Here is a 140,261-nt window from a genome sequence, read left to right as displayed (position 1 = left end):
AGCCAGAGTAAACCAAGACCAGAAACAAAATTATTTCATCCACCTGAAATGTATAAAAGAGTATGAAATTACTACCGACGCATGTGTCATTTTACCTGCAACTACGTGTTTCTACTGTTAGCAGCAACCATGGGGCTGAACCAAAACTAAAGTCATTTTAAAGCCAAGCTTGCAAAGTTAAATGGTGTTGTAAGTAAATAATAGCAATCATTTATGTTTTAGTCAAGTCTGATTACTTAACAAGGTTTTGTGTAGCAGCTTTCAGTTTTTGTATGGATACTCTACCACTACCAACATATATTCATGTTCACTGTCTGCACTGCTGAAGAAATTAGATTTGAAAGCAACTACAGATTTTTCTTTATTTACATCAAAAAAGAGGGAAATTTGGATTTTTTGTAATATGAACCCATGTTTGCACAGTTAAAATGTTTTCATTTAGCTAGATCTATTCAATTTTATTCTATTCTACCATATTCTATGGTTTCTTATGTCAAAAATTGCCAGAAAAAATGTCAACACTACAACACATTCCCTTCCACTCGATAAGTATAAACCCATACAACAGCTATAACGCACACTATAACAAGAACAATTCATAAATCACAGTGAAATTCATTTTACTGTGAAATAGTAAAGTGATCTTGCATGAACAGAACAGTAAGAACAGAAACAACAACAATCCACACTCAAGGTTTTCTATTTTGACTGCATCCTCAGACTAAATGTAGATTTTAATGTGTGTATAGTTAATCTACTAAATGAAAAATAACTTCTGAATCATTATTTGAATTTGAAGTAAAAAGTGAGATAACAAGATCTGTCTTGGTTTATATTATTGGCTATATATATTGGCTATCAGATCTTGAAAACCACTAGCTGACATCGAGGTTCTGAAGTTTACGTTTGATACAGAAAGGTGCAAGAGACTGTGTTTCACAGAAATGAAAAAAAGACAAAAGGCATAGATAATGAATAAGTGAGGCTGGAGTTGAAAACTCCTGAAACAAGTTATAATTAGGCCACAGGGAGACAGTGTGGCTCCATAGGGAGATGAGAGGTAACTGTCTAAAAACTGACCTTCAACACACAAGAATCATGCAACATGATGTCAATAAACTGCACACAGCACATTCGTATTTACCAACCTGTCTAGAGTCTGGCTCCTTTTCTGAACAGTGTTTCATGTTAGTGATTCATTCCCTATATTTCCTGCAAAGTAACTTTAACACTTTTGCTTGCTTTTTAATTTCCTTCAAGCTCCAATAAAGCATGCATAATGCTTAACCAGCCACAGAGGACATTAATGTTCTTTAACGGCCTGATGATTTCTGTAGCTCTTAACTGAACAATTCACAGCGCAAAGACTTTCTACTGTGTCCCTGACAAATAATTACCTTTGGATGGGATGGTATAGTGCGGCCAAACTTGCAGTGATTAGCTCTAAGGATGACAATGTTTGTCTGTCAGTCAGTATCGGCAAATATCTGCAAAACTAGCAACACCCCCATAAGCCTCATGTGTATTTTGTGCTTAGTCCTGATGAGCAAATCTTAGCATGCTAACATGGGTAACTAACATGGTGAATATTAAACCCACTGAACATCAGCATGTTAGCATTGTCTTTGTGATGATTTGATGATGTTGGCATGCTGACATTAGGATTTACCTCAAAGTACTGCTGTGCCAAAGTGCAGCCTCACGTGCATGGCTGTAAACTCTGAAGTCTTACATACATACTTCACCTAATATGTCCTCCCTTTAAAGTGCCACGCTAAAGTGGTATCTTTGAGTAACTCAAAAAGGTTTATTGACATGCAGGGTCAGCTGCTGCTTGTTATGTAAGAAAATGAATTGATGCCAATAGAAAATACATGCACAAATTGGTACTAAAACATTGCTGAGGAAGTGACCAATGCCAGACTGATGATATAAGATCATTCTAAACTAAATTGTTGCTATGCCAGCGACCAACAAGTGTGAGACATCTAAGATTCATAAAGATCTCCCACATTTTACTGCATTATTCACCATCCGCCTACATAGAGATTAGTTCCGCTCTTTTATGTAGGTCATGCTATTGGATAATGAGATGACATTTAGTGCTCATAAGCAGGCCTCACCACATAAAAAATGCTCAGTATTAGGTTCTTTACATCCTGTACCATTGTCCAGACTGCTTGCCTTTACATTAGTGAAAAACTGGATTATTTTGATAATCACTCAGACATTAAGCCATATTGCCTCTAGCTACATCTGTGATACTGGTATTGATGATGTCATCGTGGCCCTCTGCTGAGGCACTGACTGTCATTAATTAGACTGTGGCACTGCTGTTCGCTCTGTGTTCCCATGGTAACAATGTGTGGTGTCTATTTTCCCCCAACCAAGGCAGCTATGTCCATTGAGCCGCTGGTTTCCATTTTCCTCAAGTCTAGGATATTTTTCATACACAAACCCATTTGTTAGTCTAATGAATATTAATAAAGTGGCAGACAACCTTTCTGGCTGTATGCTTTTCTCATTATAACAACCTAAACTCACTCTCACTACATTGTAACAGCAGTGATGCCTTATTAATACTGGGCTTAAAGATAGGCTAAAGAGATCATTTACTGTTGAGTTATTGAATTAATAACTCCCTGTGTTTTATATTAGATAGTATTTGATATAAAGACTCAAATTAATACCGTAAATTCACAGATTAGGATTTTACAGATGTAGATGAGGTAGGATAGCTAAAGCCTTATTTTAGATAGTTGCCAATCATAAATAGATGATAAAAACATAAGATTTCCTTACTTATGGAAAGATTGATATTGCTGAATGCTCCTGAGCTTTGTCTTCTCTCAGAGAGATAAGAACATCACATCAGCAGTAGATGTTCCACCTGCAGCAACTGAAGAAAATCACCTTATCACAGGAAATGGTGGCTCATTTCTACATAACCATTTTTCTATCCATTTACACTGTTGGCTAGCTCTAAGTTTACACAATGTTCAACTCAAGGACATTTGGTACCATGTAATTCAGTCTAGATGGAGCACCACTGGCTACAACTTCAGACCTTATCAAACAGAAGAGCAAGGAAATTGGAAAGAAATCACAGAATGGACTATTTGGGGCATTTCTAACCCCAAACAGCATTTTCCTCCATGGAGCAGCTAATAGAAAAAAGGCACTGGTCAGTAGAGAAACAAATCATTGTGCCCCTCCAGAGCTGTGTTTTCCCACAAGCGTTGTCTGTCTCAACCAAGCAGCAGCTTCACACTAATCCCCCCTTGGGCAACAGCTGAACCCTTGCACTGACTGAGCTCTACCCGCTGGACAATCCTGTCACAATAGAGTCTAACACATCCTCACCTGCTGTGCACTAAGGGAAAAACACATGCCCTTTCCCCATGTTCTCCATAACTGCATCTGTGTAAACAACCTGAGAGATGCTGAATCAGTTACTCAATCAAGAAATTACTATTTGAATAATTAATCATTCTGATAAATTTTCATGCAAAAATACCATTGATATAACTATACATTTTTACATTTCATCTTAGCAAACCTTGGCAATGACATTTTGGCATTTTGGAAAAAACCACTTGTGAAAATGACTGGAGACATTTTAAACACTGGATTGATACTAATTTAAAAAATAACTGATTAATTAACCATATAAATTTAGTGTGCAGTGAGCTCATTCCTGTTCAGTCTAACTGTACATTTTATGTAAGTTTTTTTTTTTTTCACTCATTCTGTGTTTACTTTTTATGCTTATTCAACAACATCCATCGATGATTGTGATGATACTTTTCTCAAAGTGCCTTGTAATTACACATTCACCGCACAGCACCGCCTCACAGTGGGTGGCCGCATCCTTTCAATGAGAAAGCAGAACTATAAAACAAACATCCTTTCACCAGGTAGAGCTACTCTCAAATTTTCTTATAATTATATTCTTTCAACAATTCCAAATGAATCACCAAATTATTTCAGGCCTTTTATTGTCTGCTGCTGCTCAGGAAAAGATGCAATTACCTAAGGCAGTGTGTGGGCAAATATGTGGGTCACAATTCTAGGGCACGGGTGGAAAGGGCAATGCAGCTTTTTCTTTGTAACACTGTCTCAAACTCAGATTCTAGATAAAATCTTTGTTTAAATTAATGTTGAAGGGTATTGATTATTTTACAATTCCCTCCAAAGAAACATTTTGAGCTGATAGCAAGGATAATATCATCATTATGAATTCATCAGTGAGTGTCTGTAAAACCACAAGCAGCCACTCTCTTATGCACAGGCTCTGAACTCAAATAGCCTTCCACAAGCAGTCCATGGAAAAAATGACCTTATGTCTCCATTCCTATCTATTGCTATTTCATTTTCCTTATTATGAAACTCTGCTGTCCATGTTTCCAAAGCTTCCTCTTGAAAGCACAAAAATCTCTCTTGTTAAATTCAGGTTATTATTAATAGAAGAAGGCAGCTTGTATTGAAAAGCTTTCATCTCTTTGAGGGAACAGGTAGACAAATACCAGATACTAAACTGCATTATGACCAAATATCATTCTGTCTAACTTTTCATCCAAAGAGACCAAAAGTACAGGACTGCAGGCATTTTCCATTTCCACATTAAAAGAGCATTTGACATATAAAGTTACATTATTGACAGCTCCCCATTAATATTTCATGTGTTTTTATGTAATTAAGTTTTTAGTTGAACTACAGGACACAAAATCAGACGTAGATGACATCTGTCTTTCACCTGAGGGCCTTTTCACAAAAACATATATATATCGTACACATAATCACAATAGATGGCTTGTGAAGAAAGTGGGTTAATAGCATCTACATTTTTAATGATAAAAGACTGGCTGATTAGTTGTCTGGAAGAAAAAAATAATCACACTGACTAGTTTTCACAATCACTGAGTGTTGGCACACTGATGCCTGATTAAAGAACAATGAAATACAGCTAATTTGGATGCTTAAAAAGACCACAATCTCTGTGAGTGGAATTATGTGCACACATTATTCAGGATAACAGCTCATACTAACGGCAAAGCAGATTTGTGTAGTGAGAGGAGAACTCATGCTTCACTGTGACAGTGATTCATGATTTGCTCACCCTGCTGAAGTGTCCTTGAGCAAACCTGTAAATCACTTCCAGCTCTGTCAAAGACCCTGTCCTCAGACCTCACTGTGGATGGAGGAACAGATTTTCTCTACAGATTTCCAAAAAGTATGACACATTTCTGTGGGCTCTCAAAAGATGCATATTATATTAACAAAATATTCAAAATACTGCATATAATACTGAATATAAATCACATAAATCCTCATGGAATTGGAAAACCTCTACTCTACAGTGTACATGCCAGAGAATGGAGGTTGTAGTATCATGTAGTATGTTTTGGCTAAATGTAAGTAATTCATGTTTCCTCTTGTTTTCTGGACCCAGCCTCAAAATAAAACCCGAGTGTCACCATGGTGTGTGAACTCCCCATTTCTCTGTCACTGTAATGACCAGGTTTTCCCTCTTGACATCACAGGTTGCAGATGACCTACTCAAGATCAAAAGGACTGAGGAATCTGTTTTGGGAGTGCTCTTTTCATTTCAGCATCAAACCTGACATGCCCGTTTATGGTCTTCTGCTTCATTGTGTATTTTACTCCACGAAAACAAACCGCGGTGTAATGCACATGCAGCCAACACCCTGAGCTAAAGATCTGAATCACATCTAGGTCACACACAGGGGCTGGGCCCACACATATTGTGAAACCTTTTTTTTTTCTCCATCTGAAACACAAAGTATGGCCACACCCGATTCTTGACAGTGACCTTTTGTCGTGAAGGAAAAGCTGGACCCCGAGTCCTGTGAATCAGCTATGTAAAATAGACAGGGTATCCAGAAAAAAGCATGGACTCATAGACAAGTGGGAAAAAAATGAATGTGCAGCAGACAGCGTAGCACTCAGATAGTAGCGGAATTAATTTCACATGATCCCTAATGAACCTCATTTATGTAGATGAGATATTCACGCCATCGAATAAAGAAAACTACCTCGAAAGTAGAAAATTTCAGGTCGCAGCCATAGATTTTGTTGAATGGAGATCCTGGTGTATTACAGTGGCATCTTTGTAGAGGTTTCACACAAAATGTTCAGATGTTTATCTCATGTAATGCCACTCATTTCATGCTATGAATAAAAAGGGAGGAAGCAAATTCACATAATGTGATATGTCTTAGAGCTGGAATAAGTGAACTTTAAAAAAAAAAAAGCGGCTAAATGTCTTAATCATGCCCCAGTAGATCTGAGCCTGAAGCGACTGAGGACAATAACTGTGTGCTTTGGAGCAAGAGATCAGCAGCAAGGACGATGACGTCTGTAGAGGCAGTTATATAACCAGAGTTGAACATTTTGTCTGTCATAGTTGCAAGGTTAAAGAGGGTGACATGAATACCAGGCATAGTCTCAAGAGTCATGTGCAACATAGTTCCACTGGCCAAATGAAGCCAACCTCACCAAGGCAGGCAACAGTACAGTGGAGTATGGAGCAAAGAGGAATGCCCATGTTTCTCTTCAGACAACTTTCCTCTCTCAAGGCATCAAAGGTTCCTACCTCCCTAATGGAGATTCACCATGAATATTCCAAGAAAAGTATGACAAGTCATGTCAAGCCTACAGTCCAGACAATTCTAAATATTCAGACTACAGTAAGGATGACACAGCATGGTGTGGTGAAGTTACTGGCTTGACTCAACAAAGTTGATCAACATTTCAGAACTGCAGAGTGTGGCCTAAATGCTGTGGTATTGAGCACATTGTACCATACAGATGGATATAAAACAGTACATTAAGCCTAAACAAAAATTTGATCTATAATTATTTTATAGGTTTTATTTTGTTTTTGTCAGAGCATATATAAATACAAACAGAAATTCAGATGTAAAACAGAAATATTAATATAACATTAGTACTAAATTGTAAATAATTTCAGGACTGTATAATTTCCACATTCATCCCACATGAAACCCACCACACTGCTCATCTAATTGTCCCAATGAGTCCATTAAACAAAGGAAGGTAGCAGAGGCAGTGCATAGTACAGCAATCACATAATAATAACAAATAACAATCAAATAGGAAAAATAAATCATTCAATAAATTCAATAAATCAATAAGTGAATAAATAAGTTCTTCTTAAGATGCATGCCTGGCTACTTATCATAATGTAATTCATGAACTACTGTGCTTTCCCTTTGTGTATTTAATTTTTCTTTAACTTCAAGAGGTACATAATGTCTATTACTATATTACAATTTTATCTACCAATCTATTTTATCTACTTTATTTAATCTACTGTCTAACTTTCTCACAGTCACTCAGGTAATGTTTTTAGTAGTCTATGAAGTGTGGAGTAAGGTCAGGCCTGGCCTTAATCATGTTGTCTTCACCAGAAACTAAAAGTCTTACACTGCTAATACATTTACATGTTTCCTTGTTTCATTGTCTTTTCCTGCCCATTTGAACAGTTTTGGACATATAGGCAAAATGTATGTTAGCTTTCAGTCTCTTTTTTCTGTGGGTGAGTAATAATAAGCATCAAGTAAATATTCTCCACAGAACAACATAACACCTATAACCCACTGAACGTACTGCTTGTTTGTGTTTGATAATATTGTTTATTACAGTTGTCACAAACAGTCTCACCTTCGCTCAAGCAGGTCAGTGTCTTCCAGGACTTGCTATACTTGGAAAAGTGCAAAGGGTTGGACAAAGGGCATAAAAACACTTGAAACATCAGGAACTATTGTGACAGGCTGTGAAGGAGCAGGGAACTCTAGCCTGGTTTTGATGAAAATCACAAACACTTTAAATGCCTGTTTAATATAGTCATAGTGCCTGTTTCTCATTTCTCTCAGCTTTTCCTGTTTTATGACCTACAATAAAAATGTTTTCACTGTTGCTCTGTCTAAATAAGCATGCCTCTGATGTTGAGGTCAGGTGTCTCTTCTATATGGGATGACTGATCTTTCTGGAACAAACCTGGAGAATTTCAAGTTTTACATTTTTTTTCAAGCCTGCAGTTTCCTGAAGAATACAGTTTCAATTTTAAATTGAGCTATATGAGAGAGAGAGAATATGCCACAAGATCAAGTCTGTTATTCCCAAGGCTAACTATAGTTTTAGCCAAGTGTGAAAAACAGCAGCAACCATAAATATGATATGGTACCATACAGGAAGCAAGTACAAAGCAAGTAACATGAAAGTTTTCATATACAAGACTAATTCTTCCACCATGACTCCAAAGGTTTGAAATATTTTTAGAGGAAACATGTCCATGTAAGTAAGTAAAATGTGAATATTGACACAATGTAAATGACAACAATGGGCTGCTCACACAGAAAGGGGTGAGACCACTTGTGTTTAACGTAGACAGGGTTTAGTAATTTGCACCGTGTGACGTTAGTCAACCTGTTGTCAGATTTCATTCCATTTCATGTGTGTTTGAGATGAATCAACACGGGCTGAACATTCAACATTCATTCTATGTGGAGTGCCGCTCTGCTTTCTTAAAGAGACAGAGGGAAGAAATGATCCCTTTGCAGTTGCGTGGACCTACACCATTTGTGCATGCCCAGTCACACTAAGCAGCTCTAGCAATATTCAGACTAGCACTCAGTTTAAGCTTGCAGGACATGGCCCACTAACCTACTTTCCCAACAACATGCTCTGTAACATCAGAGCCGAAGCTGTGTGTCATCAGTTAACTAACCTTCACCACAGCATAGTTTCAGCAAAGACGTACAAAAACCCAGACACAGCACTGCTTAAGCAAAAACAGAAAACCAGTGATGACAGTTGTGTTTCAGAAAAAGAAATCCCCAGAAGGCCTATTGCTCAATTTACTTTTAAAGGTGAAATATAATGCTGTAAACTGATACTCTTTGCATTCAAATCAGTAGTGGAGTAGAGTAAAAAAATCAGAAGTGTCAAGAGGATTGTGATACCAGTGAGTGAGGAAGATTTTCATAATAATGAAATCTCATAATTATGAGATAACAAGTATATTATATTTTATAAAAAATAATATGAGATTAATCTGATTTGTGACAAACACAAAATTATGAGACAGAGAGTTTCTTCATATTACATACAATGTTTTACTACATTAAGTGCCAGGACTGCTGAGTAGCACCAAGACAGTACCCACAATCTCTGTGCACATCCCATGCAAATCCATGTATTAGGTGAACCACACTATGATCTGTTAAACCCGACAACCTGATACCCACGAAGCATTCTTCTGAGTTTCTAGGTTAACATAAAACACCAACAGTGGCTGCATAGACAGTGTACCACTGATGCAGGTGCGTGCTCCCTCACCTTAACAAATTTAATAGTTATGATATGATGACATATGATACTGATAGCATGACTACTTAAAAGACTCTGGACCTCTGGACTGGACTGTGTGATGACTGATTGAATTTCTGATTATATCTCTGGTTGTTGTAGCTTTTCACCAAAACTACAATATCCATACAGTGAGTGACATAGTTATCAAGAGGGGGCCGTCACAGTGCAGAAAAGAGAGGAATCATGATTGACCTCTGACCTCTGTTTCCATGGGAGCAGGCCTTATACCAAAATGGATTACACTAACTGATCTAGCCCATGATATAAATGCAGGTTATAACATTTACTGTAGAGACAGGACTAAAAATTAGCTAAAGGGAGAAGAAGATAACATGAGTCATGAGGCTGGCCCAAATGTTTAGCAGCATGATATAAAAAGGAGCATATGGTGCAGTGAACACCCCAGTTCAGTCAGTCATGGAGCAGCCCTTCCTGTCCCACTCAGCTGTCAGCACACATCCTCATCACTATTCATGTCTGCTGGGCCAACCTCGGCACTGACGCAGCAAGCCAGCAAAATGGCTCAAGCCTCAGCACTGAGCATACGTAGATGGAGACACAGGATAATCATTTGGACACTGACACGACTTGCAAAACTCTTTTCAATTACAAGCAATATTTTGGGATCAGGTCCCTGAACAAAGTGACACGGTTGCCATCGACTTGGCATCGGTCACTCAGACATTAATATGCATATAAATCCTGATTTTAATGAAGCAAGAGCCTTGCCATGTCGGGTGTGAATTTGGTGTCTTGCCCAATCACATAATCCAGTATCTCTCACTAATTTTGAGAAGCCTATTTGCCCCCTCATACATAAGAGCACCTCCGGCACTACCCTGTCACTTTTAGGCCCCAGTCATATTTCACCCCCCTCAGATTATACAATATGTTTTCATTTTTCAGATGTAGTAGTGTGCCTGTACTGTATATACCCCAAACGAACAGCTGTTTTCCATGCAGCTATGTGAATACTGTACATACTAAGCTTCATTAATAGGGTCCAGATACAATAAGTTACCAAACAGCTTCACACAATATTAATACCAGAGAAAATGTCATCCTCTTAAAATACACTCAGTGGCACACGGTGGTTCGTTACAGTGGTGCTTGTTGTTAACAAAAATGTTATGTACCTGTAGTTAAGGCTTATTTAATTGTTATTTTGATGTTGGTTAGCCATAAAAGAAGAAGCACTCCTGGTTTAGCTGGTTAGTTAGTGACAAACTGGATGTCATACACCGAGGGGGGGAAAAAATAGGTCTATTTTTTTAACAGCTGCTTTAAATGCTGTGAAGCAAACTAAGCTGAGTAAAGACATTTGGTGAAAAGAAAAGAGTTATTTTAAGTCAACTATGTTTTCCTTTCTTTCGCGATAAAGAGCATCATTACTCATTTTTCAACCGTCGCTGTTAGCTAACGTTAAGCTAGATTTGTGACAACCGTTACAAGTAACAAATCGGACCCGGTGGACTGCGCCGTTAGCTCGGACAACACAAAGCTGGACACTAACCTTACTCTGTGGAGGGAGGGTCAGACGAATCCAGACCGACACATGTGGGAAAAGGGGCTTTCACCGGCAAAAAAAACAAAACAAAAACCGACGTCCTACAATCCAAAAAGTTGCCCAGAGATGAAACTGCGCTGCCGACTCAGCCTGCAAATGACTGTTACCGGTGCACGTCGGATAAACGGAGACCCTGATCCAGCCCAGCCCACAAACACACCTCACGTCTGCGTCTGACTGAGCGGCGGTCAGAGCGCGTCCCGTCCCCGACACAGACGGAGGCTGACTGGGGACTTCTCTGCAGCCGGAGCGCGTCCGGAGTCAGAGGCCCGCCCACTGGCCTGTACAGGCTATTAAATAAAGTTACGTGATCTTAAGTGCGTGTGTGTGTGTGTGTGTGATGAGTGGATGGCTGGGTTTAAGTAATACTTCAAAAAAAACCATCACATGAATAGCAAATTAAGCATATTTATCTGTAAAGAAAAACAAACAATACAACTTTATTCTAACTTCACCTGGCCATGAAGCGTTCAACAGGTTGTGAAAGCACTGATGGTGCCATATATGTGCAGTACACTGAGGTGCTGTGATTTGTGAGTCGTGCCATGCTACGAGTCATCTTTCAAAGGCCGTGATACAGGCGGTCACCGCACGCTGCTATATGCAGACTTCAGCTGATGAGCGCAGCTCTGAAATTGTAAAGGCAAATGAGATGAGACGCATCAGTGACCAAGGTTTCACATAATCCAACACCTCAACACACGCTGTAGCGCCACCCTTAGGTCAATCGGTGCAGGTTACTGTCCAAGGTGCAATGAAAACGCCGGCTTTCAGCAACGAGCTGCATTGTTACAACACTGCATCTGGGATATTGTGTGCCAGATACACACTGATCAGTATATTGTCTCTATTGAGCATGTGAGAGGACAGAAGCGACTCAAAAGTCCAGTCTTCCACAATCCCCGCCCTGAAAAAGCCCACATCTCTCAGGATGAACACATTACGTTGATCACTTGGAAAAGAAAACCACAAATAAGATGTCTCACATGGTTTCTTGAATTTCTCCATTGCTGTTACAAAGATCGCATTTTAGTCTTACAATTTAGTCTTACTTGGTCAGAGGTGGACATATTTTGTCTCTGACTGCAGTGATTTAGGTGGAAAGTTACATGTGCTCTAAGTGGTCTGTAGTGAGTCACAGCTTCAAATGAGCTACAGGGCTTCTGAATGCTCTTGCATGGTTTGGGCTTTTAAACTGTAGATATATGGGGTTGAATTGTGCATAAAAGTTTCATGCACAGAATTGTCAGCTCTTTGCCCTTGTTTAAGTTACAGCAGCTTAAACAAACTCTGTGTGGCCCAGCAGCAGAGTTCAGTAACTGATAGAGATAAATGTACATGAACTACGCAATTCTGCATGAAAACTATTATTTCTCATTGAGAGATACAAGTTTACTGCAATATATAACTGTCCCTTTGGAAATTGCTATTGATCTTAGATTACAGAGATACAGATTTATATAAAAACCACGCAAGATTTTTTATCGCAGTTCAATAAAGTTGTGGGACTTTTGAGGCAGACAGATTGGTCAAAAAAAATAATGGTCAAAACTAAGACTGTGTGCATAAATCTCCAAAAACACTCTCCTACATTTCCAATAATGCAACTAACCATGACAAGTAAACTGGCTTTGATAAGTAAAAATCAGTGTAGTACCCCTTTAAGATAAAAAAAAAATCCTATCTATCAATCTGTTATCATCAAAAAATCCATTATCAATAGTTATTTAACAGAAAACCCTTGAGGGACTTTTTCCCAATTAAAAAAAAGTATTTTTCAGCCCCAAATGGTTCCAGATAGATGCTTTTTTCTTTGGAGCCTTTTACAACAGCCTAAAGGGATGATCGGCACTACTTTCTCCAAATGTGTGTGAGGGCTTGTGAGTCAGCAATCTGTCGCACATAATTTTCCCTTTCCCTCGCTAACACCGATTCATGCACAGGATGCAAAATATGTGATGTTGTGTGAGCTGAAATAAGTCTTTTAAGTAAGTCATCAAGTAATAAGTCATTCTTTTTAGCAGCTGCCTGGATTGTTAACGCCACTGATCACTTCTACATTACTCAGACTCAGCTTTAGTATGCTATGTCATAAGCACTATTCACATAACTTCTAATTGCATGGCAGGCAAGCACAGGGACGCCATTTAAAATATTTTGCCACCATTTTCATGCTCCAAAAAGTCTGGAAAAAAATTCAGATTTGTGGGTCCTTGAAAAGGAAGAATTGCACAAAAAGGTCTTGCAGTCTGTTGAGTTTGAATACTACTACAGTGTTGTGTACATGTGTGGCTCCAATCAGCCGTGAGAACAGGTAAGGGAGGGCAGCTCTGAAAACGAAGCAGTTTCTACTGAGGCTACCAGCACGTCTGTGGCCTTCAGCCAATAAAACAACTGTGATGTGAGAGCCCAACATACCATTGAGTCAGGTAACTGCTCTCCACAACCTGCCTTTGAGTTTCTGAAGAGACACTATTCCTACACAAGGAAATAAGTATTGAAAAACTTCTTTGGAGTTGACTATGAAGAAGTTTATGAAATATGATTTTAAATTATTTGTGCTCAATATCTCTCAATTTATTTTCTTCAAACAGAACATGACAGCTCCAATTTCATGATATGTCAAGCTTTATCATAATCACACACACACACACACACACAGTCAGTTCATTCCGTGTCCAAGTGAACATATACTGCCTATGCTTTCAAGCAGAATTAATCAACTACTGTGTGTGCTATTGAAGAGAATTTCCTTTTTATGTCCATTGAAGAGAGCGGGTGAACCTTGAAATGCATGTGAAACCATGACTCGCTAAACCAATAACAATCTTCCTTACAGTTGTAATACCAGGCTGAGTTGGATGTTAAGTCATCCACAAACTTCCCATTTGGACCACAGTGGTATAAGTTTAAAATATGTTAAAATACAATGAAATTAGAAAAGGTCTGTCTTTGTTTTTTTTTTTTTTGTTTTTTTTTTGTCAGCATCAGATAAGTACAAAAAAAACATGAATCATAGCACATTTATTTGCAGTTTTCCAAGTGACATCACCTTAGTTGTTAGTCGAGACATGTTCTCAAGATTTCCATGACTGTTTCTGTTTAAGCAAGTTAATGTCTGTGAAAAAACAGTGAAAAAGGAGCTTATTCAATTGTTTATACTTGTTCTGTCAGGTTGTGATTTTCAAGGAATTGATGGGTTTTGCAGTATGCAGGCTTTAACTTCAGTGCAGTATCACACTGAGACATTCTGAAGTGGTACATAGACATATGTGATTTTTTACTATGAGTTATATATTATTACTGTAAGGAATGTTCAATTTACATATACCAGTATGGCTAATATGTGCGGACTGTATTTCAACAGTGCAAGCATGACAGTGTTCTTTCTACATCTTATAAATAGATTTCAATAAATACCCATCCAGTATAACTGAAGGGCAAAGACTATAAATATGTTCATTGTGAGTTTTCTGTAACGTTCTTATAAATAAAACCACTGAAAATTTTGCAAGGATGATCTGGTTCCTGCTGCTAAGCTTGGAAATGTATGATTTACCACTTTACAATATAACCTGCACCTTTTCTTTGTTACCAGGAAGGTCAAGGAGGCCTCTTCTAAAATTAAACCCAGATGCTATCCAGAGCGCGACAGCCTCCAAATACTGCTCTAGTATCAAACAGGAATGCGGTTTCTTAGTTAGTTTTTTTGTTGGTTTTTTTTTTTGTTAGACAATGAGTTGATAGACCAGTTTTTCATGATCTGTCAGTGTGTCCAACAATTTCATGGTGGTGATATGCATGGCATGTATGTTTATATGTATGTTTTTTTCATCCACAAGATAACACTGGCCACCTTCAAAACAAATAACATTTTGCTGATAAATATGGAAATTTATTTTAGCTTTTCAGCTCTTGAATTCCCAGTAAACAAAAACAGTGAAATGCAATTCTTTATCTGACCGTCAAATGCAGAAAATTACATCTAATTGTTAGCGGTATAGTTTAATATGTAAATATATATATAGTATTTAATAATTTTCGACAGAGAACAGCCCGCTCAGTATTACACTGCTTCACTGGGGGGCGCTAACACAAAGCACCAGGTGGTCTGGAAACAACTTGAGAAAGGAGGAGGCCATTCACTAGCCTGTTTTAGCAACACACACCTAGCTAGTGTTAGCTAGCCGGCGGCTAACGCGCAAGCTAAAACATCAGTTTGTCTTAATGTCGCCTGTCTTATCAAGTGATGGCAAGAGAACAGTGTTCACAGACCGAAGCTGGTGAGTGCGGAGACTACCCTTGAATCGTGACAAAACATTTTGCATTTCCACAGTTTGCAGTTGTGTGTCAGCTAGCGAGCTAAGTAACCGAGCGCATCCCGAAGCTAGCTAACGTTAGCTCGGCTCAATAGTAACAGTACTTAATACCGAGCTAATACGCGTCTCTTTCTTTTCAGAACTGTATTACCTCATTGCCAGATTTCTGCAGTCTGGGCCTTGTAAAAAAGCAGCACAGGTAACACTCTTCAATCAGCGAAAAATTAATTCACACCGGTTATATGCCGTCTGAATAATCAGCTGGTGCTAGCAGCTAACGCTAACTGTGTCTCTCTGTGTTGTTAGATTCTGATTGAGGAGCTGGAGGAGTATGAGGTAGGTTCAGCTGCACCTTTCTGTCTTTATTCTCATGTCTGGTTTCCGTACTGCTTCCTATCCGGCCGCTTTTTTTGGGTAATTTTTTTTTGTTATTTGGGTGGCGTTAGATAAAGGAGCGTGTTACTGAGCCGGGACAAAAGTGGTAGTTTGGTGCCTAATAGCTTGTCTTTTAACTTTAGTTGGTCCCTCAGCGATGGAGTTGGGACGGGCAGAAATACAAACGGACCTTTCAAGACTGGGTGAGTGCGAATTGTCATAATTAACTTTTTAATCAAATCAGGCGTATAACTCATATTTTAATCGACAGTTGCCTTTTTGGAACTGTCGATATTTTTAACTCAGTTAACCATGCAGAAAAGACGTGGTGGTAGTGTGTTTACGTTAATTGGAAGACATTTAAACATTTCTATTAGTACAGGCCTGTTGATAAATAACTATATGGAGGCTTCGCTATTGTGTGGGCTAGCAGGCGGAAAAGAGACGAGGAGAGGTAGTGATAGGCTGAACTACTTCCTGGGAGCTGTCAGTCTTCTGTTGGAGCCAATCAAATCACAGCTATAGATTCGAGCGAACAGTAAGAGACTCTTTTGATTGGCTGAGAGCATCTCTGCCTTTCCTCTTTCTTTCCCGGTCCTTCCCCCTCTCCCTGGATTGTTTTTCAACTCACTGCATCACAAAACCATGCTACAAAATATAATTATGGGCAAGTATAAACAAGAAGCTTAAAAAAAAATATTTAGTCACATAGTTTAAGGGAAAAAGAAGGGAAAAGACCTAGATGGACAAATTAGTTGAGTCAACATATGGGACAAGATTAGCTAATATATGTTTGTTTATGTTGTATCTGTTCATAAAAATGACTTTCAATAGCTATATCATTGTCAGGTTTTTAAATCTCTGGAATATATATTGGTATCTGTATCAGAAGTCCAGTATATACTGTCTGTTATTAAATGCTGTATTACTTTGTAATAGCTGTCTGTGACTCCTGTAGGTGATTTTGAACCAGCACATTCCTGCAGACTATCTGCTCCGTGTTTGTCAGCGGATAGGGCCGCTAATAGAGAAGGAGATCCCACCTAGCGTTCCTGGAGTCCAAACACTTCTGGGGCTAGGAAGACAGTCCTTGCTTCGTACCACCAAAAGTAAGCATTTTCCTCCCATCCATCAGTTCTTTTCTCTCTCTATGCGGTGCTTATACTGATACTCTTGTAATTTTTAAATGTTGTTCTGTCAGTCATTACTAACACACTTCCTGTGAAACTTAGGTTGTAGTCACAAAGTATGCAGTGGCTCAACTATTGCTGCACTCCACCGAGGGCGTCCACCAGAACCTCCAGTCAGCAATGGAGATGCTCCCAGTGTTGGTGTGTGAAACTTTTAAAAAAAAATTTATGCCCATTAAGAAAACCCAAAGTCCATACACCAATTACATTAAAGCAGTCTGTCTATGCCAATTATTCCTGTGTGTCTTTATATCAAGTGTCCATCATGGGGGCACGCCAGGCCACAGGCACAGCTCGTTTTGGCCAGGCCCTGCCGTCTTCCTCTTACCAACACATGAAGATACACAAACGCATCCTTGGCCACCTTTCCTCAGTCTACTGTGTAGCATTTGACCGCACTGGTCGGCGGATATTTACGGTGAGCAGTGATTATTGAAACCCATCTTTGTCTAATGTATCTGACTAGTTGTGTCTCAATATTTCAAGTCACATCTATGCCAACTATGAAGAAAATCAATTGAGGCATTTTTTTGTATGAGGGTTTAAGTAAGTAAATAAATGCTTCCATATCCTAGGATGAAGCTCTGTCAGATGGACCTCCCAGTGAAACTATCTCACTTATTTGTTGCCAATGTCTGATGCTTTTTAGGGTTCAGATGACTGCCTGGTGAAAATCTGGGCCACAGATGACGGCAGGCTCCTGGCTACACTCCGCGGCCACTCAGCAGAGATCTGTGACATGGCCGTCAATCACGAGAATACTCTCATTGCTTCGGCCAGCTGCGACAAAGTCATCAGAGTGTGGTGCCTACGTACCTGTGCACCCATCACTATTTTGCAGGCCCATGCTGCCTCCATCACGTCCATACAGGTGATAATAATGCACTTTAAAGGAATAGTTGAAACAAATCAGAGTGTAGCATTTATATCCAGGATTAGAATTATTTTCAGGCTTTCTTAAAACAAGTGAAGTTCAAATCCAAAGTTTTTGGAAGCAACATAATATCACTTTTAAGTCTAAAGGCATTTAACCTTATTTTATGTTAAATTCTTGTCAGTCCATGCCTGTGACTAACCAGCAGTGACTTTCTCTCCCTTTAGTTTTGTCCTGCTGTCAAAGGGACAACACGGTACCTGGCCTCCACAGGTGCAGACGGCATGGTGTGTTTCTGGAGGTGGCACTCACTCAGCATGAAATTCAAGTAAGTGTGTGTTCTTTTGTAGCTTTTTAGTTCGATATTTTATATATAACTACAGAGTTTACGTTTCTCCTCTTTCTTCAGTGATCAACCAGTCAAGTTTGTCGAGCGATCACGTCCAGGGGTACAGGTCTCCACTTCCTCCTTCAGTTGTGGTAAGTCTCTGGACTTTTTGTAAAGTGATATGGTACCAACAGTAGTTCTATCCATAAATATTAACTTACCACAGCAAATGAACAGAGACTCTCATTGTGTGAATGCCATTTGAGGAACAGAACAATTGCTGACCGATGAATTGGGAACATTGTAACTTTTAGAAAAAACTCTCTAGAAAACGGGAAGTGTTTAACAGTGTGATACAGTTCACTGGGCAGATATAATGAACATATACTGTACATATAAATGTTGACAGAACAGCAGGTTATAGATACATGAATGTTCTTGTAGACTGAAAGTGTTCTTGTTACTTCAGTTTCATTATGTTTTCACTGTTAATAGGTGGTATGTTCATGGCTACTGGAGGCACTGATCACATGATCAGGGTCTATTACCTTGGTGCTGAAACTCCCATGAAGGTCTCTGAGATGGATGCTCACACTGTAAGAAACAAAACTCCGTCACTCAGCATCACTCTGTTTTTTAAAATTCAATGAAAACAAGTTCTATGTAATTTGAATATATATCTCCTCCTTCTGTTTTTAGGATAAAGTTGTAGTCGTCCAGTTTAGCAATAACAGTGACAGGTGAGTGTGTGTGTGAGATGTGAATAGTCTGTTTTTGTTGTGTGGTTTTGGAGCCTCTGACAGTTAAATGTGTATCTATATATGTGTGTGTCCAGCTTAAGGTTTGTGAGTGGCAGTCGTGATGGCACAGCCAGAATCTGGCATTACCAGCAACAGGAGTGGAAGAGCATCACTTTAGACATGGCTGCCAGGCTTCCTGGGTAAGAGAGTAAAGAGTGTTACAGAGTTTCATGATCCCATTTCTGTCTCTCTAAATTACTCAGTGTATAATGTCTATTGGGATGTTTTGCTCCAGGAGTGCCGCTGCTAATGGGGATGATAAAACCAAGCTGGTGGTGACCATGGTGGCCTGGGACCGTGCAGATAGCACAGTCATCACAGCAGTGTCAAACTGCCTGCTCAAAGTGTGGAGCACAACCTCTGGACAGCTGCTGCATGTTTTATCTGTGAGTGGCTGATGTGGACATTTCTACAGTGCAGCTCCTTCAGGATGAAAAAAAAATGATAATAATAAAACGCCTGCTGATCGCACCTGATTGCACTTGATGTTTGTGCTCTTTCTATTCAAGGGTCATGATGATGAGGTGTTTGTGATGGAGGCTCATCCATTTGACTCCCGCATCATGCTGTCTGCGGGCCATGATGGCAACATTTACATCTGGGACCTGTCCAAAGGAGCCAAGATCCGCAACTTCTTTAACATGGTAATTGATCAACAACAAAAATCACCCAGCTGTAGTGTTCCTTTTCACTGTCACAGAGTTCATGTTAAAATGTTTGTTTCCAGATTGAAGGACAAGGCCATGGTGCTATTTTTGACTGCAAGTTCTCAGCTGATGGGCAGCATTTTGCCTGCACTGACTCACACGGCCATTTGCTCATCTTTGGCTTCGGCTGCAGCAGACCATATGAGAAGGTAACTGCACAAAGCTGTTTGTTGCCGCATACTTAAAATATGCTTCATAATTCATGGTGTGTTTGTGGTCAACTTACTTTGGTGTAACCTTTACCTCATTCCCCTCACAAATGTTCTCTTGATCCACTCTAGATTCCGGACCAGATGTTCTTTCACACGGACTACCGACCTCTTATTCGGGACTCTAATAATTTCGTCCTGGATGAGCAGACACAGCAGGCCCCTCACCTCATGCCTCCACCCTTCCTGGTGGATGTTGATGGGAATCCTCACCCTCCCCACTACCAGCGCCTGGTGCCGGGAAGAGAGAACTGCAAGGAGGATCAGCTAATACCTCAGCTAGGATACATGGCTAACAGTAAAACCCGCTCCCTTATTTATTATTATTATTATTATTATTATTATTATGTCTATTGTTTGGAATGCTTTGCACAGTTTTAATTTTGGAAATATGACAGACAGTTTGACCCAGCATCTGCCTTTGTGTGGTTTAGGTGATGGAGAGTTGGTTGAGCAGGTACTTGGCCAGCAAACGGCAGAAAACGGAGAAAGCCTATTGGACAATCTCATCAGACAATTACAGAACCAGCAGGATGAGCGCCAGGATACAGAGCAGCCGGCTGAAGAGGCAGAGGGTATGTGTCAGTGCGCCTTAATTTATGCCTGTAAAATTCTGAGATTTACTGTAAAACTATGAGCTTTAGCAATGGGTGGATACTATATTTTTTAAATGTTATTAACTTCTATTGTCAAAAATGACAAGTAACATATCGTCATAACCAGCAGATTTCTTCTCATCCTTAGCTGGTGCTGCAGCAGAAGAGGTGGCCTCCTCTCCGACTGTTGAACCACGCAGAAGTGGGCAGGTGGATGGGGTCTGGCAGATGCAGCATAACACCCTGCGTAGTCAAGTGGCTACTGAGAGGGACCTGCTCGCCTGGAGCCGCAGGGTGGTGGTCAATGAAGTGCCACAGGGGGTATTCAGGTGAAGCGGATGGAGGGAATTTTATTACGATACAGATTAGATTTTTAAAGAAATGACTCTTTTTGTGTGAGTGTGAGTGTGAGTGTGTATGTATGTATGTGTGTGTGTGTATATATATATATATATATATATATATATATATATATATATATATATATATATATATATATATATATATGTATATGTGTGTGTGTGTGTGTGTATATGTTTGTTTGTTTGTTTTTAGTAGTTGTGTACATTTGATGATGGAAATGAATATTTTTTTATTAGAGTTTTGGAGGAGTGCAGACAAGCCAAAGGCGACATGGAATGTTCTCTATACAATGCAGAGAGGAGAAAGAAACCGGCAACCTGCGCACCCAAAGTACGCTATTCTTCACTTTGACAGTTGCTTTCCTCAATCAAAAATACTCTCTATGCCTATTCATTCTTGCTCTCGTCATTTCCCACCCTCCTCCTACACTTTGTAGAGCGATCCACTAACTTCGCGCCTTCGCTCCCTACGGCCGACCAAGAAAAAGCAGCAGCGCCACGCCTATCAGACCCGCTCAGCTCAAGTCCGCCGTCCTAGGAGCAGGAGTCGAAATCCCAGCACCCGACGTAACTCTGACAGCCAAATAGACTCTGACAGTGATGGAGATGTATGTTCTGTCTTTATACTCTTTGTACACGTCCAAACATGAAACACAGAATTGTCTTGAACATGTGTAACATCTAGAACATTTTTAAAACCAGTCTGTCAGAAGTATGAATCCAAAGTTACTGTTACTTTAATTTTCACATACATTTAATATGATATTTTGAAGCCTGACACAAGCAGTATCTGTGAGCTGTAATCCATATTAACAGAGGTGTTTTCTGTCTTTGTGTTGACAGGCAGCAGAACAGGTGGAGCAAAGTGATGCCTCTGATGAAGCTCAGTGGCAAAGTGAAAGCAGCTCCAGGTAAATATCTTTAACCAAGCAGTGTTTTCAAGATGTAGTTACAGTCACCCACCTAATAACACCCCTCTTTCATTCATAGTGACTCTTCCAGTGAATATTCTGATTGGACAGCCGATGCTGGGATCAACCTCCAGCCTCCGAAGCGACCGACCAGGAGGCCCGTACAGCCCCCAGGTTACAGCAGCTCTGAGGAGGAAGAAGGTGATGACAAGGCAAAGGAGGCCAAGAAGAAGGAAAATGAGAAGAAGAAGAAGAAGCCCAAGGAGACCAAACAGGTGAGCTCACATGACCTGTACTCACTGTCTTTGTGGAAATCAATGCTTGTGCTCGAGGTTTTAAATGCTGTCTCACTGTAGCCTGAGCACACAGCACAGGAGGATTTCTGTACTAAAGCGTTGCGTTCTAACAAACTGTCCACACTCAGAAACCCACATCCTCTCTGGCTGGACTCGATGCGGAAGAGTGGCTGCCGCCATCATGGATCATGGAGACCATTCCACACCGTTCTCCTTTTGTTCCACAGATGGGAGATGAGGTATAGAGTGTTACTCTATATAACACCAAACAGAAAAATGCATTACATTATATACATTTTAATCACAATTCTCCTGTCCTTCTACAGCTCATCTACTTCAAACAGGGGCATCAGGCCTATGTCCGGGCTGTTCGCAGGGCCAAGGCCTATAGCATCAACCCTCAGAAACAGCCGTGGAACAGGCTCAACCTCAGGGTGAGGCACAGTCTTATTCAAAAGCCAGTGTTGAGTACAGGCAGTTCTGTTAGACAAACTGGCAATCTGACAGTCAGGCTCGCTTTCCACTGCAGTTTGCCATGTACGAAAAAAGTCCCTCCCTCCACAAAGTCTCTTCACCACAATGTCCTATAAGTCATGGCTGCTGAATAAAAACAATTTGTGGAGTGCAGGGATTGCAAGAATCTTGAATCCGAATTCAGCATTAGCGTTACAGATTGCCACTTTGTGTCAAATGAACTAGAAATACAAGTTCTGTTAAACATGTAAAGGGTCTACCTCTGTGCGCAGTCGTAGTCCTAACACGTCTTCATTTTTCTTTTCGAGAAGCTCATGTTCATTGAGCCTGAGACTTACAGTTTTTTGGATTTTCTTCTGCCCCTTCAGGACCAGGAATCTGTAAAAGTAGTTGGAATCAAGTATGAAGTGGGACCTCCCACCCTCTGCTGCCTAAAACTGGCTTTCTTGGACCCAGTCTCAGGGAAGATGACCAATGAGTCTTTCTCTTTAAAGTGAGCATTTATATTCAGTATATACAAGATTTTAAAAAATGCTAAAATCTTTTACTGCATGTATTTCACGACTTTTTCATTCCCACACCCCCAAGGTATCATGACATGCCTGATGTCATAGATTTTCTGGTACTACAGCAGTTTTACAACGAGGCTAAAGAGCACAACTGGCAACCAGGTCTGTCAATCCCCAGCTCTCTCCTAAGTGAAGTGTTTGCACTCGTCTTTATTGTTGTGGAGAGTCTGCTGTCATTCACTTATGTTTGATCCCTTCCCCCACTTTCCTGTCTACAGGCATGAGGTTCCGCAGCATCATTGACGACGCCTGGTGGTTCGGCACTGTGGAAGACCAGGAGCCTCTGCAGCCAGAGTATCCAGATAGCCTGTTTCAGTGCTATGCAGTAAAGTAAGTCTGTGTGTCTGCAGTGCTTGTGGCTGCTGGAGGAGTACTCCCCTCCAGCATAACGTATCAACAGTGCTTTCTGGTAATATCATTTTCTTCTTTGCTGACCTGATGTCACTTTTCATTTAAGTTAAATCAGATAAGCGATTGTAATCTCGCACACAGTGTGGTTGAATAACCGATGTTTTTTCTTTTTTTTCCCCTTTCATCAGGTGGGATAATGGTGAGCGGGAGAAGATGAGTCCCTGGGACATGGAGCCTATTCCAGAGGAAGGTCAGTAGTATTAATATGAGAACTCCACCTGGTAATAAATCTGTGTCACTTCTTTAATGTGATGCTTTGTTAGATTACAGACAAAATGTGCAAAAAGTCATAAGACTGTACAAAGTTTTAAACTTATTTGTGTACCATTCAATCTGCAGATGAATATACATGCAGTATAATATCCCCATTAATTACAAATTAGACGATATGTACAGTAAAACCTAGTTTTGATGCATTTCCTCTCATTAAATTTATTTCAAATAAAATTAAAGTCAGTTAAAAAACCCAGTCTTTCAAAAATGAAATGGTTGTGAATCTAGAACCAGGGCTGTATACCACAAAAAAAACAAAAAAACACTACACTTTTCACTTGAACAATCTCATTAGAAATCACCATGAGGCTAAGGAGAGAAGATGTTTTTCAAACAAAAAGACATTATGCTGAGTTGAAATTTCAAGTAAACAATACAAGCATACATTAAAAATGTTGCAAAATGGGGTGACCCGACGGCCACGTGGTAAGGCCGCATACCACATGGGCATAAATGCCCTGAGCAGTGAGTCCCCAGTTCGACTCCTGGCCGGTGCTGCATGCCAGTCCTGTCCTTTCCCCACATTTCCTGTCTGCCCTCACTGTCCCTATCAAATAAAGCTGAAAAATATTAAAAACATATTCTTAAAAAAATGTTGCTAAACATCATAGTAAACTGTGTCAGAGCAATCAATTATCTGTTAAAGCAAATACAAAAATAAGTTAGAAAAAATGTATTCCTTAAAATCTGCTCTACTCCAACAAAAATAGTATTAAATCATACATAAAAACAACCCACACTGCAGCAATTGCTCAGTTTCCTTCCCCTGAATGACCATATGCTTTCTGGACAAAGGACAAATTTTTAGTACTTGGAGACCTGTTTATAATGACAGTCACTTTCACCTTCATGAACATTTAACATTTGGAAGGTTTTGAAGCCACTTGCTCCTTTTCAAGTGGCTTTGTTTCCCTTTGTGACATAGCCAAGTAGGCCATTTTTATTTTAAATTGTATCAGGCTGTCAATCCCACAAAAGTTATAACTTCTTACAGGTGCTGACATATGTACATGGTCAGTGCAGATTTGTTCTCTCATTTCATTCCAGTGAGGATGGTCTAATGCTTGAAATTGAACGAATAGCTGGTTTTCTTATGAAAATATAACCCACTAGCTACATATAAAAGTATTTTTATATTATATATTTATATTTTTTCTGTATGTGTAGAGCAATAAACTAAATGCTGCTTCATTTTCTGACTCCATCAGCTGCACTGCCAGAGCAGGTTGGTGATGGGGTTGAGGTGGCAGAGGAGGAGCTAAAGGCTCTGCTCTACACGCCTCAGGAAGGAGAATGGGGGGCTCACACACGGGATGAAGACTGTGAGAGAGTCATCCATGGCATCGAGCAGCTTCTTACACTGGGTAGGTCACCAAAAGGTTGAGAACTGTTACGGTTGCTCATCTCTGCCATGTTTGATCTTATCTCCGTTTGCCTGCAGATGTAGCCAAGGCATTTGCATCACCTGTCAATCTGCGGGACTACCCTCTGTACTGCACTGTGGTGGCTTACCCCACTGACCTCAGCACCATCCGCAAACGACTGGAGAACCGCTTCTACAGGTGGAGCTGAACGCATAACCTCACTCAGACACATTTTTCTCTTCACCATGTATTGACGGTCTTGATGCTCAAGTGCTGACATTTGAGTTTCACGTGCTGATGTTTTTCTCTGCTGCAGGCGGATCTCTGCATTAATGTGGGAGGTGCGTTACATTGAACACAACGGCCGCACTTTCAACGAACCCCAGAGCCCCATTGTAGCAGCTGCCAAGGTGGTGACTGACGTTCTCCTGCACTACATCGGGTAAGACTCCACTGAGTTAATGTGGTGCTACTTGTGTTATAGCTGCCTCATTGATCCCCACACACTGGATGTAACCCTGTTAGAATAACGGTGACAAATACTCTACACGTCTGATTTCTTGACCCTCCGTCTCCTTTAGGGACCAGAGCTGCACGGACATCTTGGAGCTATATCACAAACTGAGATGTGAGAGCAGCAGTGGAGGAGAAGCTGAGGTGAGAGAGTATACAAATATATTTTTTTATATATTTTATAATTTTTTTTCATATATAATATTTTTACATTATGGTGCTTGCATTTTCTTTAAATTATTGTTTTGGCTGTAAATAATTACTAGGTCTTGTGTTTGTTCCTATGCAGGCTGAGTTGGACGTCGACTCTGACACTCCAGGGACATCTACAGGACATCGGGTAAGAAGAAGACAAGTCCAGTGTATCACAACAATCTACCTCAGAGTGTCACATACTTAAAATTATCACCAGTACCTCCAGTCTTAGTTAATATTGTTTCCTCTCTGCCAGGGAACCAACCCGAACTCTAACAAGCGTGGTGTGGTTTTTGATGTGAGAGCGTGGAGAGGTCAATGTCGAGAGCTGCTGCGTCGAATGACAGTCTCCTCAGATTCAGAACCGTTCAGGCAGCCTGTGGATCTCTTTGAGTATCCGGTAAAACAATCCATCACTTGTATTTATATGTCCACTGATGCCAGAAAATACTTCATATGGTTTGAAATAGAGTTAAAAGAAATAGTCAAATTAAAATGAATCATCTGTGTGCCTGAATTTTTGTTCAGGACTATCGGGACATCATTGACACTCCAATGGATCTGGGTACAGTGTCAGAGACGCTGGTTGCAGGGAATTACGAAAACCCGGTGGAGTTTGCCAAAGATGTCCGCCTCATTTTCAGCAACTCTAAAGCATACACACCTAACAAGAAATCACAGGTGAAGTAGCATCTGCTTGATGAAAAAAATACTCTAACATAGCTGCGTAATGTCTGGGAAAATAGTAGTCTAGTAGTTTTATCACAACTTTCTTGTTTTACGTCTAGATCTATAGCATGACCCTCAGCTTGTCAGCTTTCTTTGAGAAACACATCATCTCCATCATCTCCGACTACAAGTCTGCCCTTCAGAATGAACGACGGGCTCGTCAGAGGCTCAGTTACAGGAACAGATTGCACAACGGAGGCAGTTCCCCACCTGTTAGTCCATCCCCAAGGTACTGAGTCTCATTCACAAAGCTGTCACTCAACACTTAACCTTATCAAATTATCTTTTTCATTCCAGTCTACACAGGGTGGCTGCAATGCCTGAAAATTTCTCGAATGGGCTGCATTTAACTCAACTCTTTAGAAATATATAAAGAGAAGGTTTCTTGTATTTCTTTTCCCTTCTCTTTGTGCTTTCTGCTAAGAAATAAGTTGTAGTCCTGGTCTAACAGGGTATTTCAAAGCCTCAAATTATCATATGATGTAGATAATTGTTTTGAAATGTTGCGTCTCTTGTCTGTTTCCTTATGTTCAGCCCTAAAGGGAAGCACAAGTCAGGGAAGGTGTCAAAGCCCAAAAAATCCCAGACCTCAACAAAGAATCGCTCTCAGAGACCATATCAGGGTAAGACTGCACTATCGTGCCTCGCTGTGTTGTGTAGGTCCTTTTGTCATGCAGAATCCTGAAGTAAAAATCATCACTCTTCCAAAACTGTAATGGCCTTCATTTAGTCATTACCCAAGGAAAACAGTAATCTCATAACGTTCTAAAAGTCATACAAGTCTTTGGTATCAAAATGTGAGTAACAGACAGCATTTCCTCTGAAACGCAGCCTGACACAAGTCTGATTCAGCAAAGTTCTTCTAGCCTGAACACAACTTAAATTTTCAGTCATGCAAGCAGTGGTCGGGCAGTCTGTTCACCGCTTCGGTCCAAACTGAAATATCTGAGTGGCTATTTAATTGATTGCCATGAAATTTGGTGCAGACATTTATCATGTCCCCCTGAATGAATTATAATCTCTGTGTTGATTACTTGAATGTTATTACAGTTCTGATTGTTAATTAGCACCGTGTTTGTGCTTTAGCTCAACAAAGCAGCAGTGTAGCAAATGAAGAGGACATCCAGCCTTCTTCCCCAAGTTCAGGGACAAGCAGCGAGAGCAGAAACCATGGGCCGCATCGGGTGACCCGCAGCCAAGCGACTCCGGTGAAGAAGTCAGGTATAACAAGCAAGGCATTCTAACCGAGGTGTATGAGCATGTTTGATTTAAATGTGACGTTAACAGTGATGATGCAGAAATGAGTCACCGTCCTCTTGTGTTGCATCAGGGCACCAGCGTAATCTGCATCTGAGCAACGGCTCCAGACAGCGCCCCGGGCGAGAGGCGCTGCAGTCTGACAATGACGAGGAGGCATCCATATCCAACAGCTCCTCGTCAGAGTCATCCTCCACCTCATCGTCATCATCTTCCTCATCATCGTCAGACAGCGAGAACAGCTCTGACTCTGAGGGGGAGAAGTATGTGGAAGGGGGAGATCATGACTACAGCAAAGCCCCCTGCCTGTCAGTACGCCTGTCAGCTAAAGGTAAGGTGGCGGCCTCAGGGAAAAGGAGACACAAAGGAGGAGAGGACATGGCACAGAGACCTAAAAGAGCACGACTGCAGCTGCCGGTAGAAGAGGAGGAGGATGAGGAGGATGAGGAGGATGAGGAGGAGGAGGAGGAGGAGGAAGATGAGGAGGAGGAAGAGGAGGAGGAGCAGCAGAAACAGGTGGATGTAAAACAGGAAGAGGAGGAGGGAGAAGAGGAGGAGGAGGATGAGGAGGAGCCTGAGGAGGAGGAGGAGGAGCCTGAGGAGGAGGAGGAGGAGGAGGAACCCGAGGAGGAGGAGGATGATGATGATGACGAGGATGAGGACAACTCCAATAAAGTGCAGAGTAGGGCTGCAGTGGCGGCCGCAGCAGCAGCAGCAGCAGCAGCCAGCAGTCCGAGAGGCAACCAGTGCAAGTCTCGGCGGGTCAACACACGCAACCAGGGCCGCAGGACAGTTCTGTACAGGGACGACTCAGAGGATGATGGCCATGGGTCGAAGGATGACCCCCTCAACCTGGGCATGTCCCGCTCAGGACGGGTACGCCGAATGACTGAGAAAGCCCGGGTCAGCCACCTCATGGGCTGGAGTCACTGACACGTCTCACTTTTTCAAACCTCAATACAATACATGAGTAATACTTCAGGGATTTTTTTTCTTTTTGTACAAGTGTGTGTGTGTGTATATATAAAATATATATATATATATCTATATATAGATATATATATAAATGATTTCCTTTTATCTGAGACTGCTTATGACTCTCAAACTGATAGCTGGTGCTCATGACATGTTGCCAAGGAGTTTTCATCCCTGGTGGACAGAGCTACTGTTCAACACAGACCCTCTCCAACTGGACTAACTCACCTCAGCCTTACTGCTCGCTGGAGGAGCCTTTAAGACACGGCACTGCTCTTCTCCTCCTCCTGTGCATTTCACGTCCAGTACTAAAACACTATATCTACTCCTCTTCATCACCTCCCACAACTTTTTTTACTCTTGGTCACCAAAGAAGGACGCGGAGATGCCAAAAAATGGTGCTCATATTTTTATTTCTGTTTTTTTATTTTTTATTTTTTTTCAAGTAATTCAGCAAATCTCTCATGCTAGTGGTCACCAGTTCACTCTCGACTACAGTGAGAGACATATAGTATCACACAAGGTCACTGATGTCAACATTTTGGTACTTGGTCTTTCTTCACAACCACAAGCCTTAGTTTCCAGAGCTCACATCATTCAGATTCTGTTCCATCTGTGGCTGGAGGCAAGATCAGTGTAATTTGGGGACTAGCAATACATGGGAATCAGTGACTTTGGTCAGTAGAACATAGAACCATAGTAATATCCCACTTGATGGCCTTGGCCTGTGAATGTTAAATGTTTTCCCTGCTTCTTTTTACTGATCTTGACTGTTTTTTGGCTCTTCGATTCAATTATTTAGTTAGTAGGTGCTTTTTAAAAAAAGAGATTTTTCTTTTCTTTCTTGGGTAAAAAAGCCACTGCGTCCTGTTTGTATTTGTACTGTTATGCTCCCTGCTGGATATGACCCGCATCCATTCATGATTGCTTCCACAGCACCTTCTCCACCCAGCATGTGCAAAAGCAAAAAGGGTCCCTGGCCAACTCACTTCCACAGAAATATTTATTTTTCCATTGTATTATACTTGGGTTTCTTTAACTATTTCTTACATTAATAGCGATGAGGAAAAGGAAATATTTGCACATTTATCTACTCCATGTGGCAGCTGAGTAATAAAGTTATTAGAGAAAGAGAAATGAGACATGATTTCTGTGTAAAATGTTTTGAACTGTGCCAGCACACTCAGTTTAGTTTTTTTGGGGTTTTTTTTTCCAACAAATAAAACAGGTTATAACTTGGAAACTCTTCTAACCTGTGTATGGTGATGTTGAAGGCCTCATCTGAGTGGAATTTTCAGTCTTGTTTTCTTTCAGGCCTGAAGCACAGGTAGCAACCACGGATCAGCCCTTTGTGAGTGTGTTGTGCCATTTTTTTTTTCTTCCCTTGTTTCCAACCATCTGTAGACTGATGTATTTCTAACTTTGTGTGGATCAACTGCACACACAATGGCTTTTTCCATGGTATTATACAATCAGGTGTTTAGTTGGTGTCAGAGTCACTGTTTAGTTTTTCTGCCTAGTTTTATAATCATGATCACTGACTGATCAGTTCATGTTTCTGAAATCTCCTCGTGGAAATACATCAAGATGGATGCATCGTGTTTTGTTGCACCGATAATGTTTACTTTAAAGCTTTCGCAGTCGTTAGTTGGTAAATCAGAGAAGCTGAGTCACAAATTCTCATTTCAACAGTGGGTGCTCCAATCCAAACACGCCGCCTCACCACTCTGCCTCTGTGTGGTCACTGACGTGAGAGAGGTTAGCTTTTTGGGAAGCTGAAGAGTTTGGGTGGTGTTAGGTGCTCGGATAAAACACACAAATCAGCACCCAGGGTGCTCCAAGTGGCAGCATTAACTGTCATCTTGAAATGATACTGGTTGAGTGTGAGAAGACTATGATTCCCGTTTTGGGATCTTATTTTCATATAGTAGATGGCTCTTAGTCTTTGCCTCGAAGCGTCAGAGTAGTTGATGACAAATACAACAGTAACATTCTACTGTAGGTGGAATAAGCTTATGTGACTGTCTTTTATACACAATGTTTTGATTGTATGTGTTTTTTTAATAAAAGATTAAATTTCTCTTTGAAAGTATTTGTTGATGAATGTTTAAATTTTAAGATTTTCCATGTCTGACCATGATTCAGGCCAGCACAAGCTTCAAGAGCTTTTCACCAGCACTGGGCCTGAGTCATCTGTAGTATTTACAACTGGTCATAAACATCATGCCCCGAAGGCAAAGATTCAGGAGTTTCAGAATAATGGGACTGTTTATCGGTCGTGATAGACAGTCGTAAACCTGATTATACCATTTGCAAGTGCTGTAATGCACTGGAAGCAGGGAGTGAGTCAGATGAGGAACAAACAAGGTTGAGCTTTGAAGCACCGTGCTCAGCCACACCTAGGAACTGCAGAGACACTGGAGGATCATGGGAATTAAAATGAGTCAATGCATTAAGAGGAAGAGGTCACCTTAAAAGATGCTAAGGGGACAAAGATAAGTCTAAGGACAAATAATGTGCTGATAATATCGAGTGAGTAAAAAGGCAGAGTTTTTACAGTGGTGGGAATAGCAGTGTGCAGATGATCATTTTCTGGGTTAGGCAGGAAATATGGAAAGATTTGGTTAGCTGAATAATTGTGCTTCTAAAGTGTCAGTGTCAGTAGGGATGAGGGCCAGCAGGTTTTACAATGAAGTTTTTCAGTTTCAACTTAACCTAATGCTTTAAACAACAACTGACTTTTAACTCTTACTTGTTTGTTTTGTTTAGAAGTAAATGCTAATTAATTAAAAGCATAATTCAAATCTTAATATTCAATTTTAACCGCACTCTATTGGCTGAAAACAGCAGGTCCTCAAATCCAAATACTAAATTGGCTTGAATAAAAGTGTGCTTAGGATGTGTTTGCAGATATTAGCATGAAATTTGAAGAAGAAAAAAGACTCGTTCTTGTAAATGACTAAAGATATAATCACTCAAGAAAATTTAAACAGTGCATTCTTCATCATCTTAGGTCATGGATGTGTATAAAGAGATACATTCTTTAACTTTATTTCTGACCACTGCAAAGGTGCATGTAAAAAGGTATTTGTACATTAGATGCCAATAATGTTGCCATGGCACCAAGAAACCAACATTGGATCGGGAGATGCAATGTAGTAAAACTAAGGTACACTGGAGATGTGATAATCCTCCATAATTGAATTAAAAATGTGTGGAAAGAAAATTATACAAATGGTTGGCCTTGAAATAACACTAACTAAGACCAGCAAGAGAAGACTCCAGACAAAAAGCAGTTGTGTTATATTTATTATCACAATAACACAACAGTCTGAGCAACTACATATCATAACAGGAATATTTGACATTCTCTTCTGGTGAAACAGTTCCTTAACGATACACAACATACCCAAAGTCTCAAGATAGATACATCACTTTAAAGCTACATAGGGCACTACTTCACACAGTATTCTAGAAGTCTTCAATATTTAACTGGAGATTCACAAGCATGTCTGAAACACCTTATCTACCCAACAACAGCTATGTGCATTTACATTGTGCTTCAGTCTCAGGTTCAGCGTGAACAGCCCACATATCCAAACCTGTGCTTAAATTGTCTTTTTTAATACTGAGTATATGTACTATAGCTATGCATACACAATAAACAAACATACAGGGACAGAGTGCAATAACCGCTGGCTGCATTGTAGACTGCTCGAATAACCTAAGTGTGCAGTGACGTTTTTGCACACGATGGCAGGCAAAATCCCGACAGGACTGACATTCACTATATCCACTACAACAAACAACTGTCACCGTGTAACATATTAACATGTGAACATACTTTATTCAAAATGAATGACTCGACAGTCAAGGCTCTTGCCATAATGCCATCAGAAGGCAAATCTGTGTGATGTTCCTCTGATGAGGATGATGATTTTCTATCATTCTACACTGATATTTTTCAGCTTTTCTTTACATTATGTAATCATTTTGTTCATGTTCAAAGAAAAGATTAAAGGCCCTGAAAACAGATTTTCTCAGTCAGCTTTTTATCTTGAATGATGGGTTCCTACATTAACAGATATTTTTGTCACATGAAAGAGTTATTTTTGGTTTTCTCACTGGTTTGAAGTGGGCAGTGTGCTGTTGGAAAGAGGTGATGCCACATATTTATGTGAACCAATCAGGATTTAGAAAAATCTGTATCAAAGAGTTGGTGCGATTTTTGCTGTCGTTGCCAGTTAGTAAACAATAAATAATGATTTTCCAGACTTCAACACTTATTGTTGCTTATTTTGTCATGAATATTTCATGTTCAGAGAAATACTTTCAGTAGGTTCTGAGGGACCTTGCTTTTTTTTTTTTTTACAAAGTGAAACACGAGGTTCAGCCCTCTTCACCAGTCCAAACGTGTTTGGAAAGTCCCTGATCGAACTGAACCTGGGATCTCTTGTTTCTACCTTTGAAATGAGGTGTTTACATTCACAAATACAGAACTGATGACATCACGAAACTATCACGACAAATTTTGCCCATGTTTGTCTGGTGCCCTAATTCTATACAGTGAATACACAGGTATAGCTATGTGCTGAATTTTACTCTACAGAGAATGATAATTCACAAAACACCCATGTGGAGGTTTAACCCCTCAGAAACATAAGTAATTTACCATTATTCAAACTTTAACCAAACTAAGAATTTTCTTGCTAACAGGTTTTTCAGAAATTATGTTTTATATAAGCTTATCTGGTAACTATAGAGAATTATCACATTGCAACATTCTCCTCAACAGGGGAGTGAAACCAGTGCAGAGACCTGCCGAAGCTGAAACAGCAGTAACCAAAGTCCCTCTACTTCAATGAAATTCTCTCTCTGAGCTCTCGGAAAAAAGTGGGCTCCTAGCATTACTTTCCTTTTCAAAAGTCCTTATCTTGAAAGGGTGACAAGCTTTGCCTCAAGACCCCTTTCAGTCCTGACCTTTCATGATCTTTCGTGTCATAAGCAGGAGGGATTTCAAAGCATTAAACAACAGTTCACCTGTGGTTGCCTGTTGTTGTTAAAACTTCCATTTGTGCCTCTGCTTGCAGAGCACCATGCTGAATGCCTACATGCCTCCCTGTGGGCATGTCACTGTAGCTACACCAGGCCAGTCTGCATGTGGACATGTAGAGGGTAGGGGTGGTAGACAAGTGGGGGCTGGGCCTGGGTGATGAAGTAGCTGCTGTAAATCGGCTCCGTCATGTACGGAGCTGGCTGATAGAAGCAGGTAACATTGGCCGTGTTAGGGATGGCGTTCTGCTCACCCAGCACCCTCAGAGCCAACACTGTAATCATATTGAGAGTCTGTCTCCTCTCATGTCCCATCAAACACACCGTGCTCTCATCTATCACGCGGCGCAGGGTCATCAGGTAGTCGTACTTGCTTGTCTCCTCATTGCCAATGAAATGGCACTGCAGGTAGGCCTCGATCTTCCGCTGCTGCTCGCTTACATCGGGAAAGTCGATGAAGAAGCGGGAGCACATGTATCGCTCCAAGGACTTGATCTCTGTCTCGCTGGCTGGCCTGAAGTTCCTCACCAGCAGGTCGCTGTATTTTAGCAGCCCCCCTCCTCGGATCTCCTCTGGGTTGTGGGTGGCAATCAGGCGATGGCGAAGGTGGTGCATCGCCTGCTCAAAGTCACCGTACATGCACTCTGCTTCAACAGTGATGGCTGGCTCCCCTGCTGCCCCGGCCCATGAGCTTGGCCCATAGCTGTTTGGGACAGTGTCTGTCAGGTCAGGTTTTTGCTCATCAGCCTGAGGCTGTGTGGCTACGTTTGCTGCACATGTGTGGCTCTGAGTCTCTGAATCAGGGGGCTTCTTCTTTGACTGTTTTGGCCTTACAGTTTGTTCTCCACTTTCATTTGTGCCAGTCCCATCCTGAGGCGTACTGGCTGAACTGTTTGTGGAAACTGTAAGAGAATCTGTACCCTCAGCGCTCTCCAACTTGGAGCCTGGTACATTTGAGCAATGAACTTGAGCACTATCCAGTAAAGGAGGCTTTGGCTGAAGTGGTTTGGGTATTTCTATTGGTGGAAACAGCTGTGTTGTAAGATCTGACAAATCAGTCAGTAAAGACCATTTTTCAGGCTTATTGATCATCTTCCTTGACATTTTTCTTTGTAATTTTGGTGAGGGGCAATAGTCTGGCACAATGTCCTGTGATGTGCTGCAGGTTTTCTTAGCTGGAGGAGGAAAGGAGAATTCCTGATGTGAATCTTGTAGGTCTGAGGTATTTTCAGTCTTGCAGATTACAGAGTCCACTTTGAACTGAGCAATTTCCTCACAATGAACTATTTCCTGTGGAGCGCTCTTTTCCATAAGCGTTATAGACACTGGCTGGGAAGCCTGTGACTCTTGTAGCTCTTCATTACTCTGTAGCTTTAAACATGCATGCGTCATTAGTGGATCCCTGACCTCTGTAAATAAAGTTTTAGGCGATGAAACTAAAGGATAACCACTGTTAAACTGTTCTTTCTCTTCTCTGGTTTCTTCACATAGCTCAAACACAATGTCCTCCTCAGAGTGAACATCCTCGATGCCATCCACTTCCCCTTCCTCCTGCTGTAAGTTGCTGCTCTCAGGTGCTAACACCTGCTGTGCCTCATGCTCTCCGTCAACATGCTCAATCTTTGAATGTGGAAGCTCTTTCTCAAGCACAGAAACTGCTTCATCCTGACACTGACTTTCTCTGCTGGTCACCATTGCTGAGTCTTTGTCAATATCCTCTGCAACGCCTTTAGGGACGCTAGATTGTGCTTGTTCTTTGTTTTCATCCTCATTGTCTCTTTTAGCCAAATTCCCAGCATTCAACGACAACTTTCCCCCCTGTTTCCTGTCGGTCTCCCAGTAGGACTCTAGCATACGATCTAATATTATCTGGAAGGAATCCACACTGAACTCAAACTGTCTTCGAAGGGAACTAACAAACCTGAGCCCCACGGTGTTAGCTCTGTTGTTAGACAGTGAGATGAGGCTCCATCTGTCATGCTCATTGAAAACTTTCACCATCTTTTGCACATATGCTTCCTTCATTGTCAGGCAAGTAATCTTCCGTCTGTTAACTCCACAAGGGAGGAGGTCTCGTAGGCTGCCCAGCACCACCTCCTTAATCACCTGAAAGTCCTCCTGTCTGGGCAGCTCCACTCCGAAAATGATGTCTAAGTCGCTGTAGCCCAGGCCATTATCCCTCACCAGGACATGGCTGGCAGTCGCGCCATTAAGTCGTATATCTTTCACCTGGATGTCTCTTTCAACCAGCCGATCCTTCACCACACGAATGATGTCTTTTGCTCTCACCTGCAGCGTGGGAAAATTTCCTCGTCCATGAATGGGGATTACCTCTGTCAAGACCTTGTCCAGAGCTTGGACTTGCTCGAGGGTCAAGTTGTTGAACCTCTTCTCTGTTTGAAGCTCCATCATCCTTACCTGTGAAATAGAGGTCTGACATATGTATCACATTATGGCTAATGTCTGCTGTTAGAGTAACATAAACCACTAGCCTTGCCTTCCTCTGTTTAAGATGCCCTTTACAAATGGCAATGTGTACAGAAAACACATTTTTTTTCTTTACGCATTGTCTGTATCATCCCAGCACCTTGTTTACATCCTTATCCTTGAGTATATCTTTCACTCATTTATTTACTTGAAGGTCTAGCCTTTTGAAGACTTGGCATTTGCCCTTTTGTTTTTCTCTGCTGCTGAATATCTCAAATGCACAAGGGCATTCAAACAAATCCGAATATCTGTGCTAAAGGCTTTAATCAGATACGTTTTCACTCTTGTTTCTCTCTGACTGCACTATGCCCTAAACTATGTGACACTGTTTATCAGCTGGAAATTCAGCATTAAGCATTAAGGGCAGCAACATACTCAAAGTGAGCTCAGAGGACTGAGAATGTCTCAGTGATTAACTCGTCTGGCGTGCTGCCACTAGGTGGTGAGAGCATCATAACGTATGGTGAAGTCAAATGAATGCCATTTCAGTGCTCAGACATAAGGTGCAGGAATTGCACAGGAGGTCTATGCTGAACTTGCACATTAAAATTCAACAAGTAACAAGTTAATCTGCAACGTGCAAATAAAAATGTGCTCCTAATTTTGTTTCTTACACTGAAGCTTAAACTGAATATTCTACAAATAAATGGCAATATGGCTGTCATAATAACAGAATTTTTCTTCAACTGATATAACGCAGAAAACAAATTTGTAAGCTGTGGCTGGATGAGCTGTGAATGAGATAAACGTGCCTATTTTGCAGCTCCTCCCAGATGGCTTTGTGAGGTTTGGAAGTGACTTTCTTTGGTGAGAGCGAGACAATACATTCCAGTAGCACTGTAAACGTCATTACTGTTTCTCACGCCATTTTATTAGTTGGTCAAACTAGATAAACATTCAGCAGTCGCCATGTTGAAATTCTTCCAAGATCATCCACCCATCTGCTAGTTATAGGTGACTCACCTGTGTGTCATTCACTGGCTGTCAGCTAAAAGAGACAACCTGGTTGATAGATCTGTAAGAGGCAAGCTGGACACATCTGTTCATACTGCACCTGTACATGTAAACAGGCTTCCTCTGGAATAGGAGCACTGAAGCCTGTCATGCCAAACTAAGCATATAATGCTCTGGTCATACACTTGACTCCATAATGTTATTAATAAACAGCATGGAGTTGACTGACAATGTGTTTATTCCTACATATATATAACACGACAACATTGTATTTGTAAGAGGGAAAAGAGTGCGTCATCATTAACGTACACTGACTCACTACTGAGGAAAATGTCCGATTTTTAACGTGTGCTAGTAGGCGTTAAAGGATCCTCATACTCTCAGATACGAGAGAAGGGATGAGGGATCAAGTTAAGGGTCCTCAGGGTGTTTTGAAAGATGAATGCTCTCATCATCCCTGAACTTCCTTTTAATTATCTTTTTTTTCACCTTTATGCTTTAGTCAACACTAGCCCATCATGCTTAAAATATATATACATTTTTAAAAAGGAGAGGGAGAAATTTTGCTCCCACTGGATTTTTCTGCTGAGAAAAAATGTTTTCAAAAAAATCTCACAACCAAAAATACTACAGAGATGAGCTTTAGCTTGTACATTAAAGTGTAGGCTACACAAGTTTTATTACTTTTTTTTGCAGCTGGTTGCACTGCTATTTCTTTACCTGCCACTCCATCGTAAAAGTATTTTTTTATTAGAGATATTTTTCTAGAGATATGTGAATCAGTGAAGCTTTGTAAACCTTGAAAGCAAATATGAAGATGCACCAACTGTTAGGTCATCAGATCTATGGTGCTTTAGATATAACCTTAGATTATTATTATCATAATTATCAATTATTGCCTTCACTTATTTAGTGTGTAAAGTCAAAGGTGATTCTTTACTCTTGTTTTGTTATAGCATTTTTTAAATATACAGTAGTTTGATAATGATATGAGATAATGTAACTGCATTTAAATGAATTAAATAAAATAGAGTGAGAGTGACAAATGCTTGTGTGTAAATACTTTAAACAGTATGTGATATGTGCCAGTGGCTCTGCTGATTTTATTTGTATTGTTTTCCAACTGACCCGGCCATGTGAGGAACTGTAAACAGCACTGGATCATCAGTCACAGCCCACTGCAGCCCACTGCTCCCTCAGCCTGTGTTAGTGTTTGGCGGTCATTAGTGTAAAAGCAGTCAGTGAATGGCAGTCACTCTGGGCACAGGGAAGCATGGCCCACAGCAGCCCCTAGTGAATCTCACGGGTTACATCAGCTCGGTCCTGCAGCAGGACTGCTCCTCTGCCTCTTGGCTTCTTTATAGATAAGACTATATGAGTCATACAACCACTGAATGAAGCATCTCTCGTTGGCTCTCATGGACTCTCTCCCTGTGCGCAAAAAACGACACAAAATGCACCACTTCAGGTGGCGTTTAGGGTCGTGACATTCACCAAATGTTCAATCAGTAAGGCTGGTCAATGGGATATAGCACATTGCAGTCTGTATTATTAAGCCTATAGATTGTCGTGATCTGGAGACATACATGTTGATGGGCATTTTTTTAAAAAAACAAAAAAACAAAAACCTCCCATGACCAACAACATTTTGCACAGGCAATAGTTCTTCAGTGTTTCACTACAGCCATTGTATGCTGTCCTCTGAACTCAAAATGCTGCCCATGTAGTAACTAACTAAATCACCAATCACTTCAGAATTGAGCCCAGAATCTGTATTTTATGGTTCATTTGCAGCTCACAAGTTGACAGCTAGCCAAAGTAAATGAACTGGCTAATATTGTGGCTGAGACTGTCTAATATACTGGAGGGGGAAAAACAGTCAGGTTATCTGCGTTTTGCCAGAATGACACACAATAACACAACAGTAGCGCAAATACAATAATAAAAAAAAAAAACTCACCTGGGTTGTGGATAAATAAAAAAAGAAAAGTGAAGCCAGAGCAGCAACACAAGAAAAGAAATAAACAGTGAGGTACCCAACAGGTTTATCCGACCCCGTTAGAGAGGTTGATGCTGAAGTTAACGTGGACAGTTCCCTCTCAGCGCAGAAGCTCTGTTTCCATGGCAATCAGGCGTCACGAAATTTACGGTAGATCACGACGCCGGGTATCCGTTAAACTACCGAGCGACGGACACTCAAGTTTTCAACACGCAAATGTATGTTTGTCATCCAAACAGTTTGATAAAGTTTGGCTTTTATTGGTGGAGCACACCGACATGTCATGCTGAACTACCGGCGTGCCACCGCACTGCCGAGGTTGCTGTTGCGGGGTGAACATCACATCAGACGGAGTGAGTCATCCTCTCTCCCCGTGATCCACACCGTAAATCTAATCATCAATCAGCCGCTTTCACCGCCCACCGCTCCGCCGCTAAAACACCTCATCCACTTTTATCCGACTGCTCTCACACATGAATAAATAACAACCCGGACGCACGGATAAAAAAAAACCGTTGACCGTGTCGTGTTTAAATGTTGACGGTTAGTTGTTTTTTTTTTTTTCTCCTTCTTTTCATTCACATTTTCTGAGAGGGAGGGGCCGCTCCGGCTCCCTCTGACGTAGAATGGAATACCGCCACCACGTGATAATGACGTTGTTCATATTTTGGTAAGAAACCAGGAAGTGCGAGGGGAGAAGACCGAAACCCGAAAGGCTGAAGTTTCGCTGTTAAGTTTTGTTGTATTTAACCACTTTTTGTGGACTGTCCGCAAGGATTCGACCGAGTAACTGTTGGGTTCGTGAAGCAGCCGCCTCAAGATGCCGAGCATGGAAAGTATCCTTATAAAACAGTGCTGAGAAACGGAGGTGAGACTTGTGGTGTAACGTAAATACGAGGGCTCAGAGAGCGACCACAGCACGGTAGTTTATGGCGAAGCTGGTGAGATTTATGTGTGTCAGACCCCTGAAACAACGCTAAACCGCTCACATATCAACCAAAGGCACAAGAGCTGCCTTTTAAAATAACCTGGACATTTCCTAATCAATTCCGGGCGTCGTAAAATGGGAGCTAGCCGGGCTGAGGGCCTTTAAAGCTTCACTGCTAATGGCTGGAAATACCCAGCAGTTGACACAGGTTGATGCAGTTTAACCATGTAGTCAGGATCTAAGTTAATACTCTAAATCACGAAGGAAAAAAGTGATGTGTGTTTAATCTGGTAATCTCCTCACGGTTGCGCTTAATTTAACACAGGACCATAAAGGTTTCACAGGTTCGACACAAACATAGGTAAATTAAAGGGAAGCTACAATAACACCAGTTACGTAACATGTATTTGTCACTGCAGGTATTTCAAATTATTAGGTAAAGCTTGACTGATTTTTTATTTTGTATTTTTTTAACACCAGTCTGTCAATCTGACACCAGTCTGTCATGGAAACACAGTAAATTACCTCAAATCTAGTTTGGCAATTCAATATCTCGTTACTTGTCCGCTGACATATACACATGCCTTTATACCAGTATGGCAGATTTTTCTGTCTATCGCTGCTTTAATTCTGTTAAGGTAATAAAGTAGGAACTTGCACCCAAGGTTGGATTACTGAATCAAAGCAGGCAACTATCCTGGACCCCCAGAGTCTTAGGGGGCCCAGAGAGCTCCAGGTTTAATGTGTAGGTATTTTCTGGTAATTCAAATTAATTGCAAAATTGTAGAGCAAAATACTATAGTCACAACACATATACAACAGCTCTCACAGGATTTCAGTTGAGACAACTAAGAGAACCCATGCCACCTCCCTGTGCCACACTCACACAAAACAGTTATATTATATTATATTATATTATATTATATTTAAAGTTATCCACAGTAATTGTCTGTGGTCGTCCAAGGTTGCTAGTTGTTTGTTTGGACTTTGTTCTCCTTTAACCACACATTTCAGAAAATCTGTTCAATTTAAAGTTTGCTGCCAAAGAACTCCAAAGAAACTCCAAGAAATGTGACAAAGAGGAAAAAATAGAGAAGGCTAAAGTCAAGAAAGTAAGTTGCACTTCTGAAGACAGTCATCATGATAACACATTATGGGAGGCTCCTGATTTTACTGAACCGCTTTGTTTTTGTCTCTAGGCCATCCAGAAGGGAAATATGGAAGTGGCAAGGATCCATGCAGAGAACGCCATCAGACAGAAGAACCAATCTGTGAACTTCCTGAGGATGAGTGCTCGGGTAGATGCAGTGGCAGCAAGGGTCCAAACTGCAGTTACAATGAACCAGGTACATTGAAAACAGCATCCCTGCATGCTGCTGTGGGCCTAGAAAATCAGTTGCAGGCATTTCAGACCTGAGAAAGCTTGTTTTTTGTCATTTCTGTTTTAGTGATGGTGCTTCTTTTCACAGGTCACAAAATCTATGGCTGGAGTGGTGAAAGGCATGGATTCCACTCTGAAGAGTATGAATCTGGAAAAGGTTGAGTGTCATTTACACATGAAAACAATATTGTCTTTTGTCTATGAGTCATCAAACAATTCATCAACATCTTTTTTTTTCAGATTTCAGCTCTCATGGACAAATTTGAACACCAGTTTGAGACTCTGGATGTTCAGACCGCCCAAATGGAGGACACCATGAGCAGCACAACAACACTCACGACACCACAGGTATTGTTTCTCAGCTCCACCGTCATCTTTCTTCTTGTCTGACAGTGATTTAAACACAAACACATTCGCTGTATATGTAATGTGTCTAATGTGTTTTTCAGAATCAAGTGGAGTCGTTGCTGCATGAAATGGCAGATGAAGCAGGGTAACCTTTTCATTTTTTGTCCCGGTATTCTTTGTGAACTAATGTTTGTTAACTTATATTCTTCAACACCCTAACATGCATAACTAGCACTTACTCTACACTTTCAGTGCACCTCTTTACCTGATCTCCTTGCACTTATCAAATAGATATAATACTTAATACTTACACCAAGGTCTAGCACTGCACTTTAGCTTTAGCGTTGTCCCTCACTTGTAAGTTGCTTTGGATATGCATATACATTGGAAATGCATTCATGGAGTACAGGCATAGATCAAAATGTATATTGTGGTTATTTCAAAGACTTTGATAGACATTTTATACAGCATTATTCAGTCTAGTGTAAGTAACGGCAGTGTGTCTGTAATCTAAAAGTAAAATTTAAATGTTGGTGTGTTCATCATGTTTAGATTGGACCTGAACATGGAGCTCCCTCAGGGACAGACAGGATCCGTGGGTACCAGCGTGGCCTCTGCGGAACAGGTACAATTATTTTCACAACATCCTTGTGTTACAGTCAGGTCACATCTGGCACAGATAACCTTAAGTATACATAAAAAAATCTCACTACTGTTACTGTTAAATGATGAAATGTGTTCTCATAATAACCCATCTTCATCTTCCTCACTTATGCCTATCTTTTCTCTCTCTTGTCCAAAGGATGAACTGTCTCAAAGGCTCGCCAAACTCAGAGATCAAATGTAAAGGAAGACTGCGGTGGACTAGCGCCATAATTCAGAGCGCTGAAACACCTGTACACTACCTGAATATTACTCCCAACACCTTTGATTTACATCATCGTCTTCTCTCCTCTTTACATCTCGTGTCTCTCTGGAGGAGTTACTGTATCATTGTTCTTTTTTTGTTTGTTTGTTTGTTTTTTTTGATTATGGCCCTTCTTGGTTCTGTGTTGATGATAACCTCACAGCCATCAGAATTATTATTTGGACAACTTAACCTAACAGAACTGCTCGGTATGAGAAACGTATGCATTTCTTAGGCATACATAATTACCAATAAATAAGATTTAATTTAGTTTATTGTTAATTATGCATACCTTGGAGCTCCACAAATTTAAATAATTTGGATTGCTGCAATTATTACCCTGTATATTATTTATAAACCAATTTCATATACTTATGGTGTTTAAGCTTAAGGCTCTGGATAATAGAATTCAGTTTTTGCATGATTGCAGAAAACATGTATGCATTTTCTCTTCTTGTTATCAGAGTGTGAAATACCTTCCCCCCCATACTGGTGAATAGACTTTTTGAGTTGATTTGTTGTATTTTACTTCTGACATATTTTAAGAAGATACTGGATGATTAGCCAATTTGTTTGTCTGGTCATCTAAAGTGTTTTCACTGATTGTTTGGGAAGGGGTTACAGTTTGGAGATCACATACAGAAAGTTAACAATAAAATTTTATAATACTTTTATCACTTTGCCTTTTCAATGAATTTATAATTTTCAGTAATTCCATATAAATTTGTGTTCTGTCTGTGATGGAATGTAAATTTTGAAAAACACTAAAAAACACTTAACTCACATAATGTACATCCTAGGCTTTATTACATGTCAGAATTTGAAGTGTCTTTCTGTTGTAGTATGGGCACTTGAAACTGTTGGGGTGAACAGAAGATGAAAGGTGTCATTAATCAACCAACATTTCTTGGTAAAAAAAAAAACAACAAAAAACTTAGACCTCAAGAGCTGAGATTAAAAGTGCAGCCAGTACTGATCATTCATATCCTGTCTGAAATTTGGTGTTAAGTTATTAATAGTGCAGTATGTAATATATTCTCTCCTTGCCTTATTTCTGACCACATCATTGCCAGGTCTCTCATTCGCTCCTCAACCCAAAGGAGACAAATGGTCCAAATTAACTGCTCTCCCTCTCTCTGTGTTGCTGCTGTGTCCATCTTGGTAATCATAGTTCACTTAAAGGGGAAGTCCTTACTTCAAAATAATCTTTGAATTTGCTGCTCTACTGCTTGCAGATATAAGAGATAATCCATCACTGTGGGCTTTAAAAAGTGCATTTTTCTATGCAAGAAAAACACATCTCCCTTCTCTTCAGCTGAACCATATTTACTGAGAGAGCTGTCATTGGCATGACCTGCGGGGTAATGAGAAGGCTGTTATCATATCTGGTTATTCAAGTGTTTCATGGTTTCAAGAGCCTGTGCATTAATATGCAGATTTCCTTTAATTAAGGCCAGCCCTAGCAAACTGTGTAAATAAAGTCAGTGAAACTTTGAGAAGGGTGTCTTAGTGTACAGTGAAGCTTTTCTGCTGCTTATCTGATTCTGAAGTGATTATATGGCCCACAAATAACACTTTTTACTTTATGAATTTATAATTAAATTTACCCTCTAGTGATCACAGTAAGAAACAACATGATTCTTCAGTGGGGAAAAAAAAACAGAGGTATTCTGACACAGCAGTCTTACCAAATATACTAACTTTGTAGAAGTTTTATCCACCGCATTTAAATGCATGTTGTGGGGTGGACAGAATATTTATTTATTTTGAAAGTTTTTTCAGAAGAAAGAAAGAAAGAAAAAGAAAGAAAGATTGATTATTTTTCTTACCTAAGGCCAGCAGTTTGGCTTTAATTATTCAGCAAAAGGTGAAAAAGAAAGATTCAAAGCTACAGGAACTCGCAGCCATCCTCAAGAAGGAGCACCATAGTTTCCCCCTTGAAAGCATTGCATGAGCTCTAAACTGTGCTTTTACTGCAGCCAGGCCGGTCATTTCCTTGTCTCCTGTACCCCTTGGGCAAAAGATTAGGCCCATCAGTAAGTGGAGGGATACTGATGAGCTGCTCCTCTATCGCTACCGAAACCCCTCATTCTCGTGTGCAGATTAATGCCACCCTTCTTGTGAGCAGTGAATCCATTCCCCTGTTGGTCCTGGTGGATTCAGGTGCAGATTCCAATCTCGTGTCACAGGGTGATATGCCCCTGGAACCCTAAAATCCCCCCAAGGATGTAAACACCCTGGACGGAAAACTGCTGGCCCACATCACACATCGCACTGCCCCACTGAGTCTCATCCTGTCAGGTAACCACTGTGAATCTATTCAATTTCTTGTCATCACCTCTCTTCATGCACCTGTTGTTTGTATGACAGCCTCGGTTAAAGCTTCACATTCCTCACAGACTGGTCCACTGCAACAGTCGTTAGTTGGAGAGTATTCGGTCTCCAGTCAGCCTTAGCTCCCACTGCAGTTTAGGCTGAGCCCTCACACCTTTCCCTAGTTCCCCTCAAGTATCATGATTTAGGTCTTTAGCAAGGAACAAACACAGTCTCTGTCCCCCCATAGACCATACGACTGTGCTATTGGCCCAAACCCAGTGAACGCAAGCAGCTTTGGCGGTTCCTAGGGGTGGGGAACTTCTATTGTAGGTTTATCCAAAACTACAGCCGAGTGGCAGCCTCCCTAACCTAACTCACTTCCACAGCTCATCCTTTTGTTTGGTCATCTGGGGCAGACACACATTGTGGCCACTTTAAGCAGCTTTTCAACTCAACCTTATTGTTAATTCATCCATCCAAAGGAACTGATCCTGTCAACTTTCGGGGACGATAGGAGGGCAAAATAAACCCGAAACCTTGTCAGTACAGAGAGTGAGAGTTTGTATTAGCACAACCACTGAAACTGTCAGCCACTGCCAGTCGCGAACTAACAAATATCACAATATATCTTATAGTCTTGAACTGACTGAGGCTCAAACATGTAGAGTCTCTCCAATGTTTCCTTTAACAAACCATCTTGATTTGTGCTGCTCCCTTGTCAGAACAGAAAGTGAGAGTTTGCATTAACACAGCCACTGACACTGTGTCAGCCTCTGCCAGTTACAAGCTAACAGGCAACATAACAAATGAACTATGTTTACCGTTCTCATAGGTCTTCTGGTCACAGATTTTTGGTGCACAATAAGCTCCTAAAAAACTCCTGTGGCTGAGTCTCTCTGACGTTTCCTCCACCCATCATACGGATACATACTGCTGTTTCACCTGTCAACCTGGCAGAAGCAGTGGTGGTGGGCGGGGCATAAGGCCTGATCTAGATTTTCAATGAGGAAGTAAACGTATATGTGCTTGATGGAATTTCACTTTTTATAAATGAATGAATCAATCAAACTTGTATATTATAGCAAGTTCGCAAGTTAGCGAAGTTCAAAGTGCTTCACAGATGACTGGTAAACTAAAAAGAGAAGGACAATCACATAAGGGTTTAAGTGGGAAAACTATATTAAACAAAATATTTATCATAGCAGAATATTTTTACATAGTTTACAACATGTCTGGAGAGGAACTTCAACCCAAAACAATTATGTGAAGCTTACAAGGGATAAGTGTTTGTGTCAAGTGAACATAGTTTTCATGTCAGTTTAGCAGTCCTGAACATTTGAGTCCACTTTAAAAAAAAATTGGGGATGTATTAGCATTTAGGGTATAAATCAAACTGCAGTTGTGAGAGGGCAGAATTAATGTGCAAATATTCTTATTCTTAAAAACCTTGAATATTTTGGAAAGAATTCAAATTTATCAAAAAATTGAAAACATCCCATAATGTCCAATTGAGCTGAACATTTTAAAGTTTGAATGGAGTTTTTATGTAGATGTGTCTAGATGGAGATACAAATCAAAAAACGGTGGAGTAAAAAAACGGTAATTATCTTTATTTTCTTTTTCGACCTGTCCTGTTTTTCATTCTGCCAACAACTAAATTTGAATCAACAGAAAGGCATTCAGCTACACAATGTATTTGGATCGCTTACATTTTTTTTTGTTTTTTTGTTTTGTTTTTTTTTTTGTTGGCCAAGAATAACTTGCTGGAATAACTAGAACAACAGCACAAAGAAGAGAAAGCGTCTGAAGGTACAAACGAACCTGATTATTATTTTTTTTTTTTTTTACAAACTACTATACTATACTACACATCACTTCTTCATACCCATACCCTGTCGGTTTACTAGCCACATTGCAGTATCCTTGCATTTTTTTTCTTATATTTCCATTATGCAGTTATGATTTCAAATCCGCTATGTACTAAAACTAAAACACTACAAAGAGGAAGAGAAGAAAGAAAGCACTTTGGTTTTTTATTCCCAGTGTAAAACCTGTTAGGCATTTTTAACTCTCTACTTCCAAAATCAGCAAAACTGAAAACCTTTAACCAATTTAAATTTTTCTTATCGCCTGAATCTAAACAGAAATATTTAATCCGTCTGTGCTTTTAGGGGTGAAAACAACCTCAGGTCTCTCAGACAAAACCCAGGGCTTAGAGCCCAGCGGCTTCTCATGTGACTTTGGCGTAAACAGGAAGCAGCTGATCTTGACTTCACTGCCAGCTGCCACCAAGTAATGTGTGCAACTGTATTCTTGAAACCAATTTAAAAACATAGTCTAAATCTGATTGAATATAAGTAGCGGGGTAAGTAGATGATACACCGCTTAATTTTAACTTAGCTAGCTAGCCGTTTAGCCTTGCTGAGCCACCTGAAATGTATCTGGACTGCCTGCCGTGCTAGCTAAGTTAGCATTAGCCGAGGTGTTTATCCGGAACAGAGAAAAGAGTTTTATTAACATTAGTAAGATGTTTATATATTCTCCTGTGTCTGCTAAGCTAACGATAAAGCTAAACATTTGGACTTGTCCATCATTTGCGGGTTTAAACGTGTCTTCTGTAGGTTTTCTGCCTCACCAAAGCTAAGTGGCAGCTAGGTGAAAAATATTTGTGTTAGCTCCGCAGCTGAAGGAGAGGAAGAAAAGAGCTGCTGCAGACGCCGACTGAAGTCATCTGACCTTCAGCTCACAGAAATACTCTACACCGTGTCTGCTGAGGGGGATGTCAAGCACAGCAATGAAGAAAAAGGTGACGCAGGAGTAAATCACTGGCTCTTTGTAACATCACAATCAGTGGTTGAAGTGTAATTACTCATGTGCTGTATTTCAACACAGTCTGTAGGTGCTTGAACTTCTCATGCATTTAGCCAGTTTTTCAAATGTTAAGCATTTAGCTTTTTTCCAGTGCCCTCAAATGATTCAGGAGGCTGTATATGTGCATGTTGAAATGCAGTGTTTGGTATTCTGTTGGTTTAGATCTGTCCCCAATAAACAAAAATCATGAGCCATAGGGATTGCTCAGCAATTGCTGCCTGTACATTGTAGAGAAGTTCTCACATCTATCATCATCATCATCATCTATTTCGTTCTCTAAATTAATTTTGTGAACAGCCCGGGGAGACGTTTTCCATACTATAATTACACTTATTAGACATGATTTTGGTGTTCTTAAGATTCAGTATCTGTTTTTGGCAAATCACTTAAGTTCACTTAAAGTTCATTTAGTTGAAAGAAATATTATATTTATTATTTATCCCCAGATTTATATTGATGAGAGTCTGGAGATTTATTTTAAGCAACATTTTACACACTTATGAAAGGAGATAGATTTTACAGAGAGTAAACTAAAACCAAAATAAAAACAGGTATCTGTTTTTGTTTTTTTTTTAATATTTAAATTTATCAGTCAGGTAAGATCCTGTCTGGAAAACACAGAATGGGTTAATAAAATATGACACCATTGGTTTTAGGTTAAATAGTATAGAGCAGTTGAAATTAGCTACCTCTCAACTACAATATGAAAATGCTCCGATCTAATGAAGTACTTTTTCTTCATGGAGTTGGTGTTTTTATTGAAGTCTGAATATTTCTTTGAATGTTGTTCACACGAATAGAGAGTATAGACAACTTAAGTGATGGTCTAATCTGTTGCATTTTTGCTTTCAGGTGCTACTGATGGGAAAAAGTGGGTCTGGAAAGACCAGTATGAGATCAATCATCTTTGCCAATTACATAGCTCGAGACACACGCCGCCTTGGAGCTACAAGTAAGGGCACTTTAAAGAAAGTTGCCACATGAAAATAAATTTGGATTTCTTAAATCTCATCTAAAAAGATTCTTGTCATTCTTTGGTTTAATGTAGTTGACGTGGAGCACTCCCATGTACGGTTTCTTGGCAATCTGGTTCTAAACCTGTGGGACTGTGGAGGGTAAAGTATATCTCTCTTTTATTTGTTGTCAGATTTGACAATTCACGGTGTCTTACCTTATCTGGAAACCTCTTTTAAATGGTATTTTGTGCTTCTCTACACATCAGACAAGACACATTCATGGAGAACTACTTCACCAGCCAGAGGGACAACATTTTCAGAAATGTCGAGGTGCTTATTTATGTATTCGATGTTGAGAGTCGTGAGCTGGAGAAAGACATGCATTACTACCAGTCGTGTCTGGAAGCCATCCTGCAGAACTCCCCCGATGCCAAAGTGTTCTGCCTCGTCCACAAAATGGACCTGGTGCAAGAAGACCAGAGAGATTTGGTGAGCTTTACCTGACATTTTATACATCATACATGCACATTGTTGCTCTCTCTGTCATGTTCACACTGTCATCTAAAGAAACCTTGCTGCCACTGTCCTCTTTTTGCGAATCTGGTGCTCTTAGTTGTATAAGTATATTAAAGTAATCTTAGCTAAAAGGGATGTTTGTTCCTATGAAAATAAGCATGAATAAATAAAACTGACTTTTCAGCTGAATGAAAATAATATTATGTTATGTATTATGTTTTTTGTGCTAAGTAATTCTTACATAGAAATAACTCATCAATTTAAAATGGTCACCCAGTGTGCAAAAAGTGTCAGTGTCATACCATCTATCCCATAAATATCCCATAATATTATTCCTACAGCTGTCAAAGCTACTGACAACTGCATTAGGTAATGATGATGATGTTATTTTAAATATGATTTGAATTATTTTAGAATATTTCAGCAATCATTAAGTGCCATCATTAAGTGACACAAATGGGAAGGTTGAGAATGAATGTTACCCAGCACAAAAAAAGTAAAAGGAATTTAGAGAGATGAATAAATTTTAAGAGACAGTAATTCTATAGTCGACATTAAAAAAAGTTAATATTAATGAAATTACAAGTAATGTTTATTATAATTAACTATCATCATTTGAAAATAAAATCATTACTCTACACTTACAAAGACAAGTTTATGTGTAGTTAATTGATGTATCCATGTGTTTTTGATATCGGACTGCTGGAGAATACAGAAAGATAACTGCTTCACGTCCTTGGTTTCCTGTGAGCCACTGACTTGACTGTGTTAACTGTCTACAGATCTTTAAGGAGCGTGAAGAAGATCTGAAGAGACTGTCCAGACCTTTGGCTTGCACATGCTTCAGGACATCGATCTGGGATGAAACCCTGTATAAGGTAGTGAATCTTCCTGGGTGTATATTGAATTGTTAGGTGATGTAGTTGATAGTCTAAGATACATTTGTACTTGTCTTTGCAGGCCTGGTCTAGCATAGTGTACCAGCTCATCCCAAACGTCCAGCAGCTGGAGACAAACCTGAGAAATTTTGCACAGATCATTGAGGCAGATGAGGTTCTTCTGTTTGAGAGAGCCACCTTCCTGGTAAGAGCAAATGCTTCCTCTGGCACTGCAGAAAATCTGGATCTAGAAATGAAAGTCATTCATTGTTATTTTTTGTTGCATGTTGTTTTGTAAATGCAGGTGATCTCCCACTATCAGTGCAAAGAACAGCGCGATGCTCACCGGTTTGAGAAGATCAGTAACATTATTAAACAGTTCAAACTTAGCTGTAGGTAAGTTCTCTCTGCAAAAACATCACCTGCACTGCCCACATCACATCCAGCATTTTATGATGTTTCTGATTTAAAAAAAAAAAAAAAAAAAAATCTTTTTATTCCAGTAAACTTGCAGCCTCTTTCCAAAGCATGGAAGTGAGGAACTCCAACTTTGCGGCCTTCATTGACGTCTTCACCTCCAACACATATGTCATGGTCATCATGTCGGACCCCTCCATTCGTGAGTAATGAAGATAGTTAAAGATAGAGATCGAGCGTATAGTTAAAAAACCAAATCAACATAATAATATGTTAATAATAATAAACCATGTCTTTCTTTTCTAGCATCTGCAGCCACTCTCATCAATATCCGTAATGCTAGGAAACACTTTGAGAAGTTGGAGCGAGTGGATGGACCCAAGCACAGCCTGCACATGCGGATGCGCTAGCCGGCGCATTTGTCCCAGTGGATACTCTCAGCCAATCAGTGCACAGACCACAGACGGCATGTTGCGGTCTTCCACCTCCCCGATTCATAGGAGCAGCCCTGCACCGTTTCCTCCATATCTTTACATTCAATCACAGTTATTACGGGAGAAATCATATTTTCTTTTGGTCTAATTTCTACAGTATCTTGAACAGTGATGCACTCTATTGAAATATTTGTCCTAACTTGACGCATTAAAGAAAAATGAATAGTTATGTTTACTATTGAGGGGACTACCTTTGCTGTCACACTTTGTCATACACAGTAGATAGATTCACTTCATGCAATGAGTGAATCCCTGTGATCGGGGGATGGTATCTCCAAATTGATTTTCAGATGCAGTTTGTAAACTGTTACTCTTTGAAAGTACAAACAATATAGTTATATTGAGAAGAATATCATATGTAGTGTGTTTTTATTGCTTTTATATTTTGACAGTGCTCACCACTTGATCCACACTTACAAAAACATGTTTATGGTAGTTGTTATAAACAGATGTACATATTGGTACATATTTACTTCCTGTAAAAACTATTCCTTGAAAAGGTTCATGTTATTCCCTCTGTTCACTGCAGTGCCCATGCACATAAGGCCCTTTTGACAGTCTGCACCAGTTGTCCTACACACGACACATGGTGGCAAAAGTTTGATGTGGTAGGGGGTTGGTTGGAGCTGAATTGGAGGGGACAGGATACTGTGGTGCACCTGTTGTGCGAGCTGAATGGAGTTGACAACAGTGTATGTGCAGACACAGCAACGTGTTCATTCCAGTGAATTTAAAATGACAAACAGCTGCGTGTAGTGAAAACTGATTTTTATCTTCCTATGTTGGTATATATGAATTGGCACTTAAATTCCTCCCAAACCTGGCTTCAAAATGTAAGTATTTGTCTACAACATTAAATATTCATGACTACATAAGCAACAATGAAGCTTATAAACATCTTAAGATGTTTATTTAGAGTTTGACACCCAACAGCTCCACTAATCTGCTTCATCAGGACTTTGTGGTATTGGTTCGAGCTCAACACCTTCATCAGATTGTGATTCAAATGTTGCTAAACTCTGATTGGTGCACAGAAATAGATGACATCAGTCCTAGCCACATCTTACTGGACTGCTGGCAAACACCATTCCTAACATAAAGCATCTGGCTCCAAAATTATATACATTCCTGTTGAATCCAATCTTTGAAAATGCTGACAGTATGTATTAGTGGATTATCCATTAACCACTCAATCTGAGGTTCCTGCTGCTTAAATCACCAAGGAGGGCCTGCGTTTCTTCATTCTTTTGAGCTATAACTGTAAATCACAAATACACTGCTGTGATAGGTCAAAAGTCGTCGTTTCAATAGCATTTAATGATGTGTTTCAATTTACTTGATCCTTACATTAAAATCTAGACATCAAAGCATTACAATATATGTAACAAAAGTTACATGTGACCTGGAAATCCAAAAACATTTGACTTTCCAATCAAACGTAGCCCATATAAAGACATCTTTTCATCTCATATTAAGGTTATATTTGGCCCAGGGCTGTGATCTTCATGTGCTGATATCAAAATAGATTTCATATTTCAGTCTCATCAAGAGCTGCTTGAATAGCCTACAGAAAGTAACTGGATATTTTAGCACTTTATCCCACCACTCCTTCAGGGGCTGCAGGGGATATGCGCTCATTACCTCCTGCCTCTTTATTGTAGCCAGCTCTGCAGCAGAGGCATTGTTCCAACTGTGCTTATCATCACTGCTCATGTGGTTGACTTGTATCCTGGAATGTAGAGGCTGAATAACTGGAAAATCCCCAGTCCCTCAATTCACAGAGTAAGTGTGTAATGGAGATGGGAGTAAACTAAATGTAAACAAAGATAAAGCAGCTTACTCATTTTAATAAGTCTCAAAATACATTTTATAGCTAATAAAAATCTCACACGATTGAAGCCCGTTTTTCAGCACAGCAGAAAAATGGAAACAACTGCAAACTGCGAGTGAGTCACTTCACGAGAACTGAAAATCAGTTTCAATGCAAGAATTCCCCTGAAATCTCCCACAAAAGCCAAAATAGGGGAAAAAAATGTCAAAATATTGTTATAATAATCATCTTAGTATGTCTGATTCATGTCTAACCTGGAAAATGAGGACACTGGAAAATAATTGTTTGTGTATGTGAACCCAGCAATTCTCTCTTTGGACTTTTTTCCCAGGAGGGGCAGCAAGAGACGAGAGCGAGAGCATAATATACGTCAAGAGAACTGAATCCCTCCGCTGATGCAACCAAATACAAGATGTTTACAAGTGACCCAAAACTATAACAACCAGCAATTCTCAGTGCTTTTTAGTCTGAAAACTTCATTTTTTTCTGTGTTCTCCATACTTAAAAGTAACTTTAAAGCCACCATTTAAACACATTCAAGTCACTGGTTTTGGCACAGTCAAGAACCCAAAGACTGCATGGGCACAGCAGTGTTGCCAGCTTTCTTTTTATTGACATGCGTTCATCTCTTTAACTGATTCTCTCAATGGAAGTTAAAAAGGGTGTCATGAGGTTCATCTATACTCAAATCAAAGTATTTCAGGAAATCTAAAATCTCCTCGGTGAGACAGTTAATGTTTTGATGTCGGGCTCTTTCTGTCCTCTATTTGCACATCATTTCGATGTGGAGACCCGTTTGTATGGTCAATAGACACAGGGTCTGTGACATTCGCCCTCTCTGCGTATGCATCCATGTCATGGTTTGCGTCTGCGCCACAGTCCATTTGATTCAGCTGTCGCTCCAGTAGAGTGATACGCTGCTTCAGCCGTTGCTGAGTGTGTGTGTATTCGCTGAGTAGACGGGCAAAACGAGTCTGAAGTGTGTCCAGAGAGGACTCCAGCCTCTCCACCTTCTCCTCGGTGTCTTCTTTCTGCAGCCCGCCGCTTTCTACGTTCTCGTCCAAAAGACCCTGCTTCATCAGGATCTCCCGGCCCCTCTCCTCTAGAACAGTCTTAGCATCTGGATACTCGGTCACTGCCTCCATCAAGTCGTCCTTAGAGAGGCAGAAGAGATCGGAGTAACCCAAGCTGCGAATGTTGGCTGTGCGACGATTTCCCATTTTACTGCCTCTTATGTTCAGAATGCTGATTTCCCCGAAGCAGCTGCCGGCGGTGAGGAGAGCGTACTGTGTGACCCCGTCATCAGCAACCACAGCCAGCTTCCCCTCTTTAATGATATACATCTCCTTACCTATGTCCCCTTTTCTGCAGATGTAGTCACCTGGACTGAAGACCTGTGGTCGTAGTTTGAGCACAAGCTCCACCAGCAGTCCTGCCTCACAGTCTTGAAAAATACGCACTTTCTTCAGGGTCTCCAGGTGTACATTAATAGCAATCTCAGCCCGCAGTTTGTTCGGCAAGTTCTTTAACACCTCTTGCTCATCTATTGCTTTCTTGTTGGTCCAGAGGTAGTCAAACCATTTAATGACCCGTGTCTCCAGTTCTCTGCTGACTTTGCGGAAGTGCATGTAGTGTTTGATGGCATCAATCCGGGCTTGAAACTCAGCACGCGTAGCATTCATGTTGGCAATCATAGAGCCAACGTTCCCCACAATGGTGGCAAAGATCAGTACCCCAACAAGAAAGTCAAAGACCACAAACAGGTACTCTTCATCTCGCACGGGTGCAGGCATCTCTCCAATGGTGGTAAGAGTAAGAGTCGACCAGTACAGACAGTAGACGTAACTCCGAGTCAGGGAAGAGTACTCAGGTTTGGAGATGTTTGGGAACACCCAAGTGTCCGAGCCAAATCCCAAAGACTTGGATATTGCGTAATAGATGCAGGCGTTCCAGTGAATGATGACCAGGATGTAAAGCACCAAGTTGCAGATGCGGAAGATGTTGGGGTAGTTGGTGCGTGTCTCTGTGCGGTCAAAGAATTCAAACATGCGTGGGAAGCGCAGCAGGCGGTTAAACCTGAGCTGTGGTGTGTGGATGCCAGTGGAGATGTAGGCCAGGTCAGTGGGCAGGATGGACATCACGTCCAGCTTGAACTGCAATGTACGGACGTAGCTGTCTCTTAGCTTGGCGTGGTCCTTTACCAGCAAACCCTGCTCCAGGAACCCTGAGAAAAGATAAATTGAGCACAAATTCAGTTGAGCAGTGATGCCTCATCTCAGCTCGCCGCTGCATTTTATCTCTGACAATTAGTTCATGTCATGAGATGAAGCTAAACTGTGGATTAAAAAATTAAAGCTGCTAATCAACCTTTTGGACACTGGATCAGATAACATTACTTAATATAAAAGGTGTGTCTTGTAGCGACAAACTTTCAGGGATCTGACCATGTAAGGAGCATTTTAACATCTTTTGGCTCAGTGTTTTGGTTTTCTGTTCCACAGCTTTATGTTTACGCTCAGATTAGAGTCACTACTCTCGTTAACCCTGTTTCCAGCAGCAGTGGCCATCTGATTTCAGTGCTAAAACCTCTAAGTTAGTGGAAAAAGAGGTAAAAGAGAGTGAACATCAGACTTACAATTGCCCTGTGGCCAGAAACATGACTCAAAATAAATGATGATGTTGCTCTGTGCCTGCTGGATGTGAAATAGGCAGCTATTTGCTAAGACTTTCAAGATGATAATATGTCAGTGTTGTGTTTACAGTTCGTTCTCCTCTCCCCCCAAAAAAGAATAACTTAATGCAGCTTTCAAACATTTTTCTGTGCTTGTAGTTTCTGCTCGTTCACATGTTCTGTAATAACAGACCCAAATGACAAAGACTCACAGACTCACCTCTCCTGCCTTAATTAATATTACAAATCTAAGATAATCCAGTGTTGCCTTTGATTTAGTGCTTCTGGATATTCTGTGACCTGGATGCAAATATAAATCATGCTAATTATATAATACTAAGGAGAATCACTCTGCATTGTGTTGTAACAGCATTTCACTAACAAACTGTAAGATATACGATCAGAGTAATTGGAAAGATATTATCTTTAATCACAAAAGATGTTTACACATGGGGTCTTTAAGGCTTAACACATCTGCATTGTGTCTTGATGCCAGAAGCCATATTTTATAGGTTACCTGTGCGAAGTCGGACACAAGTGTCCATAATGTAGACAGTGTCGGAGAGGTAGTCCAGCACCAGCCAACAGATGTAATTGCCCAACTGTAACTTGTCAAAGCATGCCCTATGGATAAAATAAAATAAAATGATTTACTGCTGCAGCCTAATAAGTGGACACTACATCTGTTCACTACATCCATCACCAGTCTCTAGAGGCTGTAGGGTCCAAACAGATAATGACTGTGGTGTTATTACCTTGCGACAACAAGGAACAAGTTGTACAGCACTGCCATGGCGATAACAAATAACCAACGGTAGTAGGCGTTATCGGATGGGGACACCACAAACAATTCCCACTTTTTCCTGAAAGCAGGGAGAGATTGCAAATAATACACTCAGGCACAACTGTGGCTTAATGTTTCTGTACAGTAGTACTACTGCAAAGATATACAGAAGAATAGAAGCAGCTGCAAGATATAAAGCAATGCAAAAGAATGCCTCTGCAATAAATACTCTCATTCAAACAGTTTTGTCTGTGGTCATTTTTAAGGCTTTGTAATGTCTTGTACTGTATTAAACTGGAAAACACCTTGTACTATGTTGCAATCACATACACAGCAGCATAAACTACAGCCTTTAAAATATCACAGAGTTGAACCAGCACCTCTGAATGTTGAAGTGCCCTATTTTCTAAAAACCTTTATTTAAATATGACCTGTCTATGACCTTAATGGGACATTTGGCGGCTTCATTTTTGTCCTGAAGCCCCAAGTGCTCATCTAATTTGCTCAAGTGTAACTCTGTTGTGACCTCTTGGATAAATAAACCCTAAACCTAAACATGCTCTAACCTTGTGTGCTGATTACGTGCCATGTAACTCTTAATAATATGGTATAAACAATGTTCTAAAAAACAAGTTTCACAAAGCTAGTATTCATTACAGTGTTTTGGTTTTTCAAATTTTTTTGGTCATCCAGTGTGATGGTTCATAGTCGTGGTTCAAGGTGGCAGGCAGGCATACTTAAAGCTCTTTTTTGTATTGTTGCCGTTGGCATCTGGTTGTGTGTTGCTGATGCGGCTGATGGTCGTTCTCAGCTCCGGGCCGCGGAAGCGCTCCAGGAAGGAGTCTGGCCTCTCCTCCTCCTCCAGCAGACTCCTGTGTGCCCATTCCCTCAGCCTCACCACCAGGCTCACCAGTCTGACACACATTAGGAACACAACACACCCTCATTAAAAATTAAACATGTGTGAACTGAAGCTTCACAGAATCTTCAAGGAACTGCATAATAATTCAGAACCATATTAGAAACATCAGATGAGTTGTTACTAATGTGCAACAACATCGGCGAGAGGACTGGCAGTCTCACTGGGTTGGGTACAAACACACAGACAGTGGGACAAGTGAAAGGGTGCTGAAAAAAATACTGACATCATCACTATCAGAAACAAATAGACGTATGATATATCTGCATCCTATTTTTTACTGAGAGCAATCAGGTTTACTGAAAATACTGAAAAACTGATACCATCTAGCTTGACTGCACTCTCACTGAATCACTAGTTATGTTTAAAATGGGACAAGTAAGCTTTAACATATTATATATTACTTGGGAAAACATCCCTCAGGAAAAGATCTTTTATCTTGGTATCCAGGAATCTCTCAGCGTGTAAAATTTAACATTTAAAAATGTCCAAAAAAAAAAAAAAAAAAAAAAGAGAACACTTTAGCTATAAACGATGTAGATTTATACAAATGATTTAATCATCCAATGAGTCTTAACTATTGCCGTATCAACAAATAAAAAATACTTTTTTTCAAACAGGAAGAGAATTTCGCCCTATAAACTTTCGCACACACTCTTTTTGATCTCCTTGGTTTTTGTCAAATTATTGTACTTTTTTGACAAGATTCTGGGAAACAATCAAGTTAAAGTACATCAACAAGTTTCACATAATGACAAAACAAGATAGAAAATGTTTTCTCTGGTTTCATGCTCCTGCTACAATATTTTGGTCACCAAGGTTTTTGTGAGGTTGTATTGACGGTGTACATTATGTTTACTTTTATCCACCTAAAAAAGAATGGCACAAAACATTTTCTGTACGAATTTCAAACTGAAGAAGACAGTTGTTGGCTATTTTCAAAAAGTATGACAACCTTTTCTCAAAACAATTATGCATCAGCGGCATTTTGGGTGTAGGAGAAGCAACACAATAACCCTTCGCCTTCTCTGATCGAACCTTTGTGAAAGAGGCTGACGTGCAGTTTTACCTTGAGATAGCTCCGCTCCTTTGAAAAGAATTTCTGGAACTGCGTCCATGAGGGTCGAGAGCAGCGACTCTTTGTAGCTCTGAGGATGTGTCATCACAGACAGATGGCACTCTGAGAAGAAAAGAGTGAAAACACACCAGAAAATGTCAGCTTTGATTTTATTTGAAACAAACCTCGGAGACAAGCGCATCATAGCACATGATTGGATCATTCTCATCACCTGCTGAGAATACTCTCAGCTCTCTCGATCTCCTCCTCCAAGGTGGTCTTCACTGACAGATTGTGGGGTGACCGATCTCGCTCTGCCGCCTGACCCGTCATCTTCAGATCTGGCAGTGTGGATAAACACCCGTGAGAAAGACACTTTTACAGAAGTCTGTTCTATGTGACTGGGAGAGTTGAACATGTTTGCAGTTTACTTTTCACACGGTGACACTTTGGCAGCAGAGGAAAGTGTTGATGGTTCACAGGGAGCCTCAGTGTTTATGGTGCATATGACAGATTATAGTCAGGGGACATGGGGAGAACTGGGACTGTCTGCCACAGTCCCTTAACTGGCCCGTCACAAAGCAGATGGTTGCTGTGGTGACTGAAGCAACTACAAAAGAAACTCATGCAGTTCCATGCAGATACTGCATTGTTTTAACTACGGGTGGTAGAAATCCCAAAATCCATTTCCATCCGCAAAGATTTAGCAACCCCCACCCCACAAAACCATGAGGGCAGGGACACACAGCGCAGACAGGTGACGAGGTGTTTAGACGACTGTTACCATTGTGTGACTAATTGGTGGATCATTAACGAAAACACACACACACGGTCGGTCTGAAGCCCTGCGGCTCAGCTGCTTTCCCTCAGGAGCTGCATCACTTAGGAAACCAGGGTGTATGTCATAACTGGCCGACAGCTGCTGGGTGAAATAAACGGAGGCTGTGAAAACTGGTAATTCACCCTTGATTTGATTCAGTTGTACTATTTATTACTGTAAGCGTGGCCTGAGAAAGCTGTTGGACTTTTATTTTGGTAACACTTTATTTTATGGGTCTGTATTTCCCAATGATTTCACAGGAAGTTTCCCAGAAAGAACATCATAAATCTTTTACTAATTATGGGATTAATTCCAATGTATTGCTTTTGTAATCTAGATATCTGTCTGCAGGCAGGCAAACAATTTAACATATGTGAAGGATAAGTTGTCAGTAGTAAATGAAAAGTGAATACATTTATTTGGATTTAAATGCGTTTTTCTTTCTAGGAAATTCCTATTTTCCCTATAATTAATACCAAATTCCAGTTATTTCTAGGACACTGTCTGGGAAATTATATACCCTATAGATTCCAGTGACATGAAAGACATTTCCTTTCCAATTGCACATAAATATTAACTTGACAAGTAATAGATTAGACAGAGCTTCTGTTTGTTTTGGTTCCAACACATTTACAGCAGACTACTGTAAATATCAAATGAATCTTAGTTTTACTTAATGTTATGTTTAATATGTTTAATAATGTTAAATTATTAACAAGAATTATTTCCACAAAAAGAGCCTCAACACTTTTAATTAACTTTTTAACAAAAGAAGAAAATGTGAATTAGTAGCATCATAATGAAATATATATGCTAAAAAGAGAAAAGAAAATCATGGAAAAGTACAACAGATCTTGATTCTTACCTTTAGTTTCCTTCAGTTACTCTAATAAATTCCTCATGGTGACTTTACACAGACACACCCAGAGAAGCTCTTTCCTCTTTCCATCCTCAGTGCACACATTATGAGAGCAAAACCAAACTGCAACCAAGGCACGTTAAAAAAAAAAAAAATACATTCACAAGTCCTGTTCTTGCAACATTTTCTGTGAGCCTCCTCTTTGAAGCGTGCTTCCCTCTTCCACCAGGTGTGAAAAACTCAGATGGAGCGACTACATGCAGGAGGCTGGCAGGATGGGGGATGCAGGGCGGGGAAATCTTTGAGAGGTTAAAAGCCTAGATGTCGGCCGAGGAGTCTTATGGGACAACCTCTCGGTGGTGCCTCTCCTCTGCTTGTCTCAGGGAGAATAGTGATGAAACAATTGGGAATTTAACAGGTCATCCTACTGATGTGTGGTTATTGTCTCTTTATAAAACCTGTATCTCAATGAAATCAGCTTGTTTGATATTTTGGTAATTTCTTGGCCTTGTATGATATTTTATTTCAGGCTACTTGACATTTCCTTAAAAACAGTGCCACTATTTCTACTACTCATCTTCATTTGTCAGAAATAGAGACTGTAGTTACTAGTGACTTTTCAATTTAAATGTTCAAGGCCAAAAGAAGTGGATTTATTCAAAAAACAAAGATTAGAAAAAAGCAGAATTTGTTTTTTTCTCATTTCCTGCCCTTTTTGTGTAGCATTAGTTTAATTATAGTAACTGAGTCTATTGTCCTGGTGTTCATTAGAATTTTTATCATTGAATTTCTTTCTTTTTATGTCATAACATTTATTTCTTGATATTCTGTGTATTTTTCCTTTTTCTCTTTACTCAGTTTAAACAAATTAAAAAATATATTTTAGGGATGTGTTTGGATTTTTCAATCAGCGGAAATGGTCTCAGGTGTTTGTGAGTTAAAGCTTTATAAGTCCAAATTCTTTTTTCGAACCCCCCCCCCCACACCACACACACACACACACACACCCTCTCTGGTGCAAATGGAGCTTGAAAATCCAAATGATGACGGCCTCAGGAGACAGCCTCCTCACCATCCAGCTCTCTGACAGAGCCTGGCAGCCTCAGCTTTAATCAGATCCTTGGAAAACTGGAGGACGGTAGAGTTGCTACAGGGACTGGAGCCCACAGGGCTGACTGAGATTCAGACCAGTGAACAGTAAACTACAACCTGTCACTGCTATCCCCTGTTGGACTACAACACTATTGATGGACTGGAAAGAAAATCACATCTGTTAACGATGACAAAGAGCCAACAATACACAACTCACTTTATAATCCATATTTCAAGTCCATTTAAATATTCATAGAAATCGTACATTACATTATTGGGGTTAGTACTGACACATTTCCTCTTGGGTAGCATCAAAGCAGTGGGGTGGGGGGGTGCAACTATATGATAATAATATATATATCTTTATGATGTGCAATTTAAAACAGGTAGTGTGTTTTACAAGGAAAAAGAGGGAAGGACATAAAAGCATGATGGCAGTAACGATAACAGAAAGTGAGATAAGAGAAAGGAGAAGCAGAGCGCAGTAAAAGCTCGGAGCATTAAAGTGATGATAAAGAAGAAGTGAGTACCCGCTGTTCCTCCGTCTGCTTGTACCAAACCCTCATGTCACCAAACAATGTTACCACAAGGTCCATTTAGTAGCTGCTCTGGAGCTTTCCACCATATCACACAATCTGCTTCAGCAGATGGAGTTTGCCCAGTTGTCATGGAAATGCAGACATTTAAATTTTATTTTTAGCTGAAAAATTGAGATTAAAATCTTGGCGATGGAAACAGCAGTTGATTATGAGGTGTATTTTGTCCTTTTGAACATCTACAATTACATGACGAGCAGGAAAACTGTCTGCTCCTGAATTTGCTATCGTGCAGCAAATATAAAGGGCACTTTACCCAGTGAGATGAATGTGAAATTGTTTCCAAAGGCCATTTATTTATTTATTATTTTCAAAGGCCATTTATTTATTTATTTATTATTTTCAAAGGCCATTTATTAGTTGTTGCAAATAACTTAAGATATACCACTTTTCATGTCATTTTTTCATGTTTCTGAAAGTCTCATTCTAATTCTTTCTCATTCATGCACACCAGTGATTAATATGAAATTGACTTTTGTTTTGCAAATATTGTAAATAATTAGAAATGTACATATTAATGTAATGGATGAGCAAACAGGAATTTAGGTCAGTCTTTTTTCACACACACACACACACACACAATTATGATCAGATCTACCATCTGATTTAAAACAAACACCATTTCTGATTCGTCACGATAACAGCGGCCGATTAACAAACAAAGTCATTTACAGTCAGTTCCATCTCTGTAGATGTCCTATTTAGATAAAACACACAAGCACTTTTCAAAGTCATATTTATTGTTACATGTAAAGCACTTAAAGAGTAGACATGAAAATGAGACCAAATACAATTTGGCCACTGTCATACAATATCATGAAGCTACCTGGAATGAAGTTACTGTTTATATTTGGTAATGTTGAATACAAAAGAAAGAGGGAAAACCTGAAAGCGCAAGTACGAGTCATCTTAATGACAAGAAGAAGGCACAGCAGAAGCCAGGAGAGTCCAGTCAACCTGCTCCTCAACCAACGTAACAGACAAAAATAAGAAAAAGACCAGACACCAGACACCTCAAAAAACAGCATTTACCTCATGTAATAATCCCTAGAAAAAAACAAATGACGAGTACAAGCATACAGACAGCGCAGGTCATTAGTATAATCTGACCATATGGCTTCTGTATGCAGATATGTAGAAGTTTATGGCGCCAGTTATAAGACATGCTTGTACTTCATTAAGTGACAGGGAATGATTGGGTGTTTTTTGTCATGTGCTGCACCCTACCATCCCACTGCTCTGACTTCTTTTTTTTTTTTGCCCTGTCAAGCATTTTTTCATAATTATGGTATTCAGGAATGTGTGTTACTTAGTCAAGGATATAATTTACTTATCAGTCTGAGTAAAAATATGTAAACAACCTTGCAGCTGTAAATATGCATACTCGCTTAAAAAACAGCATTCTTATACATTAATTAAGAGTTCTGGATATTGAAAGTAACAAGTTGTCCTCCGTAACACGAGACCCATCTCTTCAGAAATTTTAGGATTTTTGACCCACTTTAAATAAGAGGACAGCACATTATTCTTCAGTAAACTCCTCTGTTAATCAATAGAAGCAGGGACACATGCAAATTTATGATTCTGACTGAATTTTTCTCACTCAAAAAAAAAAAAGAAAGAAATTTCTTCATTCCTTCAGTTGGGGGAGCTCTTTCAAAAGGCTAATAGCTTGTGGGTACAAGTTTTAAGTGTCACAATGATCCCAGTCAGTCTCTTAGACCCGCTTCATCCCCCGACCCATCAAGCAGGCAAAGACTGTCATCACCATTTTGGGTTTGACCTCCACGAGGTCTTCTGGGAGAGCGTAGACGCGGGCTCCGATCTTCCTCGCCATAGAGACGGCATATCTAGTAAGGACACAGAGGTTATCTCCAATAAAACTGTTTATACATAATAGTTACCAAAATAATGGCAAAAGGCTGCTTCTGTCTTACTTGGCGTTCTCCAGCTTGTCGTCTTCAGAGAGGCTGCCGGTTTTTATCAGCTCGTAGTTGATGCTGCCGGGCTGGATGGCGTCTATCAGTTCCAATACTGCCAAACTGCTGCTGATCTCTTTGTCCTGATCAACACAACACACACACAGATTAAGGGTCTGACCCACGCAGGCTTATCTGAGCGATGAGAAAACTTAGTGGCTTTAGGTTTGTTTGACACTGACTGAATATACAAATGAACTGCCAGATTTTTCTGATTGTGAAATCATCTTTCTTTCTTTGAACATGGAGATTTACTCTCATCTTTGGGAACAATATGTGTAAAAAATGATCTAACCTCAAAGATCCACTAACTAGCTCTTTCTGAGCTTTAAACCACACCTCAGTCTTCAACACATGAGTCTGGCTCAGAGAAATGATACGATGCCATCCCCACATACGACCACATGTTATTACATGACATTATGAACTTGTCATGTGGTGACATCTGAGCCAGCTCCATTTCACTGATAAAGACCATGAGGTGCAGTTGAAAGTTCAGAAAAGGTTTTAAAAAAAGAGCTCAGACCAGATGATTTTGTAACACATCTTTACTATATTTCAAATTCAGTGTTTAAATATCTCAATTTAATCTACACATGCAGGTCAAACAGTTTTACCTTAAAGCTTGAAATCTTGGTTGATTTTCCAGCCTCCGCCAACGTGTTGTTCACCCATTTTACAATGATGTCATCATTTACTTTCTCCCCATCTCCCAGTTCCTCCAGTACATTCAACGTATATCTGAAAGAGTGGAGAAGCAGCTTGTTTATTATGCACATGAAGTTAACTATCCAGGTTTAAAAGAAAAAAAAAATGGGGACTTTAATTCTGGAGCCCTTTCTTGTTTTAAAACACACATTTTTAATTTTAAGAACCACATGGTCACGTCGAGCAGCGTGGTCTACTGTATTGTTGTGATTTTTGGGTCACTCAAACCCTGGAAACTCTGACACGGAGAATACAAAATATGGGGAACTATTAAATATGTCAACACACATCCGTTGTCACTGAAGCCAACTGAGAAAATGGAATGTGGTCTCCATTTTTATACTAACACCACCACTGGCATGAAATGGAGGTTTGTAATTACAAACTCCCTGGAAGTTGTTTGCTGTAAATATACAGTTATCACAATGACTCTGACAATGAAGACTGATGGTGATTGTGGTGTTTAAAAATACCACACATAGACACACTGACTGAAAAACAAAGTGTGCACACAAATATCCTAAGATATTCTGATTTGTTTTTTTTGTTTTTTTTTTTCCAGGAACAACGAGTAATTCCTCGATAGAAACCTTTATTTGTCATGCTTTATAATTTTTGGTAAATAAATCTACTTCAATCTTACTTTTAAATATTTGAAGTTCCAAATAACATTTAAAAAAGGGGTGAAATACAAGGCACAATGCTTAAGGTGTGGCCAATGTTTCTGTTTTTTTGGGATGCAGTTTTTACATTTTGGAGATGTTTTTCTATTTTGGTGTTTTCTGACTCGTTACTGTCGAAGTTGTGCTTCACCTTCTCATCAGCTGCCACACCAGTGCCAGAGTCAGGGTAGCGTTGCCATCGTTCAGGTCCTGCCCGCCGATGCCAACGAGGGAGAACTTGGCTGTTTTGCCCAGTTCTACTGCATAGTTACAGTTCTCCAACTAGGGACACAAAATAGAAAAGTTGGCAAAAGACAAACAAAAAGGTGTTTTGTTTTTTTTTTGCGTCGTCATGATCAAAAGGAATCTAATTTACCTTTTTCATGTTGGTTCCCAGCTTGGGGTAAGGAGGCTTGTTGACCTTGTTGTTCCAGTCGACAGGCACTTTAATCTTCTCATAGAGTTGAAGGATAACCATGGCATCCTGTAGGTCTCTAGAAGACAGAAACATATTTGATTATTAACATTAAATACATATAAGATCCCAACAGCTGTGAAGACTCGTCAGATGTCGTGTGTGGTACGTACCCGTACAGATGATTGACATGTGGGTTCACTCCCAGAGAGTTCATCCAGTTTCGGAACGTCCTCTCTTCTCTTGTTTCACCTACACAGCAAAGGATCATGGGATTCAGGGGATTTCCAGGTGATATAACTGGCAGCTCAATTAAGTAATAGTCAGTGTGGTTCAAAATATGCAGAGCTGAACAAGCCTGGCATGTTTCTGATGTCACTCTACTCAACTGTCACTGACTCGTAAATATATGATGTGCAGACGACAGCAGCCAGTGTGTCCAGAGGGAGCCAGAGTTAGAGGAGGGTTGTTGTCACATTCTGACATTAAAATTAGTTTCTCTTCTGTAATAAGCGTGCAGGCCAGTTTGTTGACTAACAAAGGCTGTTTGTTCACAACTGGTTCTTCTCAGGCTGCAGCTCTGTTGTATTGGAGCTAAAGGCGCTGAAAACCTGCTTTGTCAGTCAGCCTCTTACTTGAGGCGATGGGAACGCACTATTTTTTTTTTTTTTTTTTTCGCCAAACAGTTGCGGTTATTTCACATGTGAGATTTCAGTCTTTGTGTTTTTGTCTTGTCTTTGAAATGAGCTGGTCTTGCTTGGAAAAAGGTGCTGTCTCATAAATCTCTGCAACAAACAGAATTTAGCAGCTTATAAAAGATGATGGGAGCTGTGGGGCTGTTTGCTTATAGTGATAGGCAGCTGTGAAACCAAGGTGATTAAGCCCCACCCACCTGATGAAGCACGTTACCTGAGTTTGTGTCTGTCAATAATTCCTATAATGAAGTTGTTTTTCATGAACATTTAACATTACAAAGCTCTATTACTAGACGTTAACTATCCAGTTCTTCTGCTCTCGTACCTTCCAACAGTCCCCAGTCAATGTCCTCATTCTCAGGTTTGGTCAGAGCTGGATACTTGTTGAACAGATTGGCCACAAAAGCAAGGTTGAGTTTGGGGTTTCCACTGACGACGTCGGCTGGGGTGACAAACTGTCGACAGCCGAGCCTGTCGGCCTGCTGCAGCATGGCTTCTGCCCTCTTCATGTCGTCTTTCTCCTGAACAACACAAAGAGCACAAGCTCCCATCAGAGACACCGTACAGCTGTAACCATGTGGTGAAGATACTCAACTGTGAGTAGGTCAGTGCTTACACTGAAGCCTGCCATGTTGATGTCTATGCGAGGCTGGTCTTCGTCTGTGCCTTTTGGAGAGATCTGATTCAGGAGGTGGAAATAGGCCCTTGAGTCCTGGAAAATAATGAAAAACAACCAAAAACAATCAGACCACTGTGAATAAACAAACAAAAAATTAATGTAACATAATAGTAACTTTTTGTCTTATGATCACAGCGACATAGATTAACTTAACAACATTTGATAGTTTGTCAGAGTTAGCCAGAGACACAACACATTCAAAACTATTTTTGGAGAGTGGAGGCGTTTATTTGAGTTGGTTTGTGCAAACACAAACATGTGCTGCCTGGAGCAGTGTGCTGATAGATGCTTGTGTTGATGTGTCAAATTTGTAAAAGAAATACACAAAAACCTCCGGACACTTCCTGCAAGAGCCTTAAAACCAAAGGCCTTTCAGTGGTTTCCCTCCCTCCATCTACTGTTTACTACACCAGCTGGATTCAGTGTTAGTGTGCAGGCCCACCTTGATGTCAGAGCTGAAGTTGTTGATCTTCTGCCAGCCAGCATTCTCCAGGTGAAAGTTTGCCCAGCGTAACAGCAGTTCCTCTGGAGACAGCTTCATCAGGTCCTCCAGTGTTTCCCCATCTCTTAACAATGCTGCCAGCGCTGTTAAGGGGTGAAAATGATCAGTTAAGCTACTTGACAAAAGACCAGGAAACACTAGTGATAGGAGCACAAACTCAAATATGTGTTCTGCAATAGACAATCCCAACTATGGCCCCTACCTTCATTTCTGCTGAGCTCGATGTCAGCAAACAGCCCGATCTTGATAATCTGCCACAGCAGGCCCAGCACCAGATGGGGCTTCCCCTCTTTCAGGTCTAAGGCACCAATGTTCACTACATGGCAGCCAATGGCAGAAGCTGAGTTCAGGGCCAGGTTCAGATTCTCCTGTAAGGTACAAAGCATCAGCTGTTGGAAGAGTCGCATATAAAGTGAAGGAAAAAAAATAAATCCACAATAAATTCATTTTGACAAACCTGTACTGTAAACGGCGTCAGCTTCTTCTTATTTATGGTTCTCTCATCTATAGTGTCTGGCACTGACAGGTTGATCATTTTGCTGTTCAAACGTAATAAAACTAACATGAGTTTTTATCAGTCATTTGATTTTTGCCTCTTATTGTTGTGGCTAAACAAAACATAAAGTGGATGTTATGCATTTTAACAATTAGACAAAACGGTAATACTGTAACACACAGGTATCACATTAGACTTCTTCCCTAATTAGCATGTGTCAGCCTACATGAAGTCTGCAATATCCCCGTTAGGTTAGTTTCAGCATGTGAACAGTGTTTCTCTTTGTCATTCAGGTTATCTGTTTGGGATATGTGCAGACAGATGATTTGGTCTCTGCAGCTCTGCAATCTGTTTTAGGCTAATCTCAATACTCACATGACAAAGTGCTGATTGCTCACAAGACTGATAACTGCTAACTGGCATTCATCCCATTATGAACTACACAGTTTTGTTTGGACTTGTGATATAACAAAAACAAACATAGATTTGGAACCGTATATAATCTAAAAAGAATATATTTTATTGAATGTAGTAGTATTGTGTTAGTATCAATATCTTCCCTGTAATACAAAGCAGAATATTGCCTTGGTTGACTGACATTCCACAACAGAGGCTCATATTTATCTGTTTTTCAGCCCGGATGTGACCACAACATTAAGTGCAATGAGATGGAGGTATTTGACATTTATATCAGAAGGGTAGCTAGGAGATTAAGGGGAGAGTTGTGCTGCTTGCTTGAAGTGAAAACAGGATCTCTTACCAGAGTACTATACCATCTCCGACAGATGTGAAGAGAGAGTCTGTGTTGGGATCCATGGGCAGGACATGTTGGCAGTCAGGGTCTTTTTCCAGAGCAGTGTTGATCCAGTTCACAAAGGCATATCTCTCCTCCTCTGAAAGTGTGTACGTTTACAAGCATCAGTTAAAAGCACCAACAACATAATGTTACAGTATCGCTCATTATTAATTTTAAATTAAATTAATTTAATTTAAATGGATTATATTATTATATAAGATTTAAGGGTTTCTTCAGTGGTAAATGAAGCACCTGTACCTGATTTGTAGACGGCACAAAGTCTACACTTTATGACCTACATTAGCAGCGACTGGAGAAATGAAGGAGTCCATGTCCATGATGTCAGGACTCTGTATGACTTACCAGAGAACGAGTGTTGTGTGCCTTCGCTCGACAGCTCAGACGTCCCTCCGATAGCCAGGATGCCCTCTTTTCTGTTGATGACCTTGCGGAAAGTTTTTGCTATTTCACTGCCCCTCAGCTCCTGGACGATCTAAAACAAGAAGAAAAACACTTATAGACCAATTACTACAATACCAAGAAAATCCTATGTAATTGCTTTAGGCTGAAAATTATGGAATATTTAAGATATATCTATGTGCATTTTGATTTGTGGATAAGTGATTGTGTTGTAGAGGTAAACCAATTAAAAAATATATGTTACAAAATGATTGATATTAAGTGTCAGAATTGCCTCCTGCTGTTCATAACTAATTTTTCAATTATAAGAAGGAAATTATTGTCTGACAGATACATTCAGTGGCCACTTGATCAGGCACACCTGTCCAATCTAATTCAATTCACAACAACTGAACAATCGTGTATCTACAAATCGATCCAGATCAACCGCATTGTGGTGTTATATACCATGATTCAGGTGAATCGATCTGTAACACACCTTTCACATATAATTTTTGCTGCCACAAATACTGAATATTAGTCACTTTTAAAATGAATAAAAGAAAAATCTTATAATTAAAAAATAAATAGATAACTCAATGGTGAAAACAATCTTTAGTTGCAGAAATACATCTGTGCAAAAGCCTTAATCATCTTCTCTCTGTTTACTGGTGTTTCCATCCTTTGTTGTCTTATCAAGCTCCTGTGAGCCATCATGACAGCCAAGGTTGCTCAGCAGATGCAGCTGTGCTGCTGGAATTTCCCCTCACTGCCATTACAACATCAGGCCAACCTGCCAGCTACAGGGCTGAGAAAATATGGTGAACGTGGCTAGTAATTGAGTTTCTGAACACTATAAATGGGCTGAAAAACAGCATTCATTACTGTGAAAGTCCAGGAAGATGTCGGTTTGATGGATGTGTAAAAGCAACTGTGCTTTCACTACACATCTAATCTAAGTATTACAGTGCTGGGTGCCAGTATTTCATTAGTGTTATCAACAGTAACAGTAAACCACCAGAGCAACAGCTATTATCATCCTCCACCACCCTAATACCATCCTCAGGCTCGTCCCTACGTCCCAATATTAAATAATTACCTTTAAACATTAAATCAGTCTCAAGTCTCAGTCTCCGAACCCTAACTAATGAGACCACAGGGAGCTCAGTGCTGTGAGTATCTACCTTATCAGTAACGCACAACATGTGAGCGGCTTCAGACAAACCTGCTTTGCCAAAAAGTTTTCTATCATAATTTGTGCAATATTTCCTGAAGCTGACGTTATCAATGCCTCATCAGTGACCACAGCTCCACAGGCGGTGGTGCGACCACAATGAGCTATTCAGCAGGGTACTGAGAGATTTGTCTAAAAAGCACCGCACACTTTAACACAAATATACACAAGGTCACAGGGTGCCAGTTTGCATTGTTTGTGCACTCTAGGTAAAAGTGGTAACCACAAAAAGACAATCATTGCATGAATGACATTATTGATATGATACTATTTTCCCCTGTATGAGCTGTGAGGAGGATATTTATATTTATTCCACATGCATTTAATCTGGGTTGTTTTCATACATAAGAACATATTTTGTATAGTGGTGTTTTATCAAACCCTAGTTTTGAAGTGTACAACTTCTGAACACAATGGCACAATGTTGTTTTTCAGTCCTGGATATTGTCCCTTTACCACCAGCACATGAACAGTGCTGGGCCAAGTGTTATCATCTCCACAAATTATATTCAAAAAGGTAAAGTTATTTTTTGACATATTTTGCTAGACCTTGTTTGACTTTTGTTGACCAGTTCCATAATTATTTTTATTTGTCAATATAATATATATATCCGTTATATATCCGTTTTTTTCTTTAAAAAAAAAAATCTTATTTAATTTTATTAAATTTTATATGTACTTTTAATTGCCCATTTTTATTTAATTGTTTCCTTGAAATGAATTAATGTTGATTTTTTTGTCTTAACAGGTGCAGTATGAATAAAGTTTATTACTATTATTATTATTTTTATTATCTTTGTTGTCGTTATTATACATAACTTTGGCTATACCTGTAAAAAACACAGATGCACTATGGGAAGATGTGGCCTCATGAAACCATAAAATACTTCAAATTATAAGATAATAAATGAGCCCATTACACTCCTGCAAAGTTAGTCAGACATGATGATCTTACAGTTTTAGGATCATCCAATCCAGTTTGTTTCACACTGTCATTATCATAGTCAGGGTTAAACTTACTAATGAACAGCCACACACCCTAAAACAACACATCTGAACTACGGTAAAGTGACAAAACACAGCTACACCCTCCTGATCTTGAGATTTTGAATCATGCTGTGCTCCTGTACCAGAGGTGGAGGCTGTGAATGACTGCTCTCTCTAAATTACTGCTCCCTCATCACTGCTGAAACAAAATACTGGAATTTGCACCACTTTGCTGACGTCACTTCCATATTCCTTGCGCACGTATGTGTGTGTGGTTTGTAGAGGCCTTCAATCTCCTGTCCTGCATTTAGCTGCTAAAAGTTGCTTTGCATAGTGGGCCCACTCAGGAGGGTGAGGTACTTTCAGGCAGAGTGGCAAACAAAGACCAACTCACAGTAAGAGAAGCTCTGAACAGACGGTGGAAACTTATCAAGCCTCACACTATGAGCTGCTCTTAGCTCCACTTGACGTACCGACAAAAACTCGTCAAAGCTGATCTTATTATCCTTGTTGCGATCGAGTTTCTGGATGATCTCTCGAACCATGTATCCAGGTAGGGGGTGGCCGGCCTCTTTCAGGAGCTCATGGAGTTCATAATCACAGATATGTCCATCGTTGTCCAGATCTGCAGAAACAAAGAAAAGAGCATTAGATACCAACAGTCAGTACAAAATACTAAATAATCTGCGCACTAAACGAGGTGTAATCAGCAAATGTTTTGCTGACATAATATTATGTCAGCAAATATTAATATGTAATATTAAACAATCTAATAAATAACATACTGTCACAGTAGAATGGCTTTTACTCACCAATTTTCCCAAAGATCTCCCTCATCTCCTCCAGCTCCTCTTTTGTTATCTTTCCAGACATTTTTCTGTGATTGACCTGAGGTGGTCAGTCAGAGAGAGGTGGGACTGCAGAGAGAAAAAGTGCAGAATCATCAGCAGGGATCCCATCCTCTTCGGCCTCCTGCAAACCTTTAAATCCTTGCAGTTTTTACAGACTGCCACAATCCTCTGCATCCTCAACCAGCAAAGGGATTTGCACCCCCCAAACTCATCCTCACTGCCACAGCCTCAACTTTCCTGCCTCCTTGCCCACAGAGAAGTGACCTTTCCTCTCCAGAGCAGCAGAACAAAAGTCACTCCCCATCTTCTGTCAGGGCTAAACACTCTTTAAGTACTACCTCTTGTTTATCGTCGCCTCACTGATCCCCTCTGATCCATACCCCTGCTGTTCATATCAACTGCTCGCTTTAGTTTCTCTCTTCAGCCCTTTTCCTTTCCCAAACACGTCTCTCTCCCATAATCAAAGTAATTTCCTGTTAGTTCTATTGTATACCAATGAGCCTGTGTTGTAAGAAAAAAAAACAGCCAGAGAGGCTGAGACTACTTCATTCTTCAGCTGATTTGAACCGTTTTTCACAGCTGCTTACTGTAACTACATTGTCTGAAAAATCCCCTAACACTGACTTCTTTTCTGTAATCACTCGCTTTTTATGTTTTTTTTCCTTTTTAACTGCACTACAAATCAAATGTTATCATTTTACTCCAGTGTTAAATCAATCCTTTAAGCTAACTGAGCTAAGAGAACAGTTTTATGTAACATCTGGATAATTTTTGTGAGCCTTTCGTGACCAGCAAGTATTTTCGTGAGGGCTCTGAAATCTAAAGACCTCGATGCCAGTTCATCATGAAGTTATTTGGCCTATATTCTAAAATTGTATCAGAGAAAAGTGTCCTCACTGAGACAAGAGATTCATTTAAATGTGTGAAGACTGAAGTCACAAAACGAGACCTGCGAGATTCAGTCTCTGAGTTATTTTGCTTGGAACCAAAAACACTGTGCTCCCGAACTCCTCTGAGGAAAACTAACCATCTGAAAATCACTGAAAATAAGGAATTCCTCTGAGTAGCTCCTTCCCGTTCTGTAGTAGCAGAGGAATGCATGAGGCCTGGGCAGATCGAGCTTCACTTCACAGAGAGGTGAGCAGGGTGTGCTGCCTCGCTCGACGAGGCTAAACTGGTATGATGGCATTCCTCTCCAACACAAGTGTTCAGAAAACAAAGATGAGGTTTATATTGTGGTAAAATAAGGATTATAGATTTTTCCTAAGCAGAAAAGTGTTCCCGTTTCCTGACTTAAAGTACAGATTGTTGATTTTCATAGTGTATTAGTCAGAAATCCTGGGCAAGGCCATTTTGGTTTCCACAATATAACATGAGTTTTATATTAGGGAACGGTTGCATGTCCAGTTTTTCAAATGGATCATGTCTCATCTGATTTTAAGTAATTAATCTATATCTGGAGTGAGTGACTTCAGCCATCAAGCCGTTCTCCGGCATCACAGACACACATTCAAGCAGATAAACAATGAACAAAAGTCCACTAACCACGCTTCCTCTTTCATGAATGAAGCTATTAATAGGATTCATCAAAGGTGATTCAACAGAAGTGACATGGACTCAGATGTGACTCAGAGCCTACAACGCTATTTTTACAGACAAAACAAAATGATGACATGATAACACTTTGTCCGGGACAATCAAGAATGAGTTTCCCGTCAGTCATTCAGTTAAAATCATGTTTATTTTGATGTCACCAAATGATAGAAAAGTAAGGCCAAATATAGACGAAGACTGGCTCTTGGTCGGCACGAACACAGATACTTTTAAGTGGCACTCCATGAATCACAGAGAACAGAGTGTTTTTATTCTACAAAGTAATACTAAATCAGGGCAGGCACAAACTCCTGACTAAACGATTAGGAAAATGACGATGTCAGTGTTGCTATATTTAACTTTTCTCCAAAAGGATGTGAAATGTGGCTGCTGAAGTCAGCCCAGCTACAATAAGGACCGACAAACATTACCTCATTTGCCAGCCCTCGTCACACCCTCGACAGACGCAGAGTGAAAACAGAAGAGGGGTTAAGTACATGGGGCAAGGGCACAGATGGCAGGGGACAAATGTGAGATGTATCACTGGTGGCACAGAAGAATAGAGGGTTTGTAATCACCGTCACAAACCACGGCAATAAATCTTGTGTAATGCTAGAAAATGAGTCCGGAGTGTCAGGGTCCAAAGACAGTTGCTGCCTTTGACAGCTGCTCTGTGTGCGTCTGTGAGACGAGAAAATTCCTGCACTCTTCTAAACGCAAAACCAACCTCCTACATGGAGCGGCTCGTGTTTGTTTAAAAGCATATGAATATTTCTCTTGGAGATTTAAACACATTATTCAAATGTCAGTTCTTGGCCACAGTGATTAGGTTCAGTAGATAAGAAGGATGCGGCCATACTTTTGAAAAATACGGGGGAAAAGATTTCCAAAAAATGGAAGATTTTGCACTTTGAGCTGAGAAGAAAAAAGGGTTCAAAATGACCCCCCAAAAAAGTTCCATAAGGATGCAGTAATATGAAATAAAAACAAATGCAACACCTCTACTTACAACTCTGTGTAAGTTTTCAGTCATTTAGATCATGTGATATCTAGCAGTAGCAAAACAAGAGCAACTGGACTTGCGTTGCAGTCTTCACGACATTTCACCACTCATTCAATAAGTTCTCTCGCTCTTGTTTTACAACTGAATATCACCCGTACACAAGCATTTCTTTCCAAGCACCAGCTTTGATTAGCAAGCCAAAAACAGCACACTGGCGCTGTTTACAATCGCCTTTGATGGATCTTTCAGTCAATTTAAAGTGGAGGGCAGTTCCCAGATGGCTGAGTTAAATGTGCGGAGCTGACACACCCCGCCCCGCCAGCGTTTCGTCCACACAGTTACATGGGAAATGTGAGGCGCACAAATAGATTGGGCACCCTTCCCAAGTGTGGTCAAGTTCATATGCGTACACACCCAACTTAGTCTGCAAGAACACGGACATTTTTACTCAGTCACAATCGGCCGCAGATGTGAAGCATACTGACTCATAAACACCGAACAGTCTGTAGCACCAGCCCTTTATTTCCTTTTCAGCCTGTGTGGATAAGATAAGCAAGGCCACACTGACAGGTACTGTAAGGAGGAGGTGACGACAACAGACGCTGTATGTGTAGTTTGCACACCTGACATCATGTGCAGCTGCATGCACAACAACCTGGGCTGGGTTTAGGAGTATTATAAAAGCGTACAAAGCTTGACTATATGATGAATCATCATGGAAATATTCAAATGAAACGGTCTCTTGACAGTATCCTCAATCATGAACAGCTAACCTGCGCTCTATAGTTCACCAAATCAAAAGATGGGGCCGCAATAAATGATGTAGTAGGTTTGAGAGGCCTTTGCTAGCAAAGGTGTGAATCCCAACCTAGCATCTCTTAAGAATGTCAATAGACAGGTTACTGATGTGCTGTTACTGCTACCGGTAAGCAGCCACACCTACAAGGGTTTGTCATTACTCAACAAAAGCACTGTAAATCATTATCATTTCAATGCTGCATAATCAGACAGTACAAGCCACAATAACTATTAAGTACCACCCTTTCCTATAGCAAGCATTGCGCCCCTGAGCAAGACACTGCATCCCTACTTGAGAAACTTCTATTACAAGTTAACAAAATGTAGGGGATTGTACAGCCTTCTGATTGGATTGAGCTTTATGCTTAATGAAGCTGAACAGTACAAAAACAAGTGCAGCTGACAAGTAACTTGATCACTTTCGCTGCGTTGGAATAACAAGTGAAGACACCTGTTTAAAACCCTAACAGCACAGAAAGTGGGGCAACCTGTTCATTCGCACAGGTGTGAGCGTGTGCAAGGGCGGAAACAAATTGTAAGCACACTCCCTCCGCCTTCTTGACTGTCTGGTTTGTCCTTACAGAGATAGCATCAGACACCTAACGCCTGTTTTTAAACACACCTACTGTAGGTGCTCTCATGTGGTTCTGCAGCATGAACAAGGGAAACTCGCATTTTACTTAAGCTGTTGTGACGCATAGTACACATACCACACATGCACATTCATGGGCAATTTGACCACACCAATCACGTTAATGACAGGCAGACTTGAAACGAATTACAGCCATTTTCTTTCCCACAAAGGAAGTGCAAACAAAACTTTTTCCAGTGCTGATACTTTGAATAAAACTTTGTCCCTTTAGTCCAGATACCAATAATGGATAATTTTTGTCTTTAAGAACTAAACAATCTGTCAAAGTATGCCACAACACAAGTTAAACAATATCTCAACCAAGGACAGACGGTAAGAAATGCTGAATAGGAAATACCGAGCATGGATGAGCAGTTGTATTCACAACATGCTTCTTGTTCCAAGTCACAATATTTATCCAGTTAAAATGTGGGTTTTTTCTGATACTATCAGACGGCCTTGGTGTACAGTGCTGTTCCAACAGCGATCCACAATTGGGATCCCAGATGTACGTGTACAGTGCATGCTGCAGCCCCAGATGGGTCTACAGGAAAAATCTGGGAAATCATTCAGAGAAGTAAACAACCTAGACATAGACCACTGTTAAGCATGAGAGAAAAAAAAACTGAGTAACTAAATGGCCTGCTTCATTTCAACATTAAAATAATCACTATCCAACCTTTCCCAACACACTAAAAAACAGACGTGATTTCTTTTGGAGGACCAGTTATAGCAACTGAGGTGCAGGGAGTGAAATTTGTAAATGTCTCAAACCACATCAAAGAAATATGACACACCAGAGAGGGAGGGGCAGGTCTATTTACCCGAGGGTAAAACATTTACTCCAATTGTTCTGGCATCATATGAAAGTGTCAACAAGAAAAAAAAAAAAAAAAAACGTGGTCTGTCATCACAGGGGCAAACAGTGAGGTTACACACGCCTGACATTGCAAAAGACCTGTGAGACGACGTTTCACCTTCTGTGCAAACTTTATGTGTGAATATGTTTCTGTATGGGTCATTCATGCGCCAGTCTGTGTACCGGGAATATTTTTTTAACTAGTGCAGGCTCCACCTATGCGGCTTCCTCCGGTAATTGGTGGTGTACAAAATGAACGAACCTGACTGTGTGTCTAAGTTACTAAGTTGCTGTCGTATCTGAAAATTCACTAATGTGAAATATTTCCACTAGCTCGGAAAAAAAAAACAAAAAAAAACAAAAAAACATGGACCTTATGTATAATTTTCAGTACACATACTGAAATTACTAGTTTCTAGTAGTTAGATTCAATGTAACCTTAACATCTTTGAATAGTAGTTTCTACTTTTCTTCTACTGGAAGTTATCGGTTCATAAAATAAAGGACTCAGACAGTACTTTGTTGGGTGTTTTGATCTATGCAGCACCGTGATGATGAGTAGGCTACAGCCAAGGTGCAGCTAAAGCTAGCCGGCTAGCGCCAGACATGCAAGTTTTATAGACAGGAAACTATCCCTGTTTACCCTGCAAAACCCACCCCTCTGAACGGAGGGCAGCGGCTATCACAGAGAGCAGCAGTTTAAGACCAAGGTGTTGTTTTAATAAACGATGCTGAGACTAACTCTGTCTGTAGGTGGTTGTTGGTCTAGAAGTTGCCAGGAAATTGGTACTCACCGTCGGTGCGCCTGAAATCCCAGACAGCGTCCAGTCTGCGGCCCTGCCTCCTCCACGTAGAGACAAAAGTAGACGGCGGTTGGAATGTTGCCCCGCCCCGCCCGGTGACGTCACCGCCAGGAGGTTCGGAGTATGGAGTATTATCCGTGCCACAAATTAAAAATTACATATGAAAGATGTACTTTTTTTTTCTTTTTTTTTTTTTTTTTTTACATAAAGTTATAAATAATGAGTCTTGGGAAGTTTTGCAAATATTAATCATGACTTTATAATGTATGGCATTGGTATTTTGTAAGGTACATATTATATGTATGTGTGTAACCCTATGATGCCAAATGCATCAAATTTGATACAAGCATTTCTGAGACCTATTGCATCACCTTATGGTAAAAACTGCACTCAAAACCCCCAGATTGTGTCCAATCTGATACTTGTCTTCCAACCCCTGGTGGATACCTTTATCACTACAGCAATTCAAACACAGCACATGGGACAATCCAGGTTGGCCACCTTCAGATAGTTCCCAACTCACTGGATCAAGGTCAAGAAAATAGCAATTTTTACGATTTTCCAGTGACATTTTCTTAGAAATTTTTAGTAATATTCTAACATGAACACTTAATCTGTTGAAGGAAGTTATAATTACATAATTTTTTGCATTTTAGTATGTAGTAAAATCGTGTATAAAATTTGGAAAAACCTATATGCAAATAATTTTTTGTAATTTTTTTTTTCAAATTTTGTGAAAGGGCCAAATAAAGGTTCCTGATTCAAGAAATCAGAATTTTCTGTCCATTATTTCTGGGGTCAGGCATTACAGGGGTAATATGTATTTTTTTTTGTATCTATATATTTTGTATATTATTATATTGTTATTATTAATATTTATAATTAATAAAGGTTATCTTATCTTATCTTATCTTATCTTATCTTATCTTATCTTATCTTAATTCTCAGTTGGTCTCATACAACAATCTTGCAATAAATCCCACCTTCATGAAGGCTGTAATGTTCAGTTTTTGTTAAAGGTGTGAATGTGAGAGTGAATGGTTGTCTGTTTAAACTGTATGATCAACTGGTGATCTGGATAGGGTGTAACCTGTTTCTCCCAATGTATACATAATATAAGCTACAGGTTCTTGCTCCCGTTATCAGTTCACATGATAATCAGTTTTTTGTTTTTTGTTTTTTTTGTCATAGTTAAATCGGTATTATACAAACTAATCAGTTGTGCAAGTTCTACATTCGGTCTGATTTTCTACATAGAGATTTTTGGAAGGATAGAATCATAATCCAGTGTCAGGATATCTGACTCGGTCAAAGTACAAGGTAAATTTGGTCATACCAAACTTTGTCTTAAGAAATAAATAGGTGTAGATTAGGGCAGCAGAGTATGTCTGTCCCTTCAGTTTAAAATAAATTACGTTACTGTTAAATGAACATTTAACCTTGTTTTTCTCCAAGTTATGTTGACTTATGTTGACTTAAGAAGACAATTTTGGGCACCAGTAACTTGAAAAGAAGACATTGTTTTATGATGAGGCTTAAAGTTACAGGTAAAGATGGGGGCCTTAAGAACAGCTAAAGAACAAATCAGTATATGAACAGACTATACTCACTCTGTAGCTGAAATGTATTATGTAGTGGCTCAAGGACAGTGCATTTATAAATTATTAATATCTTCCATCAATCAGTGATGTTTCTTTATGGTAATTCCTACAAGAGAGTCAGTGTTGTTGCTGTTAGGGCCTTGTTATGAAGTGTCAGACACATGCCATCAGAAATCACTGATGAGGTGAACCAGAGGGCATTTGAGTGTTGCTTTAGATGCTCACAAAGAAAAAAAAAACAGTTAAATTGAGGATATAGGGTTTGATGTCGAGAGAGACGTTTACCTGAGGGGTTTTGCATTGTGATTACTCATGATTGTAGATAATATCTTCCAGGATTTGCAGTAATGGTTCCAGGAAAGAAAGCAGACATCAGCACACACCAAACATGGTGGTACACAGTGGCGATGTCGACAGTGCTGATAATACCACCATGGCTAGCAGCTGAAAGAAATTAGTTTTTCTTATTCCTATGTTGTGCGTGCAAGTTCGTGTCACTCTTGCAGTCATCAAAATTCAAGGGTTTGCACACTTGTAATTTGAAATGTCACCCTTGTCTACATCTGCTTGTGCTGGGTTGAAGGGGAAAGAGAGGCTGGATTATTACTAAGTGTGGTACAATAACAGTTTTTGTACATCAGAGGCCAAAAAAATGTTGAAGACTGTTGCTGGAATATTAGGATGGAGAGTTACTGAGAACCAAGTGTACCAAATGTTGAAAAAGCATCTTATAAAGACAGACTGATTATAGATCAGCAGGGGAGTCTTGTAAGAGGAGACGGGAGGGTAGACAAAAAGAGCAGTTTCTGAAATATGTGGCTTGAAATTTGAGACGCACAGTGAGATGAGAGTTAAAGTGAGGGCTGAAAGATATGCACCAAATAACAGGCTGTTAAGATTTAACAAATAATGCACCGGGAGTTGTTGACATTTTTTTAATCTTTCCGCAAGGGAAATAACATCGGCTGAACCCGAGTATTATGGTAAATGTAAGAGGAATGAAAAGAGAGGAGAAACAACGCCTCTGCTGATCGAGCAAAAAGCCGACGGCTGCTCCGAGCCAGCAGGGGGCGCCGGTGGGAGACACCGGGGGACCGCTCACTGGCTGTTGTCAGTTTCGCCCCCTCGCAGCTCTGCCTGTGATGGGATGCGGAGCGCAGCCTGAGCGCCGCTTTCGTATCACCAGGTTGTTTTGGGGTCATGAGGCGATAAGGACCTGAACGACTTCGGTGCTTCACCTGCTTCGCGATATGTCTGCAGCGATGCTCAGGTAAAAAAAAACAACAAAAAAAAACTCGGGGCTGAAACACGGTTGTCCACCAGTGGGTGTAACGGCGAGCTAGCCTAGCATCTAGCTAGCCGTGTCAGCTAACAGCTAACTGAAGTGACACCATAAATAAAGATAATTCTGGTTTAGATAGCTATTAATTTAAGTTGGGTATTGTTAACGGGGCTGTACAGCATGTACAGTTATGTGAATCCGATAAACTTGTTTCTTGCGGGCTCAGGAGTAATGTAAAAATAATCTCTCATAGCTGTTGCTACGTTAAAGGTAACTTATGTAGGGTGAATTGAAACTAACCTAATCCTGCTGCCTCTCTGTCTGGTACAGCGAATGAGTTCAAAGTAATTCAGTCTAAAGTCCTGCATTCATTAAGGTGATAATGTCCCACTGTTTGGTGCTGAAATAAATTTGTATTACGTCATTTCAAGTTGTGTTTCCAATTATCTGTGCACAACATTAATGTTGCTCAGGATGCACCTAAAGCCACTAACACTTAAATATAAAAGAAATACGGGTCTCCACAATGACTTACAACCTAAGACACTACCATAAAATGAATCAACGTGTTTCTAAAACAAAAGCAAACACCGTATTCATGGAGTTAAGATTTATTGCAGGGCAGTATTAAACTGCATTAGTTATGACTGGGTGTACCTAATAAACTGGCGTCTGTGAGTAAAGCTGAAGTTGTTTCTTAAACTTCTTAATTAGCCATGTCATGCATGCTGGACGTGGTCAGATAGATAATCATAGCCTTTAGCAGAAAGAAAACAAGAGCCAAGAAAAAAGAAAACAGTACTAAAATAGAGAACTAAGAGTTTTGGTGGTGTCTTGCAAATTAGGACAACAATCTGCATTGCTGGGCTGCCAGGTTTTATGCATCACTTTTTCTAGAGCTGAAACAAAACACTTAGTGAAACATGTCATTTTCCTTCCATACTTCAAGTTAAATTGGTGTCTGCTATTGGAGATGTATGAATGAATGGGATTCGATTGCATGTTTCATGGGTTTGCAGACGATGAACAATAGATTCCACTAAATTCATTCACTAATTCACTGAAGTCATTTCTAACTGTTTGTAAGTTTATCATAACCACACTTTTTTTTCCCTTGCCTGTAGCACCACTACCAACAAGCTGAATGTATTGGTCAACAAGCTGCACGAGTACCTGGCTCATTCCACTGTAGAGGACAGCAGTGGCACCCCAACCTTAGAAGATGCTGATGGTACAGCTTCTGCTTAATGTATTGATAAGTGATGTAAAAATCATGTTCACATACTTAACAAACATTTTAACTAATCTTCTGCTCACAGGTCTGACAAACCGTTCTGTGGGAAACTCAACGGGTCATACTGCAGCAGAGGTAACTGCACATTCCTGCTGTTTTTGACATATCCCTTATCATGGTTTGCACATTGGTGCAAGAATGGTGCCAGTAAACTTTAACTGTATGTTAAAGTTTGATTGTCATTTGAATTCTTCTTTCTGAAGTTTCAGGGCAAGCCCTTGCCTATGCCACAGAGAAAGATAATAATAATGAAAGTTGTAGGGGGATTCAGGGAAGAAGAGCAAAGATTAATGTGGTTCTTTTCAGTATAAGTTACCATGTGTCATCTTATTTGCTGTAGGGCTGTCCATTTCAGCTGATCCGGTGTTTTTACAGACAGATATAGGCAGTAGCTTTGTTTACTATCTGCATCATCTAATTTGAATAATGTGCATTGTCATTGTGCACTTTCAGATGCTGCATGCACTGAGCACCACATTAATGAAATCTTGAGCTCTTGTATACATCACACAGATTGGTTGCATTATGGTATTGTACACAGCAGTGGAATTGACAAGCTGTTTTGCTTTGCAGGCAGGAGTGGATACCAGGTACTCAAGGAGGTGAGTTGGCATTTTTATCCATACCCTGCAAGCATAGATGAAGCACTGTAATATCACACAATCATCACTTTGTGTATCATGGCAATAGCTGCAGTGTGACTATTTTCACCTGGGTGTAATGGCATTACCTTATACAAGGATTATGTTCTAGGTTTATAATGTACAAATAAATCAAATAAACTTTCACCGTCCAAGTAAACTGCCAGACTGTGGGAAATCTTACATGATGTCTGTGACTTATATTTCTAATGTTTCTCTGATATTACAGAAAACCTGCTGTTGTCATAAAACACTCTGGACTGGATGAATCTGGGGACTCAAATGCAAGTGAAGACTTGGATTTACCAGTCAATGCAAATGGTCACCTTGATATCACTAGACTGCCTAAAGGTAGGTCCTTAAGTTTCCCACTGCTACCACATTAAATAGGATCATTTACTCTGCCTCATAACCTTTTCTGCACAAACTGAGGTGCTACTGAGGCGAGATAATTTCAGTTGTTGATTGGTGTCCATGGTGTTTTTGTGCAGCGTTGCATAAAAATTTGTGTGGCTGTGGAAATTTGGCAGGTTGCCTCTGGCTTGAACACTTCTCATCTACCTGTTGCCCAGTGTGCTGTTAATTATCTTTGCTTAGTTCTTAAGTACCTTTATGTGATTCTTTCGCACTGCAAGACTGAACAGTGGTAGACACGACTCTGTAATTATAAATGTGGTGCTTTGTATTTTAATATCTGTAGGATAATGAAATATTTTTGATTTTAACATTGGTATGTTTTGTTTACACAGGCACCGTATTGATCAGGCCTGAACCTGTAGATAATGGAAGAGACGACTTCAGGGGTCCTGAGTTCCGCAGCCGGAAATCTAGTGTACTGCGGAAAGAGTTCTCGAGAAGACGAGGAGGTCAGTCACTGCTGGTTTGTCGTGAAATTGCACATCACTTCATGTTTACTCAAGCAGCCATTTCTTCAACGTAAAAGAACCGAACAGCGGTCACACAAATCCATTTTATAAGAAACAAAACAAAAACAAGGCACTTGTTGGTGTACTCATGCATTGATTGCTTTGAATGAAAACACTCCAGTGGTCAAAGTGAGCTGAAAATACACTCCACTTTGTGTCTAAACGCAGCTTGGTCATTATCTTGTTGTGAGAGATAATGACGGTTGAAAGCTTCACCTCCATTCCTCACTGCTTGTGGCAAATGTTTGTTTTCTAACCAGTTGTCTTGCTCATGGGCATCTTACCAGAAGAATGAGGTGGATTTAAGGAGAGATTAAATCTCACACCTTTGAAGAAACCCATCCAGCTATAATTGTAACCATTTTGTTGGTAGTGACAACTTTATATAATAACTTCAGTAATAACTTGCTTTTTTAGGAGTTGAACACATGGGAATTGTCAGTTGCACTGCATGTGGACGACAAGTAAACCACTTCCAGAGAGATTCCCTGTACCGGCATCCAGTTCTGAAAGTACTTATTTGCAAGGTGAGTCTGTTTGTTGATTAGTCAGATCAACAAATCCTCCATTTTCAGAGTGTTATGCAGATTCATTTTACTATTATCTGTGACCTTTTAAGTTGTGTACAACATGTACAACATTAAAAGTCAGAAACCTTGTTAAACATCCATCTTATTATCAAGATGTGAAGTGAACTGGTGATCATGATTAAAGTGACAGTGTTGTAAAGGGGACCCTTTAGAGTGCCATGCCTGTAAAATCTGAAGAAGTATCCAATCATTTTCTGTGGGGAGGATCCATAATTTGCCCCAGAGCATCTGTTTGCCTTGGGAGGGTGTCATTGATTTTAAACAAGTACTACTATGAGAGGTGGGTTGAATTGCAGACTGACCAGCTTCTGTTCACAGAAACAGATCACAGAAACATACAAGTGTATCAAGCTAATCTCATCCAGTTTTCTGTATTCAAATGTACTGTGTCTCTGAAGCTTTAGTCTTATTCTCTCCAGTGATACAGCATAAATAAGAAGGTGCAAATAAAAACCAGTTTAGAAGAATTTTTTAAGTCGACATTTTAAAAAAATTATCATCTTTCAGCCCCCCAGTATTTGGATTAAGCAATTTTATTTGTCAGTTTTGAGTGTTTCATCGAATCTAAACATTAATATAATGCAGACAGATGTAAAAATGCAGAGAAATCAGACTGAAAACTAAAGTTAGCGTACACTTTATCCACTCAGGCACAATTTTTTAATATTCAAATGGATAATAGGTATACAAAGCAAAATCTGTCAGAAACATAACTGCTTGACTGCTGAAATTGATCAGATTACTGTTATTAAATGCTTGGTTTTAAGAGATGCACTTTTGCTTAATATGTTACTGCCATTTGAAATATTTGCTAACAAGCACTGACATTGCAATTAACAAGCTTGTTATACTTTTTATTGAATTTAGTTGTTTGTTCGTAGTGTTCATGAAAATCCCTTCCATTGTTTGTAACACACTTTTTGTCCGAGTTGTCTGTAACTTTTCAATTCTATGTTTTTGTTTTGTCAGTCTTGCTACAAGTATTACTTAAGTGACGACATCAGCAAGGATGGAGATGGAATGGATGAGCAGTGCAGGTAGGCTGTGTTGTGTATAATGCTTTAGCTGAGACACAAACCTTATCTGTTGTTTACTTTCCAGTAAGCTTTTAGCAACTGTCTTGGTCTCTTATTTCTGCAGATGGTGTGCTGAAGGAGGAAACTTGATCTGTTGTGACTTTTGTAGTAATGCCTTTTGCAAGAAGTGTATTCTAAGAAATCTGGGAAGGAAGGAGCTGTCTGGGATCTTGGAGAGTAAATGGTACTGCTATGTGTGTAGCCCGGAGCCCCTTTTTGACCTGGTGGTGGCCTGTGACAATGTCCTTGAGAACATGGAGCGCCTGTGGCATCAACAGCGCAGGAGGAACCGAGCAGAGCCGGAGAAGTCTGGACTTTATGGCATGTTGCCGCACTTACAAGAAAACATTCCTTTGGATAAATGGGATCACACTGGTATGGATGGCAATGTGGTGTTCAATTATAACGCTCTGCAGATTTCCAAGGACTTGACCAAAAAGGCCAAACATTTAGTGGACACAGCAAACACCTTAAACCGAACATTTGTCAATTTCATTCAAACTGTGACAACACACAAACAAACACTTGGTGTTCGCCAGCTGTATCTGAAGTCTTTTTTGTCAGTAGTTAAAGGCTTGCGAAAATCACTTACCACACTTGAGGACAGCCTTAAGGAAGAATTCAGTGACTTGGATGTATTCAGCTGTTGGGAAAAGTTCCTCAGTGACGACTTTGATGCACAAACTGTAGCAGACACAGAGCTGGATGTCTCTGATGAAAGATGCTTGAGTGACTTGCAGAAATTGGCAGCTGAACATTTGGAAGATGATGATTCTGACTCCAAGGGCTTCATAGATGGGAGGAGTATGCATGACTGCCGTGGGGAAGACATGGATTCAGATTCACATGAGGCCAGACAGAGGTCACAAAAGATTGGCCTGAAGCCCTCTGAAACAGGCGTCAACATGACTAAAAAACTAGTTGTAAAACTGACACCTGTACCTATGGAGCAGGAGCCGTCCTCTAATGCGCCAAAGATGGAGGAGAACATCCACAGGAAGGATAAAAAGTCAGAGGGAAAAGATGTATCAGAAGATAAAGAGACAGCTGACAGCAAGATGAGCAATGACAACTCTGGTGCATCCCTACACTTAGAAGAGGAACATGGCAACAGACGGTCTCCTCGCGTAAAGACGACACCTTTGCGCCGACCAAGTGATGTCAAGGCCAACACGTCTCTTACAGCAGCAGACAGTGACAGTGACTCTGACCCTGAGGAAACCCCTAGCACAGTGCCAGCTAAAAACACTGAAGAACAAAGTCTAAGCAGAGCAAGAGACGACTCTGACTCGGATGAAGTCCCTGCAGCTCTGCTTGAGCGAGCAGCTATGACGCAAAGCTCTGATGAACAGCAGAGTGATGAGGACGGTGGAAAAGCGTCAACTAAGGTGGCTAAGAAATGCCTCTTTTGGCTCACTAAGAACACCCCTATGTCACCGGAGAAGATGCGCCGCAAACGCAAGATGCTGGACCGCTCCCCCGAGTCTGACTCAAGTGACAGAGGAGTCAAAACTCGAAGGGAAAGTGGGACAGACTTCTCAAGTGATGATCAGGACTCACAGAAGAAAATACAACACTTGAATACGCTGAGGTCAAGAGGGAAACCTCACCTCATCAAAAGGGAGGAGGAAGGCGTGACTAGAAAGCAGGGTAGGATACAGGCTGGGAAGTCTAAGGCTAAATCTCGTCCTGGAGCAATGGAGTCGTCATCCTCATCGAGCGAAGATGAACATGACGACGACTCTGGAAGTGACGGAAGTGATCAGAAGATAAAGCCAATCACTGAAGATGTGGCCTTACTGGGGGCAGCAGCATTCCACCAATCATCAGGTGAGTTATTTATTATGTATGTAAATAAGATCTATGCTAACTGGTCAACGATCTATAACATTTCAGTGGTTCTGTAGTCAGTTGTGGACAGAAGATGACTAGACCTTTTTTCACAGCAGGCATTTTCCAGGTGGACATGAACCCTATTCCTAACAAAAGCTAATGTTGCTCTGTAACTGCTGGATGTCAGTTTGCTAACAAGTTAATCATATTAGCTTAAATGGTGATGATATGTCAGTGTTGTATTAATAACTTGTTGCTGCCCCCAGGTGAACAAAAAATCAGATATTGAATGTGTAGACATAGTTGGGACTAATAATTGTATTAATTATAACATCGTAATACAGTATTGGTTTTTAAGGAGCCATCATTAATGTTATTAGTTCAACCTGTAGATGAATCAAATAAATTTTTTACAAAAGAAAAACAAAGTGCTTTAATTAACAAACGTATTATAAAGATTCATGTTAGCAAGAGTTATTGAGACAGAGTAACCTGTGAAGTTCCAGATGGAAAGACTCACAGAATAAAAGAAAAACTGGTGACGCTCAGCAGGGAACCACTATCTTAGGTACAGGCTGTCTCGGGGGAATTTGTCAGTGCCATGTTGAACTTAATGAGCTGCACAGAGGCAATTCTGTGACTTAGCACCCTGTGTATTTCTTGTCATGGTATAATAACTGCAAGGTAGTTTCTCTTGGCGTGTTGTTTTTGATAAAGGATGCTATTTCTCTCTTTGAAAAACGCAACTGGCATAATTAAACAATTTCCTTTTCTCTTTTTTTTGTCCTCATAGGAGATGAGGAGCAGTCTGGGCCCTCGTGGGCAGCAGAAGATGATGATGATCCAGAAAATAGGTATGGTTCAAAAAGCCCGGATATAGACTTTGTAAAACAACCTAAATGTGGAAGAAAGGCTGCAACTTCGAACCCTAACCTCTGTCCAAAATCTAGCAGCACCCATGTCATTAAGACTCAGTTGCAGTCTATTCAAACACGACCAAAACGTAGCTGCAGTAGAGCCCCAGCGATCAAATACACATTCTAGTGGCACACTGTGAAGCTTGGGGCTCACATGCTGCAGTGAGACTGAATTTTGCTTAGAAGAGCCTTGTAAATAATAAGAAACATACTCTGCTTGTGTGCTTTTTTTAGTATGCAACTAGTATACATGTACATGCAGTCATAAAAGTTAAATTAAGTTTATTTAAAAATTACTATCATTATTACTTCTTTTATCATACTTGTATCCTCCCCCTGGTACATTAAGCAGATACAATAGGGGAAGCCCTGCAGTTGACAAACTTTGACCGTAAAGATGTCCGAGCATAAATCTGAACAATGAATGAAGCTTATTTTGCCTTACACCTCAACCTGTTGATGTATTACAGGTTTGTTTTCAGTGGCAGTATTCTTGCGTATTTAGAAAGTCTTAAACCTCAGTGTACTTTCCTGTGTTATAACAGAATGCACAAAGAACTGTTGTCCTCCACTGAGCAGCACTGATAATTTAAGTAAATGGAATATTGTTATTACAGGTGAAGTATCAAATTTGAAACATGTGGTATTATTTGCACACACATATATTTAAAAACTAAAATACAATTTTTTTTAGGTATTTTTTTTTTCCTCCAATCTCCATAAATTATTATAACTTGCAAGAAATGTTTTGTGTTCACTTATGCGAAGCTGGACTTTTATGTTTGACCTTGGAAACCATCTTTTTGATATTCTGCTCTAAAAGTAATCCTACATGGGTCACAGTTTTGGTATGACAATTTAACTTTGTCCTAATTACACATCTCTGTACATGCATTTTAGGTTGATGTTATTCAGCTTTTAAATTATTTTAGCCACAAAAGCTAAAGTTCGTTCCTATTGCACCCCCTGTTCATTCTGGCCACAAATATATTCAGCCATTCTTCTACCAAGACTTGAACATAACGTACTCATTTTCAAGAATGGGCCTGTATTTGATACCAGTGTTGATGCATTATTTCAGTGTTTGATTTCCTGATGTGTTTTGATTGTAATGATGGTTTTATGAACATCTGTAAATCTCAGGATTTGTGATAGGGCTACTCCCACAGTTCAACAAACAAAACACCATTAACAAATTTCAACAATTTTTTTAATTGGTGTTGAGCTTTATGCAAATCACGACAACAAGTTTACAGCCAATTGCAGTAGGTTCCATTTGTGGTGCATGTCTATTGACATTGCTCATTTGATTGTAAAATCGTGCCTTGCAATGGTATATTTAAGGCATCAACATCAAGGCTCTGGTCTTTGCTCTTGGCGATCATGATGAAAAATACATTTTGTTATGACATGACAGTCTATAGCCTGATATGTAGTCTATTTTCTTTAAAATCTAGTTGATGTGCAAGCTTTTAATGGGGATGATAATATTGACCTCCTCAGAAAAATGCATCAGTTCAGCTCCAAAAACTACAAATACCAGCCCTGCTGGGACACTTACACTCCCGCAATCATGCCTAATGTATTTCACAGCAGGCACCATGCCTGATTGATACACACTGAATGGCTAGAGTGATCATTTTTACATGTATATGAATGTACGTTCTTCACTGACGATGCCAAGAGACTCAATTAAAGGTTTTAAACACAACACCCAGCTGTTGTTTATCAAAATGATCTCAATGCAAAGATAATATTCATCCCATTGTAAGTATCTGGGCCATGATGAGTGGAGCTGTTGTCAGCTTGCCTGTCATTCAGTGATATTTATTGATATTGTCGTATTGCCGTTACTATCCCTTCCCACACATATACAGTATTGATTTCAGGTCTTGTCTGTATTGTGAAGTGCTGAAATATTTGAAATACACTTGATCAAAGTGCTGTTGGAGCTTGGGAACATGTACTTTTGCATATATGCAATGTGATGTAGTAGTAATTTCAGGATTTGTGTCCTCTAACCAAAAAAAGTTTTATATGCATGGATTTCAGAGATGGTGTCATGTTGTTTCTCTGACAGTGGTGCCTTCACAGAGATTCTCTTAAAGGCATATTTTTTCACTATTAGCCATGTGCAGACACGCGGTTTTATCCGCTGAGCTTTTGACACATCGGTCTGAAATTTTTTGACACCACCACAGTACGGTGGAGTGTAATAAAATTTTGGCATTGCTGCTCAAGGCCAGGCCCTAAAGAATCATGCAGGGTTTGGCTGGAGATTTTAGTGTTGAAATCGGAGGTCATGTGACTGACCCAGAATGACCTTCCCTCATACAAAATCTTACAGAGGATGCAGCTGGAAAACAGTGAAGAAAATCCCCTGTCATTTGCTGTCAGAAACTATTCTGTAAAAATGGTCTCATTAATTTAGTATAATTTGTGTTTTTGTATGTTTTACCCCACTTTCTATACACAGTATACATTACTGCTGACCATTTTCTAAAGCATACTGTAGCTTTTAAAACTTACTAGTGAACTTTTTATATTTAAATTTGCAGACTTAAACCCTGCAATCTGTTGCTTTTTTTTTTTTTTTTTGAAGTGCTGCAGATAAAATCAATTTGTGTTAAAAAGTCTTCCAGGTCAGTGCATTCAGATGTTTATAGGAACATTGTATATCTGAGAATTGAGAGTGGGCTGTGAAACAACGACCGTTATAATGCAAAAAGCGACCAAATCCTCACTATGCCTTTTAATGACATAAATGTTTGTTTCTTATGTTTTTTCCAGGTCGGATTTCCTGACAGCACGGCAGTGAATGCAGTGCTGTTAGGCAACAATCACTTAAATCTGGATTACTATAGCCCCCTATCACCAGAAACTCGTTTTATTTATTTATTTATTTTTTTTCTCCAGTAGTCTGTTTTTAATTGTAGTGATAGTACAGAAAAAATGGTCAGCAGAAATGTAAAGTTTTTTTTTTTTTGTAGTTAGTGGGCTAAAACGTGAAACGTACTGTTGTTGCTTTGACCTCCACGCAGCATGTTTTTACCAATGTCAATAATGCCAAATTCCCATGTGGCAGTGTGTTAATTTTCGTCAGTCTTTTTTGTGTTTTTCCTGCTTTTTCTCTTTCATCCTTTTGCCCTGTCAAAACATGTCAAATTGGATCCAAAGCTCTGGTCCGTTTCTGCTGCTGTCCTCTGGCTTTGCTTTACTGTAATACACTACGTCTTTCACCATAAACTCTCATTGGATGTTGGCAGTCATCCTATGTCCAGTGACCTGCATCGACAACCCGTTTTGAGATCAGGATCATACCTGTGTGCGCGATACATGTAGAGAAAGGGGTGATGTGAAATGGACAATTGACCAGAGAGTAGATGTACTCGAGCCACACCCAGGTCCCGTCCAATCTGTTGGACTCAAGATTATTATGTGTAACTACAGGTCAGCCCTGTGCTGGGAAATGTGCATTGAAAACATGTAGGAGGAGTTTAAGAGGGTAGCTAGTTGTGATGGCCAAAACACATGGTTATTAAACCATAACATTTTTTTTGGTTATCTTATGCATCAGTACTCTACTGGAGTATAAAAGAGTCAAAACCAGTTGAAATAACATTTCACTATGAGTAAGTATTTATATGGCGAGTTTGTTAGTAATTTGCTGGGGTTTTTTTTTTTTTCCCTGTTTCTTTTGTTTTGTTTTTTGTGTGTGACCCTTTTCTCCTGCTTTAAGGCAGATTGGTTGGTAGTGCCAGAGGAATAGGTTGCCTTTCAGTCAGCTGTCAGTTTGTGTTGAAGCCTGTAACTCTTTCACTCATAGCTGCCATGACCAGACAAACTATAGATCAGTGTCATTTTCAGTGTCAAAAAGAAAATTTTGTAGGAAAAGAGAATATCCTTCCCCATTTCTTGAAGGACAATAAACTAAGAAAATGTCTGTTTTTTTTCTGTGAAGAATACTTGTTGTAATAAATTCTTACTCTTAAAAACGTCTCTGTCTCATTTTTATCTTATTTTATCTACTATTATTTTAAATATTTGTCTTCGAGCATCGCGGCAGATCACTTTAATTGGTCTGTGACTTAATGAGCAGAACTTTAAATTGGCATATCAAGACTTCAAGTATTGACACATAATGTTGATTGATTAGAGGAAGATATCTGATCTGATTTCTTTTTAAGGCCACCAGTTAACAAGTATTGTCAACTGCCATACTTAATGTGATTTTAACAATATCCAGCTGAAGATGATGTTACTGATCATGAAATGAACTTCAGGTACCTTCTCCTTCTTTTCTACTTTTGAAAGAATCGCTAAGAAAATGCTTTTGGCCCAAATCAAAGCCAACTACTCCTCGGGTGATGATATCTCTTCGGACGAGGAAACGCAGGAGGACGAATCTGAGTCGGATGATGACAAGGAGGTCAGACAAGGCAATAAGGATAGTGGGACAGATGAAAACGGTAAGTATTTTTTTCTAAAGTCGCACATTCTTAGCTTTCCTCTTGTGCATCTTTAATAAGCACAAGAATTTTTTTTTTCCAGTTTTATTCTAATTAACATCTGAATTTACTACCTAACTTGTGACCAGAAAGATTCCCACTTGCCAGGTGCCTTATCTGTCACTATGGGGTGCAAAAGGGGGGGAGATATGAAAAAATATATCTCTGCTACAGGGGAAGACTTGGCTTCAGAATCATCTGACACCATGTCTGATGGTCCCAACACCAGGCATCAGCTGCTCCGCCACAAACTCACCTTAGATGAGGGAACATCAGGCGACGTAGGGAAGCAGAAGAGCAAGAAAAAAGCCAGCAGAAGACGACTGAGCTGTAAGGGCATGGCTAAAATTAGAAAGTGCTCTGACTTAACATGTAATACCTATGTTTCTCTAATGTCTGATTTTGATTTCTGTCAAGCTGATAGTGAAAGTGGTGGTGACAGTATGGAGTCGAACCAGGACGACCTTGGATTGAGCGAGGAGCTGAGTCAGTCTGAGGATGAGGCCGATGAAGAAAAGCGCAAAAGGTACATTAAGTGGCAGCTGACGTCAACATCAAAAGCAAAAACTTAAAGAACAAAAAATCTGTGCCTTTGCCCTGATTTTGGATGACACACCTATAAAATTAATTCAACGTTCTTGACTTCTCTGCTTAAGTAAAAGTAACAATACCACAACATAAATATATTAAAATGCAAATTTTACTTCAGTAGTTGTATAGAATTATTGGCAGTAAAACTATGTGTCTAAACTTTTGTCCTTACATTTCTGTTCTTACTTCTATACACAGTATCTGGCTGGTGTTACACCCTTTAGCTAGACTATGTAACTCTTGCTATCTAACTGTGTAACAGTGGCCATTTCAACTACAATTCTGTAGTACATATAATTACAGTAAGATCTATTTTAAGTTTACTCCGATTCGCCTACAGTAACCACCATTTGCTACTGGTCATACCAGACCAAGTAAAGCAGCAGCAGCAAAACCTCTGAGTGCACTCAGTTCAGTTGTGGGTGAATTAAATGCTTAAGAATTCGCTGTTTCATTTGTAAGAGAGTGAATGTGCTACGTCTTCTTTCAAAAGTTACAAGGTCTTTCTTTTAAAGTAATATGACATAGAGTACTTCAGTATATTTTAGTCCTAATACAGAGGATACACTCAATCATGCACACCTGGATAATATACAGTAATGCAATTAAAAACAAATGTCTTTCATTAAAAACACAGCTGATAATTTTGTAATCTTGTAATCTTGTGTAATGTCAACTTTTGTAGAGACCAACAGAGACCACATTTTTATGTTGAATATTTAACTTCATGCTGCTGTTAGAAAAAAAACTATAATGCATGTAATGGAGTCAAAATTCCTATATTTAGGTCTGAAATACTGAATAATGTTACTGCAGGACCAGTACTTCAGTATTCACACTTGAGTATATACTGTGTACATGTACTAAATCCATTTACATTTCTCATCCTCTTCTCCTTTCAACTGCAGGAAAGTTAAGGAAGTACCCCGTAGTTATGAACAGAAGAAACAAGTGCCCTGCATTTTATTGTCTGACACCAGCATCGAAAAGGTAGCAGCTGATGTTTTAAGTGTAATAAGTTATTTTTTTACCTCCCGGGCGAGGAAAGAGGAGTGGGCTCCTGCACCTAATCATATTTCTTGTTGGATCTGTGTGTATTTGAGCAGAGTGATCAAGAGGATGGAGAGGAGGATAGAGTGGAGGATATCGACACTAAGGGCACTCCCAAAAGACGCAAAAAGATCCGCAAAATCATTGAAGATGAGAATCTCCGCGCTGAAACCCAGGAAGCTCTGAGAGAGGAGGAGGAGAGGTGCAAACGGTTGGCAGATAGGGATCAACAAATGGAGGACATGAGAGAGGTACTGGAAGCACAGCAGGTCAAACAGACCATGAAACTTCACTGTTTTGATGATCAGTGGATATTAACACTTTCAGACATCTGCAACAGGACTTCAGTCAAATGCCATGCTCATCAGAGGCTGTATTCCTGTAGGCCTTTTTAGAAAATATTATTAATTTTGGGTTTTCTCGAGAGGAGGAGCAAACACACAAAATGCTGGGTGTGATTGTCTGGCATTGTTTTCCAGGTAACTGTTATAGATGATGAGCTGTCTCAAGTGGTGTGTCCCATCACCATCAAGCTGGTCCTGGATAAGGATGAGGAGACCAAGGAGCCCCTTGTTCAGGTGCACAGGAACCTGGTAACGATACTGAAGCCTCACCAGGTGGACGGTTAGTTTGTGCTCTCTTTTCACTTACACTGAGGAGGACATTGCTTTACTATAATGCACCACGCAGGCATGTTAATGGCAATAACCGCATTAGTTCCTGGTTACGTTTGTAATACTTAAGGATTGTGCTTCTTCAAATACAGTTTGACATCTTTAAAATGACTCTGAACTGAACTGGTTACTGATCAATACAAAAAATGTGGACTAGTCGTTTTGATTTCAATGATAAAATTGTGACACACCCGTTAGTCTGTTATTGGGGTGAGACTCAACCATTAATGCAAATGAATAGCCAATGAACGCTATTGTTTAATGCTATTAATTAACAGTTGTCCTCTGGAGGATGCTTTATTGTAGCCAGTTCTGTACCGTGCTCTCTTCATTCTCCAACAGGTGTCCAGTTTATTTGGGACAGCTGTTGTGAGTCTGTGAAGAAGGCCAACTCTTCTCCAGGATCAGGCTGTATACTGGCACACTGCATGGGCCTGGGAAAGACTCTGCAGGTGAAGACATACACATGTTCACCTCCAATGTTCTTGTTTACTTGGTTTTATCCTAGACAAGGAACATAGCAAACATTTTAAAGTCACTTTAGATCAAAATGCACCCTTTCCACTTACTGGATATACATCAGGTGGGCCGTCAGGCCAGTGTCCCCTTAACCTGTTAACATTTTTATTATTGCCTTGGTCTTTAAATGTGTTTTATTGTCTGTGGTCAATTGTCTGCGCTTCATATTCTTAATTTTGTTATCTTATAGGTGGTAACGTTCCTCCACACGGTGCTGCTATCAAAAAGCCTGAAATTCAAAACAGCTCTGGTCGTGTGTCCGCTTAATACTATCCTCAACTGGGTCAGCGAGTTCAAGAAATGGCAAGACAACATGGGAGAGGATACAGTCAAGGTTTCAAACCAGTTAATTGCGTTCAATCATAAGTGGGCTTCAGTTGCTTTATGTCTCACTCTTTGCCTTATGTTTCCAAACATGTCAATATGTAATTATTGTTCAAACACAAATATGTTACAGGTTACAGAACTGGCTACAATAAAGGCTCCTTCAGAACGACTTCAAGCTCTGCGGAGGTGGCAGAGAGATGGAGGTGTAATGATAATGGGGTATGAGATGTACCGCATCCTGTCACTAGGCCAGAAAGTCAACGAGGAGTGGAAGACAGAGTTAAAGACCATACTGGTGGATCCCGGTACAGTAACTTTGTAATAGCATGTATGTGTCATTTCTTTGTTTATTGACATGGTTGTTATCTGAATTTTTTTCTCTGATGTGTTTTTTCATTTTATTTTCAGGCCCAGACTTTGTGGTTTGTGACGAAGGGCACATCCTGCGCAATGATGCATCCAATATCTCCAAAGCTATGAATGCTGTCAAGACCCGACGAAGAGTGGTGCTAACTGGCACACCAATGCAAAACAACCTGATTGAGTGTAAGTCTGTGAGACTGAATCATAGTCAGCCAATCAGTCTTCATCTCTTACACCAGACAGGTTCATGAGAGACCTGGGTGTCATATTTGATGACCAGCTATCCTTCTCTGACCGTGTTGCATCTGTTTCCCGTTTGTGCCGCTTTGCTCGACACAGCATCAGAAAAATCACGCCTTACCTGGCCACGGTTATCTCTCGCCTCGACTACTGCAGTGTCCTTCTGACGGGCCTCCCTTCATGCACAGTGAAACCCTTACAGATGGTCCAGAAGGCGGCAGCCTGTCGGGTGTTCGATCAGCCAAAAAGGGCACATGTCACTCTGCTGCTCACTGACTACCCATTACTGCCACAAACAAATTAAAGCCACTAATGCTTGCCTTCAGAGCGACTATTGGGTTTGCACGCATCTGCTGGAACGTATGCTCCTTCTCAGCCACTGTGCTCCTCCAAGGAATGTTGTCTGACATCTCTGCACACAAGGCACTCGCAGTCCAGACTGTTCTCATTCGTGGTTCCCAGATGGTGGAACAAGCTACCAAATGCCACCAGAGCAGGGGTGTCCCTCTCTATCTTCAAGCACCTAAACATGCCTAACTAGCACTTACTATGCACTTTCAGTGCATTTCTTTACCTGATCTCCTTGCACTTATTGAACAGACGCAGTGCTGCACTGAAGCTTTCATGTTGTCCCTTACTCGTAAGCTGCTTTTGATGAAAGCATCTCCTAAATGACTAAATGTAAATACAAAATATACAGGACCAACAACGTTACTTGACATATATCACTCAGTGTGTGTGTGTGTGTGTGTGTGTGTGTGTATATAAAAATATATATACGTAAAACTACCTAAATCAGATGTTACTGATGACTTGAAACAGCAGACATAAAACAAATTCTGGTTCACCGAAGTCAGTACATTAGTTGGAGGCACAATGTTGCCTCCAACAGATATTTTACTTTGGAATTAAGTTCTTTGTATTGATACAGCATATTTTATTCCAACAGACCACTGCATGGTCAATTTCATCAAGAAGAATCTTCTGGGCTCATTGAGCGAATTCCGAAACCGCTTTATCAACCCCATACAGAACGGCCAGTGCGCTGACTCCACGCCAAGAGACGTCCGAATCATGAAGAGGCGAGCACATGTACTACATGCAATGTTGGCTGGATGTGTGCAGGTAAAAAAAACAAAAAATACTGCTAGTTGCACACTGTCTGTACTTTGGTTTTATGTTCCAGCTCTCACAACACTGTTCGTCTTTTTCCTAGAGAAGAGATTACTCTGAGTTGACTCAGTTTCTACCTCCCAAACACGAGTACGTGCTGGCAGTGAGGGTTTCCCCGCTTCAGTATAAGTTGTACCGACACTACCTTGACCATGTCACTGGTAAGAATTTGTCTTCATATTTTTGCTGTAACGAATGCAGATGTGCAGTTATTACAAATACAGATGAATCTGAACGTTAAGAAGAAAATTCAACTTTCCCTTAAAAGAGTTCAAGTTTTTTCCTGAATATGATGTGACATATTTTTGACTGAAATCTACATCTTTATTGTTCAGGACTGTTGTCATGATATGGTATTTATATTAGCCTTACGCTGATGTGTTTCAGTGTAAAGTTATTGTTTTTAATTGTAACTTGACTATTTTTTTCTCCTATTTCGTAATTTATTCTTAGAAAAATAAAATAGGTTCCTGCAGACACTGTCAATAATTGTGTCAATCATATTTCTTTTATAAAGATAAGACTGGTAGATGTGTGACATGTAATCATGGTACAACTCAGAAAGTGATCAGGTTAAATCATTTACATGTCAGAATTTTATTTGGTCAATTTATGAACATTTAAACAACCCCTCTGTAACCGATGACGAAAGGAAGTAAAAGTCAGTAATGGTGTTAGATCCTGTAAAATGTCTTTTTTTTTTTCTTCTTTTTTTTTTTTTAAAGAGAGAAATTAAAATTTGGGGTTCAGCCATCTGAAGTAAATCTGTTTGTTTTTACAGGTGTTGGTTCCATGACTAACACAGCAAAGATGAGGACCGGAGCAAACCTGTTCAAGGACTTCCAGGTGCTCAGCCGTATTTGGACTCATCCCTGGTGCCTTCAGCTCAGCTACGACAGCAAAGTAAAAAAGGTACCTCGAACACAAGTTGATTCCTTTCTCTGACATGTGTGTTTAAAATGTTAACGAACACTTAACTGAATTTTTGTAACAGAGACATTCTGAAAAGAAGAATCGACTTAAAGCGGCAACTCTGCTGAGAAATGAAGATGTCACTGTGCCTGAGAGGTAAGGTAATATGTTCACAGTCAAAAATTCAGTATTGTGTAGATTGGTGCCAGAAAATGCAGCAACTCTGAAATCTGAGGTACTCTATACCTGCTGCATTGCATATAAGCTGCAGGTCTTAACTTTATGTTCAAATGTACATTTTATCCCGATGAAGTGGACTGAGAGAGAACGAAGGAACAGAAGGAAACGACCCCAACAACAGTACAGTGGTTGGCGCTGTTGTGTCCATAGGCGCTCCAGCAGTGGGAGGTATTAAAGCTCCACGTGTCAGTAATACACCAACCCTGTAACGTACACACTTATTCAGTTTCTCCTGTGTTATGATCTGTTTAGGGGAGAAAGCAACCACGAGCTCAAAGTCTCAGAGTCCAGATGAAGGCTGGTACAGGAATCTGCTGTCTGACACGGATGCCAAAATGCTGGAGCACTCAGGGAAGATGGTGCTTTTGTTTGAGATTCTCAGAATGGCTGAAGACGTGCAGGATAAAGTGTAAGTTTCTCTTCTGATCTGAAGCCAATTGAAACACTTTAAGTGGTCTCTGAAGACCTGGTCGTCAGTCGTCATCTAACCAAATCCATTTGTGCATTTCAAGGCTTGTGTTCAGTCAGTCCTTGATCTCATTAGACCTGATTGAGGATTTCCTTGAGGCTTCCCACCATGCCAGAGACCCATCAGCATTCAAAGGTATTATTGTGTTCATTGCAAAGACAATATTGATACATTTAGAAGATGTCTCACTTAATGGGTGTTAATTTTTGTGCCTCAATGTTACAACAGCAGGCAGCTGGATTAAAAACGTTGATTACTTTCGTCTCGATGGCTCCACCACTGCTATATACAGGAAGAAATGGGCAGAACAGTTCAACAATGCTGCCAATGTCCGGTACAGATTTCCTGACTGTTGCATCTTTTATACTGATTATACTGGAATAATAAGGCAGAAAGTTTGACAGTGTCCTGACAAAGTCTCTCTTCTGATTGTATCCTATTGATCTTTACTTCAGCGGACGATTATTTCTCATCTCAACGAGAGCCGGCTCTCTTGGCATCAACCTCGTGGCTGCCAACAGGGTCATCATCTTTGATGCCTCATGGAATCCATCATATGACATACAGAGCATCTACAGGGTGTACCGCTTTGGTCAGCTGAAGCAAGTGTTTGTGTACCGCTTCTTGGCTCAGGTAAACTCACTGGTCTTCACTGGTGTCGCCTAAAACATGACTCTCTTGATAAACGTAAGAGGAAACGTAACCAATCACAGAAACATTATGGTATCACTGCGAATCTTCTGGGACAAAAGTTGAAGAAGATCTGAGAATGATGGATGATTACAAATAAATTCCCCAAAAATTTAAATTCACAAATACTAAAATTTTGCAGGAAAAATAAAATAAGGCATTGGACATGGATTTCATAGAGCTGGTGTATTTTAACCGAAGCTATAAACCTTTCAGGCTGGTTTTTATTGCTGTTGTTTTCATCTCCAGGGCACCATGGAGGAGAAGATCTACGACCGTCAGGTGACCAAGCAGTCTTTGTCCTATCGAGTGGTGGATCAGCAGCAGATTGAGAGGCACTTCACCCTTTTTGAACTGACTGAACTTTACACATTTGAGCCAGACCTGCTGAATGACCCAAACTCCAAGAAAAGCAAGAGGACCACCTCTGTTTTGCCAAAGGTGATGTCACGGTCATTATTGTCACGTTTCTGCTTCAACGCCACAAAAATACAACACACAGCAGTGTGACAAAGCCTTACATGACTGACTTGCAGTATGGAATGACTTTTTGTGTCTGATTCTCAGGATAATGTTCTGGCAAAGCTATTAGAAACCTGTAAAGACCAGATTGTGTCATACCATGAGCATGAATCTTTGCTGGACCATAAACAAGAGGAGGAGCTCAGTGAAGCAGAACGCAAAGATGCCTGGGCCGAGTACGAGGCTGAGGTAAGAAGCTGCACGCTGCAAATCATAAATTATCATGAGCAGCAGCATGTAGGACTCGTCTCATGTCCTGGACTTTATACACGCTGTTCTACATCATGATTCTGTGTACTTACTGTATGTAAATGTGTGCCTGTGTGTTTTTTCTTCTTCAGGCAAACACAGCCAGCCTGTCTGTCATGAACATGAGCCAGCAAACATTGGAAAAGAAGAGCAATGAAGAGCTACTGGTAAAGATAAACATCATTTTCTAAAACATTTTCTTAGAATTGCTACTGATGTTGTTTGTGTTTAATACAACATTTTACACAAAAAAATGTCTTTGCAGGAATTACTTAACAAGTGCAGAGCCAGTGTATCAGAGGCGTTCATGGCAATGCAGAAGACGAAGTCTCATACTATTGAGGACTACATGTTACGAACAGTGAGTGGCCCTAAGTTCTCATGGTCATGTGGTAAATAAAAGTATTTAAAATCAAGATGAGTTGAAAACAACTTGGAAAAGAGGAAGAACGTGTCTGATACCTACAGTATGTTTTATACTGTAAATAAACAGTATGTTCATAATGAGTGGGTGTTATTTTCAGAGTTATGTTCTTGTACTGCATCAGTGTATGGATGATTTATAGTTATGTGTCTGCTTTTAACTTTTCACTGAAACACTGATAGTGCCGTGGTTTAATTCTTGAAGTAAAATAGTTGTGGCTGCGTTTTGTCACACTGACTTTGCGATAAAGAGCAGCAACACTAGCAGTAAGCCACAAAAGTAGATGTCATGTTACTGATGAGATCACCAGCCTCTCTTTAACTTGCTGTGTTTTCCGTTCACGTGTGAACACCTCCAGTTCAGAGCGGAGCTTTGTCTTATGTGAGGTTAGCCCTGGATTTTGGATTTTGGACTGTTGGTCAGAAAAACAAGCAATTTAGTAACATCACTTTGGACTTTAGGAAACTGTGATGGACATTTTTCACTATTTTATAGACAAATCAGTGAATATAATAGTATCAAAGCAGCTATTACAAAATTCACAGATTTGCTTGACACAATAAACAAACATCATCCCATACATAAATACCCTTTTTAAAAAGGTTGTGAAAGGCCTTTTATAACGTCTGAATGTTGTGATGATTTCTTTTCTAACTACTTTGTATGTAATCATTTATAGATGACTTTAGTTGTGTGACTTTATGAACAGTAGGTTTCCCAGGCTCTTCATCTTTTTCTTTCCTGGGAGAGATGAGCTGTTTCTTGTCTCACGTCAGAGGAATTCTGCCTTCAAGGACAGAAAGTAGAAACTGCTGTGTTAGTATGTGTGTGCACTAAAGGTTTATTTATTTTTTTTTAAATAAGACAGAAAATGTCGCTAGATATAATAAAATTTCCTGAGTATGCAATTGTTGAAGTCAGAGGTGTGCTTTTACCTTCTCTGACAAGCCTTCCTGAGTTGTGTGCGTGCATGAAAATTTCAGTTTTTTTCTGTGCAGCTGATAAAATGCAGCACAGCACATAACGTGGCAGATAACAGAGGATGCAATTATCAACCTTACTGTATGTTACACTTAGGATCAGCTGAAGCTCAGAATATTCTTTGTACCTTGTGTGTGAACATTGATTTATGTATGTTACAGCGGCAACAGTATCCTAACCTGCCCGAGGACCACGTGAAGACCAAGGCTGAGATTTGGAGACTGTGCGACGAGAAGGAGCAGGAGCGTAGACAGGCCTTTTATCGAGACGTTCTTGCACAGCAACAATCAGTAAGTCAGTTTTACACGCATGAGTGTGTGCATGTTTGTCTGTGCGTATGTGCAGCCCTTCTCATGTTTCAATCATGTTCCTCCATAGCTCACGCTCAGCATTCAGGCCATACTGAACAGTCGAAGAAATCAAGTGATGCCGACGACCATGATCGCGGTGAACCAGCCCGGACAGAGATGAGTCATGTTGCGGAGGGAAAAGACAGCGATGCCTTTGTTCTTTATACACTATAGGGACCTTATTTCATCACTGCTGTACCAGTGAGTTGAATGTATGTTTTACCAATATGGTAACAAGAGTGCACTGCAGCCATATTGTTAAAGCAACATAACAGTAGCATGTAATCAGGTGTTATAGAACCATATCTCCAATCCTTAAGATTTCAAGTGTCACATTATAGCAATGTTCAGGCAACAGTTTAGATTTGTAACACTGAGCACTTTAACTTTCACAGGATATGTAGTTGAGTTGCACAAATGATAGTTTTGCAAAAACTTTGTAGTTATTCAGCTGCTTCATACCAAAAATAATTATTCTGTGGATGAGAACATAACTTGATTCTTTCGACACTGGACGTTGCCTTACTATTAAAGCTTGATGTTTTCTTTTTTAATCTTCTTTTTTAACATTTTATATATTTGTTACCAGTTGTTATAATTTTTAATAAATCAACAAAATAAAGTGATCCTTGTAGTGTTATTTTTGTGAACCATCAACCAGTCAGGCCAGTTGTCACTGTAGAGCAAAAATATTTTTAATCTGGTCTATTGAAGTAGAGAAGTGTTAAAATATGATGAGCTTAGCTTGCAACTTCCAACAGTTTCCAAGTTGGTTAATGCTGAGTTAACCTTCCTCATGACATAAATCAACATAAGGGATTGTGTCTCCCTCACAAGTATCCCAGCAGAAAGGGAGCAGCTGTTCAGACATTGAGTTGCTCCCCTGAGAGGGAAGCTCCATGCTCAGTTTATTTGTTAATTAATGAAACCAAGCCAGCTGCAGTGGTGGAACCCCTTCAAGGTTTCCCTCTGGCTCCACTTCAGCCGACACTAGTGCAAAGGAAAGCAGTTCGTACAAAATTATACAGGCCTGGAAAGGGTCATATGTTTAAAAAAAAAACCTTCCACAGAGGACGCCTTTCTTATAAATTACATTTTAAGTGGTATAAAAGACATTAGATGGGAATAAATTTGGGCAACAGTCTTTGTGCACATACACATAAAGCAGTTTCTTTAAAAAGGTTCACCATCATAAAAGGTGCCAGTGTTCTTACACTTGCATGCACGATCACTATGAAGTTATCTTTTATGGGTACTGCCCTCTTACACAAATGTTGTCCACAATTAAAGATCTTTTATCTTTCAGTCTGGGATAAAACCTCAAAAGGAAAATTAGGTCCACTTAGTGCATCAGTTAAAGGTTAAAGGTCATAATGATATAAATTATATTATTTTAAATGAACTGATAATGAGTTCAATGTGAAAATTAAACCACATATATGGAAAATGCAGACTTCGACAGGAATGCTATTTAACCACCAAACCATGTGGTGAAATGCAGAATGCAGTCACTCATTTCACCTATGAGGTAACTGTGTTTCTGGGTACAGGAGTTGGAGTGTGTCCCAGCATGCACTGGGCCGAAGAAACGAGTCCATCACAGGTTCAACAGTCTGTGGTTAACATGTTAATGTAATCACATGTGCACCCATGGACATTTGGTGGTAGTGTTTTGAAACGTAGAGATTATGCACACATGGAGAAAACTCAATAAAATTAATTGCCAACAATTTTGAAAATTGACGATTGTTTCAGATTTTTAAATGTCAGAATTAGTTGCTTTCCTTGTTTCATATAATTGTAAATTACACACGTTTGGGTTTTGGTCTGTTTTTTTCAGACAAAAGCAATTTTAAGATGTCACACTGGGATATGGGAAACGGGGGGGACATTTTGATATTTTTCTCTGACACTTGAATCCAAACAATTAATTAAAATAACTATATTGTTGGTTTGATGGGGTGTTAAAAAGAAAGGATAACACTACACTCAGACACAGTCACATTTTAAGTTATTAATAAAAGCTTGGTATATTTAAAAAAAAATAATTTCAGTCCATAAAAAGTAGTCCTTCACAGTGATGGCTGTAGTTTCCTGAAGTCCCGGGAGTGTCTTACATGAACACGTATGAACAGCTAAATCCATTGCTCACGTTTGAAGCTTGATCTGTTCCTCAGCTGAAGCTCCAAGCTGTACTAGTGTCCTGTATCCAGGTCCCTCATGTACTCCTGAAGCGCCTGCAGCCTGGCATCAATCTCCGACAGCTCGGCACCTGTATCTATAGAGCTCTCTGTAAACGGAGACAGAGATATGTTCAGATGTCGTGTGGTGGCTAGATATTTTTCCCAGTTTAAAACATTTTATTACAACAAAAGTGTAAAACAGGCTTTCATGAATCACCTTTGTCTTTCATTCTGTGTGTTGGAGTACTGCACAATGGCTTCCTGGTTAAAAGACCCCCTCTTGGCTGGAAACACATAATTTGCACATTAAAGAATAAATCTGGTGATATCCTGTATTTTCTTACTGTCAACAAATTCCATGACAATACCAAACCAACAATGACTTACTGGCGAGTCCTCGCTGTGTTGCCAAAGTCTGATATGTATTCCTCTGTGCCAGGAAGCTCTATTGTTGTCTATGCATTTTCAACAAACATGGCACTGTAGTTATTTCCAACTCAATCCCAAACCTCCTGCTGTAAATACTCACTATGCACCAAACGTGTATTAATCCAGGACTGAAAATAGTCTCCAAATGCATGATTTACTCATTTTTGAATATTTTTCTTGTAAAAAAAACAAAACAGTGCCCAGAAGTTTTAGGAAATTACAGAGACTTCAAAAAATGAAGTATAAGAGTTGTGAAGTCAGACAGTACTGAGAGATGAACTGACACATTGTTGTTCTTGGTCTCATGGGATTTGTTGACTGTAAGACATGTAAAATAACCTCAGCCTCATCTTTTTTCTTGTTGTGCCTTTATTATAGAACAGTGGAGACTGACAGGAAAGGGGGTAGAGAGAGGGGAATGACATGCAAGAAAGAGTCGGGCCGGCCGGGAGTCGAACCGGTGACTGCCTGCCAAGAGCGTCTTGCGCTCACGTGGTATGCGCCCCAACCGCTCGACTACCGGGCCGCCCTCTCAGCCTCATCTTTCAAATAAACAAACAAACAGTGTTACATGAGTTACCATGTCACTCACCACATTGGGCCCATTGTAAGTCTGTTTTCTTCCTCTGTGCACACAGAAAAACAGATGTTAAAATAATCAGCTGAAACAACAGATACTTCACAAAACCTGTGAGAGGTAATTCCATCACCTGAACAGAGTTTTGGCCATTTCATCCATGTCCACTAACGAGCTTTCAGAGGAGTTCCTGCTCCCTCTCCGCTCCACAGATAAACTCCTGCCTCTGCTGCCAGACCGGGCCATCTGAGGATAGGCTTCTCTGGAGCGCGAACGCCCCCTCTCAGGGACGATGGGTGACGTCAGCATATCCCTTCGCACCTTCCTCTGTCTAACACAGAAAACAGGGTTACAACCACTGACCCAACCAGCTACAGTATTAAAGACTGATATACTGTCAAAGGAAAAGTAACAGAAACCAACTTTTTGAGTTCTGTCTCTTTCTGTCTGCGTTGTCTGTCCTGGATGTACGCAGTTGGATCAAAGCGTGGTACCCGCGACCCTGGACGATAACAGTGGGGGAAAAAAAAAAAAATTCACAATCATTTAATTTTACCATTGCGGTTGACAACTGATGAATTCTCTTTAAAAAATGAAAAGAAAAAAAAAAGACAGTACCAGTGGGAGAGGGTGACGGCCTGGGTATGCGAGCACGTGGTCCCGAGGAATCTGCTCTTCTTCCTCTTTCATCTGACCTTTGCACTCTGTCCTGTATGCGTTCTCTGGAGCCCGAGCGAGCCCTGACCGCCCCGTACCCCGATCTCCTCTCACGGGAGAGAGAGCGATAGATTTCCCCATCAACTCGAGAGCTGATGTGACCGGACACAGGGGTCACTCTGCTGCAGAAACACAAAGAGGGTGTGCACTAAGTCGGTAAATAGATTCCGTCTTTAAATGCTTAGTTCACATTTATGTGAATGGATGAAAGAGAGAGAAAGTAAAGATATAGTACACGCTTAGAGTGTCTAACCCTCTCCGTAGTAACGCCAGTTCACTGGTGAGACTCTTGACGCGAACACGGAGAGCACACTCTGATGCTCTCAGTTCTTCCAACTAGCCAGCACAGGGAGGAAGAAATTAGAACCAGCTGAGTAACAAAGAAAACAACATCAATCTTTTTCAGCTGACAACTGTGAGAAGCAGAAGAGGTCCTGCACCTGCTCCATTAGGAGCCGCTGCTCCTGGCACCTCTTGCTTGCCGAGCGCTGACTTTTGGCTCTCTCCTTGACGAGCTGTTCCTCCAGCGTCCTAACCACATCTCTAACCCTAGAGTCGTCTCGCCCAGATGTGGAACCACTTGCAGTCATCTGCAGTCGCTCCAGAACTTTGGCCATGGCCTCCTTCTCTTCTTTCACCAGAGCCAGCCTTTAAAGCAACAGAAGACACTTTAAAAAAAAATAAATTCCCACAGCCCTTCTTCTTGGTCACGGTCAGTGATGAAGATTTAATACAACCTACTCTGCTCGTAGCCGCTGTATTTCTAGTTCTGCAGATTTGTCAACTCCATGAGAGGTGAGTGCGCTGAGCTCAGCCCTGAGCGCTCTGATTTCCTTCTGCAGGGCAGCTGGGTCAGGCTTACCCACATAAGGCAGGGGTAGAGGGTAGTGTATCCTACAAATACAAAACAGCCAGCAAATCAGACCAGTTATTACCACTGACACAACCGGAATATTCACAAACTAAATCTGTGGTCAAAAGAGGGCTTAATCCAACAAAGTTATCTGACGCGAATATGTAAACGTTGCCACGGAGACACAAACCTGTCAAACTCCACAGTGTATATGAGGATTAGGTATCTTTTGGCAGTGAGAGCAGACGACTGCTGATGGCCGCGAGGACGACTAACCACTCCTGCTTTTCTGTTACGTAGCAGCTCCAGGTCGGCGTAGGTCAACAGGTCAAGTGTAACAGAATCACTCATCTGCAGAAAAAGCTCAAATTAGCTATGCAACATCAGAATTTGAAAAAAAAAAATCAAAAAAAAAAATCATGGTCATCAACTTGAGAAACAAAAAAAACATGTAAAATATTTTTTTATATGCCTACTCTATTAAAATACACAAAGATGATAGTTATGTATTTTTCTCTTAATAGAATCATGCATCTAATGTGATATTAAGTCACATTCAGGTACAATGGGAGGGAAATCTCTGCCTCACTGACACTGTCTTTGCACAATTTGACTGCTCGAGTGTTTTTCTGGTCTGTGTGTTACAAACAGCCTGACAGACAGCACACACAAAAGGTTGTGTGTTTTTGTGTGTGTTTGCTGTGCTTGTATATATAGTTCAGTGGAGACTGACTTCTCACTGTACCCATAATTCCAATTGTTTTCCTCCAGGCCCTCTCTCCTTTTAGCCCCTGCTCCTGCACGTTAATGAAAAGGAGAAAGGGAACAAGACAGCTCGGGACAACTGTGCATTTTTCGCTCAAGTGGAAACACTGAACTCGAATGAATGAGTCTCGCCTCAGCTCACACTGCCTAGAGCGAATATGTGTGTGTGTGTGTGTGTGTGTGTTCACATCCTTCTACTGACTTTATATGTATTTCTACCAGCTCCACATTATTTTATTCTATCTACATGAGTTCACCTTCAAACGTACCTTTCTAACAGCCGATTCCAACATGCTACAGAAAATGGGAAACTGCTTGAAGTTACCAGTTTTCCGAGTGAGGTCCTCAATGTCTGAAAATAAATAAATAAATAATTACATTTAAATTGTGTGAGTGGAACTATCTGCAATTAGACAATGATAAATTTGTGCCACTTACATGCTGGATCAAATTCTCCCCTCCACTGATCCGCTGTCATTGAGTCAGAGATTTCGACCATCAGCGAACCCTTGTCCACCTCCATCTTCACAGAAAACTCCACCCCTCGAAATACAATATCCTCCATCACCTCGGAGCCCTCCTCCATTGCTCCCTATCTGTGCAGAAGAAATTGTTGATTTCTATGAATCACAAGCAACTGGAAAATACAGCTGCATAATGTTAGTGGGCATTTTGACTAAGAAAAGTAGATTTCAACAGCTTGGGAAGCCTTGGTAAGTTCTGTTCTGCAGAAAACAGGGGAGCTCAGCACATGTTGACTCTTAGTGTGGTGGGGGTTTGGGATTTAGTTCGCTTGTCCTCCTGATAAATCTGGACAAACTGAACCTGAGTCCCAATGGTTTAAAGAGGTTCACAGGAGAAATCTGAATGGAGACAACTGTGGTCTGTGGAGCAGAGTTACTGGTTTCATAACCCGAAGCCGCATCGCTGAGCAGTGAACCAGCTTAACACTTTCTCATTTAACCAACAATGTGCATTATATTTGTCTTTGTTTGTGCAGACTTGCACTATTACATGCTTTCTTTGTCAGCATCATAAAAATCTATCCGGGAAAAACGTAGAGCATGGGGGGTATAGCAGCCACTATAGGAGGGATGTCTGAATGAATGAATCTAGCTATAGATATTGTTTCTCGACACAACACTGGGGTGTAGAAGTTATTTTAAATTTGACACATCACTCTTCTGGCTTGCTCTAATGTTTCACCTCAAACTCTGTCTTCACCAAAACACACCGCGGGGGGCGGTGGCGAGCAGGCCGGGTACATGTTCAAAGGTGCCATCGTTTGTAAATGAGCAAAAAGTTCTGGTGGATGGGTCGTTTCATATGTCCAGGACCCAGCAGTTTCCACGGGGGTGAGTGATGAAATGATCCTCTGATGCACCGCGACGCTGTTGAGATTTCGCGCTTGACTTCACTTTCTCCCGTGTGCGAGTGAGAGAGCTGACATCTAATCTGTGTCTCTCACTGTCCACAGCCAAAAAACAACAAAAAACCCTGAACACGGTGGGGTGGTTGCTCGTTTAGCTGCCGTGAGGCTTCAGTTTGAGGGTCGTCTCTTGTGAGAAAGCACCGTGTTATCTTCCTCTTTGCTGTTAGTGGGTCAGCTAGCGAGGGGACACCTCCGCTCCGGCACCGCCGACATTAGCTGAGGTTAGCTAGCGGGGACCGTCTTTAGTTAGTGCCGGGAAACTTAGTAAATACGTCTCTCCGCCAGCCGAGCAAACTGTCGGTGTGTGTGAACCCCGCTACGTTACTCGGTGTGCGAGTAATCGCCAAACAAAAACACGTTAACATCACCTTTGACTGCGGTGACGATCCCCGGGGGTCGGTCGTTAGCACACGGCTGCCGGTGGGAAACACATCGCGGTGGAGTCGGTGAAACAGACGAGCCTCTGGACGGCGGTCCTCTCGATCCCAAATTGGTCCGTAAGCCACCGGCACCGTGGAGGGTGCAGCGGTTCAACAACCGGGAACCGTTAAATTCTTCTTCGTCCCTTTGCGCCGTCTCCGCTGCCTCTTCCTCTGCCGGGGTTGGAGGCAGGCTCCCGGCCTCTGAGGCGCAGCGCTGCCCCCTGCAGGCCGGGCCGAGCACTGCGTCCACCGCAGCGTTAGCGCCGGGGGACGAGATGAGCTGCAAATCAACAGTGTGGTAAAAGAAGCTGGAGGTGGTTTTATTTACGCTTTGGTGTTAAAACTAGTTAAAGTGCTGTCACGTCAGGGAGAGAAATGTGTCATGATTGATGAGGTGAATGCTTTATTAACAGGCTACCTCGGATAAACAGGAAGAATTTATTTTTACTATTCTCTGTTAACCCTGTAATGCCTGACCCCAGAAATAATGGACAGAAAATTCTGATTTCTTGAATCAGGAACCTTTATTTAGCCCTTTCACAAAATTTGAAAAAAAAAAAAATTACAAAAAATTATTTGCATATAGGTTTTTCCAAATTTTATACACGATTTTACTACATACTAAAATGCAAAAAATTATGTAATTATAACTTGCTTCAGCAGACTAAGTGTTCATGTTAGAATATTACTAAAAATTTCTAAGAAAATGTCACTGGAAAATCGTAAAAATCGCAATTTTCTTGACCTTGATCCAGTGAGTTGGGAACTATCTGAAGGTGGCCAACCTGGATTGTCCCATGTGCTGTGTTTGAATTGCTGTAGTGATAAAGGGATCCACCAGGGGTTGGAAGACAAGTATCAGATTGGACACAAGAGGGTTTTGAGTGAAGTTTTTACCATAAGGTGATGCAATAGGTCTCAGAAATGCTTGTATCAAATTTGATGCATTTGGCATTATAGGGTTAAATACTCACATGCTTGTTCAAACACAATATGTGATCTATGGGATCTAATATGTGATGGATCCACTTTTAGTATCAATCCTATTAACACTAATATTCAAAACAAGTCTTAGTAGTATCAGTATGTTGTATGTTGTATCTTCCCACCCGCAGAAGAAATATGCTTTATTTAAGCAAAAGTAACAATATAACAATGTAAATGCTTCATTATAAAGAGAAGTCATACACTTCCAAAACTGACTCATAGAAATATCATCACTGATAATACTGCAATTAATTTGTAAGCAGTATTTTACTGTTGTAGTTGGTCGACGTGGCACAGAACTTCAACTGCTGTATGTGCTTTTGGATAGTTTCATCTCTGAGAGTGCATCATATTTTACAAACTGATCATATGTTGTGGATGTAACACCTTAATCTGCAAAGTAACTACAGTCTAATAGCTCAAGTTATTAAATAAATACAGGAGAGTTAAAAGTAATAATTAAAGTAAGAAATAAAGTAAGTTAAAATTGTTGTGTAGTGGTTATTTTCCAATGCAGCAACTCCCATGGTATGTTATGATAGCATATTCTAACTCAGCTTGAATAATGCTCTTTTGTATGACCTGCCACCTATAAGAAATATTTCCATCATTGTCCTGCTGTCCATCTTGTTGTTTTGTTTTGCCTTTGACATTTGATATCCTCATGTTAATTTTAATGTCCATGTGTTTTTATGTCGTCTGTGTGTATTGATCTACCCCAGAAAAGCCAAAAACTACTTCTGTCCTATAAACAATAAATGATATGATGCCTTTAATGGCTGTTGCACATTGTATTCTGCAGGTATTCATATAACATGATACCTTTTACAGCTGCAAATAATGATATTTTTATTATCATTTGACCTACCTTTTGTTTTTCCCGTTAATTAATCATTTGCTCCATAAAATGTTTGTGTGATGCCTTTCAGTTTCTCACTCAAACCATACAATGTATTTAATTTATAAATATCGGATGAACCAGCAGAACCAAAACCTCTTCATACTTGTGAAGCTGTTTTTCTCCGACACAGCTGCTTTAACACTATAGTGCATATTTTTGAACCTTTCCATGCTGATAATTGTCATCACTTGTGTTTTCAGCTGTGCGGTTAAGTGGTTAATAGCAGTCTTCAGTAGAAAACAAGGGTTCCCTGTAAATGTTTGATAAACCTGTTGCGTAACACCAGAGCCGACCCTGTCTTCTGCAAGTCTTCACTCGGTCTTAATGAAAGGCTGTTTCCATGGAGACATTGTTCACCCATAAGGCAAAAAGTTGAGTGACTGAGTCTGAAGTCTGAGGTCCTTGCTGCCTGTCCGTAAAGACGCAGAAAAACACAGACAGCACAGGAGTGTGACCTGGAGTGTGTGTGTGCTGAGGAATGACCGACTGAGGTTATTTTTCTGTCTTCACATGCAGAGTTCTGCATGGAAGAAACACAAAAGTCGCGGGACTTCGTCTCTCGTTCCTATGACTCCCAAGAAACCTCAGCAGTGGCTGCAAGTGGTTGGACATGCAGGTTTGTTTATCTGGCCTCACTTGTCTTTCAGGCTGCTCCTCAGTGAGTCTAATTCTGATTAAAAAAAAATATTCACAATGAGATTTTTAACATGTCTTGTGTGTCCACTCCTCTGATTCTTCTTTTCCTTGCTTGTCCTCACAGGGAGCTTTCATGTTGGGGATTATGGTACACTGCTGAAGAGGTTTTGTAAGAGGGAGCAACAATGCTACCTCAGGCTGATGAAGGACATCTTGAGGCCCTTTGTCCCAGCCTACCACGGTGTGGTGCAGTGGGACAAGCAGGATTACAACATGATGGATAACTTGCTGACCCATTTCATCACACCTGCCATCATGGACTGCAAGATAGGCAGCCGGTAAGTTTCAACGGGGCAGTTTTTGCCACTAAGAGCAGTTAATTGTTTTGTTTTGGGTTTTTTTTTTTCAAAAAAGTTCAGAGGAGGAGAAATATAGTGCAGGACTAATCCTCAAAGAAGGCCTTGTAGTTTTTTATATAACCCAAATATCAAAAACTACATAAAAGGAACACAATCATTTAGTGATAAAATAAGCAGAAAAACACACCTGTTTAAATAAGCCAATAACGTATTCATAGAGACTCAGGTTGGGCTCAAACTGTTTTATTCAGACTGAAATATAACATAAAACACATTTAAATTTAATAGTTTGTTAATGTACTTGTATTTGTCAAACACAGAGAAAAGAAATCTTCATTATTTCTAAAAACTTGACAAATTAGCATATTTTACATTTGAAATGATACAATTTGTTCCTATGCTAAAGGAATGTGTTCCTCTGTAAAGCTTTATTTTTCAGTCATTGCTACAATTGATATGCTCCAGTCACAATAAAGATGATGAGGCACTGTCCTTCACAGCACATATCTCGAAGAGGAGCTGCACATGGCCCGAGAACGGCCCCAGCCTCGTAACGACATGTATGAGAAGATGGTGGCTGTGGACCCAGACGCCCCAACGGTTCAGGAGCGAGCTCAGAAGGCAGTGCTGAAAACCAGGTACATGCAGTGGAGGGAGACGCTGAGCTCCACAACAGCTCTGGGGTTCCGCATCGAAGGATTCAGGGTAAGCTCATCAAAGATGGCTGTGTCAGGTCACTGATCCATCTTGATACGTAGGGAATACATGCTTCTAGGCTGACAGTCTTTGAAAGTTTGCAGTTTGTTTTTTTGCACCAATAATTTTTTTATTTTATTGACTAACAGCTACAAATGCTGTATTCTCCCCAGTGCTGTAATCTGTACTCTTCTTGTGCAGAAGGCAAATGAAGAATGTCACACAAACTTCAAAAGAACCAAAAGCAGAGAGCAAGTGATGGAGGCACTTGACAACTTTGTTGAGTCCAGTACACACATTGTGGTGAGTGTAACCTTCACTGACTTTGTTTACTTCTGCTGCTACTTCCTCTTTTTGTAATTCCTGTGTCTTTCCCTTCAGTGGGGTTATCTGAGACAGCTGAAACAGTTGCGGCAGGTCTTGGAGGCGTCCGACTTCTTCAGAACTCATGAGGTTAGCGGTGTGATAGTTTTGATGAACAGTGTTTTAGATGTGATCAATAAGATTTTGTGACTGTAAAGGAGAATGCATACAAATCTTGTTTCGAAAGAGCTAAACCGGTAATGAATGATGTGTTGTTGAGCCTGATTTTGCAGGCTGGTGTAGGCAGGCTTAGGCTGATGATATAGTGCGTTTGTCATTTTTGTTAACAGCTGTTTCTCTGCAGGTTGTGGGCAGTTCCTTACTGTTTGTGCACGACTGGACAGGCAGAACAGGCGTCTGGATGATTGACTTTGGAAAGACAGTGGCCTTGCCGCCACACCTCACACTGGACCACCGCACTCCCTGGGCAGAGGGCAATCGAGAAGATGGCTACCTGTGGGGTCTGGACAACCTCATTGATATTCTAGCCAACATGCTGCCACTGACCTGAATGCAACGTTAAGAATGCGTGAAAATCCACTCTCAAACTTTGTTCATCACTCTGTAATAGATGACTACAGATGGAGTAGCTCCTGAAATGATTGTATTGTCAGACTTGGTGGAATGAACTCTATGGGAAAATACAGTAATGAACAAAATTATGAGAGTGTAAAAATGTTGATTACACTACCAATAAATATTGCAAAAATTATTGGTGATTTATGGGATCTCTGCACAATCTGAGCCTTGTATGGTATATCCCCTGTGACTATTGTTCAGACCTACATTCACCTGCACTACACCACAGCAAAACACAATCACAGTCTCCAGCCTCAGCAGGACATGCCCGACCCCGCACTCTTGAGGTGACTCCCTCATTATTTCAGGAAACACATGGCGCTAGAAAGTACAAGCTAGAAACATGGCCACACTCTCTGGCTGGATATGATAAGTTTAAATGTCACACTATGTCATTAAAATGGTGCTAAAACTATAATACTATGAAGCTGACTGTTATTTTCTGCATTTTTTAAAACTTATTTGTTTGCCCAATTAATTAAAATCACCACTCAATAATGTTTAAATGCTTCATTTAAATATATAATAATTAACATAAATATGATATTTTGGTCTGCAGAAATAAGAGCAGTCTCCATCAACTGTCAAGTGGCATATTACATGTGACATAGTTTCACTATTTAAGCACCAGAGTTAGGATTACATGCAAGATCAAGGTCAAGAAATGTGTCTTAAACTCAGAGTTACTGCCACACAAAACCCAGTTCGATCCTTACAGGACTTGATGCATTAAAATGTCAAAGTTCACAAATTGTGAAATTACACTGTTAAGAAAAACACTTCATTTTGAGACTTAAATGGGTTTCACTATCAAGCTATGTGGTAGTCCAACTACACATGATGTTATTAGATCTGACCATTAGGCCTATAGGCAGGTTGTTTTCCGTGGTCCAACAAAATTATGATCTCCTGACTTTTCCTGTAGCGCGGCCACGAGGTTCAAATTAGAGTGAAACCAGGGCCATCAACCGATCAACAAATCTCAGCTCTAGCTCTTGTTTACTGAAAATAAACAAATGGTAGCACGATACATTAAGATAATGAAAATGGTAAATGCCATACCCCATAAACATCAGCATGTTAGCATTGTCATTGTGAGCATGTTAGCATGCTGACTTAAGCATGTAGCTCAGTTATGCCTAAATAGAGCCTCACACGGCTGCTAGCATGCTGTAGACTTATTGTTTCAAAACAAACCAAAAGGCAGCACTAGTAGATAAACATTATTTGATGCATTGCTAATCAGAACAATAAGGAATAATATTACAACACAGTGTTTCTACTTTTATTCATTCAACAATGCAGGAACTAGAGCTCATGCCATTATAAGCTGTTAGCCAAATTTTCTGATTGATTTCAGATTTTCTGATAACATTGGTTTGTCGCTCCAGCAGCTGATACCTTGACATGGTCAGATGAGGATATGAATCAAACTCGATTGATGAGATGAAGGCAGATGTGCACTCTGTCTTCCACACCTGTCCTCTCCTGTCACTCAGCCTTCAGACAGCAGGCAGAAGGAACCCCTGCCCTCGCCTGCAGCATCAGACAAGATTAAAGGGATGAACAGACAGAGAAACTGAAAGTCATGCTCAACAAATCCTCCCACACAGTCTGCAGCAACAACAAAAAGCCCTCTCAGAGGAGCTGGAAGCTACACAGTTCAACTACAGTCTGATATGCTGGCTACAGAGCAGATCCCACTGGGGCAGTTTTGAGTTCAGTGCCTTGCTCAAGGTAAAGAGAGAGGGGCAACATCTGGTCTTAACCCGCCACTCATATTCATCCAGCTGATGAGCTTCTGGTCACATGACGCTTGTCTAGTGTTTTTGCCACTTAAGCACAACTGATTGATTAAGGGACCCGTTAATTACAGCAAACCTTTTGTCACGTGTTAAGTTAAATTGAGGTGTGATGAAGGCTTGAGAAAAAAGGACAGTGCTTTTAAAATGAAGAGACTTCTCCACCAATCAGGGTGTGCTCAAAGGCGGAGGGTGTGAGCAAGGGAATGATGATGTCAGTGTTTGACAGATGAAACATCAGACAGCCTCTCAGTTTGCACAAGAAAACTCAAGAGGCTTCCTCTCGCTGGCCATTGTTCAGCAGATCCATGGATCGAGCACAGCGGACCAGCTACGCTCAGGCAACGGACGCTGCTGTCAGTGAGACAAGGTACTAAGTGTTTTTTTTTAAAACTTATTTTTAATTAATCAGTTTGATCTATGTGTGGATTACATATCATACACTGCTGCTGACTAAAATGTTTTCATGAATGTAGTGTTTTCTTATCATGATTGTCTTCATGATATAATGATTTAACCAAAGCTTCTTATGTTTTCATTCAGATTTATGTGGTTGAATTCATTTTATATTAATAAGGGGAAGAATAAAGCATATATAGTTGTGCAAAGTACAATTATGATAGAATATTAACATTTTAGTGAACACACTGCTAATATATGTGTTTTTTGTTATGTCACAGGTTATTGTCTTCAGATGCATCAATTTTCCTCTAAACAATCAAAGCAGCCCTCAGTAACATCCATCAAGAGATGTTCTTCAATCCTGATGTAATTTTAGAGCCACATGTATCACTGTGCATGTAAACTAAAAGTGTTTCATATATCAAGTGCATGCGAGTGATGCATGTAACACAGAGTGTGAGTGTGTAACTTGGCAGCGCTGGCAGAAGCGGTGCATGTTGTTGCAGTGGTGTATCTGCGCTGCTGCTGTGCTCATGGCTCAGAGGAGGGCTGCTGGTGGCTGCTGCTGCCCCAGGGCGCCCATGAATGAAGACAACGCCCGTTTCTGCCTGCTGGCCGGGCTCATCCTGCTCTACTTGTTATGTGGGGCGGCCATCTTCTCAGCCCTGGAGCATCCCTTTGAGCTGCGTGCCCGCCGCCTCTGGAAACAGCAGCTGGACAACTTCACTCAGAGATACAGGGTCAACCTGGGTGCCCTTCAAACTCTGCTGAGGCAGTATGAGGAGGCGAATGGAGCTGGGATCAGAGTGGACGCGTTGAGGCCCCGCTGGGACTTTTCTGGAGCTTTCTACTTTGTGGGCACTGTGGTCTCCACTATTGGTAAGTCTTGATTGCTCAGAATTTCTTACATATTGCTTATGAGATACTAACCCGATAACAGTACTGTTTGTGAACCATGACCTTTGAACTTTTTATTTTGCATTTGTTCTCTCAAGGCTTTGGCATGACCACACCAGCAACCATAGCTGGAAAAATATTCTTGATCTTCTACGGTCTCATTGGCTGTGCTGCCACCATCCTCTTCTTTAACCTCTTCCTGGAGAGGATCATCACGATGCTGGCCTACATCATGCGCTGGTGTCATGAGCGGCGGCTGAGGTGTGGCGGGGTTGGGGTGATGTCAAGCAGAGAGGAAACATCTGGTGAAGAAGACAGCCTGGAAGGCTGGAAACCATCAGTCTATTATGTTATGCTGATCCTGGGAGTAGCATCAATTGTGATTGCGTGCAGTGCCTCCACCCTGTACAGCTCCATGGAGAACTGGAGCTACGTGGACTCCCTCTACTTCTGCTTCGTGGCCTTCAGCACCATCGGCTTCGGGGACTTGGTGAGCAGTCAGAGACAGCAGTATGAGTCCCAGGAAGCCTACCGGCTCGGGAACTGCCTTTTCATTTTAATGGGAGTATGTTGTATCTACTCACTTTTCAATGTCATTTCTATTGTCATCAAACAAACTCTGAACTGGATTCTGGGTAAGCTGGTCTGCTCGGGGCAGCATCAGCTCTGCTCTTGCTCTACACCTGGCTGCTGGGGGCTCTGCTGCCCCTGCCTCCAAAACAAAAATCCCAACCAGAGGCGCCTGCCCGCACACCTCCGGCAAAAACGCTTAAAACGCAACACTGTGCAGCCTATGTCATCCCACTGCCCTGCAGGAAGACACCGCTACACAGACGGCTCGGTGGAGACGGTGTGTGACAGTGAGACAGATGCAGGTGCAGTGGCTGACGGGGTATATGTGGGGCGTCGTCTGTCGGGAGAGATGATCTCTGTCAATGAGTTCATGGTGTCCAATAAGGTGTCTCTGGCACTGCTGCAGAAGCAGCTGAGTGAAACAGCTCATCAGGGCCCACGGCAGAGCTACGGCCATCAGAATGGATTCTCTGGTGGTGTGGGGGCTCTGGCCATTATGAATAATCGCCTACAAGAAACCAGTGTGGATAGGTAGCACCACATTGTATAACACACTAAGATGTTATTCTTGTGTACATTGCTTTAAGGTCTCTATATTGGAGTCCTAATCCAACCTATTTCCTTAATGAATGATTTCTAGAAAGTCAATAATTTGTCCTCTTGGTACGACACAACCAAATTCTGAGAATAGAATAATTTTCCTCTAATTAGCATCTGTTCAGAGTCTCTCTGAGCAATGTCAGCGGAAGTCTATGCAGATAATAGCAGACCTCCAGCATGGATTCTGGACAGCAAATAATTGTTCACATTTTGTTCTGTGAGGAGAAAGATGGCAAAAAGATGAATACGTTATAGAATTCAACATCACTGTGAAGAGGGGTCTGATGTCCTGAAGTGATTGGCTCATACAAAAGCAATCAGATGAAAGAAGCAGTGAAGGACCACTTAAAGGGAACTGCTGATTTAAGAGTGCTGCACACATCCCCAGTCCTCCTCTACAAATATGGTTGAAAGTGAGGTCGTAGTCAGTCTTAGTGAACCTACAGACATAACCATAATATCTACAGTCTCCTCTTAGGTAACAGATAGCTGCATATATAAAACATTTGAATGGTGATTAGTGTTTCAACAGAGCTTCTCAAATCCACTACAGGAGCTCAGAGAAAGAGACATTTTAATTTGTTGATTGCTCACAAGTCGCCCATCTTCTTTCATCAGTGCATGTCATTGAAATTCACAGTAATCATGAAAGAGAACTGAGATCCAGAGTTTTCAGTGGTGCACATCTAATCAAATGTGGCCTGTAGAGGACGTCCTTATGTCAATAAGTGCTGCACAGATAGCCGCAGGATCACATCAGCAGAGCGGCGAGCAAGAGTCGGGCTCTCCTTGGCCAGCTGGAGGAGATCCTTTACTATGCAAGAAAACCCATTTAATCCATTCTGTGTCATCCTGTCTCATCTATCTGGCAGATTTTCATCAGTGTTTTGGATGCTAAGTGTGCGGAGAAAAGCTTTCTCCTTAGAGATCTTACTGGAAACAATAGCATCCATTATTTGGTCTAGTGGTCACGCTTGATGAATTGTCTTGTCTCTGTTTCTAATTTCAAAGCAATGAGGAAAATAGTTCCTTCGTGGGTTGTTGTGGGTAAAAATACTGCAAGTTGTCAGTCAAATATTCTTTATTTAGGTTTAAAACAATCATGACTTTAACATGTAATGTCTATACACAGAATTACTCACTCAAATAATATAATAATGCAGTATGATGCAGATATAATGACCCATCTCTTATGCTGTTTGCTTTATCAACTATAAAAAAAAAGATGAATAAGGCAGCACAGTACTTGTCATCCAACTTATGGAAAAAATACATTTCACATACACTGTACTAAAGAATGCGTGTCGTAATATAGTTCATATATAGAATTACACAAAAGGTGTACATGTAGAATTTATTTGTGTAAAATTTTGTTTGGTCAGTAAATATAGATCTTTGGGTATTTGGATACTTTAGTTTCATTTCTGGTCATTTAACCGCAACATGCTGTATAGCTCTTTTATTAATAATCTAACTTTTATTTCAGGAAAGAACACATTTTCCAAAAAACACTCCATCCAAGTGGATCTTACTCTACATGTTTAAAACAACAACAAAAATTGTAAAAGCAAACGCCTCTTAAAAAAAGATTTTAGATCATCTGTGAAATGTATTTTTTCTTGACGTTTGTGTGGGTGTGTGTGTGTGTGTGTGAAAAAAATACTTAGTGTTTATTTGCCTGTCACTTCCAACCATGAGAGAAAAATATAAATTTGTGCTCTTCCATCAGCCACCCAGCTGTTAGCTTTTCCTGTTGTAACAAATAGATACATGTTAGCTGCATGCTAGCTTTTGGCTAGCTCTTACAATGTTTCACAATTAGTTTTTCCTCGAGATGAAAGGCAGAGATATTCTGTAAATTATTCCTTTATTTCTATTCTTAAAACACCATCTTTAAAATACAACCCTATATCTTATTTTATCCAAAAATGAAAATGGACAATTTCACAGTTGGTTATTATTCAGTTTTACAGGCCGCTATTTGAAGTGATCATCTGAACTTTCTGTTTACTGAATATGAGGCAGAGGTTTGTTGCTGGGTCAGTGTCTCTGAGTAAGTTTTACAAAATGTCCTTCTTGTATAAATATAAATGTATCAGGCTTTATTAGATCTATTTTTGCATTGTATTTGTTGTTACAAGGTGCTACTTCTTAGCATGATGTAAACAAACACCCCTGTCTGTTCATCATCTCCTTTTTTGTCAAATTGCACACATACAGAAAACAGTTTTAATATCGACATTAATTACAGTCCCTTCATGGATCCTTGGAGACAAAATCCAGTAGGGCTTCTCATGAGCCTCCCAGGCCCTGGACAGACAGGTAATGTAGGGAATAATGATAAATTAGTTTTTACATTTACATTTACATTTGCAAAGTGAAGGAAATAACATGTCCTCTAATGGTTAGAATTGGACAGATGTATAGTTTGTACTCACATTTGGTACTGTGGGCTTGTGTGTCTCTCTTTGTTGATAGTAAGCAGAAATAATGCAGTTCCTTCTGTAACACACACAGAAGTAACATGGTGTCATTTCACAATACAGTGTGTAGACGCTCACACACACGTATGAAAGCACACATTTTGGTCGTCGTACTTGCTCTGTATGCCTCCACCTGGTGGTAATCCAGGAATGACAGTGGATGCGAGGACTGTGAGGACAGACAGCAGGTCAGGTTCCTCCCCTCTGGCACACAGCTCATCATAAATTTCTGTCAGACATCAAAACAAAGAAATATAGGACCAGGCATACAAACAAATTCACAGGGTTTCTGGCACTTACTCAAGATTTACATGCAGATTAGATCCAGTAAGGTTAATATCATTCTGTATTTTTCCTCTATGGTCAACAAATTGTCAGCCATGAGAAGACCAAGATCAACAATGTGTTAATCTGTCTCCATAATTATTATTTCATTTGCTTGGCTTCTCTGTGGCACTCAGCCCCAAACTTATTTGTTCCCACTACATGTAAAAAAAACAAACAAACAAAACAAACATATAAAACATTTTTTGTTCATTTTTCTAATGAAATTTACTAAATAATGTCCCTCAACAGTTGGGCATTAGGAATAAAATTGAGCATTTTTTGGGGACTATTTTTCACTGTGGATTAATACACACTGGGTGCACTCGTGAGTGCAGCGTTTATGACACCAAATTGCACATGTGTATGCAATTCTATGTTCTTGAACATTAGCCTTCAACAAAGTATGTTGGATTGACTATGATATGTGTGTTCATGGAAATGAAGGAGCACCCACCACATTGGTGTGACTTATTAAAGAGATTCTAATCTAATTGTTTTGTACAACAATGGAGCTCTCTGTCACAGAGGAATAAATTATATCAGGCTTTGGCTCCACAGACAATACTTGTTATTCTCACTAGAATCAATTCATTGTTGATTTTAGTTTTTTCATGAGACAGATTGATGGCAAGAAAAAATGGAGAACTGGTAAAAGAGAGATGTTGTAGAGTTGATGTGTTTCAAGAGCAAATCATAAACCTCAAGAAAACAGAAAAAAAACGGACTTTAAACGTTAATTCATAACAAAAACAAGGTCTAAAGTGCCTAATGCCTAATATCATTTAAACCCACACACCTGCTACTTTGGACTCCAGCAGGTCCTCCAGCTCGGCCTCCTGGTGTAGTGCCTCTGCTGACAGCTGGGGGGCTCCAGGGAAGCACAGCAGGATGATGCTGATATTGTCCAAGCTGCCCTGTGGAGCAAAGCGGCGTCAGCAGAGGTGAGTAATGATGGCTGACCTTACAAATGTCAACATAAGAAGCATTATTTTATCCTGGGTGAGCTGTTTTAGAAATAGATCATTTTCACCTCAAGGTCTGGACACTAGCGTCACACAGATGCAGTGGAGCAGGAAAATGTAAATGGAGTGTGGAAGAAGCTGTGACATTTTGAGGTCATTGTGCAAATCCAAGCTGAAGCCCTGTTACATAACAGAGTGACAGGATGGCCAAACAGAGTGCACATGTGGCCCATGTTTACCCTGATATGATTCTTTGACTCTAAAGGGAACACATTTACAATAAGGCCAATTTCTTTAAATTTAATTGCCTTGAGGCTCAGTGGACCCTGCTTTTAAATAGGGGATACATTTGATAAGGGAATTTGTTTCAGTTACTATGGTAGAGGATATGCATGAATTAAATTAAGGGCCTAAAATAATAAAGCTCCTCTGCTGAAAACTACTTCCTTCATGCTACAGATTAATTATTCTATCATAAAAGAAAAAACCTACACTAAACACCCATAAATCTAGTAGCTATAATGAGTCGAGCTTGCTGTCGTGGAATAATTACGCTTCCTCACTGGTATGAAATTTTTCTTTATGTATGCAATTCTATGTTCTTGAACATCAACCTTCAACCGTCTGACACTCTCATAGAGGCTGACATGAGTCCTCATAGAATAATCCCATGTAACCTGTTCTGACACCTCCGTGGTCTATTTTAAGGTGGTCTGTCAGACTATTGTAGCTACCAGCAGCAGCCACCGTGAGAGACTGAACCAAAGCTTTAGCACTGCTGATTTTCAATCTAAATGTATTTCAGCCAAAGATGCTGTTCTCTGGTTCATTTTTAGACCTTCTCCTCTGTATGGACATGAATGTGTTTAAAGTGACTATAATAAATATTTCTATATTAACAATGAATCATGTGACTACTTGTATGTGAAAGGAGACGCTCGTAGTGATGAACCCACAGAGATTATTACATTTACCTTCAGCTCTGCTGAAGCACTAAAACCCAATGTACTCTACCTGTCATAGAACAAATGGCAGAAAGTGGAACATCTAGCTAAGAGCCAGATAATTTTAAAAGGAGAGTTTGCCAAGTGGTCAAAAACATGACTTACAATGAATGAGAATGTTGTTTTGTATCTGCTGGATGATGAAATAACCAACTCTTTGATAAGAAGTTCAAAAAGTTGGTTATTTCATCATTCAAGAGTTATCTATATCTATAGCCCATATTGGTTTTTTAATCCTCAATAGCCTCTAACGTTCAAACTGATAGATTTTCTTTGTTACAACCACATAATGGCAACATTAAACCATCCATTTGTTAATATAACAAAGATTTTCACCAAGTAGCTTTAAAACTTAATTTGCATATGCAAATAAATCATTAGACCAACTAGTCTGCAGATTTAACACACAAAATAATGAGAGGATCCAGCACATCTCCCTGTGGAGCTCCACACTCTGTTCAACCCCATCCCCAAAATGTGTCCTATGCTTTAAAGAGGTAGCTCAGTCATTAATTTTTGGTTTAAATAGAAATATACTATGACTGTTGTATCAAACACTTTTTGTAAATCTGGTGAGACAAGTGAGGCCGCAGTGAGTGTAAGTGATGAACAAGATTGATTGCGTTTGATTAGGTGTGTGTGGTATAAATCAAATTGAAACTCTCCGTGAGTTACATTTCAAAAGCCGAGCTCTTTTCTCAAAAAATGGGATGACAGCCTTCAGATCAAGCAAAACCAACTCAACACAGTCACAGTTTAAGGGATTATGTTATTACATAAAATCCGCAGCCCATTAAAAATTATGTAACTCAGTTTTAAACAGAAATTATGTTTTGTGTTTATAATCAGCTAAAAGGATTTGCCATTTAAACTGCTGAACAACATGTAGAAATTCATAAGGCGCTGGATCACTTTGCATTTAATAGGGGCTGATATAATATTGGCACTGATTTAAAGCAGCAGGTTCTGACCTTATAGAGACAGAGGTCAATGACTTGAGTACAGACATCCCTCAGGTCAGTGCAGACACGCAGACGGTTGTGGATGAAGGCGCACAGCTCCTCGTTGCTGATGGTGTCCCACACCCCATCGCAGGCGAGCACCAGGAACTCATCTGCTGGTGATCGCTCCACCACACACACCTCTGGCTCTGGTGACACCATCTGCTGGCTGGGTGTCCGGTTCTCTGCCCCCTTGTAGCTGAAGTCCCCCAGAGCACGGGAGACAGCCAGGGAGCCGTTGATCCGTTGGATGGAGACCGAGCCGCCAGCGCTCTCAATACGCTCTTTCTCCAGAGGGTTGTAAGGTTTGTGGTCCTCAGTGGAGAAGCACACCTGGCCAGACCGGCACAGCATGGCCCTTGAGTCACCACAGTTGGCGAAGTAGATGTAATACGGTGAGATGAGAGTGGCCACCACAGTGGTGCCGCCTCTCTCCCAGCCTTCTCGACGTGCCACAGAGTGCAAGTGCTTGTCTGTTTGCAGGAAGCCTTCAATGATGGCACCCTTCACCCTCTCAGGGTCGTCCTCTGGCCCTATCCCTCCTGTTTGCACACAGAGGGGTGATGTTAGAATATTTACTGTTTTCTGACACAAGCATCCTATAAAAACACATCACTTCATAGAATAAAACAGATATTTGCAGAAAACAATCATAAATGAACAGCATGATATTGGTGTTTTATAACATGGAAAATTGTCTCTCATTCACAGTAAGAAGAAACTTTTCTCATCAGAACAAAATAAACTGTTCAAGAACATAGAATTGCATACATAAAGAAAAATTTCATACCAGTGAGGAAGAGTAATTATTCCACGACAGCAAGCTCGACTCATTATAGTATCTAATCACTAATTTGTATTCCTTTATAAAAGCAATATAAATATATACATATAATAGTAGCAAATATAAATAATAGCGACATATTTGATTAAATATTTTATATTCATTTAATTTCAGTCCATATCTTTCACCTGTTGCTAGGATGTGACCCAGAAGGTGCTGGGAGCAGTGCTGTGCCACCGTGCTGCCTGCATGACCGTCGAACACAGCGAAGAAGCTCCAGTCGGCCAGCTCTCCACCCAGCTGTGGCACACAGTTGTGGAAGTCCTCCATGTTGGCCCTCCAGCCCTGCATGCTTCCCAGGGCGTAGGTGAGGCCCCAGCGGGCACAGCCGTCCTCTGTCAGCTTGTCCAGGACCGGCCGGTCCAGGTAGGGGCTGGGGATGACCTCCTCCTTCTCCCCTTCCCCTGGCTGCTCTCCCTCTGCTGCTCCTCCACGACTCCCCTTGAAGAAAGAGCTGACCCTCTTCTCCGTCTCTTTCACCAGCTGCCGCACAAACGCAGGCATCTCCACGCTGCCCTTCCTGGCTGTCCTCATGGCTCTTATGCACAGCTGATGTGTGGGGAATCTTCTTTTGTCCCTGCTCCGATGTTTGTGGCTGGGACGGAGGGCTGAGCTAGGCCTGATACTGGGCCTGTGCAGTGTCTGCGTAGCCCTGCTGCTCCAGGGCTCAGAGCATGGCTGCCTGAGCTGATGGATGTTCCCTGTGCTGGCTGCTCACCCCCCTCTCCCTGTTCATCTCCTTCCTCTCCTCTCTCCTTTCCCTCTCTGGAGACCTCACTGATGAGCTCTCTCTCCTCCACTCATGCCTCCTCTCCTTCTTGTTTGGTCTCTTCTATGTGCTGCTGTGATTTCACCTTCTCCCTCGCTTTTTCATAGCTTTTCCCTCTTTCACCAGCTCTCCCCTTGCCTTGTTATTTTCCCTGCCTCTGCTGTGATTGGCTGGCTATTTGTGCGCACCAATCCCTGCCTGGCTTGCATCCCCAGTGTCATGTTTGAGCTCACCCTCTCTCATCGTCCTCCTATCTGCAGCTCTGCCCCTCCCACATCTTTGATAATCTCAACCTTTGATCAGTTGGGATTATGGGCTCCCTCTGCAGTGGATTACAGGATTGTCGGCCATTTAGTGCAAAGTGTGTGAATGATGGCGTGAAGAAGAGACACAGGGAAAAAAAGATTTATTTTCATTATGTACACAGATCCCTTCAAACTATTTTTTTTCACTTTTATACATTAAACCTGGTGACAGTGCATGTGCTGCACCACTGCAGTGGTGATGATCCAACAACACTGACAGAACATAAACCTGAAGTCATTGCTGCATTTTTACCCTAATTCTGAATTAAATTAGTGGAAACATGAAAGCTGTGGTCTGAACCACTGGATGAGTTTTAACAGATCATTTTTTTTACTGGTTCTTCAGTAAAGCAAGTTTGTTATAGGCTGGATGTGGTTATTGATCATGGGTCAGTATTCTGCTTAAATGTTGTCTAAATAAATTGGCAAAGAAAACAATATTGTTAGCCACAAATTGGTACATTTGTACATCTTTATAGAAACAAGACATTTTGAAAAATGTAAGTAATTCAGTAGGGATAAAGGGGCAAAGACTTTGGCATATTTGAACCAAACAAGCAGTCACATGATTTTTGTCTCTCAGGATTGTGCATGTCACCACAACATGACTTACAGCTGTTCTGTTTGGCTCCATTCCCTGGACAACTGCTTGAATCTGTGGAGTCAGACGGGATGAAATCACTGCTCTCTGTAATTCTCAACATACTTTGATTTTGGAGCGGGCACTCGGCCAGTCATGCTACTGTGAGCAGACATGGATGGATCAACTATTTGTACTTTTTTACTGTTCAGTCATTCAAACTTACATGTCATGATGGGGTAAAAACAACGTGTCAAATAGAAACAAACCTCTGAGCGTGTGTGTGCCCCAAACTCACAGTAGGTACTTGGGCATCGTACATTCTTGCACCTGCAAAAAGTTTTATTTAGAAGAGGAAAAATAAGCAGATCAACATGTGCAGCTACACAGCTGCACATCAATTTGAGCAGTCACGTCATACTAAAGAAAATCAAGTGATCTGGATGAGTTTTAGAGAATATGAAGGACTAATCATACACATATTATTATATTGTTTATATAGTCCAATATCACAAATCACAAATTGCTTCAAGGGGCTGTTGTAATAGTGTATACCATACAGTCTCCTATTCTCCTTCTTTTGCACAAATATTTAAGATATTGTAAAGCAGATATTGTGCACAGGTCATTTTTTTAATCTCTGCAAGTAGCTGGAATTAAAACCTTCTTCTTGTCAGACCATGAAGCCTGCAGAAAAATGTCTGCCTTTCTCTCCTGCATGCCATTAAAATGTGATAAATAAAGCACCCCACATCATTTCTCTGTTACAGTATTCTGTGTTTCTACTTGTGATTGCAGCTTAATTATAAATTAATTTGTTTGTGATGAATACTGCAGTGTAGCTGCAGCTAATGGAGATAACAGCCCTAACATGGCTTGTGCTCTTATTAATCCTGATTGTTGATGAATTTCACATTAAAAGTGGTTCCTCGCTAACGTCGCTGCATGTGAAGGCCTCTGGGTGCAGGTCGGCCACCAACTGGCTGAGAAGCCACAAGCGTCGCTGAAAGCTGAGGGACATGTACATGCTGATGTCTCAGGTTCCCAGATTGAGTGTGTGTGTGTGTGTGTGTGTGTGTGTGTGTGTGTGTGTGTGTGTGCTTGAATCCAAACAGGGGGTATCCAATACAGGATAAAATTAGGCCAGCCAGGCCTTATATTGCTGACGGAGCTCGGGTGGCCAAAAAAAGCCTGGAGTGCAACAGAGGAAGCGCAAGGAAGAGAGGAGAGAAAGCAGGACCGCTGCTGAAATGGCCACCAAACGTAAGGAAAATAAACTGTGACAGCTTTAAGTAAAGTGAATCAGAGCAGACAGGGAACTGCAGTTCAGCTGTCAGGTGGAAGAGAAAGAGAGAATTTATTTTTTCCCCTCTGCTGGGCAGGTGTGAATACAGACAGGATGGCAAGTCAAGTACTGAGTGCAGTATGTCTTTCATTTGGTGGACAGATGGACAGAATGGGACTCAGCTAAATGAGAGCCTGTTGCTGATTGAATGCTGTTGTTTGTTTCACTCTTAAAGGTCAAAACTGTCCCATAAGACAAGTGTAAGTGTTTTTTTCAGGGCTATTTTCTCAGACTTTATTTTTCTTTTGTTTTTAAAGTTGGAATTAGAGCTGGGTTATGATTATGCCAAGCTTGGAAAGTGACTTCATAGGTGTAACAGCACAAGCAGAGAGTCTCTGCTCTGCCTCACTTGTTTCTTTTTGCTATTACATAAGAAAACACCTGAAAAGTGCTTACATATATATTTCTCTGGAAACCTGGTTATGAAAATGTGACTGCTGTTTTAATCGTATGTGTGTGTGTGTGTGTGTGTGTAAATGCACGACTGTGTTGCTTGTAAATTGTCTTTTGGAAGACAAGTTGTTGTTGTTGTTGTGTGTCTGTTTATGTGTAAGGATTTGTTTTAATCAGATAATTATCTTGACATTAACACTGGAGTTAGGAAGCTCATCTGATGTTTCGGTGTTTGAAGATCTAATATCATACTCTGACTCATCGTATAATTATTCATTGATTTATTATTATTATTATTTTTGTTGGCGAGAAGAAATTACTAATAATTGTTGCTCAGAAGTTTTCTCTCCATAATGTACTGAGCTTGTTTTTTTTTTTTTTGTCATCCTTTCGCCAGCCTCTTACTTTCTTACTTGTGGTTTTTAAATAACTTTCCATTTTGCCTCTCATATAACTAAAACTTCTCTGGCACAGAGGGAGGGATGTGTCACGTTTCCGTTGGCAGCAGCAGGTTCGTTTGTCATAAAAAGAATAAGATGATCTGGGTTGTTAGACTGAAACCACATCCACTCACTGCATCACTCACTGATATGAAATCATGTTTTATGATCCACAGATTTTTTTTACCGGCAGTGCCTGATTGTACTTTCCTCACTCTGAGCCATCTTTCCCTTTTTTCACTTTTTCACTGTCACTTTTTCATCACCACTGCAATCTAGTTAAGCTCTCTTCACTCCTCTGTCACGTATTTAAGTGCTACACAAAGAGTTTTCAGGGGGTAAAACAGCTGCTTCAGAGCAGCTGCTTCAATATCAGAAGCGTCTGTTGGATTGGATTGAAAGTGCATCATCTAACTGTTCAAGGCCTTACTGAGCACAGAGTGGATGATCTACCTCTGTCCATCACTCATTCGGCGTAACTCATCTATTTTCTTGTTTCTAGCAAGTGTCCACCTTGTTTTGCAGTTGTGGATCTGGTGTACTGGCGGAACATGAGGAGGACCGGCGTGGCGTTCACGGGGCTGGTGATCGGTCTGGCCAGCATGTTCCAGCTCAGCGCCATCACCGTGCTCTCCCACGTCTGTCTGGGTGTCATGTGTGTCACCTTCCCTCTCCGTCTCTACTATAAGCTGCTGGAGCTGCTGCGCTGGAACCCCGGGGTGCACCCCTTCCAGTGAGTCTGTTGACTGAGGCATCATTGGTTTATTTTTACAACTTAAAGCTCACACTGGATCTTCTGTGGCAGAAAATCGCTTTCAGTCATGTTGCACTTTGGGCCAAATGCACAACCTCAGCTGACTTGTTTCACTGTCGGGATTGTACACATCTTGTTGTTTTTCTAATTGTGTGTCTGTGCGTCTGTTCCCAGGTCGCATCTGGATTATGACAGCTCCCTGACAGATAAGGACACGGTGATGCTGGTGGAGGAGGTGGTGCTGCTGATCGCATTTGCAGTTACAGAGATCAAACGCCTCCTTTTCATCGAGAGCATGATCGACTCTATTAAGGTCTGAGCGTGATGATAAAATAATGACTGAAATAAGCCAAGTTAATGTATGAACAGCAACCTCAAAGCTGAGACCTGTAAATACAGGGAATATTTGGGAATTCAACTACCATCGAAATCACATTCTCTCTCTGCTCTTTCTCTCAGTTTGTTGTGCTCCTGTACCTGTTGACCTATGTTGGTGTCCTAACCAACGGACTGACTCTGGTCATAACTGGTGAGTTGACATTAGTCCGCCCTTACTTTTCACTTTTACTCAGGGTCCTAACAGATCACCCTTCTGACATCCTTGTGTGGCCAGAGTCAAATGTTTTGTGCTCCCATCTATCCACTCCTACCTCATCCTCGAGAGCCTTTTCACACACATCCTTCACCACAGCTTACATCCAAAGCCTTCTAGATGCTGTAATACTGTGCTGTGAAGTGTCCTTTTACTTGTCATTTAAATACTATTTTTAAACTTCAGGTAGGTAAACCATGCAAACCAGTCTTTTCTCCTTTTGTCCTTGTTTTACAGCTGTGATCGCTGTCTTCTCCTTGCCACTGTTGTACAAAAAGCAGCAGGTGAGACTGTGTCCCAGGGCAAATTTCCAAACAAAACAGCATAAAAGATATACTGAAGCAGCTCATGAGACACAAGATTTATTTTCTCAGAGAGAGTAACAAAAATGTCTCTCAGTAAATCCATCTAGAGATGCTTTGAATTCACTGACCCATCTATCATTTTGGTGACAGGTGCGGATAAGGAGGATGGTTAGAGCGCTCAGAGCTTTTGTAAAGAGAATCAAAAACATGTAAGTAACCTGCTCTTTATACAACCGTCTTTTATGTGCTCTTAATATCATGCTAACAAAACAGACACATGTTTTTGTTATTGTGTCATGTAATGCGATGCCCCTGTTTTGTTGCAGGTGCCTCAGTGTGCAAAATTTAGTGAGACCCTCTCCAGCCCCTGCCCCAAAACCTGCCCCTGCAGCTGCCTCCAAACAGAAAGCCAAGTCAAAATAATTTGTTTTGCCACATGTTGAAAGTACCCAGGATTTGGGATTTGGAAAATGTTGGTATGGTTCATCCTCTGTGGGGCCGCTGGAGGAGCAGCTCTCTTCCTTTCCTGCGCCGCCATGTTTGTTTATAGGAGCAAGGTTTAATCGATCCTGACAGCTGAAACAAAGCTGCCATTCACTCAAGGACAGGAAGGGGAAGTGTGTGAGAGGAGGAATTTTATTTACAGAGATGCTTTGCTGGCAGTGTTTGATATAACCGGTTCACACAGTCATCTACTCCAAGCAGGGACAGAACACAATATCACTGTGTTTTTTTCTTTGATAACATGTCTAACATTTATTTTTTATTTTTAACATAACTAGTTTGCGCCGTGTTCCTGTTGAGCTGCAAAATTATTCATAATGAAGCAATGAAGCATTATTGGTATTTTCATTATTTTGCATCATTTTGTTTTTGTTGAATAGATCAAAACTGACAAGAACATCACCTGCCATTTATCAACATTAACAGTTTTGTACTTGCTGTTGAACTACTAGCAAAGGCTTTCTAAGCAGCAGCTGCCAGGAGACCTAATGTCCTCTGCTCTTCATGGAAACTGCATTTAATCGGGTGGCTCTTGGGCAGTTTAGTGATAAAAGATACAAACTGTAGCAAGAAAGAGCTCTTCACAAGTTACAGGTACCTTAGCTGTCCTGCACTAACTCCCACTGAATTTGAAATACAGCTAAAAATATGTTGCTTTCTGGCAAAAACGGCGGCAGCTTTTTACTTCGCAGGTAACATCTGCCTGCTGTGGCCGAAAACAAAGCTTTAAGATCATTGAGAGTGAAGCAAAACAATGAAGCTGTGCACTAGAAAACCAAAACAATGGGCTGAAAGATGGTAAAATGCTCAATAGAGCTGAGCCAAACTGCAGAGTTGGGTGATAACTCTCTGTGGGTTTGTCATTATGAGAGACCCCTTAATTATATAATACATCAAGGGCTTTAGGACTGATGTATTATAGTGTATTTCTCAAGTTGCTCTTTCAGGGACACAAAATGCTACTAGTTTATTGTTATGTCCACCTACATTTATTCACACCTTTCAACTTTATTTTGAGTCTTACATAACTATGTCTAACTACATAACTATTACCGTCTCACTGAGGACACACCACCTCCACCCTGTTCTGGCCGCATGATTGTGTGAACGAGCTGCACCATAAACTGCCATCAGAGGACAGAACATTTCAAAAGGTAAAACCACAGATTTTATACCATTTGTAAAATATTTATCGTCAACGTCGGACATTAGAGAAAAAGCCAGTTACTTAGATGGAGGGCTGAGACACAAAAACGGATCAATAGACTCATCTTTCAAGGCCATGTCTCACTTCTAAAAACAAACTAACACATTAAGCAACGCCACAAAATGCTGCTGACAGCTTGAGAGGGGAAAAGTGCTTGAGGAGCAGTTTGACAAGCAGATGAAGGTCACCGCTAATTACAAAAATATCCACTTTAGGAAGCCATTAAATTTTATACAAAGACCTCTTTCAGTGAAGTTTCGCAAAGAATATTGCATCAAGAAATGTATGTTTAACTCCAAAATTAACTTTTTTGATATTCTTGTCAGTCCATAATATAACAGTTTAATACCAATACAGGAAGTTGCTCCACATCAACATTTTCCTAATCAACCGAACAGTGCGAGAATGTCTTCATGTTAATGATGAACCTTTGCCTTTACTGTAACTCCCGACACTTCTGCTTTGACCTGACAAGGAGACGTGCACTTGTTTCTGTAACTTGCTGTTGGCTGTGTTAACATTTAAACCTCATTTCTCTCCACCCCCCAGTTGATAATTTATCGCCCCTGCAAACTGTGACATCAGCTGAAAGTCCAACACATGGCTACAGACAAATGAGGGTTGGGTGTGCACCAACTTGGGCTTGTTGCTAAAAATCTTCCAGTGCTTTAACTGACACAAGGATGAATAGGTCATGACAAAAGTTTCAACACTGGGTGAAATTTTCCTTTAATCTAAGAACTGTATGGTTATAGCTGCCAAACCTGAGCCAGTAAACTGTAAGCAGTTATTTCAGTGCAGCTGTAAGCCACCGGGCTACTGTGGTGCTCTCTAGTGGTCGTTGTTTTAGAACTTAAAATGAAGCTGCACTCATACTAACATGTCTTAATGAGCTTATGTTATTTACTGTGTTTTCACATTAGGATCTTTGGTTTAAGCAGCATTCAGACCCCTGCTGATATCGTGCACAAAGAGGGCTTTAGTAGTTTCAGTATGTGAGGAAAAAAATAAAAGGGTCAGTGTACCAAAATAAGGAACAAAGGATTGTCTTATTCAGGTGGTAGATCTGCAGATGGCTTTGGTTTAATTTGCAGAGAAACCACTTCGACAGTTTACATTAGGACAATTTTTTTAGGTAGAAATAGCCCCTTTGAAAACAGCAAAGTCCAGAGATTATCCAGAGTAACAACCGTGTACATTTTAAAAGCTGTGAGCACCACAAACAAAATCCCATTCACCTCCACTGTATAGGGGTGGCAGCAGATGGATGTTGTAAAACCAAAACTACCTGCAGCACTACTACTGAAAGTAAAACTGAAAAAAAAAGTCTGTGTGCAATTTGGGTGAACTGAGCCTTTAATGATGCACCAATGCAACAGTTACCCTTTTAAGAGCAATATTAGTTTCAGTACAAAGTCATTTTACTGCCAATTTTTGGCTGTTAATTTGAAGGTGGCATCTTTGTGATCTTAATACAACTGTAAAATGTGCATAATTGTGGTCTTAAAGAAATGGTCTGTTATAGTTGTCACTGTTACCTTTTGTTTTCAGTTTAACTATTTCTATGGGTATTTCTTATTTTTTATTGTTTTTTTTTCCTATTCTTATGTTGCTCCCCAATAAAAAAATAAAAAAAAAAAAATCGAAAATGAAGGTGAGTTTGCTTAGCACTCTGTGCCCTCAAAATAAATCATAATCACTCTGTTAGTGTTCCCATAAACCTGAAACTGAAGCAGCTGAATGTGAATTCTGTGAAAACAGGCTTGGTTTTTCTACTGTGACAAATCTAAATGTCTTCTGTGAAAGCTACTATTATTGAGGTGTGTAAATAAGTAGAGGCAAATTTATAGTTCATAAAGATAAATAAACCCAAGGCTAAAATACTAAAATACAAGGCTAAAATAATTGAAAGAGACAGACATGACATGGAAAAATGTCAGTGAGCTGCCACTCAGGACGCGGTTAGTATGAGTCAGTATGTTTATGCTTATTAAGTAGCTGGACATACATCTATATTTCTTGTCTTTACAATTATATTTTATATATATATTTAATCAAGATATACAGTTTTGTCAAAATTAGCATTACAAAGCCATATTTCCCAGTCAGATTTCTGGTGGGGTGATTTCTTAAATGTCGGCTGACAGTAATTCTTCCTATGATCCCTGGAGCCCAGTGTGACGAGTTAAAGTGATGTATGATTTCCATTCCCAAGCAGCTTTCCATAGTAACTGATCCAACTATGGCTTCATTATAACTTAATAATGAAGTGACACAGTTTCCTCATCCTAAACTTCCCATCAACACAGGCAGCCAAGGGGCACATTAACTGCACATTCAGCACACTCAGTGGTGCTGATGTTGCACTGACACATCTGACCACTAGGTGTCACTCTCGGAGAGGGTCAGCTACAACCCTTCTGAAGTAAGTAAGAAGAAGGGCACAGAGCAACGACCGATCTGAAGAAACAAATGAATCCTGACAAACATTTTCACCGTCAGAGTGATGTTAATACAACGTGAGCCTCGACTCCTCCGACACAAACACTGCTTCATATATCCAAAATGTTCCTGCTAACAACAACAGCTATTTGCCCCCTGTTGTGAGAATCACAGTGGATGCAATCTGACTGTGACCTTGAGATTAAATTTTTCACAAAAACCCTCCAAATGTCGATTGAAACTATCTCTCAACTCTTCAAGGACTTATTCTCTTGCTTCCACATGTGGTGACTCAGAGCTTCCGTCTCTTAGACTGTTTACTTTCAGAGGGTGACTGAACACCCTCATGCAGAGCTATCTGATTTTACACAGCAGTTTAGAAGAGCGGTTACTCTGTTTTTCTTTCTTTTAGTCTCTTTTGTTATTCTTTGCACAGGATTTTATGATGTTTCAGAGTGAGGACACATGATGGCTTTTTATTGTAAGGCCACTTACATACACTTGCAATTTACTACATAAATCAAACACGACAACAGCTCATGACTATCTAATCACATTGGAGAAATGTGAGCACTACAGCATACTATATATTTAGAGGGAACACCCTCAGAATGGCACTTGTTAGTTCTCCAGATCTTCACTATAAAAGCCAGACACAGTTTGTTTTACAGTAGACACATTTCCCTCGGTTTACACAGAACACGGGCATTTTTCTACAGTATATATAAAAAACACTGACATCAGTCATGTCTCACGTTATTGTTTCCCTGATTAGTAGAATATGACTCTGCATAATTATACTGATTTTTTTTACTACATCTACACAATTAAATATCTACAGATCTACAGTTTCTGCTGCCAAAAAAGCAAAGTGTCACAACATTACAAGAGCAAATCACAGACCTGGGACAGAAATACCTTAATTAATCCCTTCATGGTCTGTGTTGCAGTTAGTACATTTGGTCTCAGTGGACCTCAGCAGTTCGGATCTGATGTGGTTTGGTCTAGTGATATGCCTGAGAAAACAGACTCTCAGATTTATGCTTGGTGGTGACGGGGGAAAAAAGAAAAGAGTGGTTGGATTGTGGTGAACAACTACAGCCCTAATGTGAGCTTTGCTCTTGTGGTCATGTGATTTCTAAAGCCTCATCTTTGTATCCTATCTGTGATATTGAATAATGAACACTGATAAATACAGAATAGTTGAAAAACAACAATAAGAAAGGAAAAAAAGAAATGAGGAATCTTTTGACCTTTTGGGAAATGCTCTTATTTGCTTTATTGCAGAGAGCTGGATAAGGAGATTGATACCACTGCAACATGTGTGCAAGTAATATTAGCTGCAGCCAGCGGCTAGGTATCTTAGCTTAGCATACACGTTGAAACAGCTAGCTTGGCTCTGTCTGAAGATAAAGCTCACTAATCAACATGTTATATTTCATTTTTACCTGTACAAAAGCAGAGGGGTATAAACAATAATTTGTGGTTTGGGGACTATTTATGTTTCCAGCTGGCTGTGGCTTCATATTTCACAGACACAGACAATTTTCTCATCTAACTCTCAGCAAGAAAGCAAATAAATACAATTCTCAAAAAATGTTTAACTATTCCTTTAAGACATAACATTTTTACACTATGAAGTAAAAGGTGATGTAAATGAATAAAAACTGCCTGCAAAGAGAGAAATGGCCGTTGATGTCTCAGTGAATCAGGTGACAGAGTGGATGACTGCCAGCTGCATGATGGACAGTGTTCAGGATGCCGGTCACACATAGTGTTCACGGTGGTTGATGTACACCCGGTCTGTCCCACTCTGGTGACACACCCACTCCAGGCGGGACAGCTGCTGGGTGGGGCCTTGTGTTCCCGGCGGCACCGGCCTTGTTTTGGGTGGGTGCTGCCCGTCAGTCCGCTCGTACCTGCGCTCTGCCCTGCGAGTCTGCAGGAGTAAAAAAAAAAAAAATCATCAAAGCTAGAGTGATATCATTGTCATCCAGCTGCTGCTCTTAATGTCACTCAACACAAACTTGTTTTATCTTCTCATGTGATTTCTTATGTCAGAGCCTCAGAAAGTCATGAAGATTTTTTTTCCTTTGGGCTTCTTTCTGGTGAGACTAAAAAAAGTCCAGACATATGACAGCTTGGGTTGAACTGAGAACACAGATTAAAATTTAAACTATCTTACATATTAAATGAGTACAGCCATTAAGCTTCCTACTTAATAAAAACTGATGACATCAGTCAATATGTTGTTATCACCTCCTGTAACGACTCAGTGCTCATTAGTTTACCAAGTGTTAATGATTGCATTGTAGAGACAAGTACATGATGATTCAGATACACATAAATATACTGATACAAAGTGTGGGGCTGGGGGGGTGGGGGGTGGGTTTACCTGACAGAGCCAGGCCACTTGTGATGCGTGGACACCCAGAGGAACAGCCGGTGCTCTCTCAGAGTAGGGAGGAGGCGGCTTGTGTGTCGGAGGAAGGTCAATCCTTCAGAGAGAAAGAGAGGAAAGCAGAAATCGCAGTGACCAGAGATCTTAGCTTCCACAGACGCCTGAAAGAACAATTGCTTTTTATTAAAAGAAACAGAATAAGAGTATAATGATTAATTTAGTCGTAGTTTCTGCTGAATGAAATTTAAAGACCTAATAGTTCACATTTTGAGTCAAAATTTACTTTCCAAAAACTGAGAAAATAACCCTGATTGTGTCATAGTGATGTCATCCTGGTTAACTTGAGTTGGCCTTGCAGATTTAAAACAAAATTATAACATAAAAGTGCTGCATCAGCCTCTATTGCATTGATTTTGACCATCTGTCTCTTGTAAGTCTGCCAACTTTTATGGAAATACAATACTGAATCAGCTGAGTATCCCTTTAAGCAGTGGTATCCTGTGACACTAATGGCATCGAGCCTAAATCAGCAGGGTTTAGGATATTTGACAACATGCGTATAAGGGTGATGGACTTTCATACACAATAATACATCTGAAGATTTCTGACAGCTGCTCCTCTAAACCCCTGTAAGACGCCGAAGTCAGAGTCATTCTCTCGTTCACTGAAACTCCCCGTCCACTACTGAGCTGAAACCTAGAAACTGACCTTGGCCATTCATAAAACGATGCCATGACAGGCATTGATTTTTCTAACACTGTATATCACTTGAGGCTGTGCTTCTCTTTCATACTTCAGATGAGAAGTGGTCAGAGATTACAGTTAGAGCTCTCAGTGACCTGCTGTCCTACACTCACGTCTGAGCGTGATGAAGGAGAGGGACGAGGCCTGCGTCCACCCGCCTGCCCCCTCCCCATCATCCCACTGGGACTTCCAGCCACGGTCACACTTAAGATGCTAAGTTTGTCATGGCATTGACCACGGACCAACACGCGGCTAGATATACCGCCCTGTAGTGTCAGCACTGTGATGCAGGGCCCACACCCATGCACAAATTTTAAGTATTCTCCCCTCAATTAATACCAATTTCTGCTGGCGATCAGACAGTCAGCGGTAATGGTAGGTGGGCTATTTTCACCAGCACTGCTACATCATCAGTCAGTTTGAAACTCAGTCTGGACTACGCATACTAAATGTCGCTGTCACTGCAATTAGGGTGCAAAATTGAAAAGATGTTGTTGTGTTTTGTCATTGACTTATTTGCAGCTTACACAAAATTTGAATTTAGGGAGGATTTCGATTTTTTTAGCCATTTGTTGCATTGAGATATACTTGATGCATATAGCTGTGCTGTGGAGTGAGCATGCACAATGACTAACAAGGATGGATGAGGGGATCAACCTGCAACCTTGCAGATATGGTCCACAGGTTCGTAATAATGATAACAGGTAGTAGGTCGATCAGCAGTATTGGATATTGGATATGAAGAACACATTTGTGATGCTCTATGTACTTAAATAGAAGCAGAGTTAATCAAAATAAACCCTCCAGCTTTCATCCTTGTGCACATAAAAGATCCTGTTCGGTCCTGTAAGTTACCATCTGTCACAGTTATTCAGAACAGACACAAGAGAGAGAGACAGACAAAACAAAGAGCAAAGAGCACGCGCACACACGCACACACACACACACACACACACACACACACACTCCTGACTCCATGAATTCAGAGGACATCACATTTACTTATATTAATTATAACCTGTTAACCATAAATACTACTTGTCTAACCCTTAACCAGCCTTAACTTAAACATAACCTTATCCTAACCTCCTTAAAACATTGAATGATTCATGTTATGAGGATTGTTTTTTGTCCCATAAGGAAGACAAGTCCCCATAATGTGACTGTGTAAACAGATTTAGGTCCCCACAACCTGAGTAATTTCTAGTCCCCCCCCCACACACACACACACACACACACAAACAAGGACTCTGGTAGAGTGAGACCCAGCTTCTTCTGTAAATAATTTAACCTCAAAGTTATTCTTCTTTGCTCTAACATTAACATGAGTGCTGGTGCACTATAGGAACAGACGGAACAAAATAGGACAAAGGCTCTCTGCCAAGACACCAATTATCTGCCACCCCTCAACCTTGTCCCGCAGCCTCCCTGCTCCAGGGTGCGCACCGCTGCAGCTCTCTCCACAGGAGTGAGGAGCAGCTCCCTGAACCCACCGATGGGCTTCAGTCAACCTCGTGAGGTATCGTGTCATTAATTAACCAGCCGAGCATGTTCTGCAGCATGAATTATTTGTCAGACTTACACTTTGTCAGTGAAGGCTGGTGGCGGGGCCTTGCGAGCAGTGAGGATCACGACGATGAAGACGGCGATGAGGAAGAGAGCGAGGACGGCGCCCATCACAGCTCCGGCCACAACAATGGAGTTTGACCTTTCCGCTTGAGACTGGTCTGAGGGAGTGAAGAGAGACTTTTAGTATCTCAAACACAACAACATTAACAGGAGAGAACAATGGACATACTCGACTAATTCACAGACCTGCCTTAAGGTAGATGAAGCTCATAGATTTTGTGTCGACATAGTCAGAGATGGTGATTCAGTCACATTTAGAAAAATTTTAGTATTTGCTTAAAAAACACACATGCTGTGTCAGATGTTCACAACCAGCCTCAGACCCACAGTTGCCCCCTAGAGGCAAGGAGAGTAACAGCAACAGCAGTTAATGTCGACATGTCACCATCTACTGGCAAAGAAGTAAAATCATCTGCCGTTTTGACACTTGCACGATCATCAGGCAATCGATGCCACAGCTTAAGGTTGTTTTTCTTTTTAAACATTTTGAGTTGATATTGATATTTTACAATTTAAACTTGCAACATGTCAGAGCACATTTTTTAAAAAATGGAGCTCAGAGTGACACATGTAAAATCTCAATGATACACACACGATAAAACAGAGGCAAAAAAAAAAAAAAACAACCACATTGATGTTTACACATCTCTGCAGGTTTTAACCACTATGATTATTTTTCTG

General features: G+C 40.5%; 13 protein-coding genes across 29 annotated transcripts in view; 7 read left to right on the top strand and 6 right to left on the bottom strand.

Annotated features, from left to right (window-relative positions):
• The window catches only part of npas2 (neuronal PAS domain protein 2), a 40,230-nt gene extending 28,932 nt beyond the window's left edge, over positions 1-11,298 (bottom strand). The window contains exon 1 of one of the 3 annotated variants that reach the window (XM_071461362.1): positions 10,931-11,298. The gene's annotated coding sequence lies outside the window, so the exon portion shown is untranslated. The remainder of the gene's footprint in view (positions 1-10,930) is intronic. The other 2 variants (XM_071461359.1, XM_071461361.1) reach the window with 2 other exon arrangements.
• A 3,259-nt stretch (positions 11,299-14,557) lies between these two features.
• Positions 14,558-30,791, top strand: brwd3 (bromodomain and WD repeat domain containing 3). The gene is made up of 40 exons (XM_071461358.1): positions 14,558-15,267; positions 15,444-15,502; positions 15,610-15,639; positions 15,822-15,881; positions 16,637-16,787; positions 16,911-17,009; positions 17,126-17,286; positions 17,518-17,739; positions 17,970-18,070; positions 18,152-18,222; positions 18,566-18,666; positions 18,770-18,810; positions 18,906-19,010; positions 19,106-19,256; positions 19,380-19,514; positions 19,598-19,726; positions 19,859-20,084; positions 20,221-20,361; positions 20,531-20,711; positions 20,982-21,075; positions 21,182-21,352; positions 21,588-21,655; positions 21,735-21,930; positions 22,080-22,190; positions 22,278-22,385; positions 22,794-22,918; positions 23,014-23,096; positions 23,213-23,324; positions 23,534-23,595; positions 24,887-25,042; positions 25,120-25,240; positions 25,359-25,484; positions 25,624-25,699; positions 25,845-25,895; positions 26,007-26,150; positions 26,279-26,431; positions 26,539-26,708; positions 27,014-27,102; positions 27,566-27,700; positions 27,810-30,791. Exons 1-40 carry the CDS (start codon positions 15,234-15,236, stop codon positions 28,667-28,669), a joined length of 5,409 nt encoding a protein of 1,802 aa, XP_071317459.1. The 5' UTR covers positions 14,558-15,233; the 3' UTR covers positions 28,670-30,791.
• Positions 30,792-31,999: 1,208 nt separating this feature from the next.
• On the bottom strand, positions 32,000-39,844 carry LOC139607974 (uncharacterized). Of its 3 annotated transcripts, none has more exons than XM_071461366.1 (2): positions 39,165-39,844; positions 32,000-38,635 (listed from the first exon to the last, which is right to left on the bottom strand). In XM_071461366.1, the coding sequence occupies exon 2, from the start codon at positions 36,173-36,175 to the stop codon at positions 33,851-33,853; it is 2,325 nt and encodes a 774-aa protein (XP_071317467.1). In that variant the 5' UTR covers positions 36,176-38,635; positions 39,165-39,844; the 3' UTR covers positions 32,000-33,850. The 3 variants fall into 3 exon arrangements, with proteins under 3 accessions (XP_071317467.1, XP_071317469.1, XP_071317468.1); XM_071461368.1 differs by having other exon boundaries at positions 32,000-36,196; XM_071461367.1 differs by having other exon boundaries at positions 32,000-36,181.
• Positions 39,845-39,862: 18 nt separating this feature from the next.
• On the top strand, positions 39,863-43,441 carry chmp1b (charged multivesicular body protein 1B). The gene is made up of 8 exons (XM_071461369.1): positions 39,863-40,039; positions 41,146-41,243; positions 41,331-41,477; positions 41,601-41,669; positions 41,753-41,860; positions 41,962-42,005; positions 42,413-42,485; positions 42,663-43,441. The coding sequence occupies exons 1-8, from the start codon at positions 40,024-40,026 to the stop codon at positions 42,705-42,707; spliced, it is 600 nt and encodes a 199-aa protein (XP_071317470.1). The 5' UTR covers positions 39,863-40,023; the 3' UTR covers positions 42,708-43,441.
• Positions 43,442-47,287: 3,846 nt separating this feature from the next.
• On the top strand, positions 47,288-51,565 carry rraga (Ras-related GTP binding A). Of its 2 annotated transcripts, none has more exons than XM_071460587.1 (10): positions 47,288-47,448; positions 47,759-47,889; positions 48,807-48,906; positions 49,003-49,069; positions 49,177-49,399; positions 50,209-50,304; positions 50,387-50,509; positions 50,609-50,700; positions 50,808-50,923; positions 51,028-51,565. In XM_071460587.1, the coding sequence occupies exons 2-10, from the start codon at positions 47,863-47,865 to the stop codon at positions 51,129-51,131; spliced, it is 948 nt and encodes a 315-aa protein (XP_071316688.1). In that variant the 5' UTR covers positions 47,288-47,448; positions 47,759-47,862; the 3' UTR covers positions 51,132-51,565. The 2 variants fall into 2 exon arrangements, with proteins under 2 accessions (XP_071316688.1, XP_071316689.1); XM_071460588.1 differs by having other exon boundaries at positions 47,326-47,375.
• A 622-nt stretch (positions 51,566-52,187) lies between these two features.
• On the bottom strand, positions 52,188-60,334 carry cnga2b (cyclic nucleotide gated channel subunit alpha 2b). The gene is made up of 7 exons (XM_071460585.1): positions 60,163-60,334; positions 58,710-58,818; positions 58,490-58,600; positions 57,239-57,415; positions 56,473-56,580; positions 56,235-56,341; positions 52,188-55,270 (listed from the first exon to the last, which is right to left on the bottom strand). Exons 2-7 carry the CDS (start codon positions 58,808-58,810, stop codon positions 53,778-53,780), a joined length of 2,097 nt encoding a protein of 698 aa, XP_071316686.1. The 5' UTR covers positions 58,811-58,818; positions 60,163-60,334; the 3' UTR covers positions 52,188-53,777.
• Positions 60,335-62,563: 2,229 nt separating this feature from the next.
• Positions 62,564-78,019, bottom strand: pls3 (plastin 3 (T isoform)). The gene is made up of 16 exons (XM_071460586.1): positions 77,926-78,019; positions 72,209-72,313; positions 71,870-72,021; positions 69,140-69,269; positions 68,741-68,873; positions 67,942-68,023; positions 67,687-67,852; positions 67,425-67,567; positions 66,920-67,015; positions 66,629-66,824; positions 65,782-65,860; positions 65,570-65,687; positions 65,345-65,475; positions 64,441-64,564; positions 63,782-63,906; positions 62,564-63,694 (listed from the first exon to the last, which is right to left on the bottom strand). Exons 2-16 carry the CDS (start codon positions 72,267-72,269, stop codon positions 63,562-63,564), a joined length of 1,869 nt encoding a protein of 622 aa, XP_071316687.1. The 5' UTR covers positions 72,270-72,313; positions 77,926-78,019; the 3' UTR covers positions 62,564-63,561.
• Positions 78,020-80,634: 2,615 nt separating this feature from the next.
• On the top strand, positions 80,635-103,002 carry LOC139607512 (transcriptional regulator ATRX-like). The gene is made up of 35 exons (XM_071460428.1): positions 80,635-80,805; positions 81,942-82,048; positions 82,137-82,186; positions 82,685-82,713; positions 82,982-83,103; positions 83,502-83,618; positions 84,096-84,205; positions 85,238-85,305; positions 85,409-87,174; positions 87,971-88,031; positions 92,409-92,563; positions 92,777-92,932; positions 93,020-93,128; positions 94,102-94,183; positions 94,300-94,494; positions 94,723-94,867; positions 95,260-95,369; positions 95,627-95,770; positions 95,894-96,068; positions 96,172-96,309; positions 97,316-97,491; positions 97,583-97,700; positions 98,321-98,451; positions 98,534-98,607; positions 98,765-98,859; positions 98,944-99,100; positions 99,204-99,295; positions 99,389-99,494; positions 99,616-99,793; positions 100,100-100,291; positions 100,418-100,561; positions 100,714-100,788; positions 100,887-100,982; positions 102,188-102,316; positions 102,405-103,002. The coding sequence occupies exons 1-35, from the start codon at positions 80,786-80,788 to the stop codon at positions 102,495-102,497; spliced, it is 5,715 nt and encodes a 1,904-aa protein (XP_071316529.1). The 5' UTR covers positions 80,635-80,785; the 3' UTR covers positions 102,498-103,002.
• Positions 103,003-103,246: 244 nt separating this feature from the next.
• Positions 103,247-109,842, bottom strand: ccdc61 (coiled-coil domain containing 61). Of its 8 annotated transcripts, none has more exons than XM_071460429.1 (13): positions 109,701-109,842; positions 108,339-108,496; positions 108,170-108,252; positions 107,326-107,486; positions 107,024-107,176; positions 106,723-106,930; positions 106,518-106,618; positions 106,184-106,404; positions 105,989-106,067; positions 105,699-105,896; positions 105,581-105,614; positions 104,777-104,843; positions 103,247-104,666 (listed from the first exon to the last, which is right to left on the bottom strand). In XM_071460429.1, the coding sequence occupies exons 2-13, from the start codon at positions 108,484-108,486 to the stop codon at positions 104,572-104,574; spliced, it is 1,548 nt and encodes a 515-aa protein (XP_071316530.1). In that variant the 5' UTR covers positions 108,487-108,496; positions 109,701-109,842; the 3' UTR covers positions 103,247-104,571. The 8 variants fall into 8 exon arrangements, with proteins under 8 accessions (XP_071316530.1, XP_071316535.1, XP_071316536.1 ...); XM_071460434.1 differs by having other exon boundaries at positions 106,184-106,401; XM_071460435.1 differs by having other exon boundaries at positions 106,536-106,618.
• Positions 109,213-114,408, top strand: itpkca (inositol-trisphosphate 3-kinase Ca). Its single transcript, XM_071461607.1, has 8 exons — positions 109,213-109,255; positions 109,740-110,047; positions 112,159-112,258; positions 112,403-112,616; positions 113,138-113,342; positions 113,535-113,636; positions 113,715-113,786; positions 114,001-114,408. The coding sequence occupies exons 1-8, from the start codon at positions 109,213-109,215 to the stop codon at positions 114,205-114,207; spliced, it is 1,251 nt and encodes a 416-aa protein (XP_071317708.1). The 3' UTR covers positions 114,208-114,408.
• A 2,382-nt stretch (positions 114,409-116,790) lies between these two features.
• kcnk12l (potassium channel, subfamily K, member 12 like) lies at positions 116,791-118,484 on the top strand. 4 transcript variants are annotated; one of them, XM_071461558.1, is made up of 3 exons: positions 116,791-117,358; positions 117,475-118,019; positions 118,167-118,484. In XM_071461558.1, exons 1-3 carry the CDS (start codon positions 116,974-116,976, stop codon positions 118,482-118,484), a joined length of 1,248 nt encoding a protein of 415 aa, XP_071317659.1. In that variant the 5' UTR covers positions 116,791-116,973. The 4 variants fall into 4 exon arrangements, with proteins under 4 accessions (XP_071317659.1, XP_071317656.1, XP_071317655.1 ...); XM_071461555.1 differs by having other exon boundaries at positions 118,113-118,484; XM_071461554.1 differs by having other exon boundaries at positions 117,475-118,162; positions 118,238-118,484.
• Positions 118,485-119,612: 1,128 nt separating this feature from the next.
• ppm1nb (protein phosphatase, Mg2+/Mn2+ dependent, 1Nb (putative)) lies at positions 119,613-126,059 on the bottom strand. Its single transcript, XM_071461261.1, has 6 exons — positions 125,299-126,059; positions 124,297-124,868; positions 122,156-122,273; positions 121,147-121,261; positions 120,988-121,051; positions 119,613-120,859 (listed from the first exon to the last, which is right to left on the bottom strand). Exons 1-6 carry the CDS (start codon positions 125,702-125,704, stop codon positions 120,842-120,844), a joined length of 1,293 nt encoding a protein of 430 aa, XP_071317362.1. The 5' UTR covers positions 125,705-126,059; the 3' UTR covers positions 119,613-120,841.
• Positions 126,060-128,018: 1,959 nt separating this feature from the next.
• rtn2b (reticulon 2b) lies at positions 128,019-135,029 on the top strand. Of its 2 annotated transcripts, none has more exons than XM_071460733.1 (7): positions 128,019-128,087; positions 129,505-129,735; positions 129,931-130,069; positions 130,216-130,285; positions 130,586-130,632; positions 130,804-130,862; positions 130,980-135,029. In XM_071460733.1, the coding sequence occupies exons 2-7, from the start codon at positions 129,554-129,556 to the stop codon at positions 131,074-131,076; spliced, it is 594 nt and encodes a 197-aa protein (XP_071316834.1). In that variant the 5' UTR covers positions 128,019-128,087; positions 129,505-129,553; the 3' UTR covers positions 131,077-135,029. The 2 variants fall into 2 exon arrangements, with proteins under 2 accessions (XP_071316834.1, XP_071316833.1); XM_071460732.1 differs by having other exon boundaries at positions 128,024-128,087; positions 129,528-129,735.
• The last annotated feature ends 5,232 nt before the right edge of the window (positions 135,030-140,261 follow it).

The sequence above is a fragment of the Trachinotus anak genome, unplaced genomic scaffold (assembly GCF_046630095.1).
Source record: "Trachinotus anak isolate AG129_WGS33_773 ecotype Australia unplaced genomic scaffold, CSIRO_AGI_Tana_v1 ptg000024l, whole genome shotgun sequence".
NCBI classification, from domain to species: Eukaryota; Metazoa; Chordata; class Actinopteri; order Carangiformes; family Carangidae; genus Trachinotus; species Trachinotus anak.
This window is presented reverse-complemented; position numbering and strand designations above follow the sequence as displayed.

Bases quoted from the DNA above. Each gene is read 5' to 3' on its own strand.
- brwd3 (XM_071461358.1), top strand. From the start codon at position 15,234: ATGGCAAGAGAACAGTGTTCACAGACCGAAGCTG. The intron at 22,386-22,793 runs GTGAGGCACAGT...CTGCCCCTTCAG, and splicing joins GGAACAGGCTCAACCTCAGG to GACCAGGAATCTGTAAAAGT. The intron at 26,709-27,013 runs GTACTGAGTCTC...CCTTATGTTCAG, and splicing joins CCTGTTAGTCCATCCCCAAG to CCCTAAAGGGAAGCACAAGT.
- LOC139607974 (XM_071461366.1), bottom strand. From the start codon at position 36,175: ATGATGGAGCTTCAAACAGAGAAGAGGTTCAACAACTTGACCCTCGAG.
- chmp1b (XM_071461369.1), top strand. The intron at 41,478-41,600 runs GTACATTGAAAA...TTCTTTTCACAG, and splicing joins CTGCAGTTACAATGAACCAG to GTCACAAAATCTATGGCTGG. The intron at 41,670-41,752 runs GTTGAGTGTCAT...TTTTTTTTTCAG, and splicing joins AGAGTATGAATCTGGAAAAG to ATTTCAGCTCTCATGGACAA.
- rraga (XM_071460587.1), top strand. From the start codon at position 47,863: ATGTCAAGCACAGCAATGAAGAAAAAG. The intron at 49,400-50,208 runs GTGAGCTTTACC...AACTGTCTACAG, and splicing joins AAGAAGACCAGAGAGATTTG to ATCTTTAAGGAGCGTGAAGA. The intron at 50,510-50,608 runs GTAAGAGCAAAT...TTGTAAATGCAG, and splicing joins TTGAGAGAGCCACCTTCCTG to GTGATCTCCCACTATCAGTG.
- cnga2b (XM_071460585.1), bottom strand. From the start codon at position 58,810: ATGACGGGTCAGGCGGCAGAGCGAGATCGGTCACCCCACAATCTGTCA. The intron at 57,416-58,489 runs GTAAAACTGCAC...AATGTGTGTCAG, and splicing joins AGGAGCGGAGCTATCTCAAG to ACTGGTGAGCCTGGTGGTGA. The intron at 56,342-56,472 runs GTAATAACACCA...TTTTATCCATAG, and splicing joins TTGTTCCTTGTTGTCGCAAG to GGCATGCTTTGACAAGTTAC.
- pls3 (XM_071460586.1), bottom strand. From the start codon at position 72,269: ATGTCTGGAAAGATAACAAAAGAGGAGCTGGAGGAGATGAGGGAGATC. The intron at 67,853-67,941 runs GTTTGTCAAAAT...TGTACCTTACAG, and splicing joins TGACGCCGTTTACAGTACAG to GAGAATCTGAACCTGGCCCT. The intron at 63,695-63,781 runs GTAAGACAGAAG...TGTCCTTACTAG, and splicing joins GACAAGCTGGAGAACGCCAA to ATATGCCGTCTCTATGGCGA.
- LOC139607512 (XM_071460428.1), top strand. From the start codon at position 80,786: ATGTCTGCAGCGATGCTCAG. The intron at 83,104-83,501 runs GTAGGTCCTTAA...TTGTTTACACAG, and splicing joins TATCACTAGACTGCCTAAAG to GCACCGTATTGATCAGGCCT. The intron at 85,306-85,408 runs GTAGGCTGTGTT...TTATTTCTGCAG, and splicing joins GGAATGGATGAGCAGTGCAG to ATGGTGTGCTGAAGGAGGAA.
- ccdc61 (XM_071460429.1), bottom strand. From the start codon at position 108,486: ATGGAGGAGGGCTCCGAGGTGATGGAGGATATTGTATTTCGAGGGGTG. The intron at 107,487-108,169 runs GTACGTTTGAAG...CTTTTTCTGCAG, and splicing joins TGGAATCGGCTGTTAGAAAG to ATGAGTGATTCTGTTACACT. The intron at 105,897-105,988 runs GTTGGTTTCTGT...TTTCTGTGTTAG, and splicing joins AAAGAGACAGAACTCAAAAA to ACAGAGGAAGGTGCGAAGGG.
- itpkca (XM_071461607.1), top strand. From the start codon at position 109,213: ATGGGTCGTTTCATATGTCCAGGACCCAGCAGTTTCCACGGGG. The intron at 112,617-113,137 runs GTAAGTTTCAAC...TGTCCTTCACAG, and splicing joins GACTGCAAGATAGGCAGCCG to CACATATCTCGAAGAGGAGC. The intron at 113,637-113,714 runs GTGAGTGTAACC...CTTTCCCTTCAG, and splicing joins AGTCCAGTACACACATTGTG to TGGGGTTATCTGAGACAGCT.
- kcnk12l (XM_071461553.1), top strand. From the start codon at position 116,974: ATGTTGTTGCAGTGGTGTATCTGCGCTGCTGCTGTGCTCATGGCTCAG. The intron at 117,359-117,474 runs GTAAGTCTTGAT...TGTTCTCTCAAG, and splicing joins CACTGTGGTCTCCACTATTG to GCTTTGGCATGACCACACCA.
- ppm1nb (XM_071461261.1), bottom strand. From the start codon at position 125,704: ATGAGGACAGCCAGGAAGGGCAGCGTGGAGATGCCTGCGTTTGTGCGG. The intron at 121,262-122,155 runs GTGTGTGGGTTT...GATGTCTGACAG, and splicing joins GCTGGAGTCCAAAGTAGCAG to AAATTTATGATGAGCTGTGT. The intron at 121,052-121,146 runs GTACGACGACCA...TGTGTGTTACAG, and splicing joins GGTGGAGGCATACAGAGCAA to AAGGAACTGCATTATTTCTG.
- rtn2b (XM_071460732.1), top strand. The intron at 130,070-130,215 runs GTCTGAGCGTGA...TCTTTCTCTCAG, and splicing joins GCATGATCGACTCTATTAAG to TTTGTTGTGCTCCTGTACCT. The intron at 130,633-130,803 runs GTGAGACTGTGT...TTTTGGTGACAG, and splicing joins TGTTGTACAAAAAGCAGCAG to GTGCGGATAAGGAGGATGGT.